The sequence below is a fragment of the Triturus cristatus genome, chromosome 1_2, assembly GCF_964204655.1.
Source record: "Triturus cristatus chromosome 1_2, aTriCri1.1, whole genome shotgun sequence".
Lineage (NCBI taxonomy): Eukaryota > Metazoa > Chordata > Amphibia > Caudata > Salamandridae > Triturus > Triturus cristatus.
The window spans coordinates 1,044,167,847-1,044,312,025 of NC_140580.1; positions in this window are offsets into that span (position 1 = coordinate 1,044,167,847).

The window sequence follows — 144,179 nt, forward strand, 5'->3', positions numbered from 1 at the left end:
AGCGCCACGCACAGCGAACGCACGGCCGCCATTTTAAGCACCCCACTCTCTCCCCCGCTCATTGTCGATCGCCAGCGCGTTCCCCTGGCGCTGCAAGCATCCCCCGCGCGCCGACCACCCCCGCTCTCTCATACACGGGCCATAAACCCTCTCCTTCTGCGCGACCCTGCCATGGAACCACATCCCACGCCTGACCGACATCCCATACATGGTCATGCATCTCTTTGATAACCCCCTTCCTCTGCGCCCCATTGTCCGAACCGATCCCAGGCCATCACCTAGCCCTGCGGATGCAGTTTATTGCCCCTACTGTAAGGGAAACACCCCACATCAAAGGGATTACAGTAGATCAAAGCCCCTACCCCCTGAGACCCGGCCGGTCGCACACACCCCCGGGAATTGGCGGAATGTCCAGCTGTGTGATAGCCATCTCCTACTGTGGATGGGGTGGGGACTTCCACTGTAGATATGTGTGGGAACGAGCTCGAAGTGGGGATTCCGAGGATGTTCTTTCATGTTCCAAGACAATCTCAAGAATGTGCCATGTATGATAACTCTGCAATAAAGTCATAAACCTGTGTATAAGAGGCCAGGCCTCAGAGATGCAGTTAGAGCACCTCGTGACGATACCTTGCTGTCTGATCTGATGTGTTCTGCTCCGACGGAATAAAACTTTGTTTCCTGCCTTCCAGTCTCCGGCGCCTGCCTCTTTATTGGTTTAACATCGAATGGTATAAGAGGCGATTACTGCCGGGCAATACTTGAAAGGTTATCGACTGAAACTGCTGCTACCGTTTAACACCCCTCACTTCTAACCAAAGCTAAGATGGCACAAAAGGAGGACAGCAGGTGCACCCTCCGCTCCCTAGAAGAGCGCCGTTGCCTCTTTCTTCCAATCATCTATCCATTCATCCTGTCATGCTTCCAGCAACCTGCTGGTATCCACCAGTTCACCTCTGCATTCTGTCATTCATTCTTTTATCTAATTCAATCTTTTACCATTTCATCATCCATCCGTTCATACATTCATCTTCTATGCAAGCATCCACCAATATAATAATCCACCCATCATTTGGTTTACCAATCCATAAATAAAGACTTTCATCCATCACTTGATCCTCTTGTCGATCCTCCAAGCTCCTCCATCCATCCATCCTCTCATATTTCCATTTACTCTGCCATCCATCCATTTTATGAGATTTTCATTTACTCTGCCAGCCATTCATCTTCTCAGATTTACATATTTTCTTCCATCCTTTCATCCACCCATCCATCTATCCTCTCAGATTTGCATTTAACAGCCAGCCATTCATCCATCCAGCCATCCATTCATCCATTCAGCCATCCAGCCAGACAGCCATCCATCCATCCCTCAGATTTCCATTTACTCTGTTATCCCTTCACCCATCCATCCATTCTCTCAGACTTCCATTTACTCTGTCATCCTTTTAAACCCAGCAAACATAACAAGATGATGGACAGAGTGCTGAAACTTTTCAACTATTCACCCCAGTCAACAGATCTGGGTTTAATCAATTGTTCTTTTGCTCACTATGCCACCCAGTTTGGACCCAGCCATATGCAAATCAGTCTTGACCCTGCCCCTCATGGCAGCAGTCCAGCCCTAACTGCCAGGGCTAGTCCTCCCTGGGCAGGGGACAAGCATCCTGGGTCCAGTTTCAGGGTATCACCCCTCACCTCCAGTCAGGAGATCTGGGTTTAACCCATTTTTCTTTTGCCCACTGTGCCACCCCAGTTTGGACAGAGCAATATGCAAATTAGCCTTGATCCTGCTGCTCATGGGAATGGTCCAGTCTGAACTGCCAGGCCAGGTCCTCCCTAGACCAAGGACAAGCATCCCAGGATCAGTTTGAGGGTACCACCCCTCATCAGCCAGGCTAGCTTGAACCTTGAAACTCTGCCATCCTCTCACCCTCGCATTCATCTATTCTCTCACCACTCATCCACCCATAATTTTGCCCTCCCCTCCTCTGAACCATCCACCCTTTCACCCACACCTCAATCAATAATTTCACCTACTCATACTTTCCCAATTTATCAATCCATCCTTTCACCCATAACTACTTTCACCTACCCATCCTCTCACCCACTCATCCACCGATCAATCTTTTCACCCACCTATCCATCCATCATTTTACATTAGCAAAGTAGGTCGCACACTGCTCGTCATACCCGCAAATAGCCCCATAGAACTCTGGATAATGTAGTAGCAACGGTGAGTACGCCTATGCCACGAGTATGTCACTATAATGCCATCCCTGGACACGTGTTTCGAGGTAATTGCCTCTCGTCAGCAGGGAGCTGGTAGGTATGTGGGGTGCCAAGTAGACTGCCAAAATATTAAAGGTAAAATACCTCTACCGGCGCGCAGGTGCGGAACCAAGGCTCGTCAGCCCAAATCGCTCGAGAGAGCTTAAATACATTAACAAAGTAGGTCGCACACTGCTCGTCATACCCGCAAATAGCCCCATAGAACTCTGGATAATGTAGTAGCAACTGTGAGTATAGTGACATACTCGTGGCATAGGCGTACTCACCGTTGCTACTACATTATCCAGAGTTCTATGGGGTTATTTGCGGGTATGACGAGCAGTGTGCGACCTACTTTGTTAATGTATTTAAACTCTCTCGAGCGATTTGGGCTGACGAGCCTTGGTTCCACACCTGCGCGCCGGTAGAGGTATTTTACCTTTAATATTCCTTCTTTCTCTTTTGTGTCAATCCATCTTTATTTCTTCTTTATAATGTTAATGTTGAGCTTTTATACACCACGTTTCACAAGATGCGGCCCATAAAGAACCCCATTCTCGCTGTCTCTGCTAAAGTGGGGTGTTCACGATGCTCCTGCACAAACCTATAGGTATAGTTATACCTTAAAAACGGTGCACAATACAACATGTTAGCAGAAGCTTCTTGCTACCGGTGCTAACAGGAAAAAAAAGATCCCACCTCTTTTCGATCTCTCGGAAAGGAAGCGCCATATATATTTGGGATGGGACGGGGAGAGAGAAGTGCTCTTAAAGAGCAACAGGAAACAACTTATCTTTAAAAAATTGTTGGGGTCTTGAATTCATGGACTGGGATGCCAAAGAGAGCTCTCAAATGAAACTCTCTGATCAGTTTTAAAACAACGCACGTGAAGCATGCCATTATTCCCACCAGTCTGAGATGCGCTGCTGTGTTGTGTGTCAGATGGAGTAGAGTTAATACAAATTTGATACCTCCAAAGAAAGGAAATGTTTGTAATTGACGAGATTTGGCAGAGCTGCTCTAATCGAGCATGCTCTGCCTTCTAGACTCATGTGAGAAAAGATCTTTCTCAGGATTCCAAAGTGGAAGAAAAGGAAGCTGCCACCAGACCAGTTTCATTCATCTTGAAGCGAAGACTCATGACCAGTGCAGCAAACAAATAACCTTCTCATCAGTGCTGGTGGGGTCACCATATAACATGCAGCGTATTCCATGCCAATAATATTGCATCCACTATATCGACTACAGCTATATCATCATGACAAGTAAATGTGAAGTTAAGAATGGTAAATCTATACTTATTTATGCATACATGCATTGGCAATATAGTAGAAGGCAATATATCGTACAAGATGTTTTTCTCGGCCGGAATTATTGAGCTCAATATAGTGACGCATATCATTTCATCAGGCTAAAGGTACAGCCCACGGTTCCCTCCCCAACTTTTTCTATACTGAGAGCGACTTATGTTCAATGAAACGCGTTGACAGCAACTATTATTATTAGTGCTGTATAATTTTATTTCTTTATATGTATAATAATTCAACCAAGCAAAAACTTTCTAATTTAATAAACTTCGCTGCACACAGGTGAGCTACTCTGAGGTAGCTAGAGAACTACAGTCTCTCACGAGCCACTGGTTGGAGAGCCCTGGATAGCCCATGAGAATGAGACCCAATCATAATTAACTGGTACTGTTCATATATTTAGATATATTATCCATGTACTGAAAAATATAATTGCAAGCTAGCATTTAAATTATACTCTGGCATGTCGCCATCCTAACAGGTACAAAACATGCCAGGAGGAGTTCTACAGAAATTGGATTTTACAAGGAGCCATTGGTATTTGTAGCCCTCCTGCAAACCCAAAGGAAATTCTGTAATTTGTGTTAATTGTTTTGTGCTCTGTTTAAAAAGGCTTGTGTTGGGAGTTCGGATTGAATTGGCAACCAGCTCTGCCGCTCCCTCCCTTCAGTCCCTTTCACCTGCTACCATGCATTATTGATCTGAAGCCAATGCAGGATGTGTTCTCGTTCTCCGTGAGCAGCAATCAACACGGATATTAGTGTAATTCCTGGCAGTGGATTGATTAGTTCTCCTCACACACAGAGACCCATCTACAAGGCAGCTTTATCACAAATCCCCAGAGCTAAGTGCTCTTTACAGGGCACAACAGTAAAAATGAGATTTCCATTAAATACAAGGGAAATTAGATTAGATCCATTGCCAGAAAAAAACAAGTTCCAGTTAACAGCAGCTCAAAGAAATTACAAAACGTCTAATCAAAAAAGAATTCTGAGTCTAATTGCACGCAGCATCTCTTCCAAATGGATTTCTGCGAGGATGCTGTCCTCTTCCAAAATAATTAAGCAAATGATATGTCAAAAGTTGGTGCCCACTGAGTGAGACACAAAGGGAAGCATTTTAGTGGTAGTACCCGGTAAATATTGTATAGGTTAGCTTCTTGTAGTTGTTACATGACATCATGTTGTTGAGATGGAAAGGTCCCTTGTATTTTAAACAGATGTGTACTCCTCTCCTGTGTGCCCGGCATGTGAAAATGGTAGCCTGACTTCTTGTTTGGCCTTGGTAAAATGTTAATGTAGTGTGGGCACTTTGCATATGCCTACTGTGAGGTCCAGAACCGTGTCTGTGATTTCAAGGGGTGCACAAGGCGTGCCCTCATAACCAACATAGGACTACAGTCCATGCCCCGGACAAGTCACATAAAGTGGTGATATATATTAAGAAAAGCAATGGTTCACCCGCCATCAATCCCAATAAAAAGCAACATGTCTTCAGTTATTTAAGACAAAACAACAAAGCAAACAGGAAACAGGCAGGTAATTAATACTGGATGGCAATTTATTCATTCGTTGCATACTTTTATCATTCTTACACTTTTTTGGGTGTTTAAACACAGATCCAGTGCCCAAAAGTAAATGCAGTGATTGGTGATAGAGAAGCAAGAAAGACGTACATCACACATAAAAAGACATATGACTCCTTAAAATTATTTTAGGAGTCTATATAAGTCTATTGCCGATGGCATTTCAACCTCTGGCAATGTGAGTTCATCATCAGGACAGGGATTGAGAACCCTATATCTAGAATGAAAACATATATTCAAGAATCAAGGGAAAGAGCAAATGGGCCTGAAGGAGGAAATCCTGACAGTAAGGACCTTTCACTTGCCTGGGGCGACAAGGATAGCAGGAGTCAATCCAGGTGGGATGCTCCCTTCAGGAACATATAACAAGCATTTGCAATGCAATAGGTCTCGCATTTATTGGAGTTGGAGCTATTGGTATTGTAAATAACAAATCCTTTCTATTTAAGTATTCAAAAAGTAATCCCAAAAAAATGCATTGTTATGTGCAATGCCAATATCTCAAACTCGTGTCAATGCGAGATCTAGTGCATTGCAAATGCCTGTTTTTAAATGCGAGACCTATTGCAGTGTAAATGCTTGTTTCAGTACTGCGTGCTTTTTAAAAGTTGTAGTCAATACTCAAAATGGAATCCATGTTATCAGCGTTCCCAGTGCTCCTTTATGTTTATTGGCCTAAATGAATCACAATGTTTAAACCAGATTGCTAAATAGGATCTCCAGCCCCGAGGACAATGTCTCACTTCATGGTGGACAGTGTGTACCCTGTTTTCATGCAGTGCCAAGACGGGGTTAACTAATGCAGAGAGTGAGGTCTGTTAGCCTCTGAGGATCAAAGCATTCCTTGCAACAGTGCGCTGTGGCACGGTGTTGCCATGTGTACAGCACACACTTTGCAACAGCAAGATGGTTTGAAATTTGGGGGTGACTTTCTAAATTTTCCCCCATAGCCAGAAATACGATGTTGGTGCCATTCCGATAATAAACGGAGCCCTTTAAAGTTTTAAACTTGTGCCTTTCCATTTTTTGGGAGGGTGGGGGAGGATGGGGGAGTTTGTTCTGAACATGCGAGTTTTGTATTCTCCACAGTTCACGGGGCCCACAGGCTAGAGTGCAATGGGCTGTAAGTCTGTAAGCAATAGAATATGTACATTTCTGTGTTAGAACTGTGGCTACACGCAAAACTGTGCGCGTGCTCTGTATATCAATGTATTGTTTTTTGGGTAGCGGCTTGAAACCCATTCAGTGTTTGTCAATAGCCACCTTGGGCAACGTCTGTGTATACCCATGGCGCGCTGTAATTCGCACCGGCACAGAACTGAAAGTGCGCTGTGTGCGCGTTGTAGTAAAACACTCACATGAATGGATCGGTTTTGCAGCGTGAAACCTAAACAGCGTTTGTCAATAGCCACCTTGGGCAGTGCTTGTGTATACCCATGGCGCGCTGTACTGAGCACCGGCACAGATCTGAAAGCGCGCTGTGTGCGCATTGTACTAAATCACTCACATGAATTGATCGGTTTGGCAGCGTGAAACCTATACAGCGTTTGTCAATAGCCACCTTGGGCAGTGCTTGTGCATACCCATGGCGCGCTGTAATGAGCACCGGCACAGATCTGAAAGCGCGATGTGTGCGCGTTGTACTAAAACACTCACATGAATGTATGTGTTTGGCAGTGTCAAACCTATACAGCGTTTGTTAATAGCCATGTTGGGCAGCGTCTCTGTATACCTATGGCGCGCTGTAATCAGCACCGGCACAGAACTGAAAGCGTGCTGTGTGCGCGTTGTACTAAAACACTCACATGAATGGATCGGTTTTGCTGCGTGAAGCCTATACAGCGTTTGTCAATAGCCACCTTGGGCAGTGGCTGTGTATACCTATGGCGCGCTGTAATGAGCACCGGCACAGAACTGAAAGTGCGCTGTGTGCGCGTTGTACTGAAACACTCACATGAATGGATCGGTTTTGCAGCGTAAAACCTATACAGCGTTTGTCAATAGCCACCTTCGGCAGTGCTTGTGTATACCCATGGCGCGCTGTAATGAGCACCGGCACAGATCTGAAAGCGTGCTGTGTGCGCGTTGTACTAAAACACTCCCATGAATGGATGTGTTTGGCAGCGTGAAACCTATACAGCGTTTGTTAATAGCCACCTTGGGCAGTGCCTGTGTATACCCATGGCGTGCTGTAATGAGCACCGGCACAGAACTGAAAGTGCGCTGTGTGCGCGTTGTACTAAAACACTCACATGAATGGATCGGTTTGGCAGCATGAAACCTATACAGCGTTTGTCAATAGCCACCTTCGGCAGTGCTTGTGTATACCCATGGCGCGCTGTAATGAGCACCGGCACAGATCTGAAAGCGCGCTGTGTGCGCGTTGTACTAAAACACTCACATGAATGGATGTGTTTGGCAGCGTGAAACCTAAACAGCGTTTCTAAATTTTCCCGAGTGCTCATCGGGTTTGTTGACAGCGTATTTATGCTGTCAGCCCAAAAATTGTTTGTGGTTGTGTGTGTGTGTGTAGTTGTGTGTGTGTGTGTGTGTGTTGTTGTGTGTGTGTGTGTGTGGTTGAGTGTGTGTGTGTTGTTGTGTGTGTGTGTGTGTGGTTGAGTGTGTGTGTGTGTGGTTGTGTGTGTGTGTGTGTGGTTGAGTGTGTGTGTGTGTGGTTGAGTGTGTGTGTGGTTGAGTGTGTGTGTGTGTTGGTGTGTGGTTGTATGTGTGGTTGTATGTGTGGTTGTGTGTGTGGTTTTGTGTTTCTGTGTGTGTGTTTGAGTGTGTGTGTGTTTGAGTGTGTGTGGTTGTGTGTGTGGTTGAGTGTGTGTGTGTGTGTGGTTGTGTGTGTGTTTGGTTATGTGTGTGTGGTTGTGTGTGTCTGTTTGTGTGTGGTTTTTTGTTCTGTTAGTGTGTGTGGTTGAGTGTGTGTGTGGGTTTGTGTGTGGCCTGTGTATACCCATGGCGCGCTGTAATGAGCACCGGCACAGATTTGAAAGCGCGCTGTGTGCGCGTTGTACTAAAACACTCCCATGAATGGATGTGTTTGGCAGCGTGAAACCTATACAGCGTTTGTTAATAGCCACCTTGGGCAGTGCCTGTGTATACCCATGGCGCGCTGTAATGAGCACCGGCACAGAACTGAAAGTGCGCTGTGTGCGCGTAGTACTAAAACACTCACATGAATGGATCGGTTTGGCAGCGTGAAACCTATACAGCGTTTGTCAATAGCCACCTTGGGCAGTGCTTGTGTATACCCATGGCGCGCTCTAATGAGCACCGGCACAGATCTGAATGCGCGCTGTGTGCGCGTTGTACTAAAACACTCACATGAATGGATGTGTTTGGCAGCGTGAAACCTATACAGCGTTTGTTAATAGCCACCTTGGCCAGTGCCTGTGTATACCCATGGCGCGCTGTAATGAGCACCGGCACAGAACTGAAAGTGCGCTGTGTGCGCGTTGTACTAAAAAACTCACATGAATGGATCGGTTTGGCAGCGTGAAACCTATACAGCGTTTGTCAATAGCCACCTTGGGCAGTGCCTGTGTATACCCATGGCGCGCTGTAATCAGCACCGGCACAGAACTGAAAGTGCGCTGTGTACGCGTTGTACTCAAACACTCACATGAATGTATCGGTTTGGCAGCGGCTGAGGGGGGGGCTTGCTTAATGAGACAGTGTGAGGAGCCATAGCCAGAAATACGATGTTGGTGCCATTCCGATAATAAACGGAGCCCTTTAAAGTTTTAAACTTGTGCCTTTCCATTTTTTGGGAGGGTGGGGGAGGATGGGGGAGTTTGTTCTGAACATGCGAGTTTTGTATTCTCCACAGTTCACGGGGCCCACAGGCTAGAGTGCAATGGGCTGTAAGTCTGTAAGCAATAGAATATGTACATTTCTGTGTTAGAACTGTGGCTACACGCAAAACTGTGCGCGTGCTCTGTATATCAATGTATTGTTTTTTGGGTAGCGGCTTGAAACCCATTCAGTGTTTGTCAATAGCCACCTTGGGCAACGTCTGTGTATACCCATGGCGCACTGTAATTCGCACCGGCACAGAACTGAAAGTGCGCTGTGTGCGCGTTGTAGTAAAACACTCACATGAATGGATCGGTTTTGCAGCGTGAAACCTAAACAGCGTTTGTCAATAGCCACCTTGGGCAGTGCTTGTGTATACCCATGGCGCGCTGTACTGAGCACCGGCACAGATCTGAAAGCGCGCTGTGTGCGCATTGTACTAAATCACTCACATGAATGGATCGGTTTGGCAGCGTGAAACCTATACAGCGTTTGTCAATAGCCACCTTGGGCAGTGCTTGTGCATACCCATGGCGCGCTGTAATGAGCACCGGCACAGATCTGAAAGCGCGATGTGTGCGCGTTGTACTAAAACACTCACATGAATGGATGTGTTTAGCAGTGTCAAACCTATACAGCGTTTGTTAATAGCCATGTTGGGCAGCGTCTCTGTATACCTATGGCGCGCTGTAATCAGCACCGGCACAGAACTGAAAGCGTGCTGTGTGCGCGTTGTACTAAAACACTCACATGAATGGATCGGTTTTGCTGCGTGAAGCCTATACAGCGTTTGTCAATAGCCACCTTGGGCAGTGGCTGTGTATACCTATGGCGCGCTGTAATGAGCACCGGCACAGAACTGAAAGTGCGCTGTGTGCGCGTTGTACTGAAACACTCACATGAATGGATCGGTTTTGCAGCGTAAAACCTATACAGCGTTTGTCAATAGCCACCTTCGGCAGTGCTTGTGTATACCCATGGCGCGCTGTAATGAGCACCGGCACAGATCTGAAAGCGTGCTGTGTGCGCGTTGTACTAAAACACTCCCATGAATGGATGTGTTTGGCAGCGTGAAACCTATACAGCGTTTGTTAATAGCCACCTTGGGCAGTGCCTGTGTATACCCATGGCGTGCTGTAATGAGCACCGGCACAGAACTGAAAGTGCGCTGTGTGCGCGTTGTACTAAAACACTCACATGAATGGATCGGTTTGGCAGCATGAAACCTATACAGCGTTTGTCAATAGCCACCTTCGGCAGTGCTTGTGTATACCCATGGCGCGCTGTAATGAGCACCGGCACAGATCTGAAAGCGCGCTGTGTGCGCGTTGTACTAAAACACTCACATGAATGGATGTGTTTGGCAGCGTGAAACCTAAACAGCGTTTGTTAATAGCCACCCTGGGCAGTGCCTGTGTATACCCATGGCGCGCTGTAATGAGCACCGGCACAGAACTGAAAGTGCGCTGTGTGCGCGTTGTACTGAAACACTCACATGAATGGATCGGTTTTGCAGCGTGAAACCTATACAGCGTTTGTCAATAGCCACCTTGGGCAGTGCTTGTGTATACCCATGGCGCGCTGTAATGAGCACCGGCACAGATCTGAAAGCGCGCTGTGTGCGCGTTGTACTAAAACACTCACATGAATGGATGGGTTTGGCAGCGTGAAACCTATACAGCGTTTGTTAATAGCCACCTTGGGCAGTGCCTGTGTATACCCATGGCGCGCTGTAATGAGCACCGGCACAGAACTGAAAGTGCGCTGTGTGCGCGTTGTACTAAAACACTCACTTGAATGGATCGGTTTGGCAGCGTGAAACCTATACAGCGTTTGTCAATAGCCACCTTGGGCAGTGCCTGTGTATACCCATGGCGCGCTGTAATGAGCACCGGCACAGAACTGAAAGTGCGCTGTGTGCGCGTTGTACTGAAACACTCACATGAATGGATCGCTTTTGCAGCGTGAAACCTATACAGCGTTTGTCAATAGCCACCTTGGGCAGTGCTTGTGTATACCCATGGCGCGCTGTAATGAGCACCGGCACAGATCTGAAAGCGCGCTGTGTGCGCGTTGTACTAAAACACTCACATGAATGGATGGGTTTGGCAGCGTGAAACCTATACAGCGTTTGTTAATAGCCACCTTGGGCAGTGCCTGTGTATACCCATGGCGCGCTGTAATGAGCACCGGCACAGAACTGAAAGTGCGCTGTGTGCCCGTTGTACTAAAACACTCACATGAATGGATCGGTTTGGCAGCGTGAAACCTATACAGCGTTTGTCAATAGCCACCTTGGGCAGTGCTTGTGTATACCCATGGCGCGCTGTAATGAGCACCGGCACAGAACTGAAAGTGCGCTGTGTGCGCGTTGTACTAAAACACTCACATGAATGGATCAGTGTGGCAGCGTGAATCCTATACAGCGTTTGTCAATAGCCACCTTGGGCAGTGCCTGTGTATACCCATGGCGCGCTGTAATCAGCACCGGCACAGAACTGAAAGTGCGCTGTGTACGCGTTGTACTCAAACACTCACATGAATGTATTGGTTTGGCAGCGGCTGAGGGGTGGGCTTGCTTAATGAGACAGTGTGAGGAGCCATAGCCAGAAATACGATGTTGGTGCCATTCCGATAATAAACGGAGCCCTTTAAAGTTTTAAACTTGTGCCTTTCCATTTTTTGGGAGGGTGGGGGAGGATGGGGGAGTTTGTGCTGAACATGCGAGTCCGACTTTGTATTCTCCACAGTTCACGGGGCCCACAGGCTAGAGTGCAATGGGCTGTAAGTCTGTAAGCAATAGAATGTGTACATTTCTGTGTTAGAACTGTGGCTACACGCAAAACTGTGCGCGTGCTCTGTATATCAATGTATTGTTTTTTGGGTAGCGGCTTGAAACCCATTCAGTGTTTGTCAATAGCCACCTTGGGCAACGTCTGTTTATACCCATGGCGCGCTGTAATTTGCACCGGCATAGAACTGAAAGTGCGCTGTGTGCGCGTTGTACTAAAACACTCCCATGAATGGATGTGTTTGGCAGCGTGAAACCTATACAGCGTTTGTTAATAGCCACCTTGGGCAGTGCCTGTGTATACCCATGGCGCGCTGTAATGAGCACCGGCACAGAACTGAAAGTGCGCTGTGTGCGCGTTGTACTAAAACACTCACATGAATGGATCGGTTTGGCAGCGTGAAACCTATACAGCGTTTGTCAATAGCCACCTTGGGCAGTGCTTGTATATACCCATGGCGCGCTGTAATGAGCACCGGCACAGATCTGAAAGCGCGCTGTGTGCGCGTTGTACTAAAACACTCACATGAATGGATGTGTTTGGCAGCGTGAAACCTATACAGCGTTTGTTAATAGCCACCTTGGGCAGTGCCTGTGTATACCCATGGCGTGCTGTAATGAGCACCGGCACAGAACTGAAAGTGCGCTGTGTGCGCGTTGTACTAAAACACTCACATGAATGGATCGGTTTTGCAGCGTGAAACCTATACAGCGTTTGTCAATAGCCACCTTGGGCAGTGCCTGTGTATACCCATGGCGCGCTGTAATGAGCACCGGCACAGAACTTGAAGTGCGCTGTGTGCGCGTTGTACTGAAACGCTCACATGAATGGATCGGTTTTGCAGTGTGAAACCTATACAGCGTTTGTCAATAGCCACCTCGGGCAGTGCTTGTGTATACCCATGGCGCGCTGTAATGAGCACCGGCACAGATCTGAAAGCGCGCTGTGTGCGCGTTGTACTAAAACACTCACATGAATGGATGTGTTTGGCAGCGTGAAACCTATACAGCGTTTGTTAATAGCCACCTTGGGCAGTGCCTTGTATACCCATGGCGCGCTGTAATGAGCACCGGCACAGAACTGAAAGTGCGCTGTGTGCGCGTTGTACTAAAACATTCACATGAATGGATCGGTTTGGCAGCATGAAACCTATACAGCGTTTGTCAATAGCGACCTTGGGCAGTGCTTGTGTATACCCATGGCGCGCTGTAATGAGCACTGGCACAGATCTGAAAGCGCGCTGTGTGCGCGTTGTACTAAAACACTCACATGAATGGATGTGTTTGGCAGCGTGAAACCTATACAGCGTTTGTTAATAGCCACCTTGGGCAGTGCCTGTGTATACCCATGGCGCGCTGTAATGAGCACCGGCACTGAACGGAAAGTGCGCTGTGTGCGCGTTGTACTAAAACACTCACATGAATGGATCGGTTTGGCAGCGTGAAACCTATACAGCGTTTGTCAATAGCCACCTTGGGCAGTGCTTGTGTATACCCATGGCGCGCTGTAATGAGCACCGGCACAGATCTGAAAGCGCGCTGTTTGCGCGTTGTACTAAAACACTCACATGAATGGATGGGTTTGGCAGCGTGAAACCTATACAGCGTTTGTTAATAGCCACCTTGGGCAGTGCCTGTGTATACCCATGGCGCGCTGTAATGAGCACCGGCACAGAACTGAAAGTGCGCTGTGTGCGCGTTGTACTAAAACACTCACATGAATGTATCGGTTTGGCAGCGTGAAACCTATACAGCGTTTGTCAATAGCCACCTTGGGCAGTGCCTGTGTATACCCATGGCGCGCTGTAATCCGCACCGGCACAGAACTGAAAGTACGCTGTATACGCGTTGTACTCAAACACTCACATGAATGTATCGGTTTGGCAGCGGCTGAGGGGGGGGCTTGCTTAATGAGACAGTGTGAGGAGCCATAGCCAGAAATACGATGTTGGTGCCATTCCGATAATAAACGGAGCCCTTTAAAGTTTTAAACTTGTGCCTTTCCATTTTTTGGGAGGGTGGGGGAGGATGGGGGAGTTTGTGCTGAACATGCGAGTCCGACTTTGTATTCTCCACAGTTCACGGGGCCCACAGGCTAGAGTGCAATGGGCTGTAAGTCTGTAAGCGATAGAATGTGTACATTTCTGTGTTAGAACTGTGGCTACACGCAAAACTGTGCGCGTGCTCTGTATATCAATGTATTGTTTTTTGGGTAGCGGCTTGAAACCCATTCAGTGTTTGTCAATAGCCACCTTGGGCAACGTCTGTGTATACCCATGGCGCGCTGTAATTCGTACCGACACAGAACTGAAAGTGCGCTGTGTGCGCGTTGTACTAAAACACTCACATGAATGGATCGGTTTTGCAGCTAGAGTGCAATGGGCTTGAAGTCTGTAAGCAATAGAATGTGTACATTTCTGTGGTAGAACTGTGACTACACGCAAAACTGAACAGTGTTTGTAGTGCGCCTCGAGGCATGTGCACGCAGGGTGGGAGTTCTGCTCGGATTGAAAGTGCCACGCATGGCCCGGGGCCACCTGGCAGCCGTGACTCACTCCTTTGGGAAGCTTCTGGCACTGATGGAGCAGTACGTGCGAGTGAGAGCGGGAGGAGCTTGTGAAGTGGGAGAACGGAGAAAAAGTACGGAAGGTGAAAAGGAAGCAAGGAGAGGGAGAAAGGGGCAAAGAGGGGGCAAAAGGAGGGTGCAAGGGAGGTACATGGGGAGCAAAGAGCGCGACCCCATGAGGAGAACAGGACACATGGAGAGGGCGAAAAGAGTGGGTGGGGTTACAGGTTATAGAGAAAGACCTAAAGCGAGCGCTTACGGGAACACATAAGAATGCCATTAATCAAGCAGGATGGCTCTGTCTCCCTTCACGCCCAGGGAGGAGGGAGATGCGAGCAGAGCATCAAAGGGCTGGGTGAGAAGGGAGGGGGGAATGCAAGGGTCAAAGCGGCGAAAGTGAAAGTACTCCAGCAGAGCATCAAAGGGCTGGGTGAGAAGGGAGGGGGGAAATGCAATGAGCAGAGGAGCAGCTGTGCACGTGCATGTGATCTCGTGCACTCAAGGTTTAGGCCAGCCAAAAGTGTGGGTAGCACTTTGAAATTCCCACATATAAAATGTCTCTTTCGAGCCTTTGGCTCGCAAGACCTAAAAAGGGAGTCAGAGGCATCCAAATTAGCCTTGAATAAACGGAAAAGTGGTACAGTCAAACAGGCTGGGAGTGCAAGGGAAGTGCTGGGAAAGAACCCATCAGTAGGTGAAGGACTCACCTATTACTTAGTAAGCGCTGTGTGGCAGGGAGAGCCTTGTGCACATAGGGGCTTGTGCCTGATGATTATGAGCCTAGGGATTCCAGAGCACCAGATAGGTGAAGTGCTTTGTAGGCGGTAAAGCCTGTACCTGAGGGGCTATATAATCAGTTCCAGTGAAGGAAAGAGGGAGCCAGAGTAATTAAAATAAAAAGATAAAGTGGTGGTGACAGTGTACCAAGTTTATGTGAATCTTTAGTATGACCAGACCTTTTCCTCTGTGTCAGGGGAGAGAGTGGTCTACTGATCCCACTCGTGCAAAGCTTGAATCTGAGTCCTAGGACCAACAGGATTCATTTAGGGTCCAAAAATGTAAATGTAAATGTGCTAGTACTTATATAGCGCACAGCTACCCCGGACCGGGGTCTCCCAGCACTGTTTTTATACCGCTAGGGAACCCTTCCTGGCTTTCCCTGTGAAATGTCCACTCCTGGGCATCCCCAGGGTGAAGCCAGGCATCCCCAGCACTGTGGGGCCGTTGTGGAGATTAAGCAAGCTATTGCCCAGAGATGCAGCGTGGGACCCATGATTAGAATAGGCACTGAGGCGAGAATAACCAGTCCGCGGAATTTATAGCCCGAGACCCTGCCGCGACGGGAATCAAACCCTGGTCCCAGACCAGTGCTCTGCATCGAGGTCTGCCGCTCTAACCATTGAGCCACACTTCTCCACTTGAGCCACACTTCTCCACTTCCCAGACAAGTGAATATGCTACATTCCTGTGGCTGGAGGGTGCAGAATGGAGACCCAGACACTTAAGTGAACGAGGATGGAAACAGGGCCACCCTTAGAAATTTAGCAAGGTGTTTGTTTGCTGAAGGCTGCTTATTGGTTCTTCCTGTACACTGCCATTTGGAAGACGGTGAGCTTGAGGGGTGGGAATGGAGTTTCTGTTCAAGGCAAGGAGGTTTCCAGGTCCCTTTTTCTGTCTATGTTTACTGCTTATCAGAAGGCTAATGACATCCAGGTGCAGAGACCTCACACTTCATTGTGCTCTTCTTTTGGATACTCCTGCTTGGAGTCGCATTATTACTACCTACTCTGAGAGCAATCACCTTGCACAAAGGAGTCCGAGAGGCAGGCAGAAACTTACATTTGAAAAAGAATGAAACTCAACCCAGATGTGATGCCTTAGACAATGGAATCCCATCCACTCTCTAGAAAATGAGTCTATAAATGGCACCACAGCCACCCAAAATGGTTCCACTTTCAAAGAAGTGAGATCACAGTTCCAAGAAAGCGAGTATTTAAAGGATTTATTTGTTACCACTGCTGGTGTCTGCATGACAGCCAGTCTCTCAGAGGTGAGGGGACATTACCTGAAGTCTGTCCTTTCAATGGGAGTTGCTGAGGCTCTGCCTAGAACCTAGAAAGGCTACCTGCCTGCTGAGAGAGGGAAAAAGCCTGTCTGGCCCTGCAAGAGAAGAGACTGTCAGAAGAAGAAGCTCAGCATGTTACTGGCATAAATAACACCCAGAGGTAGCAGACTACCAAAAAGAAGCAAAGACAGAATGACCTGTGTGATGAAGGGGTCTTCCAGTCTCCTCGAATGAACCTGCCATGAACTACATCACAACTTTGATATGTCAAGCATTATTTGTTGTTCGACATCCTGTTGTGTGCCAGAGTGACTGGGACTGCTGTTTTTGAGTCAAAAAGCCCTTGTTGCCGTTGATGTGGAAACCCTAATTGGCCCAGAGGTTGCAACTGCCAAAGTCACACACCTGCTGACCACTGGCCTTACTGCATCTGCCATATTGAAGCACCTACCTGCACTCAACTTTGAACGCTGCTACTGTTGAAAATGAGGGCTGCCATGTGAGCCTAAGTGGAATTAGAGACTGACATACAGAACTTTCTGCCAGATGGGCTTAAGACTTCTGTCACTTGAACTTGAATGCCATTTGAACAGATTATGGTCTGTGGACATATTTGGGATTTGTGCTGAATCAATGTCTACACTGATGCTATTCCCAGGGGTTTGTAGACATTAGGAAACTCTAATAGTGGGGAGAGGGTCCCAATAAGGGTCTAGCAAAACAGTGAAGAATGCAAATAACATTACAACTGTGTAACTGTATTGAGACTGAAGTACTTTTGGTTAAGTAAAGGATAAGCACTGGGCTACGTAATACGTTATTGGGTCAGCTGTCTGACTGATGAGTTCTGAGCTCTTTCCCCCTACGCTAATGTCCCTAAGAAGCTTTTGACTGCTTGCCCCGCTTCCCCGAGAGTCCTGAATGGAAAGTATATACTTGGCCTAGTATGCAGGCCATAGTAAGATGCACCACAATTTGCTGTGGCAAATTACCTCAGCTACCACAGTTGTGGATCAGTAGCCCTTGTCTGACCTGTGACCCCAACTGTATTTAACACATGACAATAGAAATGACATTCAGCCAGATAAAAAACATTTTTGCCAATATCTTTTTGTTTTTTTGGGACTTTCGCAATATTGGCATGGCATGGAGATGTAAGTCCCACTGGCTAGCAGCAGGAATTGCTGGCTCCAAAACTTCAGAGGAGCAGCTATGGCTGACAGTGGGAGCTTGGCATTAGATTCAATTATTCATAACTCTTGTGTGCAAGGCAGAGCCTTCTCTGTTATATCTTTCCTTGATACAGATATGCTGTAAGTCATACAAAATGGGTCTCATCGTTTTTGGCAAGATCCAGTTGATGTTTGAAGATTTGGAGTTTGATAGTGACGGGGACCTTGATAAAAAACATGATATCCTACGGATAGAGCAGCAAGCAGGGAGTATCATATTACCTACTGGTGGTAACCAAAAGGAAGTTGTAGTTTGGACCTAGTTTCCATAGACAGAGTATTCTTTTTTGCCATTGACTTTAGCCCCATTTGACGAATCTTCACGAAATTTTCAAAGCTAGTTTGTCACTAACTTCAACTGCCATTTGAAAGTTTTGTGTTGATTCATGAAGTGGGGGCAGAGTAAAAAAGGGGGGATCCCAAAATGCATTTTCCCCATTCAAAATCCCATAGGGATTTTAGACATGACTACAGCCCGAACCGCTGGATGGAATTACACCAGATTTGGCAGAAAGCTAGATATTGATCCAGACAGATCTCTCTTTGTGACTTGGTGTAATTCCGTTAAGTAGTTTTGACGTTATTAAAGAAAAAAAATTATTGGTATCTAAGGACGCCGAGGGTTCGCAGATCCGACAAATCTACAAATGAGATCTAATTGGCTGCCACCACTTCAACCAGGAAGTGTTGGCAGTCATCTTGATACTTGGACTTGGTCGAGTCCCATGAGAGAATAGAAAAGAAATACCCTAACCCTCTTGGTATGGTGCTGGGGTTCCAGAAGGACCACACCTGCGGCCAAAAACATTTTTGTTTTTCTCTTCTACAGCAAAATTTAAAGAGGATCCATGAATCCATGGTAAAAGAAAAAACAAAAAACAAACACAGGTTCCCATGCTTGTTTTCTACAGGCCCCCTGGATGGGCCAGGGTCCCAGAGGGTGGATTTATTAACATAATTGGGAAAAAAGACGCACATTGCTTGATTCCCAAGACTGATTTCGGTCCCAAGGATCCCATTCCCAGGTGCCCTTGCGAATACAGAAGTGGGAGGAGAGCCCATCTTGGGACAATTTTGGCCCCGGGGACTACCACCCCGGTGTCCAGCCTTGAAAAAATAAGGGAGGGTGCCCCCCCCCACCAGAGCAGATTTCAGCCCCAGGGACCATCACCCTCGGGCACCAGGCATAAAAAAAGGGAGAGGAGACCGCATAGCCCCTTGTTCCTAGGCTGATTTCAGCCCCCGGGGCCCCATTCCTGGGCCCAGTTGTGCCAACAAATGGGAAGGAAGCCATGCGGGCCCAATCCTGGCACTAATAATGGCCCGGGGACCCCATCTCCCAAGCCATCTCCAGCTAGGCACCCTGAAACATAACGGTTTCCCTGCCTGCAAAACCTATGTTTGCTCTTGATTGGTGGGAGCAATTTTAAAGCTGTCACCAAGCGAGAGCAAACACTGCGTCCGCTCCCAGTGGGCGGGATCATTAAAAATGCTACAGCCCACTGGGAGCAGACATTTCATCTGTTTCTCTGCCTGCTGTGAAGAGGGAAGAGAAACAGATGAAAAAATAGCTCCCATCCTCCAAGAGCAAAGTTTTGCTGCTCCATGCAAGTGCAGGCAATACCGGCTCCCACTGGAGGCAGGGAGCCAGCTGGGGCTGCGGGGCATTGGGGCTTCCCCTGTGGCCTTCAGCAAAGAGTCAGTGGGTGTCCTGGTGGGGTCCAGGGCACCCACAATTTACTGTCCAGGCTCCGGTGAATGGGGTCCCTGGGACAAATATTGGCCATGGGAGGGGAGGCTGCGTGCCCCCTCCCCCTTCATATACTGGCCAGTCCCCGGGAGATGGGGTCTTGTTTGCCCCCCTCATAGAATGGCCGATACCAGAGAGAGGGGGTTCCCGGGGCCAATATCAGTCCAGGGAGGGGGACTGCAAGTCAGGCACTGGGAAATGATGTCCCTGGGGCCAAAATATGGCCCGGGAGGTTGGCCACATAACCCCTCCCCTAAATAAATGTGTCCGGCCCCTTGGAATGAGGACCCCCCAGGGCCAAAATCGGCCCGATGAGGGGGGGCTGCATTCCCTCCTCCTGGGTTGGCTGCCTTTGGGGGCCTTTATTCAGAATGCATTGACGAGTGGAGTGAATTTGAACCACAGTAATTCAAACTACACACAAAGATTGTATCTGGGAGGTACTAAACAAGTCGGTACCTTGGTAGTCCTCAGACCATGGTACATCTCTTGTGGCTTCATACGATTTCTACCTTGAATGAATCGCAGTGCAGGATTTGCACTTTCTTAAAGTTTGGAATTGAACCAACTTCGCTTGAATGATTGAAGATTGCTCTTTATTTGTTCTGCCCTGATGATGACCTCATAAATGACTATAGTCGAAATGCCGTCAATGCCTTCCTTGGCAGAAATCAAGAGGAAGCATTCAGTGTTTTTTGTTTTTTTGATCCTACAAATTTGCTATTGTATATAAGTTTTCCTTTTTTGCCAGTGCTTTCGTTTACACCACAGCTTGTCTTTTGTTATTGATATATGCTTGTGTTACTTTATGAGCACCTTCTGTATTATTATATATTTGAACTTTTCAGTAATGAAAAATATAATCTTTTGATAAATTGGCTAAGGGTACTGTATTATTCCATGATTGTTAAACACAGTTTTGTGCCAGTAAACTGTCTTTTCTCATTCTGTTGTACTATTACCTGTCTGTACTGCTTTTTTTTCTTATTCTGTTGTATAATTGCCTGTTTGTACTATTTTCCTTTGTTGTTGTGCCCTCCGTGCCCTTTCCCACCGTTGCCGCCCCCACAGCCCCTGCTGGTTTCCGCTCCCGCCTCCCAGCTGTGCTTCCCTCCCCCTTACCTGTTTAATGGTGGCTGCTGCGAGGCTGTGCGAGCAAGACCTCTGACCTCCTTGTCAGAGACCTGCTCTCTCCCTCAGCTGATCCGCTGTTGTGCCGCTGCCATTGAACCCCGTTCACATTAGCTGGTAGGTGTTCGAGGCCCTCCCTCACCTGCAGGCTCTCCACTTCCAGCACGAGCCACTCCCCCACCAACACCGAACACCTCCACTTCCAGATCCAGACCCACCCTAGAACTATGCTTCGTGGCACCCTCGCCTACAGAATCCTGAGCCTCGTGCGTCTTTCACCACAATCATCATTGACCTCATCGCACCCCATGCCATCGCCTCTATGGACTACATTCTCATCAGGGATTTGAACCTCCACCTTGAAGGATCTGGAGCAAGGTCACAGAGGACTGTCATCCACCACCCCCTCCGCATCGACTGACACCAACTCTGCAGCAAAAGAACTACACTTCTGGAGACCACCTGCTATGCCTTCCCAAAATTAAGAATCGGTCAGACAGTAGAGAATGAAAACTTACATTTATTCAGTTATGTACTCTGCTGAGGAGCCCAGTCAGGTCTTCACCCTAAGATGTCTGCCGAGGGGACTGATTCCCCAGGGTATGCTAATATATAATAAGCCCTTCTGGAGACTTCGGGCTTGCCTCTGATGGAAAAGTATCGGCTCGAGCCGGGCATGAACAAAGGAGGTACACAAAGATGGGCTTGCACCTGCCAGAGGGGTGCACTATCGGTATTTCAATGCCACTGTGCCAAGTCTCAGTGTCTCCTAACGTGGGAGCAGAACTACATGTAGAGATTGGAATGTGCAAACAGAATAACAGTTAATTAGCAAGTCGAGTTACAGCCTTGGACAAAGGAGAATGATAACTAAATGCAGTTTTCTGCTGAGGCAAGCAGGTTAGGGAAGTAAGGCCTACTGTGAGCACAGCCTAAGCAGTCTTCTGGTGATTACGAAATACAAAATGGAGTCACATGGGCTAACTAAAGCCTACATGCAGCAACGATAACTCAGTGGGTTGCATAACGTGAATACAAATATCATCTATTTTAGCCATACATTTCTAACCTAACATAACATAACGGGTGCATTGTGGGTAAGGGAATTTCAAATCTAACAGACCCTCCTTTTAGCATGAGTGGTGTTAGAAATGGGATTTCTGGTTGGCTAGGGCTTGCGCCTAAGCCAGGCAGAAACCACCACTCTAGTCAGGGCAAGGGAGTTACACGCCGAAGAAAACCCCTTCTCACCCCCTTGGTAGCTTCTCACGAGCAGTCAGGCTTATCCAAGAGGCAATGTGTAAAGCATTTGTGCAACACACACACAGCGGCAACACACTAGGCACACCACAAAAGGAACTCCACACAAGGTTATATATAAAAATAACCTTTGTATTACCACAAACACATTAGAATAGTAATCACACAATATACACTGTGCCAACTGGCACTAGGCAATATTTACAGGGGATTATATACACATGACAGGGCCAATTGGGCCACTGTCAGAACCATCACAAAATAAAAATAGTAAATGTAGAACACAACCAGTGACTACTGGCAAAACACTGTACTCAGCATTGCATTATATCCTGCAACATAAATCATATTATGCAATCAGCATCACATTGGGCGTAAAATACATTCTGCGCCAACCTCATAAGCCTAAACACATTAGACAATAATATCCTCACCAGCATAAACACATTATGCAATAACCTCACAAGCATAAACACAGTATGCAATAACCTCATAAGCATAAATCACAGATTAGAGGCATAAATCACAGTAGAGAATAACCTCAGATTAGGGAATAACCTCCTAAACATAAACACAGCATGCAAATAACCTCATAATCAGAACTCATATTAGAGGCATAAATCAGGGTGCATAAATCACATTTCCTAGGCACCACATAAATCACATTAGGGCCTGGCGCCCTATCAACCTAACACTGTCCCCATGGCCAACTGTCCAAAATGTCAGGGCGTGCTGCCAATGCAGCAGAATCCAAAAGCGCAATTTGCGCTGGCCTAAAGTTTGCAGCTGCCACTAATTGCTGTGCAGCTGTGAAAATCACTGCAGATTCTGTCACTCACTGTGCCTTCTGGGCCCCTAGTGGGGCTCTCTCAACAAATGTGCCCCACGTTGCGGTTGCCCGCTACGGGGGCGCAACTTAGGTCAATACATCAGAACTGGAACCACTGGGCCTCTCCTGTCCCACAGGGACTAACTAAACAAATAGGCCCATCGTTGTAGTTGCCCGCTCTGGTGCGGCGCAGCTGGAGATAATAACTCAAGCCCTGGCACCCTGGGGCCCCGCTCTGAGGCCCTCAACACAAAAATGCACCAACATTGCAGCTGCCCACTGTCAGGCGGGGCAGCTGGGGTAAACCCTCAACAAGAGACATGGGCACAATAATGGCCTCATGCACCCCACTCTCTGAAATAAATGACCCCAATCGTAGGAGCGGCCCGCTCTCTGCGGGTCTGCTCAAGCACCGACACTACTCTGCGTGTCACCCCTCACAGGGGACTCCTCTGGTGCGATTGGCACCCAGCACAAGGCAAAAGGGACAGCCCCACTCACCGGGCCCTTCTCCCGCTGCTGCTCATGGCGCCGTACTTCTGGATGGCAGCCCCACTCACCGGGGCCCCTCTGGTGATGTCACACCTTCCTCAGCCTCTGGACGGGTCCGAAGTGAGTCCTCACCAGCACTGCTCCTCTCTACATCATCCACAGGGCTCCCACCGGCTCATGGGAGCCCTGTACGGGCTTACGCTGGCTTCCGGTCGGCTCTTCTGCCTCTTCCGCTCCAGCCGCACTGCAATTGGCAGCTGCGGTAGCTTCGCCCCGCCCATAACCAGGCACGGCCGCCTGGCTTCCGGGAGCGGCAGCTCTTTCAGCAATTTCAAAGTGCGGGGTGGGCTCCCACCAAGCACACAATGCGGGGTGGGCACCCGCCTAAAAATAAAGCACCATGCAGGGTGAGCACCCGCAAAAGGCACCACAATGCGGGGTGGGCACCCGCCTCGTAAAAATAACTCATAAAGCGGGGTGGGCACCTGCTCTGCTTGCCAAATGCGGAGTGGACTCCCGCTGATGAAAGCAACAAATGTGTCGGTATTACCTCTCAGAGGGTGGCAGCTCCGCGCTGCGAAGCCCACGTTCTCCTTAGGCAGGAAGAAAAGCAGAGCGCCCTCAAGGTGCTATAGTCCAAAAGAAAGTCCTTAGAGGTCCATGAGGCTTAGCTGGGCCCAGGGAGGCCAGCACACAGGGCCCTCCAGCAGGAAGGCAAGCCCCTGTGGCGGGTCCTCCTGGGCCTCCAGCAACAGCAGCCCCCAGCAAGTCCAGAAACAGCACAAAATTCATGGGGTCACAGCCCCTACATTTATACTAATTTTCTCCTTTGTCTGCTGTACAGAGCTTGGGGGAACCACCAAAAACTGGTTCAGGTGGGTAATTGGAGTACTCTGTTTACCAGGCTCCTCTTCCCCTTTGTCAGGTGGGGGCTCGGTGATCAAACACACCACAGGGGCGGAGCCAGCATTGTACAGGGCAGGCACAGACCTGTTCAGGGTCAGGGGATTACTACTCCCACTACTCCAAATGCAGATGTCCCATTCAGCCTAGTGCTGACTCACCCTGACCCTCCTGGAGGCACACACACCTCCCAGCCCCTGTCAATCAAAAGCCAGACATGCAATTCACATCAGGCAGGCAGACACATAGCACACAGAAATGCCAACTTCTAAAAGTGGTATTTCTAAAATAGTTATAATAAATCTGCGCACACCATTGCGCAGTATTTATTATTACCATTCCAAATATACTAAACGTGACGTGCTCCTCTCATATCAGGAATTACCACTGAAACACCCCCAATGCATTCCTATGGGAGGGCAGCCCCACAGTAGTGAAGAACCAAAATGACTACCAGGACATGTCACACACTTAAGGTACAAGTCTTATCTTTTACCTACAATGCACCCCGCCCATAGGGCTAGCTAGGGGTGACTGACATGCTGGAGAAGGGGGGTCACAGACATGACACATACTTTAGGTGCCACGTCACAGCGGCAGTCACACTGCGTGCACAGGCCCTGCAATGGCAGAGGCCTGAGATAGGTTTGAAAGGCTACTTTGGTGGGTGGCACAATCAGCGCTGCAAGCCCACCTGTAGCATTTAATATACCAGCCCTAGGTATATGAGATACCACTTTACAAGGGACTGACAGGTAAATTAAATAGGCCAAACAGGTGTCGACCAATCTTACCAAATGTAACACAGAGAGCACACGCACTTTACACTGGACAGCAGTGCTAAAGTTCCCAGAGGCCTAAAACCACCAACACCATGTCAGACAAAGGCTAGGAGAAAGGCAAAAAGTTTAGGTATGTCGCTGCAAAAAGGGCCAAGTCCAATAAGTGGCTAAAAGCTTTATTGCTATCCAGCAGGGTCTTTACAGTTCTAGGTGAGGAGAGAGAAGTTACCCAGCCATCCATTAGTCAAGGTGAAAACAAAGCAAATGCGAATATCAAAGATACGTTTTTTAATATAAAAAAATTCCATTGTCTATTAACATTATTGACTGAATTTCTTGCATCATCATGGGAAAGCACTTATCGTCACATTTGGGCAACAGAACACTAGGAGTGAGTTTGCTTATGCAATAGGTGCAGCAGGCTGGGAGACAATTTATGCATAGACAACATGTGAAGATGACCCCCGCAAAGGCTATCAGGACAAGAAGTATCTTCCAACCCCATAACCACAATAGACCCCAAAGCCATCCTGAAAGGGACCATGTGCCGTTGTCTTCGTGAATTTCGGAAGCTAGTTTGTGCAATTTCTGTATTTCAGAGTATACAGTTGGGCACTCTCAGGTATGTACACACAACAATTACTGCCGATGACGCGGCAGGCTCCACCCCTGTTGGCTAAGATGACGTCTAAAACCATCCGGTTTTGAAGCGAGACAAGTCTCGTAGCCTGGAGCTCGACTGTAATATTAGTCAGTATACCTGCAGTGGTATTAATTACTCCCTTGACTACTCTGGCTAGACGTCGAATACTGCGGGCATTGAACATGGGACCCCAGAACGTTATGAAACCCTTATGTCAGTAAACTGCTGAAAGGAAGTATCTGTCTGGTCAATATCGTCTGGGTCGACAACCCTCTTAACTCGGAAAACTGAGGCATCCTTACGCTGCAGGGGATGAGTTCTGTGATAGTTGGAAGGAGCTATATAAACTGGAGGTAGGAGGTAAGAAAGGTAACATTGCCCGGACCATCCCTCAGGCAGCCACACATAAGCACGATTACCACAAACAAAATAAACATTGGGTGGTGGGATCAATGCCGGACTCTTGGGCATTCGCAATATGGAAGTGGTGTTGCATCTACTGTTCCCTATCTCTACGTCTCCCGTCCCTTGAACACAAAAGGGAACTGGTACATCCAACACTGCCAGGGGTACGAGCTTATCTTCAGCGAAATTGCAGGCTTGGAAAAATTGGTAATATTCAGATATGTTGAACTGCGAGAACCTATCTTTGTCCACCCCTGTTTGCCTTCCTACACCCATTTGCTGCTCTGAGGCAGTAACTCAAGAATACTCGATCAAATCGTCTATCTCCAGGAGAAACACCATGTGGGGATCTATGCATTCATTGTCAGAGAACGGGAACTGGTGCTCCTGTGTTCCAAGGAGTCAGGCTGGGAGAATGAGAGGATCAAACGAAGCAAGTTGAGCCAACCCTCACAGCTATTAACATAGGACAGAGGCATAGGCAGCAAATTCTCACTTTGATGTGTAACCGAAGGAAACAACCCAAACACCCAACATTTCGTTGTGTTATAAACAGCATGTGTTTGATGCAGCGTTTGGATGAAAACATTATCTTTATAGGACTATAGGTGCTCTTCTTTGTGGGGTGCTAAAGTGCCAATAATATGTTCAGGAGGTGTCGGTGTAGTACTTATCCAAGCATGTACAGGATATTTCTCTTCGAGGAAGAATAGCACTCCACATACAAATAGCAGAGAAAGCAAAATTATTACCACAAACACTATTTTAGTCTTGGGGGACCAGGAGGACCAAACGGGACTATGTGGAGTGGGGCGCGGAGCTGCAAAGGGCTGCTCCTCATCAGGAATGGGACGGCCAAAAGGATACATTTTTAGAAAATACTTTTAGGAATTGGAGCCACAATACAACCGGCCAGAGGGGTATTCTTCTTTCCTGTGTCAGTTATGAGTCTCACAGGCAGGCTCCTATCGTTGATCAAACACTCCCATGGTAGCTCTGCACAATTGCAGTCCTTGCTGGAAACCAATCTGCTGCCCTTAATGAGAAACACATCCTTCTTCTCTCAGGATAGGGCAAACACCCTCAGTGATCCTGTCCAGTGTCCAGGGCAGTGCACCAGTGTTCTTCACTCTAATCTAAAGAAGGCACCAGAGGCACAGCACCTACAACCTAAGCTCGAGTCCTTCCCTAACTCCTATATTGCCCTGCCGGTGCACTGTCCTTTCGTCGGGGCCGCTGATTGTACCTGGTGCACCCAAGCTTTTCCTCGTTAACAAACAGGGGCAAAGACTCGGATTCAGTTGGGGATCGGGACTCAGATGTTTGCACGTCAGGAGCTGGGGTATCCAGGGCGGCCCTTATCTCAGGGGACATTGACTCGAATAAGGCCTCGTCACTCTCCTTGTCTGTTCGTGCCTCTCTGAGCCGGGCATCAGAGAAAGGGACAAATCGGGGAACCAGCTTCCCTTCCTGATCGGTGATCCAGTTCCACACCCAGGCGTAGTATGGAAGCGGAAGAGGCACCCTTTTCACGTGGGAGGCACGGACCCAGTGCTTCAACCGTCGATCTTCACTGCAGTGCGGGTGGCCAAAAGCACCTGAGCAGGCCCCTTCCAACTCGGCTCCAAACACATTTTGCGCTGAAACTTCTGGACCATCACAAAATCCCCAGGCTGGATCTGGTGCCCGGGGTCCTCTGGCACTGGTTGTACCGGTACCAGCAATCCGAAAAATAACTCTATGTCAGCTAACGTCATCACAGTAGAGGAGGCCGCCTCTGTCAATTCCTTATAGTATGCAGTGGCATTTTTCCTCGGGTTCGCTAACTGACTCTTTAGGGCAAGGACCTCACTCCTTTTCCAAGGAATGTAGATCCATTGTTCTTGAAACCGGGCTTCGACTCGTGGTCTTATTACAGTATTCGCAGAGTCGCATAATTCTGGTATTTTAGTATGATAAATAGGATGGACTTCTCTCATGGGGTGTTGCATCCCCAGCAACGGAACCTTCTGAAGTAATCTGCCTCGATAACCCACCAAGGTAGACACATTACTGAAAACCTCATTCGTGGCCATGTCTGTAACATATACTCTGTCTTGTATATTATAGATAATCTGCGGTGCGGTACCCTGAAAACACTGCTCCCACAATTCTATCAGAGTGGCCGACATGTGCTTAAGGGCATGCTGTTGTATGAAGGGCTCATAATCTTTCATCACACTCCACACATCCTCCACGCTATAGATCGGGTGCTGGGCCCATTGAGCTGCCTGATTCACCACCATCTGTTGTTTCCTCAGTACCCAGAGCAGAGCGCACCAACACTGTCTCCATGTGATCTTGCGCATCTGCCCAATTGGCTCCGGGAAGTCTGCACGCAGACGTTTCAGCATTCAATGGTGTCTGTGATGTCACACTCACAGGGGAAAGGGCACACGCAGAGACAGGCACCATCATTTAGGGGGACAGAGTTGTAGGAGTAAGAGGGAGCATAGTGATCGAGGAAGAACCAAGGGACGGGGCAAAGCCCCTGTGGCCGGCGGGAATGCGAGAGAGGCAAGTGGGGCCGAGGTCGGTGAAGCAAGTGGGGTCGGGCCGAGGCAACAGTACTGTTATTGTTATTGTTATTGTTAACTTCGGTTTATATAGCGCCAACTCACCTACAGGTCTCTAGGCGCTCAAGACCGATGACAAACAGCTATGATTCAAAGCGTAAGAGAGGCAGAGAAAGGCCTACAATGCAGCTATTTAAATGGGCCAAATGCCTCCCTAAATAGAAGCGTTTTTAGCAGCTTCCTAAAACACAGGAGATTTACTTCTCTCCGAAGCGGTTCTGGTAGTTTGTTCCATATCTGTGGAGCCAAAACCGAAAAGGATCTCCCTCCTCTGGTTGCTAACTTATATCGAGGGCAGACCAATAGCTGGGAATCAGAAGACCTAAGAATTCGTTTGGGCTTATAGACCTCCAAGCGTTCATTAATATAGGCGGGGGCTTGCCCATAAATTGCCTTATGGGCCGTGCATAAGCTCTTGAACTCCGCTCTCTGCTCAATAGGGAGCCAATGTAGCTTAAGCAGTAGAGGAGAGGCATGGGTTCTTCTAGGTAGCCTGAAAATTAGTCGCGCCGCATCATTCAGGACAACCTGCAATCTATTGGTCAAGGTTTTAGGCAGACCTAAGTAGAGAGCGTTCCCATAATCCAACCTCGAAATGATTGTAGCAGAGACAACCATACGGAGCATGGAAAGAGAAAGGAGGGGAGCTAGCTTACGCAGCTGTCTGATCAAGCCGGTACACATCCCTACTACGGAGGAAATCTGACTGGCCATTGACAACTCATTGTCAATCTTGATACCAAGACTTTTTACTTTATCACGTGGTATCGGTGTGGGACCTAATTCCTGGGGCCAATATAGGTCACTCCAGGGTGAGGCTACGGTCGAAACCACCAAAACCTCTGTTTTTTCCGGTTTTATTTTCAACAGGTTTGCAGTCATCCAGCCAACCGTATGTCTAAGGATGTTCTGGGCATTGGTTTGCGCCAAAGCCGTATTATCAATACTCAGTAGCAACTGGGTGTCATCGGCGTAATTAAACACACGACAACCCATGTTTACTAGAGAGTCAATCAACGGTTGCAGGTAGAGGTTAAACAATAGTGGGGATAATTCAGAGCCCTGGGGGACTCCGCACTCCAGAGTACCTACATCGGAGATACAATCCCCCAGTTGAATCCTCTGCGTCCTGCCTGTCAAAAAGGATTGAAGCCATTGATGGACCAAGCCCCTTATCCCAAAAGTGGCCAATCTGTCCAGTAGCAGGGAATGGCTGACAGTATCGAACGCCGCCGATAGGTCTAAAAGTATCAGGGCGCTCGGTTTCTTACTGTCAGCCATGCCTCTAAGCTCATACAGCACCGAGAGCATCACCAACTCGGTGCTGTGGTGTGCACGAAACCCTGCCTGACGCTCCTGGAGTAGATGGTGTGACTCCAGGAATAAGGAAAGGGACTTCAGCACATGTTGCTCCAAAACCTTGGACAGAAAAGGCAGTTGGGATATCGGCCTATAGCTTTTTAAAATAGCCGGATCGGCTCCTGGCTTCTTTAACAAAGGCTTAACTCGTGCCTCCTTGAGACTCGATGGTAACTGGCCAGTCTCCATTGAGCTATTAAGAAGGGAGATGATATGATCTTCTAGAATAGGACGCGCCAGACGAAAAACCCTGGGGGGACACGGGTCCGCCGGGGAACCTGACTTGGTTCTACTCATGAGCTGCTCAAGACTTAGAGAGTCTATCTCAGGGAACCTTGAAATAGAGGCTTCCAAGGGGATTTGAACTTCCTGTGACGGAAGCGGGCCATTCAAGGTACTATTCTCAATCTCAGAAAGAATAGTCTCCACCTTCTCCAGAAAAAAACGTTGAAAAGTATCAACGTTTATTGTAGTTTCAGTCGTTTCTGGTTTTTTACTCAACTCTGTTAAGATTTTAAACGTTTCTTTCTGAATATTCTCGGCCTGATTTATGCGGGTTTCGTAAAATTCTGCTTTTGTTGCCATAATCAGCTTTTTATATGAGTTGAGTGAGATTTTATACTGTTCCCGGTGGCCGGCGGGAATGCAAGAGAGGCAAGTGGGGCCGAGGTCAGAGAAGCAAGTGGGGTCGGGCCGAGGCAACAGTACCAGAAGCATCAGAGGGAACAGCCCCAGAGGTTGAGGATGGGGATATGGGGACCGTAGGATATATCCGCTGTGGAGTATAAGGTGGTGGGGGACGAGAATCCAAGAGCTCTTCGACAAGCTCATCTCTCTCCTCCCTAGCAACATCATTTTTGTCAGTCTGCAAGCAAAACTTCCTATCTGCGCACTCTGTGCCTTTCTCGGTCTTTTCTCTGTCATAGGCTTTTGCTTTCTGTGTAATAGTTTGAGTCTATTTCGTTTGGGCCTATTTTTCTGTTCTCATACGCCGCTGCTTCTTTCTGCCACACTCTCAAAGAATCAAACATAGACTGCCTACTCCTTTTAGCAAACAATTAACCTGCAGGGAATTTATTTTTTGTTCATCAAACGAGCCAGTAAGTGGCCATTGCAGCTCAGCATTGTCCGTCGTTTATTTATTCCACAACATGCTAAACATAAAAGGGCCAATAGCATGCTTGATATATATGTCAAAATTCGGAGTACCCTCCGGAGGTGTGGGCTGGCTCTCTTCCAGCCTGGCATCAGTAGAACAGCATCGATATCCAAAACATCCTAACTTACTTAAACAAGGCATCTTAATATAAGAGACACACACTGTTCCTAACGGACAACCTACGCCCACAATTATAACACAAGGAAAATAAAACAGCAAAAGCACCCACAAACCAAAGCCAACCATCCGGAAAACACAGTCACTCCTCGCTCAAACACACATTTCACCAGCATCATCACCAGCATCGGTCCACAAGCCGTGCAGTACTCGAACACACAAAGACATCACAGGTCATCCCGGAGGCTACATAACATTCAAAACGACAAGTTCAAAGACCATATCAACTCAAGAAGCAGGCTCTAGCCTCAGACCCTTTTGAAGATACGCCAATTACCAGTCAGTCTGGCAGATTGTTCACAAACACTCTGCGCCTTTAACCAGGGTCCGTAACCCATCAAGTACAAACCAAGACGGTGTTAAAACCCGTACCAAGACACAGCCCGTCGACTCGTGTTTTTCAAGCAGGGCAGTTCAGAAACTGCAGACAGGACAGTCAGGAGACTGCATCAAAGGCTCGTGCCGGCCAAGAATGGTGCCATTTTTCCGAAAAGCCAAGTCACTCACCTGATGCACACAGGTCAAGTAAAATTATTCTCCATTGCCGACTCTTCAAACCAAACGGTCAGCTCCAAGGTTTCGCCTACTCAGGACACCAGCTTGTGACCACTAGTTGAGGATGAGCACGATCGTAAGGACGGGGCAGCTGCGAGAACCAAGTTTGGTCTTGTGTGTGGGGCCCCGATCCGCCCGACCGACCAGACACCACCCTGGCCCCTGCGACCCGGTTACTGGTGAGGGGCCACACTTCGTGGGTCCCTGTTAAGGCGCCAACAAGGGCCACACAGGTCCTTACGACCACCTGCTATGCCTTCCCAAAATGAAGAGTCGGTCAGACAGTAAAGAATGAAAACTCACATTTATTCAGGTATGTACTCTGCAGAGGAGCCCAGTCAGGGCTTCACCCTAAGATGTCTGCCGAGGGGACTGACTCCCCGGGGTATGCTAATACATAATAAACCCCTCTGGAGACTTCGGACACTCTTGATGGAAAAGTACCGGCTCAAGCCGGGCATGAACAAAGGAGGTACACAAAGATGGGCTTGATCCTGCTAGAGAGGTGCACTATCAGTATTTCAAGGCCACTGTGCCGAGTGTCAGCATCTCCGAACGTGGGCGCAGAACTGCATGTAGAGATTGGAGTGTGCAAACAGAATAACAGTTCATTAGCAAGTCGATTTACAGCCATGGACAGAGGAGGATAATAACGAAATACAGTTTTCTGCTGAGGCAAATGGGTCAGACAAGTAAGGCCTACTGTGAGCACAGCCTAAGCAGCCTTCTGGTGATTTTGAAATACAAAATGGAGTCACACGGGCTAACTAAAGCCTACATGCAGCAACGATAACTCAGTGGGTTGCATAATGTGAATACAACTAGCATCTATTTTAGCCACACATTGCTAACCTAACATAACATAACGGGTGCATTGTGGGTAAGGGAATTTCAAATCTAACACCAACTGCACAGACAAGCTCGCACCCCTCCGCACCCCTCCGCAACTCCGACAAACAGCACCCCTTGAAGGCCATCTAGTTCCCCACCGACCTCCAAGATGCCAGACGATCCTGCAGACATCTCGAAAAATGATGGAGAAATAGCAAAATCACTGAAGACAAGAACACCTAGAAAAACGCCATGACAGGACCCTCACCCTAAAACAAAATCCTCACCAACTCCAGCAACTCGAAGGAACTCTTCAGCATTATCCAGCAATTCACCAAACCCCCCAGCAAAGCCACTGACCTCACACCCTCCCAGGACCTCTGCAACAAGCTTGTCTCCTACTTCCACCTGAAAATCAAGGCCCTCTACGACAACTTCAGAGAACAGACTCCAGAAGCCACCCTTCCCTCCAGCGACAACAGCCAGCCCACCATCAATGCCTGGACCCTGGTCACCATCGAAGATACCCCCACAACCATGAAGAGCACTCACTCAGGAGCCCCCATGGACCCCTGCCAGCCACACATCTTCCACAGAGCCGTTGCCGCCGTCATAGCGCCCGAGCTCCGACGCACCATCAACGGTACCTTCAAATCCGGCACTTTCCCCGATGACTGGAAATGCGCAGAACCTTGGCATCATACTCGACTTCTCCCACACCATGACTCACCAGATCAACGCCATCGCCTTCACCTGCTTCAACTCCCAATGCATCCTCTGCAAGACTTTCAAGTGGCACCCCCCCGAAGCTAGAAAGACCGTCACCCACTCACTCATAACTAGCAGACTGGACTACGAAAATGCCCTCTACACAGGACTTAACAAATCCCTGCTACGCAGACTCCAAACCATCCAGAACACAGTGGCTAGACTCGTCCTCGACATCCCATGATATGTGTACATCACCCAACACCACCGAGACCTCCACTGGCTCCCCGTTGAGAAAAGAGTAACCTTCCAGCTACTCACCTACGCCTACAAATCCCTCTACAATACCAGACCCAAATACCTCAACGAAAGAGTCTCCTTCCATGTACCCAAAAGAAACCTCCGCTCCGCCGACCTCGCCCTAGCAGAAACCCCGCACACCTGCAGAACCAGAGCGGGTGGAAAAGCCTTCTCCTACGTTGCAGCCAAGGACTGGAACAAGTTCCCTGTCAATGTCAGACGCTCGCCTACTCTGCAAACCTTCAGGAAGAGCATCAAGACCTGGCTTTTCGGCTGAGTCGGAGCTGCACCCTCCCCCCAGTGCCCTGAGAACCTCACGGGTGAGTAGCGCGCTTTAAATATCCCAGATTGATTGATTGATTAGGTGGGATTCTTTAAATGAATCATTGTAAGTCACAATGGTTTCTTACTTAAACTAGGAACCTGAACCATTGTAGCACATATATTGGGGGGGTTTGGCTGCAGGGCCTGGCCATAGGCCAGGCCCTGCACCAACCCCACACCACCCATGGCGGAAGGTTGTGCACTGTGTGGGTTGGCTGCTTCCTGGGGTTGGCTGCAGTGCCTTGCCGCCGTAAATTCAGCAATTATAGTTAGAGTTATTGCAAGCAACTATAACTCGTGTCCTAAGGTTACTATCCCCCCCGCCATGCACAATTTTCTCATCAATAATTTTACAGCGAATGTTACACTGATATTATCAATGATGTCGTTGAAGATGTCATGAGTGATGTAATATGTGGTGTAATTAGCAGTGCATGGTGAGGGCGCAAGCTATCGTTACCTTAGGGCACGAGTTGTAGTTACTTGAGATAACTATTATTATAACTGCTTAATTTTTATGGTTTTATGTGTGTAAAATCTGAACCTAACTATAATGTCCCTGTAACCTTTGATTAGTTGGTGAATTTATAATATTTTTTTTAATTCTGTTTCCTTACTATAAAAACCTTTTAACCTTTGTTTTTTTCAGTATATTTCTATGGATTTTGGAAGCTATTTCCCATCTATAACATCCCTGTAACCATTGTTTTTTGAGTGAATTGCTATTTTTTTAACGTAAAATAATATTTAATTACCATACATTAATCCAATCGCCACTCAGCATGGCCTACAGGCCCTGCGGCTAACCCCCCTCATGCAGCCAGCCAATCACCATGCATAGCCTTCCACTGTGTGTGACTAAGGGATGGCCACATGCACCGACCGACATCACTGATGACATCATCCACAGAAACACTCACACACCCATTCACACCCCTATACAACCCCTTATACACTCATTCACACACCCACACAACCACTCAATCATTCACAGACCCATACAAGTACTCACACAAACACTCATTCCCTGGCCTCTGGTGTTTTTCGGGGCCAAAAAATATCTAAAGCCCAAGTTTTCAGAGGTGGTAAAGGAAATCCACCCAGATACAGCCTAGGGTTCCAGAAGCTCGGAAACAGCATTTAGGGGCCAGGACTCACTCCAGCAAAGGCCAACAGGTCCAAATGAAACAGGTCAACTATGCAGTTGCAGGAAATGCTTCTTGTAGCTTGCAAGATCCTTGAAGTGTGAACAGGAGGGCAGCCTTATGATCCTTGGAGTCCACTTCTTTGTCCTTGTTACAAGAAATAGCAGGTCCAGGCCTTCATTGCTCTTCTCAGGTGGCAGGCAGCAAGTTCAGTCCTCTTCTGATCTTCCGCACATTCAGAAGTGTTTTGAGGTGTGAACTGGGAATGCCACATTTATGCATGACACCAGCCTGTGTGTGAAAGTGCCTCCTGGATCCAACTAATCAATGGGGTAAGAGTTCCCAGGGGTTACCCTACCAACTTGTGCAACATTTCCTGCAAATGCTACTGCAAACATTATCACTGTATCCACTTCTCTAAATCCAAGATGGTTCAATCCTTCTCCCTTTATGCAGAGATGTGGCCAGGGAAATAGGCACGCTAAACCTTTTCTGGGGGCAGCTTCCCACCCACTGGGACTTGTGTTTGCGTGTCTGGGTGTCATTTGATAACTGCCTGTGGCATGGGAGGTCCATCTGCAGAATAAAGTTCCTCTGCACAACCCAAATGGTCATCTTGACAAAGGAACAAAACACTTCCCCATGCCCAGGCCTTTGTCTCTTCTCTTGGAGCAGTTTTCATAGCTCATTCAGGGCCCAAATACTCAGAGGGTGGCAGCTAGAGGCTAATGTCAATTAGCTTCCAGAGGCTTTAGGCAGGGATAAGAAAACTTTCAAAAAGTACCTTTTTCCTTAATGTGTTTTAAAAATCCAACTTCACTGTTTCTAGTAGAGTTATTAAATGGAAAAGTGCATACCAGGATTTCTCCATGGGTCTCCTTGCAAAAGTGAAAACACCTTTTGGGAGCTTTTTACTGTAAGGTCTTGTTAACATTACATTTCTACATGGCCTACTTTTAAACACCCTGCAGTTTGCCTTGTGGGATACACGATGTAAAATTAAGGATTTTAACCATCAAAAGGGTTTATTTTGATATGCTGAATTGCAGTTTATATACTTCTACAGTCAGGCTACAATGGTAGGCCTGAAACCATGTTTGCACTGCCACTGTAGTGGAAGGTACAATAGATGCTGCATTCCTCTAGTGGCATTTATTATCCAGTCGCTGGGTACACTTTGAAGCATATACTAGGGATTCATAGGAAAATTAAATATGCCAAATAGGAGTATGACAATTTACAATTTGACCTAAAAGGATGAGTAAAGAGCACTTTAATACTGGTTTACACAACTAAATCTTTTTCAAAGAGGAACTGGAAAGAGACACCTTAAAACTGTTGGGTGTGCTACAAGGAGACATTTTTAAAAGCGCAGTTGCACTAATGCTAAGTAATCTTTGAAGGTGCTGTTGAACTCTGTCTTCAATAACACTTGTGAAACGGCCTTCACATGGAAATTATTGAGATTTTCTAAATATTTTGCAAGAGTACAACTGGGTATATTGCAGCTTTCTATGAAAATTCTTAGAAATTGAGTACATTTAAAAAACTTGTAAACTTGCACCCAAATATAGGAGTAAACATAAACGTGAAGATTTATTTATTTATTGATTTAATCCGGACCCTCGTGTTTTAAGATCAGGATTCTTGCACACTGCAATGCATGACTCTGCTATGAACCTTGTCTATACTTTCACAGTACTGCTAGTTTTAGATTTTCAAGTAGAGATGCCATAGATTAGGTGAAGTAAACTAGCAAATATGAGAGCATGACAGGGTAGTGGCAGTCATCTTTCTGATGGAATTCTCCTAAGTATATTTACAGGGCCGAAACGTGTTGATACTCTATGAGCCAGGCTGTGTTTGTCAAGATTTTGGTAATTTGCTTCCCAGGTATTCCAATATTCACGATTGTGAAGCATCTAGCTACCCTTCCTGTACGACCCTGACACTTTCATTAGATGGGGAACATAAAAGACTGCGATTCACAGTTCCATTTTGTCTTCCCAAAAGGACTGACCTTTGTAATTCTTTATTGTACATCTTGATAAAGACTCACTAATAAAGTTTGAAATTGTATTAAAATACTTTTGTCTCCTGAAAATTATACTGTCAAATATTGTCGATTTCCACGATCACTGGTGGTGGCTCTTTAATTTCCACACACGAGTCATGATCTCTTCGCCTTCTTTCATCCATTAATTCTATTTCGCCTTTCAGACAACAATTGCATTGTATATTTTTCACAGTGATGTTTCAAATGATAGCAAATGTAAAGGATACGAAATTCGTAACTTTGGTATGGGTTATCATCAGAAAGTGAGTTTAATGATTAAATAGATTAAATAGATCCAGTGGGTATTTTTGTATATTGCTTTGGTGCAACTTTCAAGGCATTTTACTGGTAATGTCTGTGAATAAAACATGAACTAGTTGACTAGTTCACACGGCCACGTAAATCTCCACTCCTATGTCTTACAATTTTTAATAGGGTCCTAGTTAGACATATGTTTCTTTTGTGGTTAGCAAAAAATGTGGTATTTCTCCAGCCCTCTTGGAATTGGTTTGGACACCCTTGCTCTAGAAAGCTATTTTTGATCTGCATTTTATGCACAGCCAAGACTGGAAAATTATACATTCCTGATATTGATTTGAACAGCACATACATACAATGGCAACTGTGCTTTCATAATTCTTTTTATCCTCAGAAGATATGAAGGCGTTTTACAATAAGCAACGTAATATTTCCTGTAACCAAGACATGCTGTCCTTATTTCATCTTCTCGGAAAGCATGAAAAGGCTGAGTGACAGGAGGCCGGATTAGAACCTGCGTCTTTGAGGTTACAAAGATCCCACACCTGAAACCAGCTGCGCTATTAAAACATGCACCAGCAGCCACGCGTCTAAATGGCCTGCGCAGTAAAGAGCTTCCCACTGGCAGCAGGGTTTTAAAAGCCCTCGTGCTCATTGTTGAACAAAGCGCTCCTTCATTCCATGCCTGCAGACGTCATTGTTTGATGGTACATGAGATCGTTTTCAAGCGTTCTTTAAGATACAGAAAAAGCCCTCATCTGGATGGGCTTGTTATGCTCTGCAGTGCCCAGGATTATAGCGTGGGTAGGTGTTTATGGCACATTATAGCACAAAAGGCTGTGTTTAAACTAAGGGTGAGATTCCATCTAAAGAGAGACAGCATTTAAAAGACAAGCACTGGCAAAGCCAAAAACAATTGTGCCTTGTATATTGAGTCCTGACTAAAATGTTTTGAAAAAGCCCACAACTGTGAAAAAACAGCAAATCCATTGTTGTCTTTATATAATGCATCGATGAGATAAATAATTTAATGTGTGATAGTTCACTATTCTTTTGAGATGTAGAATAATGTTTTATGTAGTGTAATGGAAGCACTTCTTAGGAGGCAATATATGATGCACCGAAGGCCAAAAAGCAAGCCGTGAGAGGGTAATAATCGTGTGGGGAGGCTCAAAGCCCACTCTTGGGAACAAATAGGTCGTCTTTCAGACAGCTACGCTGTCAAACAGTACCTGAAAAAGAAATGTAAGGAAATCAAGACTTTTTTTTCTACCATGTTTAAAAGCGATTACCTCCTCATCCGTCTTCCTCTCACAATCCTCACGAAATGAGTTTACCTCCTTCATGCAGAACCTAACCAACAAACTTGACTTTCCTTCTCACTCCAAGATGGTGCTGTACACCTAGTACAAGTACTTCACTTCCTGGGAAGGACTGCCTGTCGATTGTCATCTTGGCTTCAGACAGGTGTATATTGTTTTTATTTTTTATACTTCTGGTCTGCTTTAGAGGTTTCCGTATGATTTTTTTCTTGATCGCACACATATGCTGGGCATACGGGATCACAGAGTATTTCTAGGGTGTGCTGGACTACATGTGATGGCCTTCGGTGTCATTGGGTACGTTTTTAGGTCTTGCGCCTAGCGTTGCAGTGCGCAACCCTGCACGCGCAGCGCGAGACATCTTGTAAGGGGGTTCTGGAAGCTGACCACATGCTCGTGTGTGTAGTTTTGCTTTTGCCGGCAGCCATTGGGTTTCGCGTGTTTTTTTTTTTAAAAGGCACGCTATTGGGCAAGGGTGGGAGCATGTCTTGACTTTGCTCAGCCCATTCCCGTCCGTGTCTAGCACGCAAAGCAGCGCGCGTACGCCTCACTGCCACTGTCACGCTCCCTTGCCCCCGCTCCTCTGTGGTGCATGCGCACCACTGGTTTCCTTTCACTTTCACGCGGCCGTTCAAGGCCGCGCGGCCATTGCTTGTTTACAGTACAATCGACCTATGGCTAATTCTATCACCCAACGATCCATTGTAGCTCCGCCCTCCTTTTCACAAGTCTTCCTGTTCGTTGAGATGAAGAGCCCGTGCTCCCCACCCTCTATGTCTTACAGAGTCCTACTTGTGGATGCTCTGCCCAGCAACCTTTGAGTGACCACCTGCACCAGCTCTCATTGGTGCAATATCACACTGTGCGCTCTTCTCCCTCTTGGGGTCGCGAGGAACAGGACGGTGTGCGGGCTGTGTGTGCTGTCAGAGGGCTGCAGCGGGGGATCCGACTGTTAGTGAGTGCTGAGGAGGGCGACCCTGCAGTGCTGCAATGGAGACGGGGGCTCTGAGCCCCTCACTCTGTGTGGTGATCACGCTGTCTGTGCTGATCCTGCGAGACACCGGAGCAGTCCAAGGTGAGTGTGAGCGCTGTGAAGAAGTGTTACCCCGGAGTCAGTCATGTACCCAGATATAGGTGTTTAGATCAACCTGCTGGCCTCCTGGAGAAATGCTTATTTTCTTAGCACCAGACGTATCTAATATAAAGCGCTCACGGTTAATAAACACTCTGTAAGGCAGTGATGTCACTTCAATAGAGACCTACCTGTGTCACAACCTTCGTCTCTCTCTTTGTCACCTACACCTCTCTCACCGCAACCGTGGGCTCCCCCCCTGCACCTTCTGTATCGTAAGATGACTAAAGGCAGTCCAAATATCCGATAATCTGCACAAATACATTTCTTCAGAGAAATCATACTGCAATTTCACTGAAAAAAATATCATTTTTGTTTCTTATAGAAAAACACGTCAAACTACACCCACTGGGGGAGGGTGGCGAAGCGGTCAGGGCTGCCCAATTTGGAACTGAGAAACAAGGTGCGACTCTCGGCGTCGCTAAACATCCTGTGATTCTGGGCAAATCACTTAATCTCCCCGTGCCTAAAAACACAAGGATGTGACCTTATGTAAAGTAACTGGTGGTCAGGTAAAGGGCTCCATTACCTTCGAGTCGAGTTTGTGCTATATATTAAATTGCAGAAAAACCTGTGTTTATTTTTAACATTCCTAAGTATAAAGAAACCAAGTTGATTGACATATACAAAGTCTATGCCCACCAGTTCCTTTCACACATCTCACTTCAGCTCCTCATTGTGAATCTTAACTTTAGAGGTTGAAGTGCAAAAAAGTATGGGAGCTACGATGAGTGCAGTGGGGTGAGATCTGCGAATGTGGAGGCGGGGCCACAAGAAAGAACATTAGAACGGTTAGTGTAAAAAACTCAGAACCTGAAGGCACTGGCTTATCCCCTCCCCCAAATATATGGCACTATTTAACCAGGGCCACTGGAATTTTGCAGCAGGAAAGGGCCAAGTTATGTGGCAGGATTGAGTAAATTATGTGGCAAGAAAAGGTAAATTTTGCGGCATAATGTGGCTCATTTTTTAATAGTATTACATCATTATTTCTTCTTTTTTAAACTTGATAACACTGTCTGGACATTGATTGCACATCATTAGGGCCAGTTGAAAATTCAAATATAGCAATAAGCAATGGAAAGGTGACCAGTTCAACTTTTCAACAGGCCTTCATCAGCGTGTCAATGTCACTGCATTTTTAGTAACTTTTGCACCATTTGAGCTAGGAACATTTTTTTTTTAAACTTGCACATTAAGCAGCAGATGATGGATTATGTGGCAAGTGCGGCAATTCTATAATTATGTGAAAATCTCAGCGGCCGCAGGATCACATAATTCCAGTGACCCTGTATATAACAGATGTTTCTGCCGCAGTCAGCCATTCTAATGAGATCATTTTAATGAGATTAGTGATAGTGGGTGGACCCAGGACCAGAGTTTCAAGGGAGGAGGTCCCAGCTCTGTGCTAACTCTCTGTGTGATTCTGGACGCTCATATTGTCTTTAGTCATTCTAAGAGGATCGCAGTAAATGGACCTACAGTAAGTGACAGTGAAAAAGGTCGAACTGGGAAACTGAAAGCAGCTCTGGCAAATTTTGCCAGACCAGCCCCTGTCCGGCGCGTAGCGAGCTTGCGCAGTGAGCGAGCCCGACCGTTACTATGGGGGTTGGGAAAATTTTGGAAAATGACAGGCCAAAATGGTGAATTTTACGGCACATTTTTCATTACATAGTCAATTGCATCAACCTAGTGGTACGGTGTAAGCTGGTGGTGGTTAGGGTGGTGGTAGTGGATAGTAGGGGGTAATGGGGGTGGTAGGGTGGTGTTGGTAGGGTGGTGGTGTAATGGTGGTAGGGTGGTGGTTAGGGTGTTGGTAGGGTGGTGGTGATGGTTAGGGTGGTGATGGTCATTAAGCTGACTGTGGGTAGGGTGGTGGTTTTGGTGGTGGTAAGGTTCTGGTAGGGTAGTGGTAGTAGGGTGTAGATGGTGGTGGTAGGGTGATGGTGGTGGTAGCGTGGTGGTGGTTGCATGGTTTGGTGGTGAGGGTGGTGATAGGGTGATGCTGGTTAGAGTGGTGCTAGAGAGGTGCTAGGGTGTTAGGGTGGTGGTGGTAGGGTGGTGGGGTGGTGGATTGGAGGTGGTGGTGAGGGTGGTGGGTAGGGTGGCAGTAGCTAGAATGATGGGGGTGGTGGGATGGCTGTGGTGGTGGTTAGGGTGGTGGTGGTAGGGTGTTGGCCTGGCTGTGGTGGTTATGGTGATTATGGTGGTGGTGGTTAGGGTAGGGTGGTGGTGATTAGGGTGGTGGTTGTGGTGGTTAGGGTGGTGGTGGTGGTTAGGGTTTTGTGGTGGTTAGTGTGGCTAGGGTCTTGGTGTCTGTTAGGATGGTGTTCAAGGTGGTGGTGGTAGGTCAAATTAAACCTACTCAAATGTTTTCTGATGGTGCCCAGCAGCATAACTGGTGATCTTTGGTAATATTGTTGGTTGCCAATGCACTGTTTTCTCAGTAAATAACAAGCTGTTGTCGGATATCAAAAAAGTGTCACTTTTAATAAGCTTTAACTACAGAACAATCCCTCTCTGCCCCTTTTACAAATTCCTCTTAAAATGCTTTGCGTAGATGAAATCAATGGCATGCACACCTCTTTGGAAAGAACCACATTCAGATTCATGTCCTTCTCTACATAATAAAAAAAAGACTCTTAAAGAGGCACCTTGGGGATCATAGTTTTCTTGTTAGGTTTACCTCAGAGCGTCCCCCTCTTCATGGACATAGTAGGGAGATTACGAAATAAAGATTATGGTGGAGGGACCATTTTTTAACATGGCGCTTTGGCAAAGTACTGAAACTATACCAGTTGTAACATGACATTAGTGCTCTGCAGCAAATGCTGTTGCTCAGTAGAAAGTAATCGCCTCTCTGAAAAAAGCCTGAAGCATCACAGAGGATGAGTACACAAGAAAGAATGCTGGAAAGGAATGCACTCTAGTGGTGTGCTTAGATAAAAAGAAAAAAAAGTAGTGCCTGACTACGCGAGCAGTGGGAAGACACAAGAATTTGGGCCATGCTCCTGGAGAGGGACATTGCAAGAGGCGGCAGGAAAGCCCACATACACAAACGAATAACAAGAAAGCAAATAAGAGTCACAATGAAGTCAACCAGTGGTTAGCAATGGACGGCAGGGCTTACCACTTAAACAAAACGTTGCGCATGGCGAGTCGTAAAAAAGTGAAATGTATCCATGTTTTTAATATTGTCTCTGGATCAGTGGTCGAAGTGGGGGAAAAAAAGTAGGGGAACTGTGGCCGGAGAATCAGAGGGCGGGAAAAACCCAAGGATTGGATCAGTGGGCGGAGTCAGAGGTGTGGCAAGAATGCGCAAACATCCCAATTTTTAGTATTTGTTTGGCATTTCATTGCCCAGTTTAATCAAACCATGGATACACATGAATATTTAAGGTTATAATGAGTTTTTGACATTAAAACACATTCACAAAGTGGTATATGCTTCTAATCACAGAATGTCCTAAATACGATAAAATGTGGAAGCACAAGCCGAGCCATGGAGTTTGTCATCAGCAGTTCTCCCGTTTTCCACAACAGCAGTTCAAACATGAATGGCAAAATATCCTAGTTTGCAAAATGTTTTCTATATAATTATGGCTCTGCCATATTTGCCTCCTAATGGAAGATCTGCTGCATGATCTGACCATTTCAACTAATAAACAGTTTATAGCTCAAACGTATCAAAAGTTAATAAAAAATGTGACTCGTTTTGCTGCGGAGTGGATGGCTTATTGCAAAGGTTGACTGATCACCTTTCTCACTGTTGCATTTGTATGTTACACTGGTACTAATGAGGTAAAATCTTTACAAAGACTGTTAGCATGTGTACACATGTCAAAATAATAAAATATCAGAAAATATACTGCATTACGCTGCAGCCTTTTTTTTTAATGTATAATTTAGTCAACACTGTGGCATAATTTTGTCCTCCTTTGCTGCATATTTAACTCCAGTGGCCCCACAGCAAGCAGAACATGTTAAAAGTGCTTGTGAATGAAGCAGAGAGATTGTGAAGTTTGCGAACTTAGTTTGGTGTGCGTGCAAATTCTGCATTGCCAATCCTTGGTGAGTTGCAGCTACTACTTCTGAAACAAGGCCAATGGAGGTACCTATGGGTGAGGCAGACTGGCCTCAAGGGCGGGGCCGGCCTTAGCACTGGTGGTGCCCTGTGCATTAATGTTTGTTATTGCCCCCCAATGACCACCTGTGCCATGGATTCCCTCACTACCACCCTTTAACAGTGCCCCTCAAGTCTCCATAACCACACTCTCTCTCAGATGCATTTAATTTGATTTACAGCGCCACTCATACCAGTGTAAGGTGTCAGAGCACTTTACATCACACACATTACTCAGAGACAATCAATATGTGTGTAAATCACTGTATAGAAAATGTTACATAAGACTAAGGACTACAACCATACTAGTAGGCCATATTGTTTAATAGTGATTGGTCTGGAGAAGCATAAACTCAGAATTTAAAACGCAATACCATGGTTGGGGGTTCTCTTTAATAATCAGAATTGATTTCTGACCAAAAGAACACTTTTTGCAACATTAGGATAATCAAAGACTGGGGGGGAAAAACATATCGCTCTAATTTATACCTTGCTGTTTGTATAAAGCTCTTAGATGAAAGTTAATAGCTCACTGTTCTATGTTAGGATTTAAACTTATAAACTGCATGACTGAATGAATACATTAGTAGCGTATGGTGAATGTTTAAGTGCAGAACTATGAGGAAGTGCTGCAGCATCACACAGTAACCTCTTTAACTGCAGTGTGCTGTAGTACTTCCGAAGCCCAGGGATGCAACATATGTACATAAATATGTTGCAAATCTATGCTTCTCTCTGCACGGCTGCTTAAACTGTAGCCATGTGGTGACATAGGCACCCTTGCACCATAGTGCAATGATATCTGTGTCATGTGCTGTTTGTTTTTCTGCAGGAAGACACACCTTCCTGCACAAAAACAATGAGAAAATGCATTTTTCTGCTTCAATGTATGCTGAACATTTCAGCATGCATTGAAGATATACAAATGTGGAGAAATTAAAACAATTCTCCTTGTTGTGGTTTCCTACACCAATTTTAGAATGGTGCAGCATTCACACACATATCGAGATTTATGATTTCTGATAAATCTAGACATGTGTCTTGTTCTATGAGTATTAAGCGCAATTATGCACAACAACACTTATAGAACACCCTTTCAACACACAGTGGTGTGCATGATGAGGTTATATTTACATGGAGTATAAAAAGTGCACAGAGTGCCTTTTCCTCTTTTTGTAAATATAAAAGTGTATCTTGCACAATAACTATGTTACAAAAAGTGACATATTTCCGTTTTTAAATTTCCTTGCGAATGATAGAAGGTAAGCACAGAGTTTTGTCTGCAAAGATGTTCAAAGAAGAATTATTTAAATGATTGCGGTCCTTCAACAGCTAAAAAGGTGAAATATTATGATCCCTTCAAATCTCTTTTTTTGCAGGTCACATGATATCTGATTATGGTCAGATTTCAAAACTACATAAACAGAGTGTTTTTAGAAACGTGTTTCAACTTTGTAGCTTCTTGCAGGCCTCTTCATTCTGCATATTGAGACTTAGTTAAACTTACCTTCACAGTAATAGGAATAAAAAATGGTATACATTCGGTTTTTCATTCAAATATAAATTCATATAAATTGCTTATTTTAAAATTTGGATCTGTGAAAGAAAAGGAAAAAAAAATTATAACATGTAATAATACATTTTATACAACACAGCATAATTTCCACAAAGTAATTTTTTTGCCTTTTTTGCTGTTCTCAGAATATATTAAATTTCACTACAAATAGTGATTTCAATCGTACTCATCACTTAACAGCAGGCAAAAAAAACACAATCTCAAAGATTGTTAAAAAAAAACCAACATGCCATTCTCAAAATACAAATCACAGAAATATAAAATGCACACAGCTAACCAAATGTTTTTACTTTAACTTACAAAACCTGTAAATGATGTCGCTATAAAATATTCACCAAATCTAAAGTTGAATTTTTGGAGGATGCACCAAGCCCACAACGTTTTCCTTAAGTGATGTGGACATTTTCTACTTTCTCGAGGGGCAAACAAAGACCAATACCACCTTTCTTATGCACAAGATTTTCAAAAAAGTTCTGTTACGAGGGGATCCTAACAAAAAATACTCATGCGGCACAGCAAGTATGATGAAACACCTAAGGATCCTTCATCCAAACAATCTTGCACGAGAAGAGTGCAAACAGATGAGAAACACTCCTGTTCTGTATCTGTAAAAAAGAATCACAAATAAATGTATATTAATAACTTTCAAGATTATACTATTCCATTACTGTACAAACACATTTTATATAAATACTGACTAAGAAACTATGTCTCTGAACCACAAGTGTGACAATGGTTAAAACACTACATGCATAGTGCATACTACTTTGAAGCAGTTCATGCCCTAAAGCCTACCTCACTAAAACTCTACATGCTAACTGACTAAATGATTACAATACTATAAGGAAACACAACTGTGTAGGTGATTAGAGGACTGCATCCATACTGCATAGACATTTAAAGCAGTCCATGTGCTAAGGCCTGGCTCACTGCATGACTACTTGGGTACTGACTGAATGATTAGAGTACAGCAAGGAGAGTGCCTAGGTGAATTTATAAGTGCTAGGCTTTTCGCACAGGGAATGGATTAGTACTTGGTACTGAATGGGTCACTAGAGGAGTGCAAAGGCAGTGACAAGATGATTGCTGGACTGTATGGATACTGACTAGGAAATTGAAAGTGTGAAAGACAAATGTCTAAGTGGTTAGAAGACTGCATACATAGTGGATAGGGGTTTGAAGCAGTCCATGTGCTAAGGCCTGGCTCAGTGCATGAATACTTAGGCACTGACTGAATGATTAGAGTACTGCAAAGATAGTATCTTGGTGAATTTATAAGTGTTTGAGTTTTTGCACAGTGAATGGATTAGTACATGATGCTGAATGGGTCACTAGAATACTGCAAAGGGAGTGACAGGGTGTTTCCCTGAAGTGTATGGCTACTGACTAGGGAATTGAAGGTGTGAAAGACAATTGTGCAGGTGGTTAGAGGACTGCATGCATAGTGGATAGGGGTTTGAAGCAGTCCATATACTAAGGCCTGGGTCACTGGATGAGTACTTGGGTACTAACTGAATGATTAGAGTACTGCAAGGAGAGTGCCTGGGTGAATTTATTAGGGTTCGGCGCAGTGAATGGATTAGTACATGATGCTTAATAAGGTCACTAGAGAAGTGCAAGGGGAGTGACAGGGTGTTTGCTGGAAGTGTATGGATGCTGACTGGGGAATTGAAGGTGTGAAAGACAAGTGTGTAGGTGGTTAGAGGACTGCATGCATAGTGGATAGGGGTTTGAAGAAGTCCATGTGCTAAGGCCTGGCTCAGTGCATGAATAATTAGGCAGTGACTGAATCATTAGAGTACTGGAAAGAGAGTGTCTTGGTGAATTTATAAGTGTTTGGGTTTTGGCACAGTGAATGGATTAGTACATGGTGTTGAATGGGTCACTAGAGGACTGCAAAGGGAGTGACAGGGTGTTTCCTGGAAGTGTATGGATATTGACTAGGGAATTGAAGGTGTAAAAGACAAGTGTATAGTATGTTAGAACACTACATGCATACTGCATAGACATTTGAAGCAGTCTATTTGGTATTTAGAAACTGACTAAATCATCAGACTACTTCTAGGACAGTGCTTGGGTAAAACTTTTACATTTTCAGTTCTGCCACAGTGAAGAGAATAGTACATGGTACTGCACCTTAGTGTCAAACCCTGACTCATTTTATTAATGCATAAGCAAAGACTAGCTTCTAATGCTACTAAAACTTGACAACATGACAGGTTTTAAAAGAGTTATCCGCTAAAAAATACACGATGTTACCAAATGCTTCTCTCACAGTGGTTCCCAAATGCACACAGACTCACAGTGCGATTCTAGACAACAACCACTATACCTAGGAGTTTACCAAAAATCATTCACTACTGTGGAAGTGGTAAGGGAACTGCACACAATCTTCATATTTCAGGACTGCACTTTTGTGTCAAAGCCTGACTCATTTAATCAAAGCATAAGCAAAGACTGGCTTCTAATGCTACTAAAACTTGACAACATGACCGGTTTTAAAACAGTTATCTGTCAGCAAATACACAATGTTACCAAATGCTTCTCTCACAATCCTTACCCAAATGCACACAGACTCACAGTGTGATTTTAGACAAGCAACACTATCCTAGGAGTTTACCAAAACTCAATCGCTAGTCTAGAAGAGTTAATGGTACTGCACACAATCTACATATTTAAGTACAGCACATCAGTGTCAAAGCATGACTCATTTAATCAACGCATAACCAAAGACTGGATTCTAATGCTACTAAAACTTCACAACATGACAGGTTTTAAAACAGTTATCTGTCAGCAAATACATGATGTTACCAAATGCTTCTCTCACAGTGATCCCAAATACACACTAACTCACAGTGTGATTCTAGACAAGCACCACTATCCCTAGGAGTTTACCAAAACTCATTCACTACAGTGCAAGTGGTAAGGGAACTGCACACAATCTACATATTTCAGGACTGCACTTTTCTGTCAAAGCCTGACTCATTTAATCAAAGCATAAGCCATAACTGTCTTCTAATGCTACTAAAACTTCACAACATGACAGGTTAAAACAGTTATCTGTCAGCAAATACACAATGTTACCAAATGCTTCTCTCACAGTGGTTCCCAAATGCACACATACTCACTGTGTGATTCTAGACAAACAACACTATCCCTTGCACTATACCAAAACACATTTCTTCATCTAGTGAAGTACTACATTTTAGTATAGAAACATAACATAACTCATTTCACAGCTTCATAAACAATGACTGGTTTCTAATTCTACCAAAATATAAAAACAGCACAGTTATCTGTCTGCAAACACATGAAAAACACAAATGCTTATCACAGAATGGTTTCTACATGTACACACACTGTCAATAGGATTGTAGAGAAAAAAAGTCCTCCTTACACTTTAGCAGGAGAAATACATTAGTCTGATTAAAATCAAAATAGTCTACATACATCCCTTCACAATTAAATAACTCATCTTTCAAGTTCTTTTGTAGATTAAGAAGTATATCAGTCACTCACCATATTTTCTTTTACAGAATCTCTGCACTGTGCACCTCTCAGCAAAAACAAAGAATGGAAAAGTTTCCCTTTCATTTTCCACACATATACATATAAACATCAAATCACAATCCTTCACACATAAACTCAAAAGCAAACACACATTTCTATTGGTTAAACATTTCAACCCTTTCCAACTGAAATACATTTCAACCCTTCCCCCAATCTGCCTTCTGCCTGTTACCATAGAAACAGGTCATGGAACACTGCACTGAGCACACAGGTCGGAAGTTCAGCACACAATGTTGCTACACAAGAGAGGAAGTGTGCTTCACTTTTCAACATATCAGCTAATCATTTATGATGTTCCTTACAATCTGTTTTTCTTAACCAATAAGAATAATACCTTTAAAAAACAGAAATATACACCCTACCTTTCAGTGTACAAAGTAGTCATACAACCAATGATTTCTTGTCTTTTTTTAAAAAAACATTCCGTGGATCCACGCACCCAACTCGATAGGATGCGCGCACCGTTCGCGCATTTCGCCGTTTTTAGTTTTTTTTAAAAAGGGGGCCCCAGGGGGTCCTTCTGGGACCCCCTAAGCACCTCTAGAGGGTCAGAGTATTTCCACTCTGCCCCCTTTATATGTTTTACACACTTATTCCCCTTGCTTCTTCAGCCTCGCTTCTACCGAGGCAGAAAATGGCCGCCAACAGTTCCTGGTTTCGAATGTAGAGAGACACTCGACAGCCAATTAGCATTCAGCGCGCGATCGGGAGGGTGCGCTCTCGGTTCGGGGAGGGTGCGCTCACGGTGCGGGTAGGGTCCACGGATCCTCCCCGGCCATAGATATTTATGTACTTTTAACTCTAATTTTCTCAGGAACTACTCAACGGATTCACACCATTTATGCAAAAAGGCATGAGTCTGAACTGAGGACTACCTCTTTACCAAATTTGATGTCATTCCGTTCAGCGGTTCGGGCTGTAGCTGCGACAACAGGTCCTATGGGAAATTGCATGGGGAAAACGTGTTTTGGGAGCCCCCTTTTTTCTCTGCCCCCGCTTGACGAATCACCACGAAACCTTCAGGGTAGGAGCGGAGCGGAACTGGCCAAAAGTTTGAAAAATTTCGCGAGGATTCGTCAACCGGCGCCACACTTATTGGGAATAGAATGTTGCGGATTTCCTATGGAAAATAGGTCCTAACTATAACTATCTACTGGTGACCGCCAGTAGATAATATACTAAAGTATATACAAGAGGTCTCGAACGCTCGACCTAAAAATGAGTACTTTTGGGCTCCACCTGCAACCACCGGTTCAAATTAAGCACGGCGTGAGATGATGAGCCGGTGACTGGGCGGTTGTCAGACTGGGCTGTTGGGTCACTGACTGGGGTGAAGACATATAGTTAATTCGTGGTAAAGTGTTTTAGTGCTTATCATTACTCTCTTCAATGCAGAATTACTCTAATCTTCTGGATACTGTAAACACAGAGCAACGCCTAAAAAACACATTCCACAGTGTGTATGGTCTGCCAGATATTTCAATCCAGGCAGCGCTAGATTCCTTGAGCATTGGCCTCTCATGATTGTGGATACAGCCCTAGAATATGAAGTGTTTCTTTCACTTCTTCGTGACAATCTAGAAAGGGTGCACACCACAAAGTTACATTACAGTGGACCCTCTGATGTGAAAATAGTGCTCCACATTCTTAGTGGATAATTCACCTGCACAGGTATGCTATGTGTCACCTGTATTTACATTAACAGAGTTATACGTGGTCATACTGCAGGCATACTGTAAACAGACGCGCTTTGCTCTTACTCACCTTCATTCATCTTCTCAGTTTCAGAATGTCTGAGTGATGAGTGGGCGCATTATTTTGTCTTCAGTGTGTAGCCTCACGCCACAGGAGAGCCATGATGTTGCTCAATGGCATTCAACGAAATACTCTGTTCTCAAGTGCTGAGAAATCACGGAGATGGTAAACAAGCTAGGACTTCCACTGCTGTGCTGTCACAGTAGACAACGACAGAAGTCAAGGCCACTGACTCCCAAAAGGAAAGTAGCAGGCCACTGAGAATAAAGTGTTTCCTGAGAATCCTTTGTCTAAAGAGACCAGGTGGTGACTCTCTGGCAGAATATGTGCTAAATCAGACAGGGGATCCAAATTCACATGGTTAGCAGGGACTCGGGTGAAGCTGACAGCAGCTCAACATCCCTGGGGTTCAGATGGATGTTGTGTGTCCGAGGTGGAGGCTGATCCAACTACAAACTACCATCAGCCTTTTCCACAGCACACCATGCCTGTCTCTACGGTGTGACCTTAAAAATGGTTATGGAGCGGGGTTGTTGTAATGATCAAATCCGCAACAATTGATTTGATATAGCATTTATTAAGATCGAAACACCAGCATACGGAGTGAAGGTAGGACGCAGCCTCGCCAGCTCCGGTTCCTTGCATCTGCGGTCCTAACTCCTGGAGAATCTAGAGCACCGCAGAGTCAAGACTAACTGTACAATACAAACAATAACATTATAATGCACGTACAATATATAGAATGATCCGTGCATAATAAGCGTGTTTAAGAAAAGCATACACGCACGCACACGGCACACGCACAACATACATTTAATAAATGAAACTGAACAGTTCATCATATGTAAAAGAATGAAAGCCGTAGCAGATTTTCTGAAAAATGAATAGCGGCCATGCGCCTTTAACGCTGGCTCTTTGCACATACCTTCATATTTAGAGGAATACAGATATCCTTCACATATAAATCCTATGCTTTTATGTTTGATCAACTAACTTCATATTTTATTGTATGTGGTGCGTTGCAGCAGTAAACAGAGGGGCAGATTTATGAGCCCCTTGCGCCACTTTTGCGTCACTTTTAACATGGGAAAAGTGACGCAAAAGTGGCGCAAGGGGCTCATAAATCTGCCCCAGAGTATTTTGCTAATCTGTTTATTTTCCATGTATGCCACGAATCGGATATAAGGGCAGAGTTTATTTCACAATTATAGTACCTTTAATTGGCAACCTCCCTGCACAGTCCAAAGGGCCAGGACATTGCCACTTTGACTGAAACGCAAAACGTTGAATCAACAAACTACAAATTCTGTGGGAAAATGATGGGATACAGTCGAAGCTGGCAGAATCACATTGATGAAAGGTCATTTCTTAAATCTATTCAGACAACACTTTACATGCTTCTAAACATGAGACAGCAATGTCACAGAGACCCCAGCAGCATGTTTTCGCAGACACAGTAGCAACAGAGTTAACATCAGCAGAACTCAACACCCTTACAAAATAATAAATGGTACACCACTAATGCCCAATCTGAAAAGGGAAAACCCCAAACAGTTGAATTGTTCCTCATAGTGGTAGTTAGGGCTCTTGGACTGAAGTCACTACAAACAGTTTGTAGGTGAAACACGTCCTGACTGTACAAAGACAATACTGCTCAGAATGAAAAACACTCAAGCAAAATGGGACCAGTTCACAAAGATATTTATGAATACCTGAAGAAGTACTAGAGGAGTACTATTGTCAGTACTCTTGAAGGCCTTTGTGAATGGGCCCTGGAATGTCCAAATGACTCTTAGTATAAGTGCAAAGGGGGCCCAGTCGTGTGTGTTTCTACCAATATTCCCTGAATAGTTTGGCCCGGTTCACAATACCCGAATTACTACTCCTGTAGTGTGGGAAGTAATACTAGCATGATACTACTTCAGTTTATAATAAATGTCTTTGCGAATTGGACCCAGGTGTTTTCGCTTAGAGTGCACTTTTTTCTTCACTGTTGCTTTAATTAACATTCAGTATTTATTAGTACAGTAGGTTACATGAAAAATGTGTTTTGGAAATACATATTAACTGTCTTTTTTTCAATGTTTTACTTATATAATCAACCCTTTAACGTTTTTGAAAGGCAACCTTAAGAATTGTAAAAAAAAAATATATTAAAAGGTACACTAGAGGGGAAACTTGCAGGTACATTTTCGGTTAAAGATGACTTTTGAGAATTTACTTTGGCTACAAGACAGTTCATCCTCGATAACAAAACAAACCACCTACAGCGGTGCAAGCAACTGACTATAATTAACAAGCATTTGCAATGCAATAGGTCTCGCATTTACGCGAGTTTAAGCTATTGGCATTGTAAATGACACTGCCTTTTATTTAAGTTTTAAAAAAGAAAACAAAAATAAAAGGCATTGGTATTTGTAATGTGAATAGCTCAAACTTGCGTAAATGCGAGACCTATTGCATTGCAAATGCTTGTTCTGCAAATGTAGAGGGGAGTAGAATTACGTGGTGTCAAGTAGAGTGGAAATATGCAGAGTGAAATTATGATGTGTGGGGTTAAATTATGTGGCATGAAAGTATGTTGAGTGGCTTGGAACTGTGTGGCATGGAGCTGAATTGTGAGATGTGGAATTGATTGGCGTGGTGTGGCATAGACTTCAATTGTATGGAAATTAATTATGTTACCTGGAGTTAAATTATGTGGCATGGTGTGGAATTAAGGGATGTGGTGTGGAATTAGTTGGCATGGCGTGGAGTAGGATTATATGGTGTGGAATTGTGTGGAGTGGAATTGTGTGGCATGGAATTGTGTGGCATGGAATTGTGTTGAGAGGAATGGAAGTATGTTTCATGGAATGGAGTGGAAATATGTGGCATGGAATGAAATTATGTGGTGGAGTTGAATTATGTGCGGCTTAGTGGAATTATGTTATTGAGTGGATTCATTAATAGTGGAGTGGAATTATGTGGCATGGAATTACGTGCCATGGAGTGGAATTATGTGGTATGGCATGGAATTAATTGGTGTGGATTTGTGTGGTGTGTCCTAGAATTGTGGGGTGTTGAGGGAAATTGTGAGACATGGAATTGTGTGGTGTGGTATGCAATTGTGTGACATGGAGTGCAATTCTGCGGAAAGGAAGTATGGTGGTGGAGTGGAATTATGTGATGTGGTGTGGAATTATGGGGTGTGGTATGGAATTATGTGGCATGGAATTGTGTGCCATGGAATGGAATTATGTGGTGTGGAATTATGAGAAGTGGAGAGCACTTTATGTGGCATGGAATTATGTGGAGTGGAATTATTTTGCATTCACTGAGATAGACATGTTACTGTGTGTCGTGAACTACAATTATGTGACGTGGTGTGCAATTGTGTGTAGAGGAATTCAGTGGCGTGAAGTGGAATTATGTGACATGGTGTGAAATCAAGTGGTGTGGCATAGAATTAGGTGGCAAGGAGTGGAATTATGCTCCGTGGAGTAGAATTATGAGATGTGACATGGAATGGTCTGGCATGGAATTGTGTGGTGTGGAATTGTGTGGTGTGAAATTATGTTGGTTTGGGGAGATTAAATTTAGGTGGTACAGTGTGGTACAATGTGGAATTATGTGGTAAGGAGTGGAATTATGTCTCATGGAGTGGAATTATGTAGCATGATGTGGAGTCATGTGATGTTGCATGGAGTGAAATTATGTGGCATGGAGTTGAATTGTGTGGCATGGAATTGTGGGGTGTTGACTAGTGGAATTATGTGGTGTAGAGGAGAATTAGGTGGCGTGAAATTATGTGGAGAAGAATTGTGTTGCCTGGAATTGTTTGGCATGGTATTGTGCGGCATTGAGAGGATTGGAATTATGCGATATGGAGTGGAATTATGTGGCTTGGATTGGAAATATGAGGGTGGAGTGCAATTAGGTGCATGGAGTTGAATTGTGTGGTGCAGAATTGTGTTGCATGGAGTGTAATTGTGTTGACTGGAGTGGAATTGTGCAACGTGGAATTGTGTGGCGTGAAATGCAATTGTGTGATGTGGAGTGCAATTGGGTGACATGGAGTGTCACTGAGTGGAGTGGAAATCATATAGCATGGAGTGGAATTATGTGACATGGTAATGAATTGTGTGGTGTTGAGTGGAATTACGTGCCGTGGAATTATGTGGCATGGAGCCGAATTATGTTGATTTGAATTGTGTGGCATGGTATTACATGCCATGGATTGGATTTAAGTGGCGCATAATTATTTGGCATGGAATTGTGTGGCATGGAATTGTGTGGTGTGAAATTGTATGGCGTGCAATTGTGTGCCATGGAGTGAAATTTTGAGACATGGAATTGTGAGGAGTGCCACTGTGTGACATGGAGTGCAATTGTGTGGAGTGGGATTAAGTGATGTGGAGTGGAATTATGTGACGTGGTGTGGAATTATGTGGTGTGGAGTGAAAGTGTGTGGCATATAGTAGAATTATGTGGCATGGATTTATGTGATGTGCAATTGTGTCGCATGTCAAGGAATTGTGTTGAGTTGAGTGGAAATATGTTGAGCTGAATTATGTGGCACGAAAGGGAAGAGGCATTATGTGACACAGAGTGGAATTATGTTGTAGGGAGTGAAATTATGTGGCATAGTATGTGGCATGATGTGGAATTATATGTTGTGCACTGAAGTGGAATTATGTGGTATGGAGTAGAATTATGTGGCATGGAATTGTGTGAGTGGAAATTTGTGGCATGAGTGGAATTATGAGATGTGGAATTGTGTGGCATGGAACTGCGAGGCCTTGAGTGGTGTGGAATTATGTGGCATGGTGTGAAATGATGTGGTATGGAGTGGATTGAAAATAGGTGGAGTGGAATTATGTGACTTGGAGGGGTAATATATGGCATGAAATTATGTGGTGTGGAGTTGAATTACGTTGCGTGGAACTTGGTTGCGTGGGATTCTGTGGTGTGGAGTCGAATTGTGAGACATGAAATTGTGCAGCATGGAGAGCAATTGTGTGGCATGAAGGGCAGATGTGTAACTTGGAGTGCAATTGTGTGATGTGGAATGCCATTGTGTGGAGTGTAGTCATGTAGTGAGGAGTGGAATTATGTTACACTATTGAATTATGTGGTGTTCTGTCAAATTATGTGGCATGATGTGGAGTGGCATTATGTGGTGTGGAGTATAATTATGTGACATAGAATTGTGTAGCATGGCGTGGAATTGTGTTGCATTGAGTGGTGTAAAATTATGTGGCATATAATAAAGCGTAATTATGTATAGAGGATTTGAATTATGTGGCATGGAGTGGAGTGGAATAATGTGGCATTCAGTGAAGTTCTGTGGCATGCAAGGGAATTATGTGGCATGGAGTGGAGTCGAATTATGTGCAGTGGAGTGAAATTGGGATGCGTAGAGTGAAATCATGTGGCGTGGAACTGTGAGACATGGTATTGTGTGGTGTATAATTTTTGGGCGTGTAGTGGAACTGTGTGTTGTGGTGTGGAATTGTGTGGTGTGGATTTGTGTAGCGTGGAATTGTGTGGTATGTAATTGTGGGATGTGGAATTGAGTGGTGTGGAATTGTAAGGCATGGAATGGCATGGAGTAGAATTGTGTGAGATGGAGCAATAAATATAGGTAGTCAAATCAAACTGCAGATGGTGAAAATACGAGTGTTTGTTTATAAAGAAAACGTGTTGGTGGAATGTGGCTTCGACACTGAAACTAAAGGGAGCGCCATGTGTTGTGTGAAATATACTTCAATAAAGGTATCCTGGCTCTTACAAATAAGAAGAGAGGAATATATTCAAACTCGCGCCTCCAAGGGGTCCCTCAGTGCAGCCCAACACCCCTTCCCTTTCCCCTCCTCCACCCTTCCTCCCTCGAGGTCATTTGCTGAAACAGCAAGTTAGGAATGTGTCACAAACACCCGTTAACCACCCCGTTAATGGCAGATCCAAAATGTGAGGCTGTATTTATTTATTTTTTTATCAATTGCTGGTAGTTCAGCAGCTGTAAATTCGAATGCATCTGAAGGCAAGGGTGCTGTAAATGTCTGCATTTGCAAAGAATGTTTTGATGTTCCTAATTAGTCTTTCCCAACTTTTAAGAAGCACAGGCCTGCAACTGCGAAAAGACAGGGAAGTCATTCATAAAGAAGCAGGGATTAAATGTCCCCAGCATTTAGCAAAACAATGCTACAAGCTCCGCGTCGGGTGATACTCACAGCTGACGCGGAGAAAGCAGATGGCATAGAGCAGCTGTCTCAGAGACATCCTGTATGCAAGGTAACAGGGTCATTGATTGTTTACAGATATACATAAAAATAGCAATCTCTCCTTTGTATTGTGTATTGAATATATTCCTCACAGCAGACAAATAATTGTAGTGTGATAAAAATTGCGGTTGCTTTGTACTCGCCGATATTATTAACATTCAAAAATAATTCTGCCCATACTTTTGTTTACCTTCCTAAATTATCCCTATTGCGTCTAAGCGCTGGCACAGTCGGCTGACCCGTTTGTGAGGTTAAAGCAACACATACCTAAATAAATTTCCATTAAAAATACATAAATCCTAAAACCTGTCACCCCTGTTAGTGCTATACGGAGTCGGAGTCCCAGCAAAAAGAAAACAGTGTTCAAAGTTCACGTCGGGGGAGAGAGCGGCCGTGAAAGTGAAAGTGATCGAGATCGCGATTACGATCGAGTGCAATGGAGGGAGCGCGTGCACGTTCAAGTGCACTGTAGCATTAAGGCCAGGCAGCACTTTAAAAAAGCCTGTTTACAAAATGTCTCGGCCAGAACAGCGCAAGCGCTGAATCAGGCGAGACCTAAAAATATAATGGACAACTAACATTCTAGGAACTAATGTCCACAACAACCCGCATGCATAACCTCGAGCCAATGACTGTAATTAAGCAACGGATTGTAATTAAAAACTACGTTTCTAAGAACTAATATCTAAAGAAAACCCACGCAAGGCCTAAGGCAAATGACTATAATTAAAAGTATCAATGACAACTAGGATTCGAAGAAATAGTGTCTTAGGGACAATGGACTATGCCGAGCAAGGATCAACACATGCCTACTGGAACTGGTGATAACCTGAGGGTGCACACTCCTTGGAATCATAAGAAAGCTTCATACATAGTAAGACGCGGCTGTAGTTCAGGCCTACGAGATTTCCATTCACCACTCTTTGGCAGGGATATAGCGTCAAACCATGCCCAAACTGTCAGCTGTTGGACAAGACCAGGAAGGGTAAAGAATGCCTCGCCAAATGGTGATCACATTACAACATGTTGAATAGAAATCTGGATGAATATCGATGCAGTGAATGTGTTTATTAGAATCTGGCATTCGTTGTTTTTTCCCATGAATTGGTTAAATGTTTTTTTTTTCTTACACCGTATCAATTAATTCTATTTGTATTATACATATTAATTATAAGTAAGATGAACTAGGGAGGGAGGCCTTTTCACAGCTCACTTGTCTCTCAACCATGAGATATTACACCCACTTTAACAAGTTCATACTTTCCATTACAAACAGAGGTTCTATGCTGGAGCTTTGTGAATGGACTCCAAAATGGGAGCATTTTTGAGAACTGTGTGTCAGGTCCTTCTGGCTTCAGCCCATGAAGTGACAGAGGGTTTCCTCATAAGGGTGGCATGGCGGTGCTACAGATGGCATGAAGGACTTTTGTCCTTTCTTGGGACCACTAGTTCCCTACATCAATTTTATTTATCAGATTTTAAATAGCATCAACATGACTCTGGGGCGTTACAGCAATTCATTTTAACCAATCAGAGTACAACGGAGAACTTAGCAAATACAAATGGGCAGAGAAAATAAGATAAAACAGGCATTAATATTACCAGAGCATAGGCCAACCAATAACAATAAATTCATCAATAAGCCACAAAACTGAGAAAACTGCCATCAAGCCACGCACGGTCAGGAAAACTCAGAGGAATAGCAAAGTCAAAAGCAGAATGGAAACGCGAGACAGTAAAGGGCTGTAAATGGGCTGAAAACGGTATGGAAACTGTGGAGAGGAAGAAGTGGCTTCAGCGTACATTACAAGAAGGGGAAGCAGCCTATGGTTGCCAGTATGTACATGCTTACCAATCCCCATAGAGGTTGGAGGCCATGATTATGGAAAAACTTCTTCATGCAAGAGAAACCCACAAAAAAGAGCCACACACAGGAATTAATTCCTTCAGCAACCACATGCAAGCATCCCTTCAGAGGCATCACTAATACTGCACTTGCATTAGCTCGTAGCATGCACATGTAAGGTTCAGTTTTATCCCTAAAGAGATAATGTTCAGCTATTCAAGGCCCAATTTCGGATGTCCATCAGAGATGAATATGCCATTGTCTGTGAGAAGAGCAGGGGGGTTAATTAAAAACAGAGGGGCAGATTTATAATAACTGGCGCATCCCTGCATATCAGCAGGGATGCGCCAGTTATTGTGCTCCACAGCTCCGCCACCATGAATGCGCCGCATTTACAATGCGGCGCATCATGGGACAAAAACGGTACAGATGCGTGACGCATCTGTGCCGTAAAAGTGGCGCAGTGCTCCAGCAATGCTTTGGGGGGACCTATCTTCACAATGCTGCATCAATACTTACGCCTGCTTCAAGCAGGCGCAGGGTTTTGACGCAGCATGGGCTCAAAAGTGACTGAGTGAAATCTTGTAGATTTCACTCTGCCACTTTTAGGAGGCGTTCCTGCGACGGAACACCACCCCCCTGCACAGGTACGCCTACTGCTGGCGCAGGGCTTTACAACGTGATGCATCTCCCAGATGCGTCACATTGCGAATACACCGCAGCATGGCGCAGGATTTGCGCCGCCGCTGCGTCACAAAAGTGACGCAACGGCGGCGTAAATGAGGCGCAAGGGCCTCATAAATCTGCCCCAGTGTCTGTGGGCGTGAGGTAGTGGGTTAAATCAACTCATGCATGTCACAAAAATAAACAAGCGGCCGTGCGGCCGCGAAAGTGATCGCGATCAAACATCAAAGCAGCTGCAAAAGTGAAAGTACTCCCGTCAAGCGCGGCGCGCATGCCCACACACATGCACTGTTGGTCTAGGCTGGCCTGGCAGTACTTTTTGGAGCCCTCTCAATAAGTCTCGCCAGACCAGCGCATGCGCTGGGTCAGGCGAGTCCTAAAAAGTGGGGGGAACGGAATCCTTGGAATTGAAGAAGTAGGGGCACGACGTGCCCTGCTGATCCCGCCCACTTCGACCACTGCTCTGGATACTCATCTTGTACATAGGCAAGGCAACTACGGTTTGAATGAAATCTAGTGGGTCCATGACAAGGTTTATTTTCTTAGTACTACCCTATTGATTCGATTGGGTAAAGTATCTTTAATTTGCCGCACTGTCTAAACCAAACTTCAGGGCAGAATCAGTAAGGAAGAAAAACCCAATCCTTCGCGTCTAATGGCAGCTCTAACTCTTCTTCAATGGAGTTGATTGAGTTGAACGTAGGTCAGTGCCAATATCGGACAGCCTCGATGATAAATATGATTAGATGACCAACCTCTGCAACTCTAGCATTTTTCTGCCATAAATTGTTAATTCTCTTAGTCGTACTAACTCGAGCAGTAAATAGCATTTGAAGAGTACGCTCCGCATGTTCAGGAAACGCGCGCTCCATTGAGAAGAATTCACAAATAGTCTTATTAACTCACTTCTAGGCAGCCTATCTTCCAATGGCAGGAAGTCATTCTACTGCTGAGTTTGCCCTTTCTGATTGCCCTGCTCGCCTGTAGTGACGGGGGCGCTCGCTCATTATTTATTTCATTCAGTTGGTTGCAGTGCAGCCTGGGGTGCCGGCCCGTGACAGGAGGGACCAAAGGGCTGCTAGCGTAGGCTCCGGGACTCGGGAGTCAGGGCCGGCTTCCAGGCCCAGGCACAGCACCGCGCAACTCAAATAGTCAAGCCAGGCAGCGCAATCACAGGCAGGCAGCCACACCAGCAGCAGCCCGCTCCGCCGGGTCGTCTGCCCTGGTCCCTGGTCACCAACAGAAGGCCTGCTCAGTTGCTCACAAATAAATCCACCACAATCCACACACTCAGGAGACTCACCTGCGCAAAAATGCAAAGCACATCAGTGACTCACCTGCGGGCGACAGACAGTCGGCAGCAGGAAGGGACAGGCAGGCAGGGCCTAGAATTAAATAAATTAAATTATGGGGTGCCTATCCCTCAGTCTCAGTTGTTCTGGAATGCTACTCCTCTCGACCTGGCCTCGCATCACGACCCGGGTCACGCGCACTTTTTTTGCGCGAACCCCATTGCGTATGTCACCACCACCAGCCGCCCCATCCTAAGGTGGGTGAACTGAGACCGTGCAGACGCGGCGGTGGAGACATCTGCGCGCTGCGCGCGACCCACCCCCTATTAAAATGGAGTACGCTACACAGACAGTGCTCCGATGCGTTATGATATTATAGAGAATCCAGAGAGAGACTGTGCTTTTTTTGCCCCCGCACGGAGCACAGTAGTGTGTAAGTGACTAGTACTAGTGAACTTCTCTGTCTCTGAATTATTTTCTGACTAACGCAGCGCCGGGCCAAAAATCGGCCCCAGCAACAAAACGGGCCCCCTGCCGAAAAACCAGTCCCCACCCCGGGCAGCCTACTGGGGGATTGCCCGGTGCCCGGCATTGCCAGTCCGGCCCTGCTGCAGGATATTACAGCAGATTTAACAACAGTGACCACCGGGTTCTGAGTGACATCAGCAGGACTTGCAAGCTGCTGACATGGAATATCCCCTAAGTGAGGATGGTTCCAGATCTTACTCATTCCCTCACTCACCCACCCCACCCTCCTCTCATTGAGTTAAGAACCAGCTCTAGCTCTCAGGCACCAACATTTAAAATATATTTATATTCATTTTGTTTCCAGTTTATAAAACTGTGTAGAGGGTGCCACATTTAAACACTGACATTCACATTATCATTCTCACAATAAACAGAGGTGTACAGCAAGGGTGAATGAAGTATTACCTGCATAATCGACTTTTCCTGGACTTTTAACGAGGTTAGTCAAGCATATGTGGTGACAGTTTTCCTATATTTTCGCCTAATCTCACCTGAAACTGCAACTCTTACTCCGCATCGTCACTAAACTATGTTCTCTAAAAACCCTTTACTGTGTTTACTACATTCATGCCCTGTTTATCTCACTGGCAATTACCCATAAAATTGTTGGAGGAACGTGTCCCTATGTCGTGTTCTCTCCGCGAGGGCATTTTTATAGGGGGTAAATATGTGATTCAAGGGGCATCGTGTCTTCGTCTACCAGCTTCAGGAGATATTGATCACATTCTGAAACGGGCCTTCCGTCGCCCTTTGCATTTTGATACCTCGCTGGTGCCAAGTCCACTCTACCTGTCCACTCTGTCTGGCTCTTTATAAAATACGGTTCCACAATGGCGGTTGCAACCGTTTCTTTACTCCTGTGCTGCTGCCCAACCCTTTTTTTGCCAAACTTGTATGTTTTAAAATGCAATACTGGAACCCGAAATGGTATTGCATTTTACTTTACCACCGTGCTGGGAGCTCCAGGAAATGAAGTGGAAGGCAGATGAGATCCGGGCTCGCAGGCTACGGGCTCAAGCTCCCTCCCACCCACGCATCCATAATCATCGCCAAACTCGGTCCCAATACAACAATAAGCCTGCTTACTCCCCAGTTCCTTGCCACATTCAGTGCCAGGACTTTCTCTGGAGGAGAACTCTTAAAAAACCAATATCTCCCCGCCAGGAATGCTGTGTAACTGGTCTATTTTCTTATTTCTACTAGAAACAAACTAATTGATGCTGCTCTAAGTGGCAGGATCCATGTGTTTTCTTACTTTATATTTCGCACATCTATTTGTGTTTCTTTATGATTCTGTTTGTGTGGTGCGCCCATATTTAGCAGGCGATTGTTGCTGTAATGCACTATGGCATACTATACACCATTTGACTAATGCTTCACGAAGGGAGAAAAAAATGACATTTTCAATACCAATAGTTCACAACAATGTCATTGCGAGACCTATTGCATTGTAAATGCTTGTTCTTTTGGTTTTTAATGTGTTTGGGACGCGTGCACCCCACATTGCTGTTTCCCTATGGTCCCTGCGCAGGGGCAGCTGCTTATGGGAGGGGGGGCTCTCGGATGGCATTTTGTTTATTGGAGTTAGCACACACTCTGGTGCCGATTACGATCCGGTAAAAACCGGGTACGAACCGTCGGTCGGAGCGTTTTCTCCGTCCGACTCGTACCCGGTTGTAAAACTTTACAAACATGGAATTACGATTCGCACGGAAACACCATTTCCGTACGAGTCGTAAAAAACCACCGACCGACGAAAATATACGTACGAATGTGATCCGGGAATGCTGCGACGTGACGTCGGGACGCTGTCAGGCAGCGTTTCACGACCCAGGAAGTACGATTCGAACCGACAGCAGTCCGGACGGCAATATTTTCACGGCACCCAAAAAGTGCCGGAAAAGCGAAGTACGGCGTGAAACGACCAGAGTAGGTGGCCCGGTACGCGCCGACCCCCCCCAGCCCCCGTACGCTCGAGTCGAACCCCCCACCCAGCCCCCGTACGTTCGAGTCGAACCCCCCACCCAGCCCCCGTACGTTCGAGTCGAACCCCACATCCAGCCCCCGTACGTACGTGTCGAACCCCCCGTGTATGTACACCCGTGTACATGTCAAACCCCCCGTGTATGTACACCCATGTATGTGTCGAACCCCCGTGTATGTACACCCGTGTACATGTCGAACCCCCCGTGTATGTACACCCATGTACGTGTCGAACCCCCCGTGTATGTACACCTGTGTACGTTCGAGTCGTACCCCCACTCGTGTATGTACACCCGTGTACGTGTCGAACCCCCCCATGTATGTACACCCGTGTACGCGTCGAACCCCCCATGTATGTACACCCGTGTACGTGTCGAACCCCCCGTGTATGTACACCCGTGTACGTGTCGAACCCCCCGTGTATGTACACCTGTGTACGTTCGAGTCGTACCCCCGTGTATGTACACCCGTGTACGTGTCGAACCCCCCGTGTATGTACACCCGTGTACGTGTCGAACCCCCATGTATGTACACCCGTGTACGTGTCGAACCCCCCGTGTATGTACACCCGTGTACGTGTCGAACCCCCCATGTATGTACACCTGTGTACGTTCGAGTCGTACCCCCACCCGTGTATGTATGGTGCGTACCCCCAGCGCTGGGGGTACGCACGTACATACACGGGTGGGGGTACGACTCGAACGTACACAGGTGTACATACATGGGGGTTCGACACGTACACGGGTGTACATACACGGGGGGTTCGACAAGTACACGGGTGTACATACACGGGGGGTTCGACACGTACTCGGGTGTACATACACGGGGGGTTCGACACGTACACGGGTGTACATACACGGGGGTTCGACACGTACACAGGTGTACATACACGGGGGGTTCGACACGTACACGGGTGTACATACACGGGGGGTTCGACACGTACACGGGTGTACATACACGGGGGGTTCGACACGTACACAGGTGTACATACACGGGGGGTTCGACACGTACGTATGGGGGCTGGGTGGGGGGTTCGACTCGAACGTACGGGGCTGGGTGGGTGGTTCGACTCGAACGTACGGGGGCTGGGTGGGGGGTTCGACTCGAACGTACGGGGGCTGGGGGGGGTTCGACTCGAACGTACGGGGGCTGGGGGGGTCAGCGCGTACATACGGGGGCTGGGGGGGGTGTTTGGCGCGTATGCGGGCACATGTCTCCATGGTTGCTATGGGAGTTCGGTGCGGACGGTGTTTTTTGCATACGGTTGTAACATCGGACGCACGGGATGGATCGTAATTCCGCGGTCGGACTTGACTTTTCACATTTGTACGGTAAATCGTCCGTGGACGTGTCGGACACATTTTCCGACCCGAGGACGTGTGGGGAATAATTCCCAATGCGATTCGTAAGGACTTTTTCCCATGCGAATCATAATTGGCAGTTTGTACGGCACTTGTACGATTCGTACGGTAAAAAGACCGGATACGAGTCGTACGGGGAATTTTTTTGCCGGATCGTGATCGCCACCTCTGCGTTCACCTGACTTCAATATGGCACCTGGGGGGGTTTTGAGTTTGGGACATACCAGTGCTTCTGCCTGTCCCTTGTTTCAGTTAAGGGGCGTGATGTTGTGGGTGTTGCCTGGGTGACCGGACACTTTTTTTGTTTTTTGGTCTCGCCTAGGCAGCGCACATGCGCCGCTCTAGGAGGGCCTTTAGCCATCGATCTGCTCATTTTGAAGCACACTCGTGCTTGTGCGGCATCCACATTGCGGGAGCGAGCAGCGGCACGCGTGCTAATTGGCCGCTGCTCGCTCCCGCTAGGCGGATGCCGCCACAAGCATGAGTGTGCTTCAAAACAGCTGCTGCTTGTTTCAGCATTAGTTATTCACAGTCATTAAAAACAGCGGGGGCCGAGTCGGGTAATTAGTGCGATCGGTTTCACTTTCACGGCCGCCTCGATTTATGCCGGTTGTTTAATGTCAGTGAATTCCTTAACTACCGTCTCAAAACTTGTAAGTAGTGTGCCTCCTCCTAGTCCTACCTCGAGTACTTGTTATTTTAATGTGGCTTTTCAGTAGGGAAGGACAAAAATAACTTCCCGTGGTTTGTCCAGAGATAACATTATAAATAATTTCCATGAATCATTTCTTTCCTGAATACAAAAAAAACGTCACTGACATAATGTTTGTTTTTGGTATTAAAAGTGGCGGATAAGGAGGCTGGTGGGGTTACGGTCTGCCATGGAGGGGCTACAGATGCGGCCGATTTGACTCTGTGTTTTTAAAGCCTGCGCATGCGTGAGCGCTGGCGAGAAACTTCTCTTCCCCTCTCCGGTCAGCAGGTCACTGACTTGGCTTCTCAGGTGTCTGGGGGGTCCACCAGTTGGTAGTGCAGGTCAGTAGGGGGCAGCATGCCTATGGTCTTGTAGTGTGTTTAGTAGGGGTTTCTCCGAGGGGGTGAAATGCTATTCTTCCATGGCCTGGTTCAGTCACCGCAGCGTACCGTGCTTCTCAAATGCTGGGGGCCAACCTCCGTTGGGGCACATGCTGTTAGAGAGTGCGTGTGATGTTTTTACTGGTGAGAATCGTTCACCTTGGCTTCTGTATGGCAGCGAGTGCCACAGGTGAGATCTCCGTCAGTGCAAACTTCTTATAAGACTTTATAGAACCACCCCCTATATTGGATCATAGTGTGTAGGCGCAGAACTGCATTTACTCGTTTAGGCATTAGTGTAACTGTAACCCACTTCTGCCATATTTTCTTGCTCTTGGTAACATTGTGCACGTGGAGATGCTTCTGCATCCTGGCTTCTGAGGTATGAAAACTAAGAAGATCTTGCTTAGCCAAAACTGTTTACATATTTGCTGTTAGAAGGCCATCCTTTCTGTTCCCATGATTTCTGATAGGGACCTGCCAGCTCTTACTGTAACAAAACAGACATGTAACCAAACTCGGCACTTGTGTGTCTTGAAGTATGAATTTGTGTCTTGCTCTCTATATATTGCCATGCACCACTAACTGTTGCTAGGGGACACTCTGGTAACTTAAACCTCTGAATCACAGGTTATTAAATTAATGGTTATTTTGTAAATAAATGTCCTGATTGCACAATTTCCACTTGGGTTTGGTGTAATCTGTCCTTCTGCACCAATGTGTGTATGAGTTCAAATGAACTTCATAGTTTGTCCACATTGTTGGCTGAGTTCTTCTTTCTTTTAGTGAATAAAGTTTTTTTATTGCAACATTTAATGAGTTGATTAGCTTTACAAAGACATTTCCTTGGAAACATGAACTCATTAATAACTTATATTCACCACGAATTGTGCATTTCCTAAATCCCCAACAGTATTGTTGTAAGGATTCCATGAGCCCTGGTGCAAGCAAAAAAGAAGGCCTCTTTGACTGCTGTTAGGGTAGTAAACTTTCACAAGTATCAGGTGTGCATGGCCCCTCTGCGCTCTGGGGCCCGGTGCACTGCACCTGCTGTGCCAAAGTTAGCTACACACCTGATCCCAAAGGCGAGACCTATTGGCTATGCCAATGCTTGTTCTTTTAGCATGGTGCCCGCTTTATTCCAGGTAAGCTCTTCCTCCTGGTGGGTGTGTCTCCCAGTCACCTGCAGTGTACTCCTTGGCTGCCTTGTGGTGTTGGTGTCAAATGACACCTTCTTGCTGTTCCTTTGATTTTTTACTCGGTGGGTAATGAGTGATTTGGAATATACCCTGGTGTTGGCTGGGCCTTCCTCAGGGGTTTCTGTGTCCTCTCACCTACAGGCCGTTATCACTGCAGCTGTGGAGGCTGTGTTTCAGGCTCGTGAAGGGGCTCCTACAGCCAAGGTGCCTCGCCTGGACCCTGTGTTTTGAGGGGAGTGAGGATGATGTGAAGGGCCGGTTTGTGCAGGGCACTCACCTGGCTGAAGTCCTTCAGCATGTGTGGGAGAATTTGGACTTTGCTGTGACCGCTCCAGTCCCGGCTGAGGAGAACTTATTTTCACAGTATCAGTGGCAGAGCCAGATTCTTTGCCCTTACACACCTCCATCCGCAGGGTGCTGTCTAATGAGTGGAAGGATGTGGAGAAGCAGCTTCTTACCCACACCCACAAAGCCCTCCACAACACCGGACCCACCTACATGAACCACCGCCTCACGGTCCATGCACCCTAAAGATCCCTCTTCTCAGCCCAGCTCTAACTTGCTGCGGTGCCGCGCATCAAGAAGACCAGAAAAGGAAGCCGCTCCTTCTCCTTCTTCGCGACCAAGGCGTGGAACACCCTCCCTCTCCACCTCCGACATCAACACTCTCCAAGTTCTTGAAGGACCTCAAGACCTGGATCTTCGATGAATCACCATGATCATCCAGGAGCTGCACCCCCCACCCAACAGCGCCTTGTGACCATTGCGGGTGAGTAGCTGTGCTTAACAAACCCTTGATTGATTGATTGATTGATTGATTGATTGTCCTGCCCTCATTTTTGACTGAAACGTTATGGAATGCTAATTTTGTAGAAGAGTTTCTGTCTCTGTGAAAATCAATAACATTATGAATGGTTTGTCATCTCAAGGGGCTGTGGTGTCAGACGATGCTTTGCTTTCAGATGCAGTGGACCAGAAGTTGGAGGGGGCTGTGAAGTGGGCCTATACTGCCTCGAACTTTGCTGTTCATGCCAATACCTATTCCACCTACGCTATCTAGTCCCTCCTTAAGGACTTTCATTCCCTGGCTGATAAAGCTCAACCTTGGAAGATTTTTCAGCTTTGTTGGATATAATGGAGCAACAGGTGTGGTTTCTTGCGCGACCAATCCAGCCCGTCGCACTATTTGGATGCAGTCTTGGGATACCGATGCCTCTCACAAGGCTGTACTGTTGAAATTGCCTTTTACGGGGTTTAATGCATTTGGCAGTGATTTGGAGGAACTGATCAAGAAATTGTCTGAAAACTGGAAGCTATTGACTCATGTTCCTTCTGTGTCTAGGGGCAGGGGTTCTGGGGGCAAAAGAGCTTGTCCCGCTGGGGGTAGGGCTCTGCCACCTCAGCCCTTTTGAGACGGACTGTGGCCAGGGTGCCCCTCATGCTGCTAAGTCCTGGTACTCCACTGCTGCAGCCTTTCCAGCCCCTCCCAAGGCATGACTACTCCAAGTTCTGTCCCATCAGGGAGCATTCTTTGTTCCTTCGAAACATTTGGACTCAACCCATGACTGGTGCCTGGGCCACCCAACTGTTCTCAAAGGGCTACAGGATAAATTTTGGCGACACCCCGCCTCACCGTTTCTTCAAGACTCCTGCTCCTCGGTCCCCAGCCATGTTACCTGCTTTTCTTTAGGGGGTCAGCTGCTGCTTCAGAAGGCATCTATTGTTCCTGTCCCTCCAAAGGAGTGGTTCCCAGGCTATTATTCTTCCATATTTTTGTTACAGAACGCTTCCAGGGAGTTCCACCCAGTCCTGGGCTTGAAAGTAGTAAATCAGTTTATCCCTTATGCTTCTTTCAAAATGATCTCTCTTCAGCTGATTCTGCCGCTCTTGAGGAAGGGTGAGTTCCTGACATGCATCGACCTCCTGGATCCTTACCTCCATGTTCGGATGCATCCATATCAGCGGCAGTGCCTCCGGTTTTCTGTCCAGGGCAACCACTTCCGGTTTTGGATCCTGCCCTTCGGGTTGGGCTCTGCTCCAACGGTGTTCACCAAGTTGTTGGCTCCTTTGGTGGGTATTTTGCATTCAGAAGGTATCCACATTTTTCCTTATTTGGATGACCTCTTGCTCTTTTTCCACTGCCCAGACAGAGGTGCACAAAGTGAATAGGCGGCTGTAGGATTATGGCTTCCTGATCATCTGTAAAAAATCCTAGGTTCAGGATCTCTTCTTCATCAATCTTGCTTCAAGGTGGACATGGGGGAAGTGGTGGTGTAGGAGAAGCGTTGTGCTTGTCCCTGCACCCACCTATCTTCTCTCCTGCTTCGCCTCTCAGCCTCTTTCCATAATTGGCTTAGCAGTCAGGGGAAGATCTCCTTCACTTTGGCTCTGATCCCTTTGGGGAGGTTGCTTCTATAGGCCCTTGTTCACCATCCCCTGTGACATTGGGAGCCATTGTCTCAGAGGTGCGAGGTATTAGTTCCGGTGATGCCTCAGATCTGCAGGGCTCTCCAGTGGTGATTGTTTCCGGTTCATTTGGCCAGATGTTTTTCTTTGGATCCTCCTCCTGTCTTGGTGCTCATGACTGATGCCAGTGGGATAGGCTGGGGTGCTACTCTGGGGAAGGCCAGTACCCTGGGGAGATGAGATCAGTTTAATGCTCTGCAGTCTTCCAATTGGAAGGAGCAGGCAGCTGTCTTGCAGGCCTTTTGTTTTTTCTGTTTGCTTTTGGTGGGCACCTCTGTGTGTGTGCAAACAGACAATCAGATTGTCCGCTCTTATCTGAACCTTAAGGGAGGCATGTGTCCATCATTGTTTCCTTTGTCCTGTAAGACTTGTCGTCTCCATCTCCAGTCTCTGCGTCAGCCTATCTTCTGGGCAGGGAGAATGGGCCTGCTGATTCTCTGAGTCAGAGGTTTCATTCTTTGGTGACGATGTGCTTGGGTCTGGGGATGTTTCAGTTGATCCAATGTCAGTTTGGTCGCCCATGGCTGGATCTGTTGGCCACCGAGGAGAATGCCCTGCTTCCTCACCTTTATTGTCTGGTTTCCTCATTGAGGACTTGGGCAGTGGATACTTTGGCGATTCCCTGGCTCAGGGGTCTTCTTTACTGTTTTCCTCTAGCCGGCTTCTCCCTCTGGTGATTTGGAAGGTGGTCCTGGAGCAGGCGGAGTTTCGACTGATTGCACAGGCTTGTCCAGGCGTACTTGGTTCCCAGATTTCCTCCGCTGTGGTCCCACTGGGTGTTTCCATTCCACTCGTCTCCCCTGCATCAATCACTTCTTCCCCTGAACACCCATTGCAGGTTGAGGCCGGCGATTTGGCACTTGAAAGGCAGTCCCTTTTAGGGCAGGGTTGTTCTGTGGATGTTGCTGAATTGATACAGCGGTCTCGTCGGCCTTCTACCTTTAAGGCTTATGATAGCCATTGGCAGAATTTTTCTGTCTGGTGTCAGGATAGGGTGTTTTTCTCCTCTTGTGAGCCAACGGCTGTTTTGGAGTTCCTTCGATTTAAAAAAAATATATATATCTTTATTCAGATTTTTTCACACAATTATCGCCTCCCCCCACCCTCCCGGGTCAGACAAGTATACATACAACTTCATTACTCACATTAAATTATAATCAACAGTAGCATTCTTATTCCAACATACATTTGATTTTTCTTCATGAAAAACTGCTACAATTGACTTTGGGCTAGACACCATTCTACAAGAGGAGTCCAGATCCTCAGCCCTATTTTACGCCGTTTCTTGCCTTTCCGTTTGTAAATGGCAGCCTCCAAATTAGAGATAGCTAATAACCTGGCTAACCACTGTTGGAAGGACGGTGCTATAGGGTCCAGCCATGCTGAGGCTATACATAATCTTAAAAGACTGCCATTGCAATAAAGATGAGCTCATGTCCTATACTGGGGTTGCTAGGATCGACGGCCTCTAATATGATTACTTCGCTAGACAGAGCTATATCCCTTTGCAATACTGCAAACAAAAAAAATTCTATATCTTGTTTTAGAGATGATAGTCCTACACATGTGGAGAAAATATGTACACAGTTAGCATTAAAAACCATGCATCTTGGGCAACATGTTCCCTTGCCACTCCCCTATTTGGCAATTTTATCTGGCGTATAATATAGTAAAAAACAAGTATTGTAAAACTGTGCCTGTAGTTTGGTTGAAATGAGAATAGTTTGAGAGTGAATAAGCATAATTAAATGCAACAGAAGATATTCCTATTTTTCCTTGCCATTTCTGTGAGCTTTTCTCCATATCATCCGGAAACAGTGCGTTGAGAAGGGAGTAAATTCCCCCAATAGTACTTTTTCTGGTGTGAGTAATTGTTTCCACTAAAGTTGTTTTTTCACACAATACCCTCCCCCCTAGCTTTCGTGTCAGAAAGTCCCTAATTTGAAGATATTTAAAAAAGTCCAGTCAGTCTAATTGGTAGTCTTTTTTCGAAGTTTCAAAGGATTGGATCCCTGTAGGGGAAAAGAGGCAACCTAACTGAACTATTCCCGCCTTATCCCATCTGTGTATACAGTTGTCTCTAAAGATTTCCGGAAGAATTGGGTTGTCCCTTAGGGGGGTGTAATATGATATTCGCCCTAAGCCCAGCATTCTTTTAACGGCCTTCCATACCTTAAACCCACTGTAGAGAGTTTTAAATTTGACTTTTTTATGATAGCTGTCGTGCAAATTTCGCCATAAGTACCCTTTGCTTTTATTACCAAGAATTAATTGAAAAATAGAAGGTGTGTCGCTATATATTGCGAAAAGCAATGGTGAGCAAGGGCAGCCCTGACGTGTACCTCGGGATATTCTTAATGCTTTGGTTAGGCTTCCATTCACCATTACCACTGCCTTGGGGCTGATGTACAATTTTTGCACTGCCTGAATAAAGCCTTTCTTTATGTCAACCCTAGACATAGAGGCCCACAGAAATTGCCAGGAGACCCTTTCGAAAGCCTTCTCAGCGTCGAGAAGGATCAGCGCCATAGGGTCTCCTGTAGCCTCTGTACTATCAAATAGAGTGATTACTCTCTGGATGTGATTAATAGTCGATCTACCTGGTATAAAAAAAAACATGCTGGCACTTAACAATGACTTTATGGATAATAGGGGCAATTCTATTTGCCAGAGTCTTTGAATATATTTTTGAATCTGCATTAATAAGAGTAATGGGGCGGTATGATCCTAGCTGCTCTGGGGGTTTGTTTTTCTTGGGGAAAATAAAAATTATTGCCCTGGACCAGGAATTTCGAGGCTGTCCGCCTTTAAAAATATGTGTAATTAGCTCTAATAAAATGCTTTTGATCTGATCTATGAAGACTAGATAGAACTCGGAAGGGATACTATCCAATCCGGTAGCTTTCCCTTTCGGCAAGTTTTTGATAGTGGTTAAGATTTCCTCTAAGTTAGGGGGCTCCTCTAAAGTAGTCTGATCTGCCTCCTCAAATATATCGTACACGCCACTATCTAGGTATCTTTCAATATTTGCTAGGTCCCCCTTCCTTCCTCCGTATACAGATCTCGATAGAATTGCCAAAAGGCCTCGCTAATAAGTTCAGGGTCGGATAATTGGCCCTTTACTGGATCATATATTTCACGTAGCAGATTTGATGTGGTTTGTTGCCTCATTCGTACGGCAAGCTGATGGCCAACTTGTTCATTCACCTCATATACCATTTATTTTCGTGATGTTGCCTTTCTGACTGATTTATCCGTAATAATATTGGTAATTGCAGCCTTAACGATTGCTACCTGATTTTGTATTTTTGTAACTTCTTCTGCCCCTTGGCCCCCACTTGTCACCCTTATCAGCTCTTCTTCCGCCAGCCTAAGATTTTCCTGTAATCCCCTCATAGATTCCCTATCCAGTTTGTTAACCCTCAATCAATATTGCAGCGTCTCACCTCATACCCCTGCCTTAAGGGCATCCCACACTACATTGATTGAAGCGCTCCCGATGTTATCAGCTAAAAAATTGGGGATCCACTCTCTCATGTGGGCACAATATTTGTCTTCTAACAGCAGGGCCTTTTCAAATGTCCAGGATATAGGTTCTGTGTTTCCTGGTGCAATATCCAAGGTACAAATTAGAGGATTGTGATCAGATAGGATTCGAGGCAGCTTCTCCATATGACACTTAGCTTTGAGTGAATTTGACATTAATACATAATCTATTCTTACATGGGTAAGATGCAGATTAGAGAAGAAGGTATACCCTAGATCATTAGGTTTGGAAACCTGCCAGCCATCCACTAGCCCATGCATGTAACAGATATGTTTCAATGATTTAAATACATTAGGTTTGCGGCCAATGTATTGCCAGTCATCTTTCAAAGACCAATCATTAATATTAAAGTCTCCACAAACCATTAAAGATAGAGGCCAATGTGTGAGCTCATTGGAAATCTCGTCAAAGACTGAAGGATCATCACTATTACTCCCATATATAGCGCACAATGTTAGCTTCTGCCCCTTGCCATATTGGCATTCCGTAATTGCCCAACGGCCAAATGTATCAGTTTTAGAGTGATTAAAAACATGCCCGCTGCCCTTGGCTCGAATAGCAACCCACCGCACCCGAGCCCCCTGTGACGTAGCACAAACCAATCTATATCCTAATGTGTTTAAAATATGCCTTTGTGAACCCTCTATGTGTGTTTCTTGTAAGCACACGATATTCGCGCCCCAAGCTTGTAACCCAATTGCTACTATTTGCCTTTTTTAAATATTATTTAAGCCACAGATATTTAAGGATAAAACTTTTAGCATCCCCATATTATTAAAATGAATGATCCGGATTTAGCGAAAGCCCATTTGTTAATCTGCCTTTTAATATTACCTGATGAGTTTTCTCTCACTTGTTTTGACAACCTGACGGCCCCCCACACTCCCCCCCTCCCTTCCCTCTCCCAGCCACCACCCAACACCACTCTTGGAGGTTACCTGGCCACCGCTGGGTCAGGGGTTTGACATCAGTCATTCAGAGCCCCGCGAGCCCGCTGAGCCCCCCCCCCCTATGAGATAACTTTCTAAAAAAGCTGTAAATGGGTGGGAAAACCCTCCATGCACAGCTAATCATAAACCAAACCCAACAAAGAAAAAGATTGGGAGGAAAAAAAACACACAAAAAAACCCCAGAAAGCCCCCCCTAGGTTATTATAACATCCGATTCCTTAAGTCAATACTGCTACCTAGCTCAATCTGTCTGGCCTAAACAATGCAATATCTAATGTGATAACCAATGAGTTCATTACTTGGGTCCCGAAACTTCCTCTAAATACTTTTTAGCCTGTATTTCTGAGATGAAGCTACGAGTAGCCCCTTGGTAAACAATTTTAAGTTTGGCCAGTTTTTGAAGGTACACCGTTGCCCCAAGTTTCTGAAAGGGGTCAAAGGGCTGCCTGAGTCTCCACCTGCGCTCAACTGTGGCATGCGCGAAGTCTGGTCTGGTAAAAAAAGTTATTCCGTCAAATGATCGTTTGTTTGTAGGTCTAGCCATATCGTAGAGAGCTTGCCGGAGTAGAAAATTACCAAAGAATAAGAGCATGGCACGTGGGTGTTGTTGTGATACCGGGGTGCGTTTACTGGGATATAGAGGAAATCTATGAGCTCACTGGATTTCTTTATCCCAATCCTAGTCTTGTAGCTCCGGGAATGCTCCTTTGAGAAGCGCAATCATGAATTTCCTTGGATCATCTTTTTCGATACCTTCTGGAATCCCCAGAAAGCGGAGATTATTGCGCCTCTGCCGGTTTTCCTGTTCCTCGACCTTCCACATAAGGTCTTTAACTATACCCTCATGCTCGTCATTCTATGTTTTCAGCGTAGTAACATCCTTTCTAGTTGCTCAGTTCTTACTTCCACCGAGGCCATTCAATCAACAATTTCGGCACAGGTTTTGCCCACCTTCCTGACTGCCCCTTGTAATTTTAGCCAAACGAGATCAATGGCTATCCGCTTTCACTTCTGCCTGGAAGCTCTTAATAGAGTGTAGAATATATGTTAGAGCTGGCTCGTTTCTCGATTCACTGTGTTCACCCACTTTGGCGCTCCCCGTAATTGTTTGATTGCCACCAGAGGTTGTCGTAGAATTGGAAAATACTGGGAGCGGGGTATCATCATAGTCCCACTTTAGATCTGTGGTATCTTCTTTATCGGAAAAGTCACAGTTTTTTTTATGCCGGCCCCTATTTTTCTTCTTTTGCAGTTTTTTTAGGGTATTTTTCTGCTTCTGAGGATCGGTGTTTGAGCTTCTGCACCACTTACTTCCCTCCTCCCCGCTTGATAAATAAATGCTAATATCTGATAAATCTGACTCCTCAGTTAGGGAGAAAAACTTATCCTGGTTATCAGGCGTTTTCAGCGTATACTCTTGCTGAACATAGTTAGTGTCTTGGGCAGAGAGTAAAGCATTTGAAAATTCTTCCAGAGTAATCATGCTGCCACTTAGAATACTGATGTTATTGCTGGGGCTGCCAGAGTGATGCATCAGGCTCCCTTCCCCCTGTGCTGAAGGCGTTGCACTGGCTGGAGGCTGAAGTTCATTTGAGTCTTCTGGTAAATCGATCTGTCCTCCTTCACTCTGTCCTGCCATCACCTCAGTCGCTCCAGGAGTATTTACTGGAGAAATAGAGTAATTTTCCACCCTAATCACAGCGCCAAAACTGCTGGTGATCAAAGGCTGAGAGCTTCCAGTTTCATTTGCGAGGCGAGCAGAACCTTTTTTTATAGTCACTGTTCTCGCTGGGTTGTTTTCCATAGCATTTTTATTGGAGCTCTCCCCTTTCTCCCCTTTCTCTCCCCCGCCTTTACTTTTTGTACCCAGGGTATCCGGCCTTCTCTGCCGGGTTATTGCTGTCGCTGTACTGGCCTGCAAAGATACAGTAATATTCTTTACTTTAACGGCTCGCGCCCCCTTGCCTGTTACTCTTACTTGTTTGACGTGGCTGTTGATACACTGTAGCACCAGGGATATACCGGTCTGCCAAAGATCTCCGTGACGGCTGCAGCTTGAAGGAATCTGCCAGTTTCCCCTCTGTAGAAGGAGTGCGCGACTGCTCCTTACTGTGTCTCGAGCCGGTGAAGCCGATGGAGCTGATGGAAGCTCACACAGGGCAGTGTGAATCCGGGAAGCCCGAGCCGGACGTACGTCCTCGAAGCGGGGGAGATGCGCGAGCTCGAATCTCAGGCCGCAGGTAAGGTTTACATAAAAGCCTTTGGATGGGCTTTTCTGCAACATTCCTTACAATCGGAATATTCTGTGAGGCACACAACACCTTCTAGCTTGACTTCCGAAAGGTTTTTTATCCTTTAATCCATAGATTGCACAGTTCTCAGGGGGATGCTCAGCAGAGCATCGCAACGGCGGTGTCAGTCAGACGCCATCTTGCCTCCTACCATCTTGGAGTTCCTTCGAGATGGTTTTCAGCTGGGTTTGGCTGTCTCTACTCTCTATAGTCAGCTGGCTGTGGTTCATGCTTTTTGAGGGGATTATGTTTTGCCAGTGGCCCATCTAGCGGTTCGTTTGCTGCGGAGTTGTTCTCTTCAGTATTCAGTGGTGCATTCCCATATGCCTCATTGGGATTTACTTTTGGTCTGCAGGGTCTGCAGGGTGCTCCCTTTGAGCCTTTGGATTTGGCAGACTTTAAGTTTCTTTCAGCCAATGTTGTTTTTCCTAATGGCCATTTCCTCAGGGACACAGGTGGGAGGGCTTAAGGCCTTGCTGTCCTCGCCTCTTTCCCTCATTTTGTTCCGTACAAGGTGGAGCTTTGTCCTAGTCTAGCTTTTCTCCCCAAGGTAGTGTCTTCTTTTCATTTGGATGCGGATATTGTTATGCCTTCCTTCAATCCCTCCCCTGTGTCGGCTAAAGAGGTCTGTTTGCATTCTTTGGATGTACATTTTGTGCTTTCTGTTTATTTGTTAAGTTTGGGGGTTTGGTTCTGCATGAAGGAAGTAAACTCATAACGTAAGGACTGTGACGAGGAAGACATGGACTTGAAGTAATGAATATTACCAGTAAGTGACCGGGCATTAATACTGAGATTGCCCTAAACTCACATGTCAGATGTTTCTGATTTTCTCTGTACCATAGGAATGAGTACAGGAAGCACTTGGTATCCAAGGCCTCACAAATAAAGATGGTGTATCACTTTAGCAAGATTTGCTATTGTGTAGTGTTCCTCCCACTAGGGGGCGATGTGTAACAGTGGAATTAGCAAAGGAGGCGCAAGTGATATGCTACTTCATTTTATATTTCATCTCTGTTAGAACTGGGGGTCTCTAGTTGGCAGAGGTAGGTACCTTTGACCAAATAGGGACCCTTGCTTCTAGTCAGGGTAAGGGGGTACACTACTAAAATAACCCCTGCTCACCCCCTTGGTAGCTTGGCACGAGCAGACAGGCTTATCTCAGAGGCAGTGTGTAAAGCACTTGTGAACACATACAGCAATCCAGTGAGAACACTACAGATGGACACCACACAGGTTTTATATAAAAAAGAAGTATTCTTTATATAGACTTATCACAAGACCACAAACGACAAAAATCCACAATACTGTACTTTAAAAATGGTAGAAATAGCTTAGTTCTCTTAAGATGGTAAATGTGACACTTTAAGTTCTATGTACCTTTGGATGCGTAACGCTATACAACTAAAGTGTTGCAGGGAAGGTGATGCATCGGTTCCTTACACGCAAGAACGGTGATGCGTCGGCTTCCTACTGCTGTGTAGGGGATGGTGATGCGTCGGTTCTTCTCTGCATGGGGAACTGATGCGTCGGTTTCTTACTGCGCTTCCGTGGTGGTGGGACCCGCAACGCGGTGATGTGATGAAGATCCTGTGCAATGAAACAAAATGGCGTCTTCTTCTTGATGCGACAACGATGCGTGCACGCGCGACGGCCGTGCGGCGACTCAATGAATTTTCTGAGCCGCTACAGGCTCTCCGACACACTTCTCTGGTGATGCGACGGCGCCTGCTGCAACGGTGACACTCTTCTCCAGGGATGCGGGGCGCCTCGGTGATGTGATGCGGCAGCGGCGGCATGCTTTCTCAGCGATGCGACAACAGCGGCTGCAGCAGCGACACTCTTCTCCGGTGATGCGACTGCGACACTCTTCTCCGGTGATGCGAGGCGCTTCGGGTGATGCGATGGTGACAGCGGCAGCGGCGACACGCTTCTCCGGTGATGCGACAGCATCTGCTGCGATGGCGACACTCTTCTCCGGTGATGCGTGGGCAACTGCTGCAGCGGCGACACGCTTCTTCGTCTTGAGTCGCGCTTACAGCTCCCAGCGACACGCAGTCTCTCAGAAGGCCCAGCTCAACAGCAGGCACTTCAATTCCCAGCAAGGGAAGGCAGGGGAGCTGGTTGGTGAAGTCTGTTGTCCCTGAGACTTCAGCAGGAGGCAAGCTCTAACTCAGGCCCTTGGAGATCCTTCACAAGTTGATTTGAAAAGCACAAAGTTCCTTTCTCCTTTCTTTGGCAGTCAGGCAACCACTGCAGGCCAATCCCCCAAACAGCACTCAGCTTATGGATAGTCTCTTCCTCAGTTTCCTCTCCTCAGCAAAGGTTCTTCTTGTTTCCCAAAGTGATCTAAAGTTCTGGGGTCTGGGTCCCCCCTTTTATTCTCATTTTCTCTTTGTTCTCTGAAGGCAGAGAGGCCTTTGCCTAGTCCAAACCAGTTCTGGTCAGTCGTGGAGCACTTTGTTTACATGACTCCTTCTTTCCTTTCACAGTGTAGGCCAGGGACATCAGAAGCACCACAGGAGGTGGAGCCAGCATTGTGGAGGGAAGGCCCAGCCCTATTCAGGTCCCAGGTGCAACTCCTCCCACCCATCTACATGCAGAGCTCTCTATTCAGCCCTGTGCTAACTCACCCTGTCTCCTGGAATCCCCCAGGCCCTGTCACTCACACTCCAGACAAAGAATACACAACCTAGCAGAGGCAGGATTGGATGGTTAGGCAAGAAAAGTGGTATTTTCAAACACAGAATGTTAAAACCAACTTCACTAAAATATGTATTTTATCATTCTGAGTTCAGGCATACTAAACTCGAATTTCTACCATGTTCCCTGAGTCAGTTAGGATTATAAGATGTTATAATCAAACTGCCCATTCTGGCCTACGGGGAACAGGTACCCTTGCAATAGTGAAAAATGAAAATGGCTGTAATTCACTATTAGGACATGCCACACACACCAGGGCATGTCCTACCTTATACTTACAATGCATCCTGCCCTTGGGGCTACCATAGGGGTGTCCGACATGAACAAAAGGGAAGGTTTAGGGACTGGCAAGTGGGTGCACTTGGCCAGTCAGCATGGCCGTACCAGACTTCACACAGGCTCTGCAATGGCAGGCCTTAGACACACTTTACAGGCTGCTTCTGTGGGTGGCACAACCAGTGCTGCAAGCCCACCAGCAGCATTTGATTTACAAGCCATGGGCACACTCAGTGCACTGTACTAGGGCCTGATAGGTGAACCAAACCCGCCAATCATGGAGTCACTAATCCATAGGGAGCACTTGCACTGTGGCACTGAATAGCAGCCCTATTTTGTTCAATCTTTATCTTTGCCCTCTGGTGAGCTTGATTAAATCATTTGGTATCTCGGTTATTAATTATGCCGATGACGCGCAGCTCACCTTTTCCATCGAGGGCAAAGATGCGGTGTCGCTGGAGACTTTCCATCAATGTATGGCGTCAACGGCGGACTGGCTGAGGCAGAACTCTCTGCAGTGTAATAGCTCTAAAACAGAGGTATTGCACTGCTCGCTGGACCGCGTCCCTCGGCCACTGCCTCCTGATTTTTGGCCTACCTCCTTTCAGGAAGCTCCTTTGGCAGCAGCATCCGCCAGGAATTTGGGCGTTGTGCTTGGGCCCAACCTTCAACTGGACCTCTTCGTTAATAAAACTGTGACCACCTGCATGATGCTGCTCCGCATGCTGTGGAAGATTCTTCCACTGCTGCCGGCTCATGTTCGACCAGAAGTGGTGCGCGGCACCATATTGAGCAGGCTGGATTATTGCAACGCACTACTTCTGGGAGCTCCAAATAATTGGATGGCCAAGTTACAACGCGTGCAGAATATGGCGGCCAAGCTGGCTCTGTCCCGTCGCCGATCTGACTCTTCCTCCACGGCGTTAGCCGATCTTCATTGGTTGCCTGTCTCACAGCGAGTTATCTTTAAAGCACTCTGTTTAGTGTTTAAAGGACTTCATGGGCAAGGACCTGCTCCATTGCAGGAATTGTTCCAGTGGTATGTGCCCACTCGCTCCCTTAGGTCGCTGTCAGCACACTTTGTGGTAGTCCCAAAGATACTGAGGGCTCGGATGGGCGGCCGAGCCTTTAGTTTCGTGGCAGCTAAACATTGGAATAATCTTCCTCGGCTGTTGAGAAGTTCTGGGGAGTTTTCCTCTTTTAGAAAGGAATTAAAAACATTTCTCTTTCCTAGGCATGATTAATTTCCTCCGAATGTTTTGTGTGGTGTAGGTATAACTGTCTAAAAGCGCCAGGATACCCTTCGGGTGACAGTCTGCGCTATACAAATACGCCATACATACATACATACAGTGGCACAGTGCCCAATCATCTAACACCAGCAAAAACACACGAGGCCACAGCAAAAAAATGGAAGGGAGGCCAATGGTACCAGGTCTAACAATCTCAAATTTCGCCCATGCAGCAAAAGAGTGATGCTATTCTGTCATCATGTACATGGAATCAGTGCATCACAATTTACATGGCCAGCCTTTCTGTTTGAATTACTGCAAATATGCCTGACTCCAGCGCTACAAATATCATTGCAGTCTTTCATTGTTCCCCAAATAACTGCCTATTACCATTCCAAATATATGTCATTTATCTTCCATGATGGAAACGCAAATGGTTAATGTTTGTGGAGATTTAGAATGCAACCTTGTTTGGGGCGGCCATACAATGTCTCCAAAGACATGCAATGCTCCTCAAACAATAAATGTTTTGTTAATACACCCAATCTGGACTTCTGACATATTTCCAGGTGTTCTGTACTCTCATCACCTTGTAAAGATGAGTGAAGAGAGACTGTGAGCATGCACTTTATCATATCCAAATAAAAGCAATAACAGCCTACCCTTGTTTATCTTTTTCTGGCCTGGACTGTGCGTTAGACAATCTGGCAGTTTTTCGGAGGTGATTAATCTTTGGGGGGAGGGGGGGCGGGTGGCTCCCCAGCTGTGCACTGCTCTTTTGCCCTATGGGATGTATCTAAAGAGTATCTTCACCCATATTCAATGCTGGCCATTGCGTCCGTAAGCCATATTGTAGAGTGCCGATAGTTGATGGCATTTGATTCTTGTGAAAGGGAACAAGTCGTTTTGCTCATACCCATGATGAGCAAAATTCCTTCAGTCTCATTTGTCAATGTCCTTACTTCAATCCAGCATCCGTTGACTCTGTGCGTAGCACTTTGCGCAGGTGGGGTACAGCTGGGAGACCACATATTCTGTGAACTACAGCATACGTCAGATACATTGAACAGTGTATAAAATGATGGTTCCCTTGGCTCAGAATTCCAGATACATTGGATGTTCATGGAAAAAGACATCCCTTCCCTGCCAGGACCTTAGACAATGAACCACAGATATTACCAGTGTTTTACACCCCTTCCCCATTCCAGTTGGGCTGGACATTACCTACTGTAGTGTTGTTAGTCCGGAACAGACGACACCAACACAACAGGTATTTTGGTGGGAGCTTTATTCTTACACTTCTGCCTTCTTACTTTCCCTGCTTCTTACTGTCTCACCTGACCCCTCCTCCTTCTCCTCCCTGTGCCCTTCCCAAATTACATGGGCTGGGCCCGTCCTAGTGCTCATCATATCCCACAACATTACATCTCCCCCGTTCTTACACAATTTGAAAACACCCATGAGATGTCAGTCCATATCAAGCTAAACAACAGAAAAAGAAAACATCATAATTACAGTTCTTCAATGAGACGCACAGGTCTTTGATGAATTCGTTGGAGTCGGGGAGCCACAATCTCCGATGTAGTCTCTTTCAATGCACTATCAGGCACAACCAACATTTCTCTAACAATGGGTGTGCATTTCTGAAAGTGCAACACATTCCTTGTGATCCTTTTATCCTCTGATTCAGCTGTAACCATAGTTCCTTTTTGTTTGGTCACCAGCAGTGGCCACGCATGATATCGACAGTCAGCTTTTCTTGATTGTTCTTGCCGTACCAGCACCCAATCTCCTTCCTGAATGGATGGCTGTGCAGCTTTCCTCCGACTGTCCGCATATTCTTTCATCTTCTCCTTTTTCAGTCGGTCTCTTGCGACTACCCTCGTGATCAGAATATCGATGAGTACCACTAGCTATGTCTTTCCAGGCTGGTTTTCTTGTGCGCACTGTGCGACCCAACATTAAGGTTGCGGGACATCGGTCTGTGGTAGTATGTGGTGTAGTTAGATATGCTCGTAACACCTCATTTGAAGCCACTTGAACATCACACTTTGAAAGTTCTGCTTGCTGGATGGATTTTTTTAGAGTGGACATAAATCTTTCTACCATCTTATTGGCCTGTGGCCACAGGGGAGTGATCTTCCAGTGCCTAAAATTTAAATGACTGGCAAATGCAGCAAAGTCTTGTCCATTGAATGGCGGGCTATTATCTGTTTTCCCCACCTTCGGTTTGCCCCATGCTGCGAAGACTTCACCCAACACAGGTATGGTGATGGCAGCTTTGATTGACGAAATGAGGTGTGCAATTGGGAATTGTGAGCACTCATCCATTATGACTAAGATGTATTTGCCAGATTGCATGGGGCCAAAGAAGTCTACTGCGACATGTTGCCATACGCCGTCCGGCAGTTCTGACATTTGTAAGGGCGCAGGTGGTTCCTCTCGACTTACTAGCTGACACTGCGGGCAATCTTTTAGTGTGAATTCAACCATTTGATCAAGCGTAGGAAACCAGACCTGCTCACGCAGCGCTCTCTTCGTAGCTACGATACCTCTGTGCCCTTCATGTGCCAAATTGATAACTCCTTGATGCAGCTGTTTCGGAATGATTCGCTTGCCTCGTAGTAAAAGACCATCTGAGGTCATGGACAGTTCATCCTTCACATGTCTAAAAGAAGATAGTTCATGACTGTCAATTTGTTTGCTCTGTCCAGGCTCTTCCAGATGTGTCCAGCTATTTGTCTGAATACGATGTTTGACATTTTGTAAGGTGGTATTCTCGTTGGTGGCTTCAAGGATGGCCTCTAGAGGGACTGCTGGTGGTTTGGCTAGAGCCACTACAAAGTGAATGTATTCCTCCGCTACTGACGGATTTGATTTGGACGTTGATTTAGGATGTCTTGACATGTAGTCCATAGGATTTGCAGCTTTTCCAGGTTTATGGACGATGGTATATTTATATTCTTGAAGACGGATGCCCCAACGCTCTATCCTGGGTGGCATTTTAGCTTGGGGATTTCCAAAAATTGTTATTAGAGCATGGTGGTCCGTGATTAGCGTAAAGTGCTTGCCATAGATAAAAATCTGAAAATGTTCACAAGCCCAGACTACCGCCAAGCTTTCCTTCTCAGGTTGAGAGTATGCTCTCTCTGTGTCAGTTAGGCCCCGGCTAGCATATGCTACGATGTAACGTTGATCACCCTCTCTATCATATTGAGCTAGTATAGCTCCAAGTCCTACGGGACTCGCATCCACCGTGATTGCAGTTTTTCGTCTAGGGTTGAAATAAGCAAGGTTGTTGGCAGACTCAACAGAAGCTTTAATCGAGTGGAAGGCTTGATCACATCTCGTGGTCCACTGGAATGGGTGACCTTGTTTGGTCAGCTTTCTTAGAGGGTAACTGATAGTGGCGTAGTCCTTGATATAACGTGCACAGTAGATAGCCATGCCTAGAAACGAGCGCATGTCACCAGCATCTCGAGGTCTGGGTGTATCATTCAATGCTGCGATCTTTTCTGGATCAGGCCTCATGCCTGCGCCTGAGAAAATGTGTCCAAAGAATTTCAATGTGGATTTGTGGAATTCGCATTTGTCTTTCTTTAATGTGAGGTTGGCGTCCAAAAGAGAGTGACAGACCCGGTCCAGCGCTTTGTCATGTTCTTGTACCGTGGCGTAACGAAACTTGAGGGGGCCCCCCTGCAAGATACGTGGAAGGGGTCCCACCGGTAGACCTCTTCATGTAGGACTTCCACAGGGTACATGTCTTTGGGGGGCGTAGGCAAAAGGTCTGCCTACTCCACTGTCCGCAGGTCTGCTTCCGAGGCTGTCGGTGCTTCTTCAAGGGTTGTGGTCTGTGGGTTCAGGTGACAGATTATGCCCTTCGAGTCTCTCTCCGTCACTTCCTCTCTATCACTCACTCTCTTCTGTTTGCGTCTCCATCACACAATATCCTGTCTCTCTCCATCACTCATTCTCTATCACTCACTCTCCTCTGTGTGCGTCTCAATCATATAATATTGTTGTCTCTATTCATCACTCCCTCTCCCCCCCGCGTCTCAATCATATACTATCCTCTTTGTCTCCCTCATCACTCATTCTCTATCACTCACTCTTCTCCCTGTGTGTCTCAATCACACAATAACCTGTCTCTCTCCCTCCTTCACTCTGTTGCTCTATCACTCACTCTCCTCCCTGCGTGTCTCCATCAGACAATCTCATCTGTGTGTATCTCCATCACTTTGCCCCATCACTCACTCTCATCTGTTTGTGTCTCCATCACACAATATCCTGTCTCTCTCAATCACTCATTCTCTATCACTCACTCTCCTCTGTGTGCATCTCAATCATATAATATTGTTGTTGTCTCTATTCATCACTCCCTCTCCCCCCTGCATCTCAATCATATACTATCCTCTTTGTCTCCCTCATCACTCCTTCTCTATCACTCACTCTCCTCCCTGTGTGTCTCAATCACACAATAACCTGTCTCTCTCCCTCCTTCACTCTGTTGCTCTATCACTCACTCTCCTCCCTGTGTGTCTCCATCAGACAATCATATCTGTGTGTATCTCCATATCTTCCTCTCTATCACTCACTCTCTTCACTCACCTCCCTGTGTTTTCATCATATAATATCCACTTTGTATCTCTCATCACTCATTCTCTATCACTCACTCTCCTCTGTGTGTGTCTCCATCATACAATATCCTCGTGGTCTCTCTCTCCCCATCACTCTCTATCACTCACTTTCCTCCCTGTGTGTCTCCATCAGATTATCTTCTTCAAGTCTCTCTCCATCTCTTCCTCTCTATCACTCACTTGCTGTGTGTTTCCATCACACAATATTGTCGTTGTCTCTCTATTCATCATTCCCTCTTGTTACTCAGTCTCCTCCCTGCATGTCTCCAGACATTCTCCTCTGTGTCTGTCTCCATCACTACCTAGCTATCACTCACTCTCCTCCCTCTGTCTCCATCATATAATATCCTCTTTGTCTCGCTCATCACTCATTCTCTATCACTCACTCTCCTCTGTGTGTGTCTCCATCACACAATATCCTCACTGTCTCCATCACTCATTCTTTATCACTCAATCTCCTTTGTGTGTGTCTCCATCATATAATATTGCCCTTACCTCTATTCACCACTCCCTCTCTTCACTCAGTCTCCACCCTGTGTCTCCATCATATAATATTCCCTTTGTCTCCCTCATCACTCATTCTCTATCACTCACTCTCCTCCCTGTATGTCTCCATCATACAAGATCCACATTGTCTCTCTCCCTCCATCGCTCTGTTGTTCTATCACTCACTCTCCTCCCTGTGTGACACCATAAGACAATCTCCTCTGTGTCTGTCTCCATCACTTCCTCTCTATCACTCACTCTCTTCACTCTCTCTCCTCCCTGTATCTCCATCATATAATATCCTCTTTGTCTCGCTCATCACTCATTCTCTATCACTCACTCTCCTCTCTATGAGTCTCCATTAGATGATGCCCTTCGAGTCTCTCCATCACTTCCTCTCTATCGCTCACTCTTCTGTGTGTCTTCATCACAAAATATCCTCGCTGTCTCTCTCCATCAATCATTATCTATCACTCACTCTCCTCTGTGCGTGTCTCCATCAGACAATATTGTCGTTGTCTCTCTTTATCACTCTCCTCCCTGTGTCTCCATCATATATTATCCTCTTTGTCTCTCTCATCGCTCACTCTTTATCACTCACTCTCCTCCCTGTGTGTCTCCATCAGATCATCTCCTTCGAGTCTCTCCATCACTTCCTTATTATCACTCACTCACTCTCTTCCCTGTTTCTTGCTTCGTCGTTTCCTTACCCTTTTATCTTTATCTCTCACGCTCTTTCCTTCTGTCTCGACCACACAAATGTCTCTTCTCCATCACTTATGTCCACTCCTGTCCCCATCATTCTTTTTCTCAGTTGCTGCCTCTCTCTGTTCATCACTCCCTCTAGTTCGTCTCCTCCACCCACCCTGTACTCACTCGTCTTTTTCTCGATCACTTCCTCTCACACTCCCTGTTTGTCTCCATCCATCCCTCTCCGCCCCTCTTTCTGAGTCCCTTACTTCTCCTTGTTCTCTCCCCATCCCAATTCTTCGGTGCCCTCGCTCCTGCAGTTTGTTATGTCACTCACTCTATCAGTAGTCTTATTACCCCATCTCTTTCTTCGTCCTGTACACTCTCTCATCACTGCCATCTCTTCTATCTGTTTCTCCTTTATCCTCTCTCTGGTGTCGACCTTTATTTCTCTCTCTGTCCTTTCTACAACACTCTCTTCACTTTCTCTGCACAACTTTCCTAAGTATCTATTTTTATTCTCTCTCCCCTGATCTCCTTCTTCTGCGCCTCGTCAGGGGTAGTAAGCTCTATATAAATACAATTACAGTGACTTCGGTAATGGGCGGCCGTTCCCTCTCTCTCTCTGCGTTGCTGTCTCCTCTCCACCTCTCTCTCCTCGCCTCTCTTTCCCTTCTCGTTCTACGTCAATCAACTCCTTCATGCTCTTCGGGACCTCTCTTACCTGCCTTCTGTTCACTGATCACCCTCCACAGTCTGTCTCTTTCACCATCACCTCCTCTCCCCTCTCAGACTTTCCCATCCTTTTCTCCCCCTCCAAGGCTTCACCCCTATCTGTCTCTGCCTCTCGTCCTCTCCACCCGGCTCATTTCAGGACATGTCCACCTGCTCTACCCTCCTCGCAGCCCCCTGCTCGAGCTCTCAGACGACAGTACTGTGCTGAGGGGGCCCCCAGCAGCTCGGGCCCCCCGCGCCATGGGGGCTGCGGGGCCTGTGTTACGCCCCTGTTCTTGTATCGTTGCTCCATACACAAGTATGTCATCACTGTAATTGAGAGTGTTGGGAATGTGATGAATTACCCTTCTGATTGCCTCTTGAAAGATCTCCGCAGCAGACGAGACCCCAAAACTGAGTCGTTTGTATCTGAACAGTCCTTGGTGAGTCAAGAATGTGGTGATATGTCTCGATTTTTCATGAAGTTCAAGCTGATGATAGCCTTTGTTGATGTCTAATTTGGAGAATATTTCCGCCCCATTGAGAGACGCAATCATGTCACTGATATGCGGTCTTGGTTGTCTCTCTCTTTCGATGGCTGTATTGGGTGCTCTCATATCAACACAGAGACACACTTTGCCAGGGGAGCCTTTTTTCGCTACTACAACCACTGGAGAGACCCAGGGAGTGGGTCCTGATGTTCTCTCAATGATGTCAGCCCGGAGAAGATCCTGCAGTTCCTCCTCTATGGACTGTTGAAGATGAAAAGGAATTTTCCTGTGATGTTGTGCTAAGGGTGGCACACGTTCATTTATGTGCAAACGAACTTGACAGTGAGCCATTTTTCCGAACCCAATGAGTAGTTTTGGAAATTTGTGAACTATCTCAGGTTCGTCATCAACTCGTACAATATTTCTACTAATTGAAGTTGCTCCGCCTTGGACAGGCTAAGAACACAAACTGCTTCAGGACCATTAATGACATGAATGCGAGCTGGAATGGTCCTATCCTTGTATGTAGGGTTAGTCTGGAAACGTCCCAGGCACAGTAAGGGTTCTTTTGACATCCATGTGTATACTCGCACGGCAGCTTTGTGCAAGTGCGGTTGTGGATCCATTTTATTGTTTTCTGCAACTGAGATATAATTGAGGGATTCCCCACTGTCCAGTACAAATTTAGCCATGTGTGTATCCATTTGTAGATGGAGTCACGGGTATTTCTTCAGCCTATCAGGATCTGCGACCATGCATACATATTCATCATTGTCTTGAGATACTGGTGATGTAAATGTAAATGTAAATGTATGTGTCTTGTAAAGTGCACTGCTGCCCTGAGGCGTCCTGGCGCTGTAGACCGCTGGGGAACCCGTCCTGGCTATCCCTGTGAGATGGTCCCTCCTGGGTATCTCCAAGGTGAAACCAGGCATCCCCGGCGAATGTGGGGGGCCGTTGTGGAGATGAGGCAAGCTAATGCGCAGAGTTGCCGAGTGTGATCCCTGGTTAGAGTAGGCACCGAGGCGAGAATTATCGAGTCTGCTGGCCCTGGTCCACAACCCTGCCGCGTCAGGAATTGAACCCTGGTCCCGGGCCGTCCTCTGCTTCCGGGTCTGCTGCCTCTAACCAGTGAGCCACACCACTCCACTCCACTCCAAGATGGTGATCTTGACTCTCGAGATTGTGACTGTCGTGATTTGTATGTGCCATGAGAATGAAGGCTGGATCTTGAGAAGCCAGTGGACGGATCTATGCGGTCCCACACCACCTTGGCATGATGGCGAGTGTTGGATTGTCTGGACTGTCTGTAATTATCTCTGTGAGTGTCTTTGCGAGGTGCTTTGCAGACATTCTCAAAATGATTGTCCCTGCCACACTTCCTATATCTTTGGCCGAGCGCAGGGCAAGTGTCCGTGTGAGGGAAGTCATATCCACAGCGATAGCATTTAATTTGGCGCTCCTGACGTTTGTCAGTCCGACTGTGACTGCGATGACGATTTGTACGGTGAGACTGAGTTTTGGATCTTGAGGATCGTTGTTTTGCAGGGGAGTGCCTGTCTGTGGCATGAGACTGGAGCCGGAATGCCTGTTCTCGTTTTTTGCCTCTTCCAGCTTCCATTCGCTTTCCATATTCTTCCACCTGATCGTGAACTCGCATCATTTCTTCAATCTCGTCAAGAGAGTACCTTTTCTTTAATAGGCATCTTTGTAATGACTCAGACTGGCATCCTTCTATGATTCGTAGACGAAGAGCGTCTTCCGTCGTGAAAGATTCAAACTCACAGTAGCGAGCCAAATGTCGGAGGCGCGTGATGAATGTACTCATGGACTCATCCTTTTCTTGAGATGCCAGATTGAGTGTGTACCTTTCATAATCGATGTTCTTCTTGTGAAGAAATTTCCTGTTTAGAGCATCACACACATCTGCGTAAGACGACGCACTCTCAGGCAGAAGTTCCTTTATAATCTGACCAACCTCTTGCCCAATTAAATTGCATAGGGCAATGAGCTGCTGACTCTCATCCGTCACATGTGAACCTTTCATGATGTTCTCAAAATCTTCAAGCCATTCTTGCCAGCGAAGGCCCATGCCACCCCCAGAGATGAGAACTAGGGGTTCCGGCGGGCGCAGAAATGGGACTCCGATCATGGCGAGTCTGTGGCCTCCTGTCTGGGATGTTGATGTCGGGGACTCCAGCCTGGTGCTGGCGCCAGCGGAGGCATGATGCTGTCTCGACGATGGAGACCCAGATATGGCGTATGGATGGGCAGTGCGCAGGTATGTAACTGATGAGCAAAGATATGTCTGACCACCGGAAACTGTGCAGCTCCTTGTCACTTGGTGCGGATGGGGTGAATTTTATAATGGCAATATTCGGAGAAACATGTAAAAGCAGCAGTGAGAGGCTTAGTAATACATTGGTCCCAACAATCAAGAGAAACGTGGATCTGGCAATATTAACATGGATGATCTTCAAATGACTGCAGCAAAACTGTGTAACCCACTACACTTTTTTAAATCAGTCTTTATGTGCAGGCAAGGTATGCAAAAAGTACTTCAGTGGTGCTTTATACTGATTAACGGCACTAGCCTGACTTCAATATGGACACCGTACCCTCCTCGCAGTGGATGGGTGGAGGCACCTGACCTAAAAATGGCCACCAGGGGAAATCTCGCTCCTCGCGAGATCACAGGACAGAATTGGAGCGCCGGCAACGCGGGAACAGGCAGACACCGAGGATTCACCAGAATGTAGACAACTGGCTGCTTAGTCCACCGCACATATCCCACAGGGCCCAGGAAACATACATGGTCACAGGGCGGCAACACTGGCACCGTACAGGCCAAATCCTGCGTGACCCCGGTGGGCTCCTAATCAAGCAAGCAGCACCGCAGGGGTCACACATGACCGGGGTGGGCTCCCGGGTCGCGGTTTACAATCAGGATGGCAGGAGGCACACATGACCGGGGTGGGCTCCCAGGTCATGTCGTTTCAATCAGGACGGCAGGAGGCACACGCGACCAGGGTGGGCTCCCGGGTCACGTCTTTCAACCAGGACGGCAGGAGGCACACGCGACCGGGGTGGGCTCCCGGGTCGCAATATCGTAGAAGAGCTCCGGGGCAGCGGAGCACTCACCAGGCCATCAGGGTAGGAGCAGCAGACACGGACCGGGGTGGGCTCCCGGATCAGAGAACAACGCAGTAGCTCCAGGACAGCAGAGCGCTCAGTGGGACACCCTGGCTTTAGTCACTCACAGCCAGGGTCCACGACCACCTTCGTCGCCAGATGTAGTGTCGTTAGGCCGGCACAGACGACACCAACACAACAGGTATTTTGGTGGGTGCTTTATTCTTACACTTCTGCCTTCTTACTTTCCCTGCTCCTTACTGTGTCACCTGACTCCTCCTCTTTCTCCTCCCTGTACCCTTCCCACATTAAATGGGCTAGGCCGGTCCTAGTGCTCGTTATATCCCACAACATTAAACTTACCAGTGAATCAGCCAGGCATGAAGAGTCTGGTCAGCCGGTCGAAAAGCGGAGATCATTTTATCGCTAGATCAGCAAGGTCACGCTATCGCGTGAATCCTTGCCTTAGCGCCTGTTTTCTGAACGCCCAGTTTTGCATCTCTAATGAGATGCAAAGTGGGCGTTCCTTCCTGAAATAACATGAGAAATGTCGCTAACCGACATTTCTCCAATTATCAAGGGAATAGCTAACAAGCATAGCGATAAGAAAAGTAGCGCTAACCTTGGTTATCACTACTTTCCTTACGCCTGCTTTTGGTTTCATTTAGCCATGATATCCAATGGAAGGTGGATATCATGGTTAAGTGTGCCCTGCCCTATCAACAAGCTCTCGCCAAATGTTGTGCGATTATCTTGGATTTCCACATTTTTGTGTGGGAAAGTTGTGGCATCACCGGGCTGATACAAATTCCCCACCACCCAGCGTTCCCCCGGGTCTCCCGATAAAAACGGTGCCTCACTCGTGTGGGAGGGCCAAGTACCCGCGACAGGCAAGGGCCCACAAGAGGCGACATGAAAATTGCCTATCTCAAAATGACCTAGTTTTGCAAGGGGGGTCACTTGGGTTTTTGGCCCGGTGCTCGGCGGCCACTTAGGGAAACGTACCAAACCCACACATTTCTGAAAACTAGACACCTGGGGGATTCCAGGGAGGTATGGCTTGCATGGATCCCCCAACGTTTCCTTACCCAGAATGCCTTGCAAACCTCAAATTTAGCTGAACAAATCACCTTTTTGACACATTTTTGCGTGGGAAAGTTGTGGCATCACCGGGCTGACACAAATTTCCTACAACCCAGCGTTCCCCCGGGTCTCCCGATAAAAATGGTGCCTCACTCGTGTGTGAGGCCCAAGTACCCGCGACAGGCAAGGGTCCAAAACGTAGTGCGCCTCCACAGGCAAGGGTACTAAACGTAGTGCACCTCACTATGTTTTGGACCCTTGCCCGTGGCGGGTCCTTAGGCCTCCCACACGAGTGAGGCACCGTTTTTATCGGGAGACCCGGGAGAACGCTGGGTGGTAGGAAATTTGTGTCAGCCCGGTGATGCCACAACTTTCCCACACAAACATGTGTGAAAAAGGTGATTTTTTCAGCTAAATTTGAGGTTTGCAGGGCACTCTGGGTAAGGAAACATTGGGGGATCCACGCAAGCAATACCTCCCTGGAATCCCCAGGGTGTCTAGTTTTCAGAAATGTGAGGGTTTAGTAGGTTTCCCTAGGTGCCGGCAGAGCTAGGGTACAAAAACTACAGTTAGGCACTTTGCCAAAAAAAGTTCATTTTTCACTGCGAAATTGAGGAGTGTCCACGATGGGTTTTGCGCCGTTACCTGTCGCGTGCACTAGGCTGACCCACACAAGTGGGGTACCATTTTTCTCGGAAGACTTTGGGGAACGCGGGGTGGGTGGTAATTTGTGGATCCACGCAGATTCCAGAACTTTCCACCAGAGAAATGTGAGGAAAATGTGGGTTTTTTGGCAATTTTTTAGGTTTGCAAGGGATTCTGGGTGACAGAACCTGGTGGGAGGCAGTCAAGTCACCCCATCCTGGATTCCCCTGGGTGTCTAGTTTTCAAAAATGTATAGGTTTGCTAGGTTTCCCTAGGTGCCGGCAAAGCTATGGTTCAAAAACAACAGCTAGGCACTTTGCCAAAAAAGGGTCATTTTTCGCTGTGAAATTGAGGTGTGTCCACGTTGCGTTTTGCGCCGTTTCCTGTCGCGGGCAGTAGGCCGACCCACACAAGTGAGGTACCATTTTTCTCGGAAGACTTTGGGGAACGCGGGGTGGGTGGAAATTTGTGGATCGACGCAGATTCCAGAACTTTCCACCAGAGAAATGTAGGGAAAATACGTTTTTTTGGCAATTTTTTAGGTTTGCAAGGGATTCTGGGTAACAGAACCTGGAGGGCGGCAGTCAAGTCACCCCATCCTGGATTCCCCTGGGTGTCTAGTTTTCAAAAATGTATAGGTTTGCTAGGTTTCCCTAGGTGCCGGCAGAGATATGGTTAAAAAACTACAGCTAGGCACTTTGCCAAAAAAGGGTCATTTTTCGCTACAAAATTGAGGTGTGTCCACTTTACGTTTTGCGCCGTTTCCTGTCGCGGGCACTAGGCTGACCCACACAAGTGAGGTACCATTTTTCTCGGAAGACTTTGGGAAACGCGGGGTGGGTGGAAATTTTTGGATCCACGCAGATTCCAGAACTTTCCACCAGAGAAATGTAGGGAAAATGCGGTTTTTTTGGCAATTTTTTAGGTTTGCAAGGGATTCTGGGTAACAGAACCTGGTGGGAGGCAGTCAAGTCACCCCATCCTGGATTCCCCTGGGTGTCTAGTTTTGAAAAATGTATAGGTTTGCTAGGTTTCCCTAGGTGCCGGCGGAGCTATGGTTAAAAAACTACAGCTTGGCACTTTGCCAAAAAAGGGTCATTTTTCACAGCGAAATTGAGGTGTGTCCACGTTGCGTTTTGCGCCGTTTCCTGTCGCGGGCACTAGGCCGACCCACACAAGTGAGGTACCATTTTTCTCGGAAGACTTTGGGGAACACTGGGTGGGTGGAAATTTGGGGATCCAAGTAGATTCCAGAACTTTCCACCACAGAAATATGGGGAAAATGTGGTATTTTGGCAATTTTTGAGGTCTGCAAGGGATTCTGGGTAACAGAACCTGGTGGGAGGCAGTCAAGTCACCCCATCCTGGATTCCCCTGGGTGTCTAGTTTTAAAAAATGTATAGGTTTGCTAGGTTTCCCTAGGTGCCGGCAGAGCTATGGTTCAAAAACTACAGCTAGGCACTTTGCCAAAAAAGGGTAATTTTTCGCTGTGAAATTGAGGTGTGTCCACGTTGCGTTTTGCGCCGTTTCCTGTCGCGGGCACTAGGCCGACCCACACAAGTGAGGTACCATTTTTCTCGGAAGACTTTGGGGAACGCAGGGTGGGTGGAAATTTGTGGATCCACGCAGATTCCAGAACTTTCCACCAGAGAAATGTAGGGAAAATGCGTTTTTCTTGGCAATTTTTTAGGTTTGCAAGGGATTTTGGGTAACAGAACCTGCTGGGAGGCAGTCAAGTCACCCCATCCTGGATTCCCCTGGGTGTCTAGTTTTCAAAAATGTATAGGTTTGCTAGGTTTCCCTAGGTGCCGGCAGAGATATGGTTCAAAAACTACAGCTAGGCACTTTGCCAAAAAAGGGTCATTTTTCGCTACAAAATTTAGGTGTGTCCACGTTACGTTTTGTGCCGTTTCCTGTCGCGGGCACTAGGCTGACCCACACAAGTGAGGTACCATTTTTCTCGGAAGACTTTGGGGAACGCGGGGTGGGTAGAAATTTGTGGATCCACGCAGATTCCAGAACTTTCCACCAGAGAAATGTAGGGAAAATGCGTTTTTTTGGGCAATTTTTTAGGTTTGCAAGGGATTCTGGGTAACAGAACCTGCTGGGAGGTAGTCAAGTCACCCCATCCTGGATTCCCCTGGGTGTCTAGTTTTAAAAAATGTATAGGTTTGTTAGGTTTCCCTTGGTGCCGGCAGAGCTAGGGTTAAAAAACTACAGCTAGGCACTTTGCTAAAAAAGGGTAATTTTGCATTGTGAAAATGTGGTGTGTTCACGTTGGGTTTTGAGCCATTTCCTGTCGTGGGCACTATGCCTACCCCTACAAGTGAGGTACCGTTTTTATCGGGAGACTTAGGGTAATTCAGATTGGTAAAGGAACTGTTATTACCTATTGACTTTCGATGCATTTCTGCCTTCCAAATGAAAAACATTGTGTAAAAAAGAAGTCATTCTAAAAAATGACTGATAATTCTCATGCTAGTATGAGTATTCCCAATTTCGGAAATGTGCAAATATCTACTGTTTCTAAACTCTATATTTTGTTCCCATTTCAGAAATACATATGTGTCTTTCATACCGATTTTTCCATGTACACATTTTTACAGAATAATTACTATATACCCGGTACATAATAAAAAACCATTGCAAGTTGCTGCTCAGTTTTTGGCTCTGAGTTCGTCGGGTTCTTGGTGAACCTACAAGTCCTATATATCCCCACAACCAGTAATGTCCAGCGGATGTAACGGTATATTGCTTTCAAAGAGCTATCATAATTAGAAGAAGTTACAGGTGAAAACGTTGACACAAAAGGCTTTTTTATTCAACACATTTTCAATTTATCCTATATTTAACTGTTAGTTTCTATAAAAAAAACCTTGATGGATCTACACAAATAACCCCTTGCTGAATTCAGAATTTTGTCTACTTCTCTAAAATGTATAGCTCTCCAGGATCCATTATTGCTTTAGTACCAATTTCTACCATTAACTGGCAGGAGGTCGAAAGCACAAAAAATAGCAAAAATAGGCTATGTCCCAGAAAAATGCCAAAACTGTGTAAAATATTTTGGGTTTCTGACAAAAGTCTGGTATCCCCTAAAAGCTGAGAAAATGGTGATTTCAGCCCCACAAACCCTTTTTTGATAACACTTGCAGGGAAAAACCCAGAAGCTTTCATTTGCAGCCCATTTTTCCCATTTTCCCAAAAAAAAACTACATTTTGCTGTATTTTGGCTCATTTCTGTGACCCCTCCAGGGGAATCCACAAACCCTGAGTACCTTCAGAAGCCCCATGATGTTGGAAAAAAAGGACGCAAATTTGGCATGGATACCTTATGTGGTCAAAAAGTTACAGGGGCCTCAGCGCGCACTACCCCAAATAGCCACAAAAGGGTGTGGCACAGGAGGGGGAAAAGGCCTTGCAGCGAAGGGGTTAAAAACTACTAATACCTACTGCCCAACTTATTTTTGTAGCCTTGGGGGGCCTGGAATAGGCTGAATTCTCACACTTGTAGCAGTATGTTGGCTAGTAGTTGTGGAGGTTCTGACATTTGCAACGCAGGCAGTGGCAAGGGGTAGTGCAAGCTACAGAGGCCTCCTGACTAGAGCTCTGGCACTAATGTTTTGCAAAATAAGCCGTGATGGCACTAAACCTCAAACTTAACTATATACCATCAATAATAATCACTAGCACACCTTTAAAAAATGTATAGGTTTGCTAGGTTTCCCTAGGTGCCGGCAGAGCTATGGTTCAAAAACTACAGCTAGGCACTTTGCCAAAAAAGGGTAATTTTTCACAGCGAAATTGAGGTGTGTCCACGTTGCGTTTTGCGCCGTTTCCTGTCGCGGGCACTAGGCCTACCCACACAAGTGAGGTACCATTTTTCTCGGAAGACTTTGGGGAACGCAGGGTGGGTGGAAATTTGTGGATCCACGCAGATTCCAGAACTTTCCACCAGAGAAATGTAGGGAAAATACGTTTTTCTTGGCAATTTTTTAGGTTTGCAAGGGATTCTGGGTAACAGAACCTGGTGGGAGGCAGTCAAGTCACCCCATCCTGGATTCCCCTGGGTGTCTAGTTTTAAAAAATGTATAGGTTTGCTAGGTTTCCCTAGGTGCCAGCAGAGCTATGGTTCAAAAACTACAGCTAGGCACTTTGCCAAAAAAGGGTAATTTTTCGCTGTGAAATTGAGGTGTGTCCACGTTGCGTTTTGCGCCGTTTCCTGTCGCGGGCACTAGGCCGACCCACACAAGTGAGGTACCATTTTTCTCGGAAGACTTTGGGGAACTCAGGGTGGGTGGAAATTTGTGGATCCACGCAGATTCCAGAACTTTCCACCAGAGAAATGTAGGGAAAATGCGTTTTTCTTGGCAATTTTTTAGGTTTGCAAGGGATTCTGGGTAACAGAACCTGCTGGGAGGCAGTCAAGTCACCCCATCCTGGATTCCCCTGGGTGTCTAGGTTTCAAAAATGTATAGGTTTGCTAGGTTTCCCTAGGTGCCTGCAGAGATATGGTTCAAAAACTACAGCTAGGCACTTTGCCAAAAAAGGGTCATTTTTCGCTACAAAATTTAGGTGTGTCTACGTTACGTTTTGTGCCGTTTCCTGTCGCGGGCACTAGGCTGACCCACACAAGTTAGGTACCATTTTTCTCGGAAGACTTTGGGGAACGTGGGGTGGGTGCAAATTTGTGGATCCACGCAGATTCCAGAACTTTCCACCAGAGAAATGTAGGGAAAATGCGGTTTTTTGGCAATTTTTTAGGTTTGCAAGGGATTCTGGGTAACAGAACCTGCTGGGACGTAGTCAAGTCACCCCATCCTGGATTCCCCTGGGTGTCTAGTTTTAAAAAATGTATAGGTTTGTTAGGTTTCCCTTGGTGCCGGCAGAGCTAGGGTTAAAAAACTACAGCTAGGCACTTTGCTAAAAAAGGGTAATTTTGCATTGTGAAAATGTGGTGTGTTCACGTTGGGTTTTGAGCCATGAATAGCGAGCGCTATTCATGCAGCGCTTGTTTTGTGGCAGCGTTTGTTTTTAATATACTCGTTTGGCATTTAATTTAAATTGTTTTAGAGTTCTCCCTGGTCCTACCTGCCTGACCTCGCATACCCCCACCTCTGTCATCACACCTGCACAGTAATCTTGGCATTTCACCGCGTTTTGCGGGTCCTTCGCCCCTGACTCGCGGCGGCCATCTTGGGTGAGTGGGTCCCAGTGCACCAGCAAGTCCTCTCTCCATCTCCTTTGGAGACTATTTAGGTAGGCTAGTTTGAGCAGTGCGCCCTATTCCAGCGCGAGCGCTATTCATGCAGCGCTTGTTTTGTGGCAGCGTTTGTTTTTAATATACTCGTTTGGCATTTAATTTAAATTGTTTTAGAGTTCTCCCTGGTCCTACCTGCCTGGCCTCGCATACCCCTACCTCTGTCATCACACCTGCACAGTAATCTTGGCATTTCACCGCGTTTTGCGGGTCCTTCGCCCCTGACTCGCGGCGGCCATCTTGGGTGAGTGGGTCGCAGTGCACCAGCAAGTCCTCTCTCCATCTCCTTTGGAGACTATTTAGGTAGGCTAGTTTGAGCAGTGCGCCCTCATCCAGCGCGAGCGCTATTCATGCAGCGCTTGTTTTGTGGCAGCGTTTGTTTTTAATATACTCGTTTGGCATTTAATTTAAATTGTTTTAGAGTTCTCCCTGGTCCTACCTGCCTGGCCTCGCATACCCCCACCTTTGTCATCACACCTGCACAGTAATCTTGGCATTTCACCGCGTTTTGCGGGTCCTTCGCCCCTGACTCGCGGCGGCCATCTTGGGTGAGTGGGTCCCAGTGCACCAGCAAGTCCTCTCTCCATCTCCTTTGGAGACTATTTAGGTAGCCATGTTTACGCGCAGCGGTCACGCGCAGCGGGGACGCCGGACTGACGCCGGAGTTACGCCAGAGTTCAGCCCGTCTGTGCCCGTCCGGGCCCAGACGGGCTCAGGGCTGGCTGCTATGCCCGCTCCTGGGGAACCGGGCCATACTCGTATTGGGTATAGTAGGGAAGAACTTTTGTCCTGGCGGCTCACGAATCCCGTACCCTGTAGGTATGTCTTTGAGGGCGATCTACCGTTCCTGCCTTGTGGGACATGTAGTGGGGGTCGGTGTATGTCCGTTGAGAATTCTGCGCTTTCTATAGCTTTGCTGAATTGCCGGTCTGTACCTAGTCATGCCACAGAAATTAATTCCCTGGTATTGGACCATAAGTTGGATGTGCTATTTTTAACCGAGACCTGGATCTCTTCCTGTTCGGGTCCTGACATAGTCAGAGCTCTCCCTTCCGGTTTTCTAATGGCTCATCTGGATAGGCCTGTGGGGAGGGGAGGAGGGCTTGCTATCCTTTATAGGGATTCGTTAGTCTGTAAGGTGCAGGACGGAGGGATGAGTGACTGCGAGAGTTGTCAGTTCTCTCTTCGACTGTCACCCACGGCGTCGTTGACAGGCCTTCTGATTTATCGTCCCCCTGGGCCCATGGGAAATTTCTCTAATACCTTTTTGGAATCAGCGGCGCTTCTTGCCTCTTCCATTGGCAATTTTATCGCCCTGGGTGATTTTAACATCCACTTTGATGATTCTCACAACTCCTTGGGAGTAGACCTACTAAGTGATCTTCAAGCCTTGGGGATTAACTTGGCTAATTCCGGTGCCACACACAGGAAGGGCCATTTGTTGGATCCCATATTTTCGAACTCGGTCTGCCTCAAGGCTTTTCCAGCGCTGGCCTTGCCTTGGATGGATCATTTTATGGTGCCTGCCCAGTGGCAGTTTGATGTTCCAGTCATATCGGCTCCCAGGGTATACACGGTGGAAAGAGCTTGGTCGAGACTCTCAGTGGATACCTGGGCGGCCCATTTGGAGGCGTCCCGGCCTTCCCTTGGGTCTAATCCGTTAGTCGCCGATGAGAGGCTAAATATCTGGCTGACCAACTCGCTTGATGCTCTCCTCCCTAAGAAGAAACAACTCTCTATGGGTAAAAGAGTGGGATCGGCGCCCTGGTATACATCAGAGTTGAGAACTTTGAGAAGGGGCTGCAAGAGATTGGAACGATCTTGGAGGAAAGATTGGAGCGAAGTAATCCGGAGAGAATACCGGGCGGCTTTAAGCACTTATAAATCCGCCATTCGGGTGGCTAAATCTGTATTCTTTGAGGAGAGAATAGGCTCGGCGGCCAACTCCTCAAAAGAATCATTTAGGGTTATCAAGGAACTTCTAAAAGCCCCCGAACCTCCAGTCCTCCATGCTGACCCTCTTGGGAAATGCTCCGAACTTGCCTCCTTCTTTAAAACTAAAATAGATAACATCCTTTCATCACTCCCTCGGTTAGACGAGGAGACTTCCTCTGATGGTAAGTTGGAGTTTCTGCCCAGGGCGCGGACAGCGGAGTTGGCCTCCTTTGGATCGGTCACTGAGGAAGAAGTTCTCACAGTTTTGACGACCATGAAAAGTGGTTCGCCTAAAGACCCTGCACCACTGAAATATCTTAAGCAGGTGGCCTCTATCATCGGTGGTCCAGTGACGGATTTGATAAATCTATCCTTCGCCCAAGGAATAGTGCCCCCAAGCTGGAAGGGAGCGGTTGTCAAGGCTCTCTTAAAGAAGCCTAACTTGGACCCCGCTGACCTTGCCAGCTTTAGGCCTATCTCTCTGCTCCCCGGCTTTAGCAAGGTAGCGGAGAAGTTGGTCAATCGGCGCCTCTCGGGCTTCCTGGAGTCCAACTCCCTTTTGGGTGATTCCCAAACGGGCTTTCGTCCCGGTCAGGGGACCGATACTGCCCTGTTGGCAGTCATGGAGAATGCCAGGAGCATTCTGGACACAGGGGGATCAGTGGCAGTGATCCTCCTTGACCTCAGTGCGGCATTTGACACTGTGGATCATCAAGTGCTTCTCCAACGACTGTCGGGGGTGGGGGTCTCCGGGCTGGCCCTGAAGTGGTTCTCTTCCTTTTTGGTTGGCCGAACGTTTGAGGTGTGGGAAGGCCATACGAAATCTTCATCGGTTTCTCTCCAGTGTGGTGTGCCACAGGGCTCATCGCTGAGCCCCACTTTATTTAACATTTATATGGCTCCCCTGGAGAATGAGATACTGCCCCTGGGTATCAAGATTATCAGCTATGCTGATGATACCCAGCTGGTGGTAGGCCTCCCCCAGTCGTCTTACCATCCCGATCAGCTGCACACCTGCTTGGATAAGATCTTCAAGTGGATGTGTAGCTCAGCACTCAAGCTTAACGGCTCCAAAACGGAACTGATGATATTGGGAAACTCCCCTCCTATCCTGTCTCCGAGTAGCTGGCCTAGTTGCCTGGGAGCGGCTCCCACCCCCAAACAGGAGATCAAGAGTCTGGGGGTGTGGTTGGAGCAGGACCTTACCTTTAAGACTCACGCTTTGAGTCTTGGTCTGCTCCGTTCAGCCCGTAAGATTTTACCTCTCCTCCCTGTGGTTTCTAGGAGGTTACTCGTTCAGGGACTTATCATCTCCCGGCTGGACTTCAGTAATGCGCTGTTTCTGGGGGCCCCAGAGTCCACCCTAAATAAATTACAGCAAGTGCAGAACGCGGCCGCCAGGCTCCTGATGGATCTCCCCAGGCGTCAGTCTGCTCGTCCTGCGCTGAAGGCGCTGCACTGGCTTCCCGTTAGGGAGAGGGTGAAATGTAAGGCACTCTGCATGGCCCATAAAATCTTGCAGGGGAAAGGCCCTCCTATCCTTCGGGATATGGTGCAACCTTATAAGACCTCTCGTTCCCTTCGTTCAGAACATCAACATCTGTTGCAGGTTATGAGAGTTAGGAAGGCAAGAACTGGGGGTAGAAGGTTTTCCATCAATGTGGCCATTCTGTGGAATTCCCTTCCACTGCACTTACGCTTGGAATCAAATTTCCTCCGCTTCCGCAAGTTGTTAAAAACTCACTTGTTTCCTGCTTAATACCGGTGCCTCATGTCATGGCGTTTCTCTCTGGATGAGCGCGGGGATGCCCAAGGGTAACCAGGCGCGTTATAAAACTCACTAATAATAATAATAATAATAAGCACCATCACAAACTCCATTATGCATAACTTCACATTGTCACACACAAACACAGTCTCCCTCTCACACACACAAAAAAATACACACATACACACACTCTCTTTTTGTCTCTGCCATGGAAGATTGCACTGATGTAGCGTGCGCCCTTCCAATTCTTTGCCTGTTTGGAAGTGAGCGCTGCTTCTGTCTGTTGGTGCAACTCTTGTTCTCCTGTGCTGGCATGGAAACTTTATCGCTGCTGCACATGGGGCACCTTCAGTGCTTAAATTGTGCCGGTGGTTTGTGGTGCTCGGCTCAGGACTTTTTTTGACAATTGTCAGCACCGTCTCTAGTGACAGTCCTCTATATGGTGACGTCTTTTTAATTATTTTGAGATGAGCTCAACAGCCATGTTTATTAAGTCAATATACATTTAACATTAACAATACTAGCCTTTCATGCCATTGTAGCTTTGTGTGGCCTGAAATAGTCTAAATTGTCACACTCGTAGAAGTGTGATGGTTAGGTGTTTTGTTGTTGCTGCCATTAGCAGCACTAGCAGGGTATGGGTGGTGCAGACTGCAGGGGTCTTTCGAGAAGGGCCTGGAACTCAATATTCTACAAATTAAGCACTGTTCACCTGTTTTGTGTGAGGAGTTCACTGTTATTTGTTGGGCTGTTAATTGCTTTTAGCATGTAGGGGTATGTAATGGAGATGGGTCCTGCTGCTGTACATGGTGTTCCTGGGTGGTGTGTGTGTGTGTGTTTGTGTGTGTGTGCAGCCGCGGCCTCTGCAGGTAAGAGCGGTGGGGCCAGCTGGGGGATTTCGAGAGACGACCACAAGGGAAAATTAATTGTTTCATTTTCCTTTGTGGTTGTCTCTCGAACTCCCCCCCAGCCGGCCCCACCGCTCTTACCTGCAGCGGCCAGGGGAGTGGGAGGGGGGGGGGGGTGTTGTTCACAAATGTGCCTGGAAAGCTGAAAGCTCTGTAATAGTTGTGAAGTTGTCATTGTTATAATCTATGTGTTAAAATATTTCCTCACGTTTTGTATCCAATCATCAATCATTATGGATTTTCTCTATTGGGAGCTCCTCGGAGAAAATGTATTGCCACATGAAGAACTACAATGACCATAATGCATTGTGACTTGAACATGTGGGTGCTAGGCCAAAAACTGGGTGAAACTGTGATATAGCTGATGAGCTGTAAAATATTTAATACAATTTAAAGTGAGATTCGATAAAGAGGAGTGACAAGTGAAGTCAAGAAGCGGGCTCCCATATAATTAACGCTTATATGAAGAAATGTGTGCACAACAGGAGCACAAATCACACACAGCTGGTGCAAGCACATCTGAAGGGTTTATAACTGCAAGGAATTAAAAATAAAAGATGGCCTCGGTGATGTAAGTCTTCTTACTCCTCCTTAACATTTCCCTACAACAGAGTAATACTAACCAGGTGTAAATCCCCCTTTCATTGGTGGGAAGTAGGCACTTGAAGACTTGTTCAGCTGTAAAGAATCTTAACTGTCCCCACACACGAGTTTCTCCCCGTTCACATACCTCCCTTCAAACTCTCCCACCATGAAAATGGTTGGAGATTTCTATCAGGCGCACACTCCTTTCCAAGGTGAGAAGGGGAGCAGAGCACCTCCTAACCTGACATGAGTGAAGGGGAAAAGGTTGCTAAACGTATAAAGCGTTTTCCTCTTTGAGGGAAAAAAGAGAACCATAGCGTGCCATTGCCCTGAGGCGCGGATACTGACAATGCAGTGTGCAGGTTTACTATGGGTCTAGCTGCACGCGTTTCTGCACTTACAAGAAAATACCGAATTCACAACACGTTCCCATGATTCCAGCTGGGAGGGTGACTGGTGCAGTTTAGCTTTCCATGCCTTATCTGTACGTTTTATGAACTGAAAAGTATGAAAATACAAACTCAAGCGTTTCTCTCTGCACTTTCCTAGCAGCCGATGAAAATGAAACAGGTGTTTTCTTGCAGGAAAGGCTGTTACTCCACATACACTGAGAAATTCAGTAGTTACAATGTGTGCAGTTTGAAACTGGCACTACAATGCTCCCCTGATGAGCTCCAAATAAATCAAAATAGTTCCCAGGCTTTACCTTGAAGAAAAACAAGGTCTATTTATCCCTGAAAACCACAATGGAAACAATGCATTAAGACAGAGTGTGGGCTATCTAACTAAGGACTGGCAGCAACTGTGCTGTAGTAGATCAATTACAATATAAATGACTTCAAGGTCCATAATCGAGAACAATACAGTTAGAAAGGGAAGGGCTAATACAGCCAGGAAAGGCACCTGGATGCCTTTAATGCTTGTTTGAAATACTATAGGTTCCAGAATGAAATGAGTGAGATAGTCATCCTTTTTGACCTGTTCACCCCCATTTTTAGGTCTCGCCTAGCCAGTGCATGCGCTGTATCTCAAGACATGCTATATCTGGTGTATGGCCATTCAGCACGCCCATCACTTGTGATTGGATGTATGACGGTACAACGCATACTTTTACAACGCATGCACTTGCAACGCAATTTTTACATCGCAACATCCACTACAACGCATTCCATTACATCGCATGACACTACAACGCATTTTAAAAAACTACCTTTACAACGCATTCCATTACATCGCATACTACCTTTACAACGCATACCATTACAACGCATACTGTTACATTGCATTTAAGGTAAGTATTGGATAGTATAGGGGTAAAAATTACTATTCTAACTCCAGGGGGTGCAACAGTAGGGTAAGTGTTGGATAGTGTAGGGGTTAAAAATTACTATTCTAACTCCAATCGTATGCATTGTAATGGTATGCGTTGTAATGCCTGCGTTGTAGTGACATGCGATGTAGTGTCATGCGTTGTAATGGTATGCGTTGTAATGGTATGCGTTGTAGTGTCATGCGTTGTAAAGGATGTTCCGTTGTAATGCCTGCGTTGTAAGTGTAGTGCGATGTAATAGTTGCGTTGTAAAGGTTGTTTCCCCTTGTGATTGGTTTGTTCATGTGCTTCCACACCTTGGAGACGGCCCCCTGTTACATGCATTAGTTCTCGTGAGCTGTATATGTTACTGTTGTGCACTACTACTTCTTTTGCCCCAGCATCAAATGTTAATTGCTTGCTCATAGTTCCAAGCCCACCCGCTTTCATTCACCGCAGCCCACTTTTTATTCACCTGGCGTCTATGTTGCCTTTAACCCCGTTCAAGTTGTATATTAGCAGCTCCCCTCCTGTTGTCCATGTTTCCCTGCCCCGCACCCTGCTTTTCATTCATCAGGCCGTGTTGCCTCTAGCCCCTCCTCATACTGTTTAAGTTGACATTCCCCACTGTCCATGTCCATTGTCCATGTTTCCCTGTTCCTAGCCCGCCCAGCATCCCGCTTTTCAGTCACTGCATGTGCTTTCCATTAACTGGGTGTCCATATCCTGTTCCCTTTAGCTTCCCTCTCTTTGACCACCTTCTAACTCTTGGGCAGCTTGAGAATGGAGGCGACATCACAGCCCACACTCCCTGCTGGTTTACCATGCAGCACGTCTGTGCCTCAGCCAAGCTGAACAATGGAGGCAACATCATGGCCGTACTCCCTGCTGCGTTACAGTGAATATCTGCATTTGTTTCGGTAAGCTTTCACACTCTCTTTGGTGTTAACTTGGATAGGCTGCATCACTTCGGGGAAAGCAACACGCTTTCTGTGTAGAGCGGCAGCATGATACATTCAAGATCAACAAAGTTCTCAATGTATTGCATTAAAGCAGTTTTTATTTCTGTCCCTAATCTTTGGCCGCTAGGCTACTTTATGTAAGACATTGCAAAAGTAATGCCTAACATAAATATGCTGCTATGAGAATGGACATTAAGAAAATGCTATGAGTGGACAAAAAATGCACAAAAAGTTCTACGGTAATCGAAAGTGCAAAGTTGAAGTACACGTATTTGCCGTGTGGAGCAAAATGTCTTCATCATTTGCCGATTTACGAGCATTTGGAAATTACTTGCATTTGTACTGCATGAGTTTTAGGCTGTTTATCGCAACATATGTACAAAATGTTATAACCGTATGCTTTATTACCACACACCAGAATAATATACTGCATCGCTAAGCACTTCTAAGGTCCCAATGGCCACTGCACTTAAAACTAAAACACATACATAAAAGACATTGTCATTTACAACTTCAATAGCTCTAACTCTCCCAAATGTGAGACCTATTGCTATGCAAATGCTTGTTTGACTGATACTACGGGTAACTGACTCTGACTATGCTCTGGGCTCTGCTAAATAAGGCCCGTGCCAGTGCTCTGACGAGAAAGGTATATGGGAATTAGGTATTGGCAATGACATACCATGTGAGTCCCTAGTATATAATAAGACAAGTGGGATTCGAACTACCTATGAGTTTCTAGTATATAATAGGGCAGGGGGGTTAGAGGCCCAGGAGATATCCTGCACTGGAGTGTGCACTACTGTGTTGCCTGCTGTCATCGTTAAAGGCAGCCATGCTTTGCAGACTGTCTTTAAAAGTAAATTATATGCAAATTCAACTTTAGAATTAAAGGTACTTCCAAAGTAGTAATATACCTTATTTTTACATATAGGTCACTCCCAAGGTCTCCGCTAGGTGTCCTAGGGGTGGGGTGCCATGTAACTATAAGCAGGGACTCTTAAAAAATATGTTTTTATAAACCCAGGTGAGAGAAAAACAGCCAATTTTGTTTCCTCACATTGTTGATTATTAGTTCCATAGGCTAACATTAAGATACATTTATTTAAGTAATAATATTGCTATGAAGGGGCTAAAATATAATTCAAGGACTTAAATGGGTGGCAATGATAAACCCAACACCTTGCCACTGCAACTTTATCATAACGAGTACAGAAAAGAAGTTATCAAACTTTCTTTTGTATGAGACAAAATCCAGCCTTCAGGCAGGGTTTCCTGATTTGTCAGCCTTGACAGGCTCTGTCAGGCTGCTTTGATGAGTTGATAAGTGGCCTGCATAGAGCAGAGGTTATCTGATGGGGAGAGCTCTGCAGCTGGTCAGGGGCTGGGTACATCAAACTGGGCTTCAAAGAGAGCAGGACAGTAAGGAATGCCAGCCAGGCCTACCCCTTCTTCCTGTAACACAAGCCAGATGGCAGGCCCAGGAATGAAATTTAAAGGAGTTGTAGAGGGAGTGTTAGTGGAAATGTTCAACACTAGTAGGTTGGTTTTAGCCAGCTCTTACTCCAAAGAGAGAAATTCTCCATCTTAAAGTGCAATAGTTTGTGGGACACACTTTGGTTGGAGGAAGCTGTTACATGTTTGGGTGGTAGCCTCCAACTCATTGGACAGGTCTGCCCCCTGCTTTTCATCCCAGACCATTGAATAAATATGTGAGAGCTGGATAGAAACTTGAATTTGCTGCCTGAAACTACACGCAGAAGAATTGCCTTTCTGGAACCCTGCTCTGCACCACACAGGATTGCTCCCTGAAAGACAGCTTCTGTTGTACATTTGGAACTATAGCCTTAAGGAATTTGCCTTGCCTCAGAAAGAAATAAGGAGTGGACTCCCTGAAAGCAACTGGTTAACAGAGCTTACCTGCACTTTCCCCCTTAAGGCAACCCCAGTCTGGAGTGTGTCCAGTGGACTTATAGGGATTTGACCAGGTGCATTGTGGGGACCGTAGTCCCAAACTTTCAAGGAACATCTCAGAGAATCTAGACCCTTGGATTTGTGTTTTGGACACTTTGAACCTTCAAGAGGAACTTCAGGAATAAGTTCCAGAAGTTTGGAGACTTTTGGAGCAACGTTTGGAAAAAAATCCATAAGTCGACTGACCCGATGTCGAGAGTCAAGCCAGCTACCTTCAACCACAACCCGGCCTGGATTTTAGGTTCGTCCAGCTGAAAACTCCAGAGCTCAAGACTTCCTGGAGTTGACTGGGAGCTTCAGCTGAACCGAGCCGGCAAACCCATTGCGAATCTGACCTGCCGATGTGCATTGCTCGCCTTCGAGAGAATAAATTCCAGAAAATGTTCTACGTTGGAAGGTAAAATGTTAACCGGGGCCTTGCGCTTAGTGTATCTGACCAGAGCTCCATTGCGGTCAGCCTCAATACTTTTACTTTGTCCCTGTCAAGCCTGACCAGATGTCCCAAGTTGGCGCTATATATTTTTAGGCACTATAGAGGGATTCATCTTCAAAAATTCATGTCTCTGGTTCGCTATATTGATTTTTTTGTCATTTTGGTGTCATTTTAAAATAACTTTATTTATGAATTTCAGGCAGGTGGAATAACAGTGGAGCAAACTCAACCGTGCCCACCCTCGGTCTAGCAAACCCCAATACATAGCTGAAACAGCATATCCTGTCTAGAAGCACTGAGAGTGGTGACAGACAGTATACTGATGACAAGCGGTTTCCAGGCAGCTCCCTGTCATGCCCATCCACTGTTTTCCCCCTCCATCCCCCAAAACCCAACACCCCCCCCTGAGATATCCGTGTGTAGCTGCGCCATGGAAGTGCGGAGATGAGGCAGCCCCCTAAGCTGTATCCCTAGACTGTGGGGCGTCGGTAAGTCTAAGCAGGCGGAGATATCTGAGACATGTAACTTCGTTAAATTCCTGCGCCAACAGCGCCAGAATTGGACGCCAGATAGTGCGGAAGGAATCAGAAGAATGAGAGAGGGCAGCGTGTATACGTTCCATCTCAATAATGTACCACAATTTGTGCAACCAACCAGTATGGGTCGGGCGAGTTTGCGTACCCCAGAGCGCTAATATGTGGTGTACTGCTGCGCCCAGTGCTAACCCCATTTGTTTCCCCCGAATTGATTTCAGCGGAAAAGTAATGGCATTAGGCAGTCCTAACAGAGTATAGGCAGGGAAGGGTATTTCCGTTTCAAAATAAGTATCGATATCATTAAGGACTGCAGTCCAGTACCCCGTAACCTCCCTACAGTCCCAGAGGATGTGCGTCAACGTGCCCTCTTCGTCGCAACCCCTCCAACAGGTGGGACTGCGGTCTGCGCTAATTTTATTAAGGCGGGCCGGGGTCAGGTACCAGTAAAGGGCCACTTTAACCGCTGCTTCCCTGCTCGCTGGGTTTCTGGCAGTATGAGTAGCTCTATAGTAAATCTGTTGCCCTCCCTTCCAGGAGAGACTCCTACCTAGCTCTGTCTCCCATCGGGGCTGCCCAGCAGAGCGCTCCAGGAGAGCCGGGGGACGTAACAGACGATAAAGGTCAGAGATCAAATGGCGGTCAGAATGCTTCGATAAAAGCCATTTCTCATAGGTCGTGAGGTGTCGGCTAACCAGAGGCCGCATGTCAGGGTGCATTAACCAATGGCGGATTTGGAAGTATTGGAAGCGTTTGGGACGTTTGATGCCGTGCCAGCCGGTCACCTCAGCAAACGGGAGGAAGCCGTCAATATCAAATAGATGCCCAGCAGACTTACAGGCCGAAGCCTGCCACTCTGGGAACGCCCGGGCATCAAGGCCGGGAGGGAAGGCTGGGTTATCGAATAGGGGCGTAAGTGGTGATGGGAAGGAGGTGAGATGGTGCTGGGTCGCCACCGCGTCCCAGACCTGCACCACCGATCGCTTGATAGGAGATTTGTTAAGATATGTCGGTCTATCTGAAGGCTTCAGGAATGGTACCTTCCACAAGGAAAGACCGGCCATCGCCCTGTCTTGAAATAGCCATTGTTTCTCTGATTCAGGCCTACTCCATTCAAAGAGATATCGGAGTTGCGCCGCCCTATAGTAAGTCAATAGGTGGGGAATCCCCAGCCCCCCTTCAGCCGGAGATCGGTAGGCAATCTCTCGGCACACTCATGGGTGTTTCCCTGTCCAGATAAAATGGTGTAGCTCCTGTTGGAGTGAGTGGATGTAGCGCATGGGAGGTCCCACCGGGATGGTCTGAAAAATGTATAATATTTTAGGCAAAATGGACATTTTAACCACGGCTACACGGCCCAACAGCGACAGAGGATGGGGCCGCCATTTGCGAGGATCGCACGCGATTAGGGAGTGGAGATGGGAATAGTTTTGAGCTATTGTCTGATCCGTGGACGGGGCTAGGATGATCCCCAGATAGGGGAGCTCAGACTGCGGTCGCACGCCTCCGAGTTCTGGAAAGTTGCACTCGAGATTGCTCTCGTTGAGACCCAGCAGCAGCCACATGGATTTCCCCACATTAACTTTAAAGCCCAATACCTTGCCAAAATCAGTCAACTCCTGCAGAAACGATGGGACCGATCGGTTGGGAGTTTCCAGGGTAGCCAAAATATCATCGGCGTATAAACTGATGACGTGACGCTCCCCCCCAAAGGGAATACCCGAGATGTTGGGGTTGTCCCTAATCCGTTGCGCTAGGGGCTCGATATATAGCTCAAAGAGTAGAGGTGAAAGAGGACACCCCTGTCTCGTGTCCCGCCTGATATCGAACGGCTGCGAGCTAATCCCATTCACCCGGATCGTCGCAGTGGGTCGGTCGTAGCAGCTCGCAACCCAGGCCCTAAAGCGGTCCCCTCTGCTGAAGCGCTGTAGCGTCTGATCTAAGAAGCCCCAATCCACCCTGTCGAACGCTTTCTCAGCGTCGACTGAGAGCAACAGAGCGTCCAGCCCCATATATTGGGCTTTGTCTATTAGATGCATCAGCCGCTTGGTGTTATCACTGCTTTGCCTGTTGGGTATAAACCCCGATTGATCGGGTTCAATAATGCCCGGCAGGCGGGAGCCCAAGCGAGCCGCCAAGATGCCTGTGAACAACTTTAGGTCGAGGTTGAGTAAGGAAATGGGGCAGTACGCCGCGCACTGAGTGGGATCCTTCCCGGGCTTGGGGATCACCACGATATCAGCTTCCAACATATCCATCGGGATGGAACCCGGTCCCTCGAAGGAGTTGAACAAGCGAGTTAAAATCGGGGCTATAGGCTGGCAGAAGGCTTTGGAAAAACCCGCCGAAAACCCATCCGGTGCAGGGGACTTCAGGGGTTTGAGGCGAGAGATCGCACTAATGACTTCCTCGACCCTGATTGGCGCATCTAACGCTGTAGCACCAGACGGGTTTAAAGCAGTTACCGCTGCCTGGTTGAGGTGCGCTTCCCCCGAGCCATCGACTGGAAGGTCCCTACTATACAGAGTGGCGTAGAAGGTACGGAGAGTCTCCGCGATTTGTTCATCACTTTCAACCCACTCCCCGGCCAAAGTGCAGAGGGCCTCGATTTTAGACCGCTGAGCACGAGCTCGGAGTTTGCTCGCTAGAAGCCGCCCCGTCTTGTCCCCCCCGAAGTACTATGAGTGTTTGAGTCGTAGAGCGGCATATTCCGCCCTGTCCAAATCCAGGCTGGCCAGTTGGGCTTGAGCCGCCTTCAGCTGCCTCCAGATTCTCGGGGCTCCAGTACGACAGTGTACCCTCTCCAGCTCCGCCACTTTGGCTGTTAAGTCTGCCCGTTTCTCTTTGCGGGCCTTGTTATCCACCGCAGATATGCCGATAAGTTCCCCTCTCACCACCGCTTTAAGGGCCCCCCACAACGCAGTCAAGTGAACGGCAGGGGAGTCGTTAAGCGACAGGTAGTCAGTAATGCATTTATGCACTTGCTTGGTGACCTCAGGGCGCTGTAAAAGGGACTCCCGGAGACGACATCGCCCCCCTGGCCGGCGCAAGGTGGGAAGGTCGAGCAAAACCGTCACCGCATCGTGATCGGACAGGGCCGCCGGAACAATCTCCACATTGCCAACCAAATCGAGAAGGTCGGGCATCCCCAGAAAATAATCCAATCGAGCATACGTTTGGTGCGCATGAGAATAAAATGAATAGTGAGTGCTATGAGGATGAGCTGCTCGCCAAAGATCCATCAGCCCCCTACTCTGTAGCCAATCCCGCCCCGCACTAGATATCGCCCCCGCCCCCGTGCCGTTGACCAGATCTGTCTCTATCAGGATCCATGACCAAGTTGAGGTCGCCGCCAATTAAAATATGCCTATCATGGTGGTGGAGTATTTCGGACAGGGCATCTATAAGGAAGGGTTCTTGCCCAGAATTGGGAGCATAGAGAGAGCCCACCACAATAGGGGTACCACCCACCCAGATCCTGTACGCTAGTAGCTGTCCCTTAATCTCCGCTAGTTTGTTGTCAATGATACCCTGAAAGTGTCTTGCTACTAATATGGCCACCCCTCCTTTCTTATCTGGCCGGGAGGAATAGAATTGGTGGGGAAACGCCTGAGACCTCATCCTATGCCAGTCTTTTGGTAGGAGATGTATTTCCTGCAACAGGCAAATCGAGACCCCGGAGTTCTCCGAGTAACTCAGGATCGCCCGCCTCTTGATGGGGTTGTTCAGCCCCTTCACATTGAGAGTAAGAACTTGGGTCATCGTGGGAGACATAGCAAGTCTGTGGGAGTGTGCGCTGTGACCACCATCAAGTAATGTGTGTAAAAAAGTGACTCGGCGACTGCACCCCCACCAGGCTCCCTAACGTGGGAGCTACCCGCCCACATAGGTCCCTGAAGCCACACACCGATATCCCCCACCCCCTGCCCCACAACACCCACCCCCTGCCCCCCCTCTCCCACTCCCCCCAATCCCAACCAAACATCCCCAACAACCAACAGTGATCAATGTCCTCAGTCCGAGCTGCGGTCCAACAGAAGAAGAAAAACTGGGTGAGCACAGGTTTCAGGTGACCCGGGCTCCCCGCCCACCGCCTCCCCCCCACCGGCTGCGAAAGTGTAGTGCAAGTTAACATCCCCATAGTGTAACTACGGTGAGATCGGTCTTGAAGTGTCTCAGGTTACTGTAGCGAGGGCCGTAGCCCTTTCGGTGGTCATCGGGGCGTGGTCCGGCTTCACTTGCACCAGCGACGAGCGTCGGCCCCCCACTGTTTGCCAACCCTCCTTTGAAGAACGTTGCGAGGGCCCTGGAGAGGAGTCAGGACTGTTCTGCACAAGGCCGAGTAATTCAGAGGCCTCTCGGAGAGAGCGGACCTTGTGCAGTTTACCATGCCATGTGAAGATTAAACGGAAGGGATGACCCCACGAGGAAAGCAGTCACAGCTTTAAATGCCTTCCGTTTCTGAAGGGTGATGGAAGCCAGGTCCTGGTACAGAGCAATGGCGTGCCCCTGGTACGTGAGTGGCTGTTTGATGCGAGCCTCCTTCAATATGCGCTCCTTGAGGGGGAAGTCCGGCAAGAAGGCCAAGATATCTGGGGGGGGAGCTGGCGCCCTTCTCCCAAGGCTCACCCTGTGGGCGCGATCGATGCGAATTTCAAAGTCCTGGTCAGCCCCCAGAATATCTCGAAAGAGGCCCTGTAGATATTCAGTCACGTTGGCCCCTTCCGTCTGCAAAGGGACCCCCCGCACGCGAATGTTGTTGCGTCGAGATCTGTTTTCGAGGTCCTCCGCATGTGCCTGAATGTCGACCTGCTGATCCCGAAGCCGAAGGACCTCCTGTTGCAACTGCTCCAGTTCTTCAGATTTAGAATGCTCGTCGCTTTCAATAGCTGCGACCCGCTCCCCTAGCTCATCTACGTCTCTGCGAATTTCTCGCACCTCACCCGCCACCTCTTGTTTAAGTGTTTGAAAGTCAGCGCGGAGGGTGTTAAAAAGTGACTCCAGGAATGCCCTGGTGATAGGCACCTCCCCCTCTTCCTGTCGAGGGGACTGCGTCGGTGGGGACGGGGTAGGGCTTCTCCCACCCCCAGCAGCCGCCCCTTTTGTGAGCATGTCTTTTACAGAGCGATCACCTTTCTTCCGCATGTTGGTCATGCTAGCGCCACTGGCAAAGAGGCCGCGGGCAGGTGTAGGGGCCACAGCCGCGCTCCCAGATGCAGAGACCGCCTAGACGCCCCCCACAGAGTGTCGGAAAGGTCAGGATCCACCGCCCCCACAGGTCGCCGACTAGCCTCAGGATAATGAATGGACCGCCGGAGTGGCAAAAGTCGGGCCCCAGCAAGGGCGAGGCTCAGACAAGTTGGGGGGCACCCCACGACTCGCTCCGGGGCATACCGTCTGACGAGGAGCCCCCGCCCAGGCAAGGAGCAGCGCCAACAAGACCGAGATTACCGCCGGAGAATCTCCCAGCCGGGGCGGCACCCCCCGGTGCTCCAATGCCAGGGCAGCAGACCCAGTCCTCAGGGCCCACGAGTGGTGCCCACTATTAAATCCCAACACCTGTGGGTGAACTCCAAAGGCCTTAAATGCGTAACAGGGGAGCACGTACCAAGAGTCCAGCTAAGATGAGGGCCCCCGGCCCAGGTCCCGCCCAAGCCGGGACCAAAGCACTCCATAGTCCGTGTCTCCAGGGGTGAAGAGGCGGGGGCAGGCAGGGCAGTAGGCCGAACACCGCAGCAGGGACAACGCGCTTTGCGCTGCCCCGATAGGGATCCCCCAGCAGGCGTCCGGAGCGCGGACAAGCAGCCTCAATATGCCCACTGCCCCAATGCAGGAGCTGCCCCCCCAGTTACCGTGTAGATGGGATGGGGGCCACCAAAAAATCCAACAGTCCAGACGACTTTCCCCAAGTCTGGGAAGGCGCGCAGTCCACCCGGGCAGCAAGGCACTGAAGCTGGGGACGGTCAGGTGTCATTTTAAAGATAAAAATATTTCCCATTTTTATAAATTGGTGTGGGATTTTTATTGTGTGTGGAGTTTTACTTCTTTAATATATATATATATATATATATATATATATATATATTCACTTAAAAAACCATAGGTTTCACACATGTTATAGTTAGCTGGACATTTCACTCGTAAAAAACCAATGAAATTCCCCCGTTATAGTTAGTGCAGGCAACTATAACTCACGCGACCGCAATCCTCTGCTGATGACGTCAGATATGACATCACTGTATTTAGACACTTATTTACCCATGTCTTCTTCCATTAATCTTTAGCTATACATATATTAAAAATATTTATTTTTCATAAAGACACATATGTCATCAGTGATGTAATATCTGACGTCATCAGCAGAGGATTACGGTCGCGTGAGTTATAGTTGCCTGCACTAACTATAACGGGGGAATTTCATTGGTTTTTTTACGAGTGAAATGTCCAGCTAACTATAACATGTGTGAAACCTATGGTTTTTTAAGTGAATTTGCAAGGTTTCTTAAATGCTAATTCGTAACTATAACGTGTGTGAAACCTATGGTTTTTTCAGTGAATTTGTACGGTTTTTTAAATGCTAAGTTATGTATTTATTAAAAAAAAAAACTTCAGGTTTTTCACCGTGCGCGCACTGTGTGCGCACGGTTCGCAGTACGTGCCGGGCGCGCGCGGTGCGCGCACCTCGCGATTTTTTAAAAAAAAACAATTGTTTTTTTCTCCATTGGGGGTCCTTCTGTGACCCCCCTGACCAAGGCTAGGGGGTCAGGAACTGTCCACTCTGCCCCCTTTTCACGTTCTCCACCTTTTTTTTTCACCCCCTCAGACTGCAAGAGACAAAATGGCGGCCGACACTTCCTGGTTTCGATCGATTCGAATGTTTACCGACATCTAACAACCAATCAGAATTGCGCGCCAGTACCTACAAGTACAAATCTATGCTTTACTACTTTTCTTGTCTGCTGTACAGTGCAGCACATATACCAAGTAGGAAAAAAATGGAAACATAAAACGTTTTCCACTGTTACACATGCCTCAAGGAAGCAGCATTTTTTGGCGCAAACCCTTGTGAACAAATATTAGTAGATCAGGATTTGCCTCAAAACACATGGATGGCTGCATGGGAAAGCCAATGTACCACCCATAATATGCCCATTTAGGCAAAGTAGTGAAAGTAGCACGTAACTTTACTGTGCAATACTTTTGCCAACTTTCCAACGCAAATCATGATTTCCATTGGAAAGTAAATCCTACCACAACACTTTGCGTTGCTTTTGTGATGTCCCTCAATGTCTAATTTATCTGGTGAGAATATCCTCTTTTCTAAAGCCACATCCAACAAAGCCAGCACGAACATTTTTAGTTCAAAGCGAAGGCGCCCCCAATTCTCGCAGCAGCGGTTGTTTGTTCAGCGGCTGGCGCTCAGTGCCTGCTCTGCCAGCTTTATACACTGCCTGGCACCTTTGATGTCTTTGCCTGTGAGCAACTGCTTGATGTTCAGTTGATTTTGCTAATTTCTTGAGCGCACTCGTTTGGAGTTAGACAGGAGTCTTCTTTTCCCATTGTAGCGCCTCATTTGTTTTCGACATTAAAACTGCACAAGGAAGCTTGCAGTGGTGTGTTTGGATGGTTTATAAAGAGTAAACTCATGCCCAAGCTTCCTGCTACAATCACACAAAAAGACATGAGAGAGGGGTGAGTGGCAGAGAGGGTGGTGCTGGGAAAGGTGCAAGTTGGATATGGGAACCAGGGTTGGACTGGGACAGAAAACAGGTCCAGGTACCAAAATAAAAGTGGAACCCATCAGATAGCCAAAGAAGTGGCCCAGGTTTGCAAATTGGGTCAGTTTTGAACTTGTGAAGACATTTTGTACAAGTATTTTGCAAGGTATGGAAGGCTGCATAGATTTGAGCTTGCTGCAGGCAAAGTTTGTTTTAATATCATGGAGTTCAACAGTAAAAATCAGTCCAGTAGACAATAAAACAGGCACGCAAACAGACAAAAAACAGAGCCTCCACATTGACCTGTCAGACCAGCCCGTCAGGCACTGCCCGATTGCCCTGTAGGCCAGTCTCAACCCTAGTGAGAACTCTTTAGAAATGGACCGGGCTCTGGCAATGTAGTTGCCCAGGGTTTTCCTCTCCTTGTACAAGTGGAGAAGGGATGGAGCCTGGTGAATTTTAACTGGAATAGTGTACCAGATCCTAGGAGTAAAGCAGGAGAACGTGGTGTATCTTGTCTTCTCCATCATGCTTTCAATTACTGATCATGCTGCTTAGTGTTGTGCAGGTTCCATTGAAGATCTTGAGCTTGGTTGCAAGCTAGGGTGAGCTACAGGAGCTGGACGCAGAACAGAACAAGGTATTTTGGGGGCATAAGAGAGCTACAGTTTGAGACCTCTGGAGCTAGAATTCCATGATTTCATGGATGACTTTTTCCTTGTGCCTGTTTTTTTTCACTGTCTACTGGTACCAGAATACAAGAAAAATACTGGACTGGAAAGGCTTTGCAAAATTGAGTTTGGAGTTCTTAATTTTTGTTTGTGCACCCCACCCTCACCCCCCACCTATGGTTGCCTATTTTGTTGCTGGTGCTGCTAGGCCCTCCGTTGTTATTGTACTCCACATAGGCAAACTGCTTCTATATGATTAAGTGAATCCATGAATGTATAAAGCTTCTAAGGCTAGCAAGATTGCTAATACAGTTAAGCTATCAGTGTTGTATAACTCCTGCAGATTCATAAGTCTAAATCCCAGCATGGCCAACTCAGTCTCATCTTTCAAAGGTTGACACACTAAGTATTGCTAAACTGGGTAATAATAACTATGTAATAATTAATAATTAAAGATTGTGAGAAATTAGGTTATTGTTTACTAGGGGTGGGAGCCTTGGTCAATCAGAAACCACAATGCTTGTCAGGGTAAGGCACAAGCAAACCCCAAATTAACCTTTGCTCAACCCCCTGGTAACTTGGCACTGAGCAATTAGGCTTATTTTAGTGAGACAATGTGTAAAGTATTTATGTAACACTTCAAACAGTAAACAGTAGAAATGCCACACAGAAAGATCCCACAACATGCTAGAACAATAGAGCACAATTTAATAAATAAAACAAGATCAAGACAGCAAAAATCCAATCAGTAGAAGTAGAGATATGAATTTTTAAAAAATAGTGCCAAAGAGCACAAAGCGTCAACTCGGGATATCTGATTGCGCTGGATCAAGTCAAAGTCACACTTTCAGGCTGATTAAGAAGGAGTGCCGGTCAGATACAATCACCAGGTTGGGCTTGCTGAGGTTTTACTTTGTTAAGTTTGTGCCAAGAGTACCATTTCCATTGCATATGGCTGTGGGGAGCAGAGAGAGCATCACAGGCGGGCATTGCTGGAGCTTCGCGGTGGCAGTTCCCTTCAGCCATCAATGCTGCAGTGCCAATATTGGGCTGACACAGCTCTGTGCTGATTTATGGCGTGAGGGACAAGGTCTCGGTGGCAACTGCCCCGTCCACGGTCACAAAGAGCCAAAAAAGTGATTTCAGCGCCCGTGAGCCACACCACAAGTCCAAGACCTGAGAGGCGCCATTTAAGGGTGAGGAACTCACTACTGCAGGATTCAGGGGCTGTTGCAAGATGTTAGGGAGCCTTTTATGTCCCTGAGGCTCGGATCAGGAGACCAGCACGGTAGCCCTTGGAGTCTCTCTGGTGTCCTGGGTTCAAGATGAAGATGCAGGTCCAGTTCTTCCTCCCCAGGCATGAGGGCAGCTGACAGCAGGTCAAAACAGCAGGGCAGTAGTTCCTTTAGAGCAGGAGTGTTACAGAATTGCAGTCCATGTAGCAGCACAACAGTTCTTCTTCCTGAGAGAGTATCCACAGGTCCAGAAGTGTACTGAAGAGTTAGTGTATGAGGTCCAGAATCTATACACAGTTGTGCATTTGAAGTTGATAGAAGCTTCTAGAGGCATGCCTTTGAAGTGCACAGATGTCTTGCCTTCCTGGCTCCAGACTAACTACAGGGGATAAGCAGCCCTTTGCGTCGAGACAGGACACAGCCTATTCAAGTGTAAGTGGGGATGGGCCCAGCTCCTCCCACTCCTCCTGCAAGTGATGGCCCATTTAGTCACACCTAGGCAACCCATTGCGTGTGGCTGCCTAGGATGAATTCACAAAGCCCAGCTGTCAGCTACACCCAGACATGTGACCCAAACTCAGGCTGCAGGCACCAAATGGCCAAGGCAATAAAATCCCTAAAAGTGGCATTTTCAGGATTGCAATGTAAAATTTGACTTCACCATAAGTTAGGATTTTAAATTGGGATTCCAGAGACACCAAACATGAAATGGCTATCTATTCCCATTCGGAAATTACACTTATAAAATGTAAAAAGGCAACTCCAATGTGAGCTTATGGGAGCGATAGGCCTAGAAGTAGTGAAAACGAAATTAAGAGTTTTCACTACCAGCACATGTACAACTTAAAAGTATGTGTCCTACTTTTTAAAAACATCACACCCTGCGCTCTGGGCTGTGTAGGGCCTACTGTAGGTGTGACTTAAATGTATTAAAAAGAACGTTTCAGGCCTGGCAAAAGGTTTACTTTGCAAGGTTGAAATGGCAGCTTAAAACTGCACACACAGGCTTTGCTGGCAGGCCAAAGACATGTTTAAAGTGCTACTTAAGTAGGTAGCAGAACCCGTACTGCAAGCCACTGGTGGAATTTAATTTACAGGCCCTAGGCACATGTAGTGCCACTTTACTGAGGACTTCCAAGTAAATTAAATATACCAATTGGGTATAAGCCAATGTTGCCATGTTTTAGGAAAAGAGCAAAAGCACTTTAGCACTGGTTAGCAGTGGTAAAGTGAGCAGAGTCCTAAGGCCAGTCTACTTTGTGAATAACTCAGGTGACTTTCCTAACTTTACACTCCTTGAGGCTAGTGTGCTCTCAGTGAAGGTGGTGGAAGGAGGGCATCATAAGTACGCTTAACAATCACTAATAATAATACCGATTTCCTAGGGCAATCGCAAGGGAAGTAAGAAGAGAGTTCAGGGACGTGGACGATATGGATTAGGAAGCCAACCTGATGCATCAAAGGGAGGTGGTCATGCAATCTAGTCTCCGTCTAATTTAGTTGAAGAATTTACAGAGAGCCTGTTAAAAGAGAACTCAGCTTTACCCATTGGGCTTGGCTCACAAAATGTAAAGTGGAGGACTGTACCTCTGTGAATTCTCTCTGGACATCTAGGGAGAAGCAGATTTTCTGGAATCAGATGGGGATCAGCTGCCCACTATAATAGAAGTCCTAATCACCCAAATACCCTAGATTACTCTCTTATGTATCCCAAATGACCTTGACTTGCTGAGATCCAGTTTGAGATCCTCTACTTCATGGGTTAATGGTTGCCAAAAAAAACTCATGAATCTCAAATGGGATACTCCTACTCTAGGATTGTGATGTAAAAAAATGGTGTGGTGTATGGAATGTGAGATAGTCTATTATGAAGTGCGTGGATACCCTGCAATTTAAAGAGAATATGGGGGCTCAGGCACAAAAATTATGGCCTGGAGGTTAATGGAGATGTGACATCTACTGAGAGGTATCCATGATTTGAGCCTGATTTCCTAGGTAACAAGATATTTGCAAATTAATACGGCCCCATACCAGCTTCAGAACCCCACTCAGTTGATTAAAGTGATTCATATGTTGGGCCCGCTAGCCTGGTACTGTGCTTATGGTCTCCACAGCACCATTTGTCATTGGTTATATTAGTATGACAATCTAGTATCATATGAAAAATACCATTAACAAAGATGTTTAAAAAAAATTACGTTGTTGTTGGTTGGTCTATGTGTGCTGCGTGAGAGATGTTCAAACTCTGGCAACAAAAGTTATTTTCTGTACTTAATGCTACATTAATGTCTAATTGAAATAGGAAAATATTCATACGGTTTGTCCTAGTTAGGCCAGCACTAAAAACACATGGTGATGACGGGCATTCCCCTCTAAGGAGATAGCGCAATAAGTCAGGGTGTCTGCAATGCCAAAAAATGGAGCAGACCATGAGTGTGGTGAGGACTGGGAGTGGGAACCCATGAAGTTCTCTCATGGTCTGTCTGATCCTGTTACAGTCGTAATGATATTTGTAAATCCTACTTTATGCATGGAGGATGCTCTTCAATCAAGTTAAATGGATTTTAAGGATGATACACTCATTGAAGAGCCTGCTGTCAGCACGGAGGATGCTCTTCAATCGAGTTAAATGGATTTTGAGGATGACACACTTAGTGGGGAGGCTACTGGCAGCATGGAGGATGATCCTTAGTGGAGGTAGGTGAATTATGAGGATGACACACCCAGTGGAGAGGCTACTGGCAGCATGGAGGATGATCATAAGTGGAGTTAGGTGAATTATGAGGATGACACATTCAGTGGCGAGGTTACTGGCAGCATGGAGGATGATCCTTAGTGGAGTTAGATGAATTATGAGGATGACACACTCAGTGGAGAGACAACTGTCAGCAGGGAGGATGCCTTTCAATAGAGTTAGGTGAATTATCAGGATGACACCCTCAGTGGACAGGTTACTTTCAGCGTGGCGGATGATCCTCAGTGGAGTTCGGTGAATTATAAGGATGACACACTCAGTGGAGAGGCTACTTTCAGCATGGAGGATGATCCTCAGTGGAGCTAGGTGGATTTTGGGTGTAACACACTCTTTAATGTCGATAGGTTTGGAGATCCTAAAATGGCAATATCTTCTTATTTGCAGAGTTTTATATAGCGCTGGCTTAAGACCCTGAGGAATCAGTGCTCTTTACATGAGGATCAGTGAGTTATAGGTTCCATATTTACTTAGACAAGTATAGACATAGGAGAAAAGAAAAAAAAACATGAGATTACACAAAAATGTGAGATTATTAGCTCATACACACGTCTTATGGTGAGTGATGAGGTAGAGGGGGAATGGTAAACGGGGGTAGGGAATGCAGGAAGGAAAGCACAATGGGGCCGCGAGGAAAACGATGTCTGCTGTTCGGCTGGCTAGGTGCCGGCCGAGGGGTGAACCAGAGCCAAACTCCTCTGTAGCTGCATATGACAGTTCCACCGGGCATCAGCCAAAGTTGCTTGGGCACCGCGGTAAGTACAGATAGTTTTAGTTTCCGCCCAGGGGGCATCGTTTCAGTTCCATCAAGAGCACCAGTCACGGTGTTGCTGGTAAACGCCATCCACCTCATCCTCCAGCTCGCCCCCGGGTCAAGAGTGGAGAGAGAAGGGGTGGAAGGGACAGTTGCAAAGTCCGCAAATCTTACCCACTCCCAGCAGCAGTCTCTTGTTGCGGTGCTGATGTTGTTTACAATTTTGCCTGGAGTCGGGGGTTCGGGCCGATGTGTCTTGTATGATCATCCCTGGTTGCTGCTCCGCCCCTCCCCCCAGCGTACTTGGTTCATTTTGAAAATGCCTCCATTTTGGTTACACCAGTTGCCATATTAAGGTCAGGCAAGCCGCGGTGAGTCTCTGCTTAGCAGGGGGGGGGGGCTGGGGTCCACAGCCCTCTTCTCCTTTACCTCCCAGTGCGTGAGTTGTTGAAAATCACTCAGGCTGTCAAGCCACCTCTTCCCCCCACACCAGCGCCGAAGATGGCCCGCAAACCCCCGCCGTCTCTGTATCCCGGGCTGCTCACCTCCAAATCTTCACCGGGTCCCGGGTTTTCCCCCCTGGGGTCGCTCCGCCTCCGCTTGGCCACCTTCGTGCAGCCGGGCTGTTTCTTGTCCCTGCCGCAGGGTCCACATGGTCAGTGACTGGCTACCGCCCTATGACCTCACCACCCCCGGACACAGAACATAGACGTGGTATCTTTGGAAGGCGGGAGGTCGCGAGACCCCCCGGCCGTATTTATTAAGTTATAAAACAATAAATTTTATAATTTGCATGATAAACAGTTATACAAAAATCAGCAGGACATTAGATACATTATTGTCAACAGGTGTGAGTGACTATCCTTAACAAAGACTCTAATACAGATTGTTTCCTAACCGAGTCTAACATCCTACTCTGCATTTTTGTATACTAACATTTCTGGGCCATATGGCAAGGTTGCTAACCGGTGTCAGGTCCTACTAGCTGCGCCTCCCCTACAGGTGTGCGCATGCGCAGCCGGGCCCGGTAATTACCCGGTCCATGCCGTGAACTTCATTTACCCACTAAAGGAGGGCCCTTACTCTGCGCCATCCGGTGACGTCATGAGTATGCGCGCGCGGGGTGGCTACCAGCCTAAGGAAAGCGTGACTCCCCAACCCGCGCCCCTTTGAAGCACCAGTTACCTTGCCCCTGAAGTTCTAGGAGGGGCCAATGGCCCCTCCCCCTGGGCGGGCACCTCCCTAGGACGATGCCCGCCCCCTCAGACCTTCAAATAGTTGCTCACCGGTCATGACCTTACCGCATGCCCCATACCTAATAAATACGACGACCTATGGGAAAAAATTCTAAAGGACAACTACACTGACTAAAATCACACATCATGTATAACACCATAAAGCTACAAGGGAAAGAAGGGCCTAACACAACTGCACCAGTTACACATAATACAGTATCGTTCACTACCTTGGGAGAAAAAGGCCTACGAGAAAGCATAAACAAGAACATAACTTCACGATACAATATTGATCACTACAATGGGGGAAAAAGTCCTAAAAGAAAACCTCATCAGAAACTAACATTTCAGAACAGTTTACCGCGCCAAATGCCCACTACTCGGACTAGTAACGCATCAACCGCGTACTCCAGGGATGGTGGGTGGGGAAAATTGAAACCCCGAACGCCGGGGCACGTCCGTTGTGGGGGAGCGTCCAGGCAACAAGGGGGTCACCTGGGCGCTCCCCGCCTCTTTATCCCATAGTGGCCCGCCCCCCTCCCCTCCGACCCGGACGTCGATTAACGACATCCGGGTCATGGTGGCAACCAATCGGTGGCAGGGCGCGCCCCAGTGGACACGCCCCACCACCGAGAAGTCCGGAAGGACGGGGGAGGTCGCCGCACCGCCATGCAGGCGGGGGGGCCAAGAGCCCCCCCTTTCCACATGGTCAGTGACTGGCTACCGCCCTCCCCCTATGACCTCACCACCCCCGGACACAGAACATAGACGTGGTATCTTTGGAAGGCGGAAGGTCGCGAGACCCCCCGGCCGTATTTATTAAGTTATAAAACAATACATTTTATAATTTGCATGATAAACAGTTATACAAAAATCAGCAGGACATTAGATACATTATTGTCAACAGGTGTGAGTGACTATCCTTAACAAAGACTCTAATACAGATTGTTTCCTAACCGAGTCTAACATCCTACTCTGCATTTTTGTATACTAACATTTCTGGGCCATATGGCAAGGTCGCTAACCGGTGTCAGTTCCTACTAGCTGCGCCTCCCCTACAGGTGTGCGCATGCGCAGCCGGGCCCGGTAATTACCCGGTCCACGCCGTGAACTTCATTTACCCACTAAAGGAGGGCCCTTACTCTGCGCCATCCGGTGACGTCATGAGTATGCGCGCGCGGGGTGGCTACCAGCCTAAGGAAAGCGTGACTCCCCAACCCGCGCCCCTTTGAAGCACCAGTTACCTTGCCCCTGAAGTTCTAGGAGGGGCCAATGGCCCCTCCCCCTGGGCGGGCACCTCCCTAGGATGATGCCCACCCCCTCAGTCCTTCAAATAGTTGCTCACCGGTCATGACCTTACCGCCACAGGCCAGCATTGTTAACCGACGATCTGGCCTCCCCCTTTACCTAGACCTAAACCAGGAGCGCGCTTACTTTGCAAATCCCTCCAACCAGGCCCAGACATTATTAGACCACAAGACGTTCGCTGCCTCAGTCAAGTGCACCCCGTCCCTCAATTAAAAATGCTCGCCCCAGATACACCCATGTGGAATCGTCTGCAACTGGGGGGCCCGAAATAATTTGTCCAACTGTGTGTTGATCCTCCGTACCGAGTGATTCAACGCCCTGACCGAGACCCCCCCTCGCCACTGCCACCGAGGGATAAGTTGAGACCAAACTACTGTGGAACCCGGGCAAGTCCTGGCCACCCACCCCGCAGTGAAAATGATCTCCACAATAAGCACGCGCCTCCCCAATTTGGCCAAATCATTCTCCCCCAGGTGAAGTATCACCACTGACGGGGGGGCCGCTGCTGAGCTAAGAGTCCCTGGAAAAAATTCCGAAACTGGCTGAGGCATAAACCCCCCCTCCCGAAAAATGAGATATCAAACCCCTTTTGCGCCGCCCTCGTCCTACGGTCTCCTGAAAGAAAAACATGTTCCGCACGCCTAACATAAGAGTGGCCCACAATCCAAGTCACCAATTTCCTGTGTCCTCCTTGCTGTGCTGGTGTCGGCCGTCGGTGCCCGGTGACGAGTTCCTCCACTGCGTGACAGGCTTGAGAAACTGCAAAAAACCAAAACATACCAAGCGTGAGCACCGTTTTGTCACAACATGTCAATTCGTACATAACTCTTGTAACGTTCGGACGACCATCTCCCCAGTCTCTTAACAGTCTCAACTGAGAGACCCCTTGCCACTGCCTCGGTTGCTGCCCCAATCCTAAATGAGTGGGTGCCGAATTCCTTTGGATCGAAACCTGCCAGTCTTACCGTTAGCTCCAAGACTCGTCTAAACTGGTACCTAGTCAATGGTGTCCCATCGGCGTGACACAGCAGTGCGCCCCCCGCCGTGCCCTCTCGCTGCCTGCAGAAGGCCTCCACGTGAGAAACCGGGCAGCAAGGGTTGGCCCGAGCCCGGTGGAGCACTATGGTGTGACCCCTAGAATCCTGATCAGTTTTCGATCTCTGAATTGTTATCCGCATGACGTCCTCCCTGATCTTCACACCGGACCTCTGTAGTCCGCCCACCCTATCCGCTTTCGACCTAGCCACTAACTCCCCAACCCTCAAAGCCCCATAAAAGGCCAGGGAAAATGCAGCTTTGAACAAAAGTCCCTCCCACTGCGAGCTACATACACCGTGCAGCGCCCCCAATAAGGCTGTCAGCCGTGCCAGTCCAATGGGCCTTCTCTTATCACCCTAGTAACCCTGTATACGGCGCCAACCCCTCAAGGCCTTGCGTACCAGAAAGGTGTTAGTGGGATCTCGCATGCCCTTACCCTGCGCGAAGAAGGAGACTGCCGCCCTATGTCTGCTCGCAGCCGCCACTGAGCGCCCTTCCCTGTGCATCGATTCTAGGTAAGCTGCGAAGCTGTCCTCCTGAGCCCACCTAACCTCCCATTCCTGCCCCAAAAAGGCCCGGTAAGACAAAAACGCCCCTTCGTAAGCTGCCCTGGTCCTGGGGGCTAAGCTAGCAACCACGAGGTCCTGTAATCTGGGGCACCAATCTGCCAAAGTACTGCCGGGAATTGCGCTGGCTGAGGGTCTGCTGCAGGAAGATGTTCCCTGAAAACCTGCATTTTAAAGCGAGAAAGGGAGTCAGCTGCATTGTTGAGGATGCCAGGGACATGTTTGGCTCTGAAAACCACATTCCATTTTAAGCATTGCAACACAATCTCCTTTATTAAGCGCAGTATTAATGGACAGCGTGCCCCCTGCTGGTTTATACATTCCACAACTGTCATGTTATCCGACCAGAACACCACGGATTGATTGCGTAAGTGTTCCGGCCAGACCATCAATGCTACCCATATCGGGAAGAGTTCCAGAAAGCCAATATTGGCGGTCAGACCCCGAGTTCTCCATTCCGCCGGCCACCGTTGGGCGACCCACTTGGTCCCCAGGATGGCACCAAAGCCCTCACACCCCGCAGCGTCCGTCCATAAGCCCAATTCTGCTGATGTGGCGGGAGGACCTGACCACACAACTCTGCCATTAAAATCCTCCAGGAATGCCATCCAAATAAGCATGTCCTGGCGAACCTCAGATGACAACCTCGTGTGGTGATGTTTTTCCCGTAACCCTTTCATAGCTTGGGCAATGGAGCGCGAGAAAGGGCGCGCCATTGGGATGACCCGCAGGGCAAAATTCAGTTGCCCCACGACCTCCTGTAGTTGTTGCAATGTAACCTTGTCTTTGCGTAGGCACTGACGTAGGGTGGCTCTAAACCTAGACACTTTGTCCATTGGTAACCTGAAGCATCCTTCCACTGAGTCAATTTCGATACCAAGAAACTCCAAACAGGTGGACGGTCCAACCGTCTTCCCCGGCGCTAGCGGGACCCCAAAAGCCCGCATGAGCACACAAAATTCCTGTAACGCCCAAGCGCACTCCTGAGATCCCGCCGCACCTAAGAAAAGGAAATCGTCCAGATAATGCATAACCTGCTGGTGGCCCGTCGCCTCTCTCACGGCCCAGTCCAAAAATGAGCTAAACGTCTCAAAGTAGGCACATGAGATGGAACAGCCCATGGGCATGCATTTATCCATATAGAACTTACCATCGAAGGCGAAACCTAAGAGATGGTAGTCCCGAGGATGGACTGGGAGGAGACGGAAAGCAGATTCTATGTCTGATTTTGCCATCATCGCCCCTGGCCCCAGTGCCCGCAACAGGTCAACTGCCTGGTCGAATGAGGCATACTTTACACTACACATCCCCTCATCAATCGCATCATTCAATGACGCTCCTCTAGGCGCCGACAGGTTGTGAATCAGCCTGAACTCCCCTTTCTCTTTTTTGGGTACTACCCCTAATGGAGAACACACAAAATTGGGGACCGGCACCTTCTGGAAAGGCCCAGCTATCCTACCCAAGGACAGTTCCTTGCTGATCTTAGCAGACACCACTACGGGGTTATGCTGTACTGACAGTTGATTCCTGCAATGTGCGCTACCTGTGTACCTCCCTGCCGGAATCCTAAAACCTTGGGAAAAACCTTCCTGAAGTAGAGTGGCCGCTGTGTGATTCGGGTACCTATTCAACCAAGGGATCATTGCCAAAACATCTATAGGGGTGGGGATATCCAAAATATCTGAACTACGCTGGCCTCCCCCTCCCCCTCTGACTGTAGTTGCCCTGCTTAGACCTGCAAGATGACTCGGGATGGGAGGGGTGACCGCAAACTGAAATGCATGTCTGAATTTACAGGTGCCAGGGGCCCTCGTGCAGGTGCGTTTATTAAAGTCCCAACACACTCCTTTTCTCTCAGACCCCCCTCCTACTCCTACCCGGGACCTCGCTCCCCTGGGCCGCCCGAAAGGGGTGTTGGGGTCTGGTGGAGTACCCCCTGACCCCACTGGTGGACTGAAGTGGGGCTGAGCTCCCTGAGAACTGCCTATGCCATGACACAGAGTCAACCTTGTCCCATGTCAATGATGTGTCAAATTCCTTAGCTTTCCTGAAATTGACATCATACTCCTTCCAGGCATCCCCCGGGTACTGCTCGCTCCACCCCACAATCCTACTCTGGTAGCAAGCCAATGGCGCCTGCACATTAGGAGGCCGTTCGGCCATGATGGTCGTGAAAACTGCGAAAGCCCTAACCCAATTGAGCAAGGTCTCTTCTACCCTAAATCTAGCACACTGTGCCCTCCATTCACTTGGATACATCCACTCCTTTAGTGTCTTTGCCTGTTCCATTTCCCTGTGATCAAGTAGCAATGAAGAAATGTAAACATATTTTCCCGCCCAGATCAATTCTTTCGTTGCCCGGGACACATGTTGTGCCAAATTCTCACTCCTAGAGGGCAATGACCCATCACCCAAGAGAGGCAGGGCCACCTCCTTACCATTCTCTTGCACCCGGGCCGGTTGACCACCATCTGCCTTCGGTTTGGCGGGGCTGGAACCTGTAAGTGAAGAAGATGAGGGAACCGCAGCTCTATCAGCCGCCGCTGCCGATTTAGGGCCTCATGTAGGTAGCCAAATACCGGTCGGTAACGGCCGATTTTCGGTAATTATACCGTTACCGACCGGTATTTTGGCTTTTGGTATGTAGGGGGAGAATTTCTGTATTCGGAATTTACCGAATCGGTAAAATTACCGATTCGGTAATTTTACCGATTCGGTAAATTCCGAATACAGAAATCAGATGTAGGGGGACTGTGTGGGTGTTGTTTGGAGTCGGTATTTACCACCAACTAATAGTTGGTGGTAAATAAAGTATGGATGTGTAAAAGCATGTTATAGCGCTTAGAAGTGTGCAATGTGGCAGACATACATGCCCTTAGGGCATGTATGTGTGCCACATGTGCACACATGGCCGAATCAGGGGTGCAACAGGGTGTCAATGTGACACCCTGCCACCCTTGCATGTGCTCCCCCATTACCGAATCGGTATTTACCGATTCGGTAATGAGGCATACCTTCCCATCAATGGGAAGGTATGCCTCATTACCGATTCGGTAAATACCGATTCGGTAATTACCGAATTATTCCGAATCGGTAATATTTACCGACCAATTACCTACATAGCATTTACCACTTCATAAATACCGAATCGGTATGATTCGGTATTTATGAAGTGGTAAATGCAAGCCCACCTACATAAGGCCCTTAATCTTTTCTACCAACTGTGCTGCTTCCGCAGCATGATCTGATGACGCTGGTAACACACCTCCCTTTTGTAGCCAAGGCAATAAGGCCGCTATTTGGGATACCAATTCAGCCGGGACCGAGTCCGGGGTATCCGCTGGGACTACGGGCGCCCCCGGGGGCATGGCTGGTGGCACTGATATGGTAGGCAACGGAGTGACCGGCGGCGGCAGGCCCGGTACCGGTACCACGGGCGGGGAGGCAGGCCCCACAGGAGGTGGCGCCGGCGGCATGGCAGGAGCCGGTGCCGTGGGCGCCGGAAACACCGGCACAGGTATAAGGGGTACCGGAACCGCGGGTGGAATCGAAACCGGTACTACTGGGGCTGGGGCACTGCACCTGGGCTTCTTGGCCTTAGACGTCTTTGGTGGGCTAGCAAAATCCCCTCTCGGCAAGGGTGCCTTCCGCTGCCGCGAGGGCCTGCCTGAAGGGACTGGGGGATCAGCAAACCTTTCATTCATGCGGGCCTCCAATTCATCCACTTTACTCAATCTCCTATTAATGGTGTTCATCTCCCGCATCATGGCCTGCATCATAACCTCCATCCTGGACCCTCCTTCACCACCCAACGACCCCGGCATTACTTGGGTGCACCGCCCTACACTAGTATTCCAACACAGGTGTAATTACGCGTATTACCTTCACCAGATGGAGGATATACAGGGGGCTGTAAGCACCATGCAACCGTAACCGCAACGCCCCGGCTTATCCGGATTGTCAGGGGTGAGTAAACTCTAACGTAGACCCACCCGGCGGCTACCAGAAGCAATGCAATGCGAGCCCCCCGCTCTCCTCTTACCGTTCAAAATCCGGCGCACTCTCAGCCGGAATATCACCCGCGACCACACTGATGTCCACCACTCCGCGCACTACGTGAATTACAGGAATGCAGTGTTACCGTGCCTAAAATAGAAAATGCATTAATACATGGGAATATTGCATACAAGCAGCTGGTGAAAGCGGACTGTACCAGGTTAGACAAGGTATGTAACTTGAACTTTCTTTCAACTCACCCTCCACTGTCCTTGGCTGTTGCCCCTACCTTAGCAATCTCTTAAAAACCTTTAATTATAGCCCACACTCAATCCTAGGGTATCAGGGCGCCTCACACCAACCCTATATATGCGTGCGATCAATGCAAGGCTTCACAAAGGAAATTCCAATGTTATTATGCTTCTATAACGACTTTGCTTTGTTAGGTACGGGGAGATTAAGTGATGTGCTCAGAATCACAAGATGTTCGGTTTTCTTGCCCAGTTAACTATAGCATCCGAGCATTCAGAAAGGCGGCCGGTGTGCAGGGACAAAGCCGCTCGCTCTCTCACCCCCACGCGTCGAAGACTTGAAATTGCCGAAAGCCTAAGCGTCCGACCGCCACAAAAAAGGCCGCACACACCCCGCACCAGCCCCCGACACCTCACCTCAATGCAATGGGGCTACACCTCGGAATCACAGGATCAAAAACCAGCCGCCCGACACAGTCCACAAAAAGGCAGCAAGCTCTGCAGTCCCGGTCCCGCAATCTCCTGCTTGCTCCCCACGCACGGAAACAGCCTCCAGCCGCGTCACCGCCGAGAAGTTCACATAACCATCTGGCCGGAGACCTCTAGTAGAAAGGATCCTAAGGCAGAGAGGCTCCAGAGATCACCTCGGGAGGCCCAGCCGCACACATAGCCAGCATGCCCCAGCAAGAAGGAGTCCGATCTCAGCCCGTATGCTCACTCATCCCAGCCGCCCTCCCCAGCTACCGCTCCGGTGCACTTCTTACTCGGGACTTGGAGGGTGCCGGCGGTTCCACTGCTGCTGCGGAGAATGATCGCAGATCTGGGGGTATCGCGGGAGCAGCTCACTCACCGATGGCATGCTCCGTGGCGCCGGTCTCCCCTTCTGACCGGCAAATGACATGATGGTCGCCATCTCGAATTTCAGGCATTTAAAAAAATGCTGTTTTGTTTCTGTGACTCAGTTTTACGTTTTTTTACATTGCAAAATATGTACCTACAAACTACAGATAAGAAGTGCCTGGCTGAAGATGTTCATGGTGACAAAGCTGTGGCTAGCAGCTACACCCAGGAAGATCGCCTGGGTGTGTACTTAGATCATGTATATTCATGTTTCACTAACTGGTTACTCTTTGTAGAACAATGCCCTCTTTCTAAAATAGGTGTTGTGCTTTCTTTGAGTTCCCAAGAGCAAAATCACAGGAACGAAAGTTGTACACAGATATATTGTGAACAACATATGTCTGTAACTGACTTATATAAAGTAAACCTAGCTGCAGAACAATGCAGTGCTGTACAGGACATATGCATGCCATGCAGGCGAGGGGGCACGGGACGCAATAAAGGGATAGGGAGGCAGGAGAGGTTGGTTAGGGTTATCTAAGGAGTTAGGAGGGATATCTAAGGAGGTCTGCCCTTGCCCAGGGGAAATGCTGGCTGGTGTGAAAGAGGAATAGGGCATGAAGGGAGAATGGGCCAATGTACCACTGAGTACTACAGATGTACACAGTGAGTTGAATTATCATATCATTAATGTGTTTACCGGTGCATTCATCGACCCTATCTATTGACATTCAATAGGCACAAAACATGTTTCTATGCACAGATTAATACGTCGGCGTGTCCTTGAAATGAGCAATGACAGTCAGATCCCAGGAGACAGGACATGTGAGTTAGGGCTCCCGCTGGCCTCTGATTAACTTTGTGGCTAAACATGCAGAGAGTGTGTGCCAAGAAACCATGGATACTGCCTCATTTATATTTGAAACTGTGTTTGTTGTTAAGATAATATTGTGCAGCCCTGAAAAGCTGGTGGTGTTATTTGCTTGATTAATCTTCCAGGCCTGATGAGCAATTAACAAACAGATGCAAAGATAACTCTGAAATTAGAGGAGGCTACTCCTTCTTGCATTGCAAATCCCTTAATAAGCTGCTAAAAAACGTCCAATTCCTCTACGGTCCTGAACTGACTGCCAGTGGCCTCCGCCTTATCAGGCCCTTCTGCGGCTCACTGGAGAAGATTAAAGATTTAGCAGATATCAGAAATTTAAGGCTTAGTTGTGTCTTGTGCTCCCTTCTCTGGCCGATTGCACCTTATTGGAAGATTAGGCAGTGTCCACCTTGCATTGACCCTTTAGCTCTTCATTTAGAGGACCAGCTTGTGACCTACCAAGAGGTGCAGCTTCAAAGACCACAAAGTCAATATGCTGACAATCTCAAAGCTGTGACGCGTCTCCCAAATAATCCTGAGCCACTGAGATAGGGGCAGCAGAAAGGCACTTCGACCTTCTAGTTCATGAACATCTGAGGTGTCTAGTGATAAAGGTTCAGATGCGGTGCATAGAAGTGCAAGTGCTATCAGCTTGATGCTGAAAGTGACAATCTCAGCCAGACATAGGCAATTGATTTCCTGTTTGAGACCCATGAGAGACTGCGGTCAATGCTTGGAGACGCACCTGAAAACCATAAGATGTTTCTAAGGAAGCTGCTGAAGGAGGGCATTGGTAGAGGGTTGGGGACACTGATGAGCAACGCTCCTCTTTACTGTATTGAAATGTTTGAAGAATCCACTTCATCTGAGAAAGGGAGCGCACTTTGTTGAATAAGGTCTCAATTCACAAAACCCTTTGTGGTTGTAAGTATAACTGATGAGTGCACAAATGGAAATTGATGGAGATCTATCTCAAATAATGATTGGGTGTATTGATATTTGTGAAAATGACGATTGCAAATTTCAGTTACTATTGTGGAAAACTTTCAGAGCAGTGACGATAACACTGGGGCAATAAAATGTGCTTTCCTGTGTATGTGTGGGGGTGGGGGAGGAGGGTAACCTTTAGGAATGTTGGCAAATGAAACAAGCGCTTAGAATGCTGGCTTTTCACAAAACTTCCGCGTAACATCCTCAAACTATCTGCACAGTTGTCTTTAGTCCAGAAACAGATTGGGGTAAAGGTGCAAATGGGATGGTAAGATGTCCTAACCACTCCACTATGTTGCATGTGATTATGAGCATGATCTTTCACATATCTCCACAAAAATTCTGCATGATGAAATAAAAGAAACAAAGAATATGTGAGCACTATTTTCACTAAAGATGTTCACATGTAGACAGTTCTCGGGAGAGATGTATAACTTGAGCTATTTTTCAAGCCAATTCTGTATTTAAAAAAATATAAAAATTATTGTAAATCTTTGGTAGAGATCTACATACTTAGATTTCCTCTTTTGAGGCAGGCTTTGGTGTATCATCAAATAAAAGTCACCCCGTGGTGCCTTAATATCACCCTGTATTGCGAGGGCACATTATGTTTCATTTAAACCTCTGCATTGGTGAGAAAATGAGTGCAAACGCTACTCGTGAATGCATTTCATCTAGTTCCAACTTATATAAGTGAGTACAAATCATGCTGATGGTTACGATTAGCTGCTACCACCAACTTTTCAATAGTTCTAGTAGTGAGTGCATAACGTCTCTTGCGGATAATGAGTGTATTGCTACGTTGCTGTCAATAAGTATCAATGATTCACTCTCTATGTTGCTTGACTAACAACAAAATCAAAACCTTTTGCACCTAGCATTTTCATGTGCTTTTTAGGTCTGGCTTTAGCCTACAACTTTTGATTTTGAATATGTATAATATACTTTCTTAAAGGATCTTTCAGACACCTCTCTTCACCCATTGGTCTGTTGGTGTGTCACTCCCATTTTGCTCCCACCCTCTACAGTGTACAGCAAGGAGCAATGGCTCAGCCTACTTAAGCCTCTGGCTAAGCTAACTTTGAGTAACTAAATTTTGCTCTTTCACAAGGTGCACATCCGCACACAAGGAGTTCTCTTTAGTGCCAGTGTTGCCTGATATGATAGTAGGATACATTGGAAGTGAGCTCAGAGGGCATTTCAGCTTTAACAATTACTGTCTCCTTCCAAAGCTGTTGTAAATTCCTTTAAAAGTGGACTGCTGCCCTTTTGAAGTGAACTGCTGCTATTTCAGAGGATACCATATTGTGTTCCTGGGCTAGGTTTCACCAGTAGGTCTTTGATAAACTTTGCCCAGGAAGAAAGCCATACTTTATGGTGCTTAATGTGGAGCACCCTTCTAACAGTTTATTTAAACATAGGTGGGGTGTAATTTCGGTTTTGGTATCCAATATTTTCTACTGTGAACCCTCTTTCCTTTCTTCTTTTCATCTTCTTTCTTTCTTATTCTTTTTTACTCTTTTTTCTCGCTCTCTCTTTCTTTCTTTCTTTTTTCTTTCTTTCTTTCTTTTTCGTCTGTCTTTTTTAATTTCTTTGTTTCACTTTTGCCTTTTATTTCTTAGTTCTTTTTCCTTCTTTCTTTTTTGCCTATCCTTCTTTCTTTTTCTTTGTTTTGCCTTTCCTTTTTTCTTTCCTTCTTTCCCTTCCTCCCTTCTCTTCTCTTTTCTTCTCATTTCTTTCCTTTTTTCTTTTCTAACTTTTTACCTTCTTTCTTTTTTGCCTTTTCCTTTTCTTTCCTTCTTTCCTTCCTTCTTTCATTTTTCAACCTTTTCATTCCTTCTTTCTTTCTTTCTTTCATTCATTCTTGTTTTCCTTCTTTTTTCTTTTCTTTTTTTTTGCCTACTTTCCTTTTTTCTTTCCTACTTTCTTTCTTTCCTACTTTCTTTCTTTATGCCTTCTTTCCTTAATGTGTTTCTTTCTTTCTTTTTTTCCTTGCATGGTATTTAAAAAGTAGGACTTGTGTGCTTAAGTTTTACATGTCCAGGTACGGAAAATCCTCAAAAGTCATTTTTGACTGTAGTAAGGCTGGCTCTTCCATAGAAAAGCACTGGGCTGCATTATAACTTCTTATTTCGCATATCTCCAGTTTAGGACTAGCTAGAAAAAATATTCAAGTAATCATCTGAATAGGGGTTTAAAATCCAACCAAATGGTCAACTTGTATTTTAAACTACTATTTTAAAATTTTCACTTTTAGAAAGATGGCATTTTCCTATCTAAGCCAAATGTGGATTTCCAGTTTCCAGGGTCAACCTTACTGTTAAAAGCTCTCTATATGTATTCCTCCCAGACAGTGGACAAAGGGTCTGGCTGTGGAGAGTTGAGACAGGGTTGCTCTGAGAGAGCTGTACCCCTGCCCTGATTACACTTTAAAAGTGCCTGCCCTGGCTTTTTCAGAAAACCCTTGCACCAGCCCTAAGTCTGTATTTTTTTGCCAGGCAGGAGCCAAACCCAGAGAAAGGGGAGGAACTGACCAGATCCAGTTTTAGAGTTAGACAAAGGAGTGTTCCCCACCAACATGCTGACACTGAGCATAAAGGTGACATTCCCAGGACCTGAAAAGAGAACACTCTTGTACTTGTGAATACTCAGAAAAAGGACTGTCCTGCTGGCTGAAGCATGAAAAAATACTGGACTTGTATGCATTGAACTCAGGACCACAGAAGTTACTCCAATAGTCAGTTGCTGACCTCCTGTATGAACTACCAAAACAGAATACGTTTCAGAGGCGTTGCTATTTCCCAGCTAACCAGACCAACTGGATTTTACTTTGTCCCCTCTGCAGGCCTCTGTAGAGTACTGACCCCCAAGTCTCGCCCCAAAGGTCCTGGACACTTGGCTGGAGTCTGAGTGCTCTTCTCTCTGCCTAACTGAAGGTTACATCGGATCTGACACAGAGCCAGAGACTTCACTAGATGCAATGCCAAGTGATGCAGAGCTGGGCAGCTCCTGGCTGTAAGCCTCCCTGGATCTAATGCAGAGCAACGCAGAGCGAACCAGAGTGACACAGAGCCCTGCATAACCGCACCACACAGCTTCTCGCTAAAGGTTTTATTGGATCCAGCGCAATGGATGCACAACCATGGAGCTTCTAACTGAAAGCCTCACCAGATCCTACACAGAGCAATTCAGAGCCCTGACGTGCAGTGCCGTGCAGACCCCGTATTAAAGTCAGAAGGTTAAACTTCCAGCTCACACCCCTTCAAACAATACTCCAATTTCTCACATACTCCAACAGTCAAAGTGCTGTATTCCTTAGGTCACTGAAAATCCATGTATTATTTTTACACATCAGAGCGCCCACATTTCCCAAATCTTTGCATGAGCAGCTCATTCAGTCCAGGTTAATTACTTGCATACTGGGACATTTAGCCTTGATTGTGTAATAATATAAACTGGACTACAAATCTAAGAATGCAAAGAAAAATGCAGTGCTGGATGGGCTACTCACACACGGATTTGGGAAACTTCAGAGCTCCGATAATTGTAGAGGGTGCTCAGATTCTGAACGTGTTTCTGTACCATGCAAACAGTGGGGATGTGCTAGACATATGCACTTTACGTGATATAACCAATATTGAAATGTAGGATCCGAAAATTCAGACTTGGGTAGGCCCGTTTGGTATGATGCCTCTGTATATCTCAAATCCCAAGCAGACACCCTCAGGTGAGACAACATTCCAGATGCCTAATGTTGGTGCTTTTTAGGCAGCACTGGGCAAAGAGAACTGATTGGTTTTTCTCGCCACTGGATCCTTTCTTTAAGCCTAGTTGAAAAAAAGAAAAAAAGACAGGAATTGCTTGGTTTCTCATGGATCTTCAACACAGATTAAAGCCCTCAAGCATGAGAGCTGGCATTCACAGAGCATCCTTCCCACAGGAAGCCAGCGGACTCTCTCTTGGGACTGGCTTCGCTGTAGAGGGCACTTTGGGTTGAGCTGTCTGTTTTTTCCTCAGTGCTCGAGTTTTAAAGCACCCAGGAGTGTTAGAAAAGCTCTGAAATCGTGGCTGCGAATAAAGCACATTTCCAGTGAGCCGCCCGCAGAGGACTCCAGTGTTATTTAAAATGAGAGATGATTTTATTAATTTAACATTGATCGCTTCAATCACAAAATATTAAACTGTCAAGGACTCGCATTTGAATTAAACTAACCGTGTTTATTATCTTCCATACCACAGTTTCAACATAGGGCGACACTTGAGCACAGAGCTCAATAAACACTGCTGAGGTAAGTTATTCAATATCACAAACCGCATTACAGTCGGGTTTTTCGAGTCAGCTACAAATAGAAAGCCCTGGAAAGGCATTTGAGAGTCAAAGAAAGAACAACTCCTGCAGCGTGCAGCCTCGACAGCTCAGAGATTACACCTGTCTGTTATAAAGTCCTTGCACATTATGAAATGTGCGCTCATTCAAGTAGCGGAAATGGGAAATTAAGGTAACATTTTCAATTTTCCTTTTCTACAGTTGTTTCCCTTACTCGCTTTCCCCTTGCACTGTTCCATGGTGACACGGGTATATTTATTTACGTGTATGCAGATGAAGAGTGTGTGATATGCTACTTATTACTATTGCTGAGTGTCTGGAGGGGCCATGACTCACAAGAGGAGAAGCCTCAAGTAAGTCACTATGGGGCATATGTATAATAAAGTGCTGAAGCGTCTTGTTAAGCCAAGATGGCTCACGACACGATTCGTCACTTCAGAAACGCAGGGCTGCATCATATTTACTAGAGTATGGTAGAGCCCTGCATGTCCCCCTGCGCTGGTGCTAACTTTAGCTGCCTAGTGCCAACGCAGGCACCCTGGCACCATAGTGCAAGGGTGCCTGTGTATGGTGCAAGGGTGCCTGTGTTGAGGGGAAGATTGTTAATGTGCAGGAAGGCCCCCCTTACTGCACATAAACAATCTTTAAATGTCGTTTTGTAACTTCTATGTGTGCTGCTAAATGCAGCACACAAAGAGGTTGCAAATCTGCTATTTTTGAAATGATTGTTTATGTGCAGAAAGGGGGACCTGCCTGCACATAAGCAATCATAGGCAGCATAGGCAGCATAGATAGCATAGGAAGCATCAACTGGTCAACCAACAATAAACTCTCTCTGTGATAGATGTTTGCTGTCAAGCAACTGTTTGGCTTTGAAAGTTTACAAAGAGGGAATGGGGGTGCAGAGTTATGTGTGGAGATAGTTGAAAAAAACAATAGTGAAGAGAGGAACAGATACAGAGATCAATTAAAAGTAGCCAGGGGTAGCATCTGGTACCTCAGGCATACCCTTTGATGCCCTTGGCCTGCCCTTAAGTCCCCTGCTTTGGACAACCTTGAAGGTAATAACATGAATTCAAAGTACACAGGACTATAAGAGGCATATTTACAAGCCCCTAACTCCACGGAGTGTCACTTTTTCTGATGCTGCTCCGGTGGCTTTGCACCATTCTCCATATTTACAAGGTGGCGCTAAGCCACGTGCTACATTGTAAATATGCCCCTTTCCACCACAGTCTGTTGCGGCATACTGGCGGGCAATGGGTGTTGCTGTGGGCGTTCCGCCACAACACACTTTGCTTTTTGACGCTGCTCCATTTTTACAAAAAGAACAATTGATGGACAGAATGCAGAACAATGTCATACCCCAGTACAGAGATCTGGGCCTACATCCATAGTTTTTTTGCTCATCATGCCATTCCAGTTTGGACCCAGCCATATGCAAATCAGTCTTGACCCTGCGCCCCAATGGAAACAGTCCAGCCCGAACTGCCAGGCCAGGTCCTCCCTGGACTGGAAACAAGCATCCTAGGACCGGTTTCGGGCTTTCAGCCCTCATCAGCCAAGATAGCTTGACTCTGGTGGCATGGAGAGCACGGGACCCACGTCTGGGCATTCCCGTCCCACTCGGGGTGACAAGTGCAAAAAGAACAATTGATGGACAGAATGCAGAACAATGTCATACATTCACCCGAGTACAGAGATCTGGGCCTAAATCCATTGTTTTTTTGCTCACCATGCCATTCCAGTTTGAACCCACCCATATGCAAATCAGTCTTTACCCTGCGTCTCAATGGAAACAGGCCAGCCCGAACTGCCTGGCCAGGTCCTCCCTGGACTGGAAACAAGCATCCTAGGACCGGTTTCGGGCTTTCAGCCCTCATCAGCCAGGATAGCTTGACTCCAGCATTCCGTCCATCATTTGTTTGCTGTAACACTTTTCTTCCTAATTGGGATGGGTATGCCCAGACGTGGGTCCCTTGCTCACTGTGCCACTGGACTCAAGCTAGCCTTTCTGAAGAAGGGTGACATACCCTGAAACCGGTCCCAAAATGCTTGTTTACGGTCCAGGGAGGACCTGGCCTGGTAGTTCGATCTGGACTGTTCCCATGGGGCACAGGGTCAAGACTGATTTGCATATGGCTGGGTCCAAACTGGGGTGCCGTAGTGGGCAAAAGAACAATGGATTTAACCCAGATCTTTTGACTGGGGGAGAATGTTTGCATAGTCAGCATTCCGTCCATCATTTGTTTGCTGTAACACTTTTCGCCCTAAGTGGGATGGGTATGCCCAGACGTGGGTCCCTTGCTCAAAGTGCCGCTGGATTCAAGCTAGCCTGGCTGAAGAAGGGTGACATACCCTGAAACCGGTCCCAGGATGCCTGTTTCCGGTCCAGGGAGGACCTGGCCTGGCAGTTCGGTCTGAACTGTTCCCATGGGGCACAGGGTCAAGACTGATTTGCATATGACTGGGTCCAAACTGGGGTGGCGTAGTGGGCAAAAGAACCATGGATTTAACCCAGATCTTTTGACTGGGGGAGAATGTTTGCATTGTCAGCATTCCGTCCATCATTTGTTTGCTGTAACACCATTTTTACAAGGCTGGGGCAGCTCCAAAAACTAAGGTCAGGTAATACCTTGTCTTAGAATGGCGATACCGTTCTCTGCTCTTTCTATGTGTGCTGCAGCACACACATAGAAAGAGCAAATTGCCATTATTGATTGTTTATGTGCCGTAAGATGTCCCTTCCTGCTCATAAACAATCGCCCCTGCAGCGCAGCAGGCACTCTTGCAACATGCCGGCAGGGTGCCTGCACTCGCGCTAGGCAGCTTTTTTTAGCGTCAGCACTAGGGGAAATGCATAGGTGCGCCATATTTGTGTAAATACAGCGCATCCCTGTGTTTTGAAAATGTCAGAGCCCGGCATTGCCAAATTTGGCATGACACCCGCTCCCTCATTTTCTTGTAAATATCCGCCTAAAAGTAATGGGCTATAAGTAGGGCAAGGGGTCAAGTGTGTGATGTCATGAGGCTTGAAGGAGTGCATGAAGTCATTTCCTCTACCTGCGCCTCTTTATGAATCAGCACCACGAGGAGAGTGATTAATGGCAAAAAAGGAGCCTAGAGATGGCACAGGAAGGAGAAGGCGCTGCAAATGAAGATTTGAAAAGCGGAGCGAAGGAGAGGACGAGAGATGAGATGAACGCATCACAAATGGTTGTCTCAATCATCCTTCAGACCGCGCCGCGCACCGACATTTTTTATCTCTCCTTCTCCTGCACATGCGGCGAATAGAGAAATGTAAATGTCTGACAAGTGAATGAGAGGGAAGGGCGGAGGCGCTCGAGTTTTCCATAATCCCGTATTCCATCCAGCTTCTCTGAGCCGTGCAGACGAAAACAGCAGCACAATAAGCAAGTCCTTGCCTGGGCCACATTGTGCTTGTAGCATTGAGAGGAGTTGGGTCTCTTTAATCCGCAGAGATGCTCAAACGGAAGGGAACCTTTAGAAAACAGTTTGTTCTTTAAAAGTCAGCCATTCTTGTCAGCCTCTCACTGAAGCACTCTGGGAGTACGGCAAGATGAGGTGGATTAATGCATTAATACGTAATTATTGCAGCTTAGGGAGGGGATTTTCTGACTCATTGCTGTGATCTTCTCGACCCATTGTGCAGGCCCAGAAAGCGTGGAGTTTGACGAGAGGCGCGCGGCGGGAATCAATACCGCCATTTCTGTAAACACCGCCGGTAATCAGAAGCTATTGGGAAGGAGGGGCGGGATGTGTGTGTTAATTAAAAGCCAACCGAGGATGCCAGCCCTCCAGTAGGGAGCCTGTCTCTCGCAGGGCGGAAACTGGCAGAGACGCCCCGGTAGGGTTACGACAGGGTTAATGCTGTGAAATTGTTTCTTTCAAAGAGCTGCCGTGCCGGAAAAACAGAGCAGCCTAGAAAAACAAAATGGCAATCCTGGGACGAGTGTACACAATATCACTCCTCACAGCAGGGCTTAGCACTGGCCTACGGGGCATTACTAGGGTGACCTGGCGTCCAGGATTTGCCGGGACATTCCCCGATTTTCACCAGCTGTTCCAGCAGATTTCGGTAATTTTGGCTCATTTCCCGGTTTTTTGAAGGAGTCAACTGAAAACAGTGAGATGCACCTTTTAGGTGTTCTAAAGCTGTGCCAGTCAGCAATTGTTGCAAGTAAGCAGTTTAATCAACAGGCATGATGCTGGTTTTTGAAATTACATTTTATTTATTTTCTTAGTGCCTCTTCTGTGTTCCTGTGTTGATGAGAGCTGTCATAGTGACCACACCGTCATCCGCTTCAGTCAACACGCATACACAGACGTCACCCAAAGATTACACTGACACTTTATTTGTGGGTGAAGAACTGCTGCAGGTTTATTTCATACAACACAGTATGATAATAAAATTGGGTTATCTTACGGGCGATCCAGGGCAGGCAGCCCCTTGCTGCTCCGCCCGCCTGGTGAGCCAGCACACACGGTGGGTCGATGCCCGGCAGTGTGGCACATAATTATTTACAGATCATCCACTGGGTCACGTGATCTGTCTCCTACTCCCGCCCCTTCCGACAGGGGCGGAGCGTGTTGTGGCACACCCCCGGTTGGTCAGGCCCCCCAACCGCCCGAAGGACTAACGGGGCGCCGTCGCGGTCTTCCCAGAACCCCCTTCGGCTCCTGGACCTTGGCTCGGGCACCCTTACTGTGCCGGACAGGGGTACCCTTACTGTACCGCCTGTCGCAGAGGTACCCTTACTGTACCCGTCTGCATCCAGATCGCCCTGTAACTCCGCCTGCAACGCAAAAGAAAAACATTAAAACATTCCAATGACGCGCTGCGCCTGACACGTGGGGTAAGCGGAAAGGGTGGGAAAATCGCGTGTCCAGGCTGGAGCGGCGCGCAGGAAACAGAGGAGGAACTGGGTGAGAGGGCCACCTAAGTAGGGGGGGGCGGCCGCGCCCCCCGCCCCCAATGGCCCGCCTCCAGCTCAAAACTATAGGTGGGTCATACCTTAGTGGGCGTAGCCTCGCGCGCGAGGCAGCAAGGGGGAAGGCTCCGACGGGCGGCCACTAACATGCTGCCCTGCTGATGTCCCACTGCTTGGGACGCGGGCAGCGGCATTCTGCGCCGCCAAGTTGATGTAAAATTGAAGTCCTTCTTCTATTTTTGCAAAATATCCCGGTTTTTGGTTCTCAAGATCTGGCCACCCGAGGCATTACACCCTCGTAGAACCGCTTCGTTCTAGTCATATATTAGTGAGGAAATAACAAGCAGCCATTGGAGACATTTTTCACTGTGTATCCTTTTAATCACGTTTATTGTACTGAATATTTACTTCATTGCTGTTCTGACCACCATAGAACCAAAGTCACTAGAGCCTTAATACACTATGTCCAGTCTATAATGACGATCAAATGTGTGTGCGATGCCCATGTAGCTGCTCTACAAACCTCTGATATAGAGACCCACCAACCTCTGTCCAAGATGCCGAGACTGACCTGGTTGATAGACCTTGAACACCTGCTGGTTCTTTTAACATCCAGAAAGGAAGGAATTCCCTGCTGAGCGTTCTCCTGGAAGACCGGAAGGACTATTCCTTGTTGTAAATGGAACTTTGTACAAATTTTAGGAATGAACTTAGGATCTAGTAAAAAATCACCTTCTCTGGTAGAATTTTTAAATGAGGATATAAATAACCAATGACCCAACTCACCCAAACGTCTAGCGGATGTGATTGCTATTGAAAGGCTTTATTGGCTGAGAAACAACTCGTCTTTGCTGCCTCTAAAGACTCACCTGTGTGTTCCTGCAGGCCTCTTAACACTGTAAGCAAGTACAAAGTAGGAAGGACTACTTGGGCTTCCGGCTTCCTTAGACAAAAACTTTTAAGTAACCTAGCCACTAGATGAGAAAGCGTGGCTAATTCCACTTTGGGTCCTTTAACATCTTTGATTACCACCCACGGACCCACTAAGGAGGAAGAAGCTAGATTTTTCAGAAAACAGTCTCTAAGAAACTCTTGGATTTGGAACAGATCATTTGTTACCAGTTCTAAACCTTTGATCAGACACCAATAGGAAAAGGATGTCCAGTTCTTTTCGTAGGAGGACAAAGTCAACTTTTTTCAGGATAATCAAAAATCCTTAGCTACTCCGTGGCATAGCTAGACAATGTGGCGCCTGTGGCAGTCCCTGCGTTTGCCGCAAGCGGCATGTAAGACCAGGGGGTGGAGGGTGCTGGCGATTCCCATGCTGGGTGGGAAATGGCGATACTTGCTGCAGCCACAGCCGCAGAAAAGAACGGGGAGGCCGACGCCCCTAAAACTCATGCCGTCCGTGGCACACCGCACCCCCCTTGCTACCCCACTGTAGCCACTTGCCTGGAACAGTTCCAAGGACCTCTCAAGTTCCAAGCCACTAGATGTAGAGTTGGTAGTGGATTCAACAGCAACATTGAAAACTGGAGATGGGAAGGGATCAGAGGTAGCTTGAACAGAAGAAGCAAGGACATCTTGGCCAGAAGGTATGATCAGGATGACTGATACACTGTCCTTTGGAATCTTCTGAAGCATCCACGAAAGGAGGGGAATTGGGGGAAAATCGTACAGCAGACCCTGAGGTCATGTGATCAACAAGGCATTGACTGCCCACATTCCCGACAGTTCAGCCCCAAGCAAAATGTTAGAACCATTGCATTCTGTAGGGACACAAGCATGTCGATCCAAGGGGTTCTGAACAGTTGACATATCTGCTTGAACACTGAGTGGGATAGATGATAAAGCACCGATGAAGGAAGACTGCAGCTCAAACTGTCTGCTTGATAATTGAGGTCCCCCTCTATGAATACTGTCTTTAGGAATGTGAGATGATTTTCTGCCCGGGTACACATCCAAACCCCTAACAGATTTAACTGAGGACTCCTTGTTACCCTTGACGATTCAAGTAGCACCTTGCAACCTTAATGTCGATACAAACTGTTGCAAAGTTACTCTGTGCCTTGGGTACAACCAACTTTTTTGCTGGCTGGTACTGGTGGTAACTGACTCTGACTGACCCTGAGCTCTGCCTAACCAGGCCCAGGGCCAGTGCTACGCTGAAAAACACAATTAAAATACAGTCAAAACACCTACATACACTGGGGTACACGATGGGTAAGTGTACCCCTATGATTGGCATGACCTCCCCAATAAGGCCCCAGTACATAATAGGGCAGGGGGATTAAAACTACCTTTAAGACCCTAATATATAATAGGGCATGTCAGTTTTAAGGCCAGCAGCTGTTCTGCACTTGCAAGTGTGCACTACTAAGGCCTGAGGTCAGTTTAAAAGCAGCCCAGCATTGCAGGACTGCTTTTAAAATGCTAATTGTGCTCAAGCTCGACTTTTGTGTTTGGGGCACTTAAAAATAATAAACTACAATGTTTTGGCATAATATGTACCCCAGGGTCTCCCATAGGTGTCACAGGAGTGAGTGGTCTGGTACTTAAGAACCTTATAAAATAGGTTTTATATGCCTTGAACTTAGTGAAATTGCACATTTCACTCCCAACATTGTAGTACAGTGCTTCCCAAAATCGACTTT